The 142,890-nt window shown below is 49.4% G+C and overlaps 1 protein-coding gene across 2 annotated transcripts; it reads left to right on the forward strand.

The window, feature by feature from the left end:
• Nucleotides 1–18,570: 18,570 nt before the first annotated feature.
• Nucleotides 18,571–115,749, forward strand: ITPKB (inositol-trisphosphate 3-kinase B). 2 transcript variants are annotated; one of them, XM_059941477.1, is made up of 8 exons: nt 18,571–18,857; nt 20,207–22,340; nt 100,931–101,030; nt 102,348–102,561; nt 106,940–107,144; nt 109,281–109,382; nt 111,014–111,085; nt 112,478–115,749. In XM_059941477.1, exons 2-8 carry the CDS (start codon nt 20,421–20,423, stop codon nt 112,691–112,693), a joined length of 2,829 nt encoding a protein of 942 aa, XP_059797460.1. In that variant the 5' UTR covers nt 18,571–18,857; nt 20,207–20,420; the 3' UTR covers nt 112,694–115,749. The 2 variants fall into 2 exon arrangements, with proteins under 2 accessions (XP_059797460.1, XP_059797469.1); XM_059941486.1 differs by lacking the exon at nt 18,571–18,857 and adding an exon at nt 19,518–19,609.
• Nucleotides 115,750–142,890: the final 27,141 nt, after the last annotated feature.

The following is a 142,890-nucleotide window of genomic DNA, read 5'->3' on the forward strand; positions in this document are numbered from 1 at the left end:
AAGGGAAGCTCAGTGGGCAGAGTGTTGGTGGTTGGAATGTCTGGGCTCTGCTCTTTCTGCTGCGATTTTGGAGATGTGTCAGGATTTAATCCTCAGGTTTGGATAGTATACATCGTTCCCTGATGGGTAGAACCTCAAGCTTTCATTGTTGCCCAAATTCGGTTTGTTGCCCTGAAGACTTTACTTTGGTCAGAATCAACCCCAATGTTCACTCGCCCAATTTTACCCATTTCTCCCCAATAGCTATTTCTACTACTTTTCAGTCAGTGGAGGAAATGGATGTGGACACCTACATGCTTGGCTTCTCTTGGCTTTGGGGGTATTAGTGAGAATTCCCAGGACTTTGCAGATTCTCCATTGCAGCCTCTAGGTCAGCAGGGACCAGGTTAGGAGCCAAGCCTTGCTGGCCTTCTCTACTTTACCCCCAAATTTTGTTTCCTTTCTTGGTTAACAGTTTTTGAAATTTATTGTACAGGGTATGCCTCTTTCCTTATTTGATTGCTGTTGGTGAATTTCTTCTGCTTATTTTTACTTCTTTATTGTTTTGGCTATTTGTTGAGGTATTGGCAGAATAAAACTCTATGAGAAAGTTGCAATCTGATATCTTAGTCCAGAAGTCTTTCATTTGTTGTATGTTATCTGGTAACCCCACTGGAATGTAAATTCCACGGGGACAGGGATCTTGTTTGGTTTATCCCTGTGTTCCCAGGTCCGGAAAAGTGTTTGGCTTATAGTAGGTGCTCAATAAAATGTGTAGAATGGACAGACTGACGGACAGATAGAGGGATGGAGAAACAAAGAAATCAACTAGAAGGCTATCACCTTAGTGTCATGCAGGGATGACGTGCACCTGAGAAGTAGAAGCAGAAATGGAGAGGTAGGGGTGGATTTGAGTCACAAGCTGGAGTAGAATTGAGTTTCAGTTGGGGTGAGGGGCAGAGAGAAAGAAGCCAAGTCAATCCCTTAAGGTTAACTGAAGGCTCTAGGGTTTCTAGCTCAGATGACCGGGTGGTGTCATTAGGTCCTCAACTGAGAGAGGGACCACCAAAGGAACAGAAGATACTGGTTCGATGTGGACTCACGTTTGATTTCATCGGGCTGCCTTAGATATGAGGCTGATGTTTGGGAGAGAACAGGGCTGGGCAGTCTGCGGTGTTATCGGCAAAGGTGGAGTTCCAGGCGGCGGAGTTAGAGAAGAGAATGGGGCACAGGAGTGAACAATTTATCGGCATTTAAGGTGGGGGAGGAATGAGGGGCAAAGAAATCCAATTCATGAAGCTCCAGGTCCTAGAAAATGTTTCTAGAAGTAAAAGAAAAAAAACAAAACGGTTATGCAGATGTATATCACATTTGTGCCCAACTTGACTTCCTCCAGGGTCCACCTTCTCCCCGAGTCTTCCCTACCATCCTTCAGCCTCCATCAAGTGTTTCCAAGGTACAAAAAGAAAATGCAGATTTGCATAACCTCAAGAAGAGTGAAACCACTGCATTTGGAACAGGAATGGTTCCTTTCTTTTCGCGTTCACTAAAGTGCACAGTATGAGTCATTTGAGGTTCTGAAAATTCAGCAGGACCTGGGCTTTTTAATACTCTAATCAGTGGGGGGAAGGGCAGTGGGGGTAGACAAGCACCAGGCAGGAAATGCTGAGTGTCACACAAGGGAAGATCCCAAGAAGGTTTCCCTTCAGTGACGACTCTGGGTCTGGAAACAATGACGTCAGTACAAGCTGCAACGCTGCGATCGAGCCAGCTCTCCTCTTACTTGGGTCTGAGACCCAGGGCTGGGGACACGTCCCATCATCTCCCAGCCTACCTCGTCTTCCATGCCCGCACCCCCTCTATCCTACAGCGTATTTAGGGCTGGGGTGATGAGTCCAATTTCTGTGAGCTACACCCAAGGCCATGCTGACCAGCGCCATCCCGAGGCATCCTCACAGGAATTGGACGCTGGGGAATGCAGGGTTGAAGTGGAGTCACCTTGGACTCCAAAGGGCTTTAGTTACTGAATTGCCACGTGCAGATCTGAGCCAGGTGTTGTCAGGAAGGAAGGAGTTCCTGTTTTGCAAATTTTCGTCCTTCTTCAGTCAACTAGCTGAGGCTTCAGAGTAAGGGCTACTGCCAATGGTCACAAAAATAAAATTATAATCATTAATAACATAATTGGCTGATTATTGCTAAATTAATACTAATTTTACTGTGGCTAATAATTATTCTCATTTATTATGCACTCACAATGCTAGACCAATTAACTTATACACATGAGCTCATTTAGGCTTCCTAACGACCCCTGAAGTACACATTACCATTTGTGTTTTATTACTGAGAAAACACATTCACTCATTTATTCATTCAGTCGATGGTTAGGGATGTAATGTGAATGAAACGGATGCTGTTTCACTGTTGATGGCTCACCCAGATCCCTTCACTGGGCAGGTGGGCCCATCTCCAGTGGCTCTGACCATTGGCTGCTAATGCCTCACAGAATTGCCCTTGACCAAAAGGGAGCTGCTTCAACTGGGAGGGTCCTCCGCCTCCTCCCCTGTAGCCCATAGCCAATGATTCACCTGCACATAGAGGAACAAAAAGTTGGCTCCCTTCTCGCCTCAAGATGGGCAAACTCTGTGGTGTAATTCATGCTCTAGAGTTCCCCATGGGACTAGGCTGAAGAAATTACCTAGTTTCCAGCTAAGACTATATCCTTCCTTTCACATCCTTCCCCGTCCTCACCCCCTTTCTCTTGTGAGCACTTCATATATAAGTGATGGGCACTGGTGTCTCAGGCTCTATTTCTGGTGGGCCCACCTACCACACTGGGGCAGTAGAATGAGCATAGGCTTTTGTTTCAGACAGACCTGAGTTCAAATATATCTGTGTGGCTGTGTAATTTTAGGCAAGTCAATTAACCTCTCTGAGTCCTAATGTCTTTATCAGTTTTTAAAAGTTGAAATAATACTACTAATTTAATCTTCACTCCTTCCTCCTGTCAATAAACTTTAACATTGGACTCTACGCTGGGAAAATAGAGACTAAAAGGCATGTTGTGAGAGAACGCAGGTTCTGCGGCTCTTCTATCCCTTCCTCCTGCTCCCAGCCCCACCCTGCTCTGGGATTCTTCCACCCGGCTTCCTCTACCGCGGGGAGCTTGCCTGAAGGGGCCTTGGACTGCACACTGACGATGTACAGTGGCAGCAGGTTGGGGGCCCTGCAGGAGTGTGTGGGGACCACAGCACACCCAAGGATGCTGGGCCTTGGGGTTCAAAGAATTCAAAGGATCAAAGTGCTGACCAGGAGAGGTTGACTACCAAGGGACACCATTTACAGAGAGTTTACTCCAAGCCAAGCACAGGCTACATGGGCTTTACATATGTAGCATCAAATCCTTACAATAACATGGAAAGTTAGATATTATTATCTCCATTGTCCAGATGAGGAATTTGAGGCTCAGAGAAGTTTACTGCTTTGCCCAAAGTTACACAGTAATTGCTGAGCCAGTATATGAAACCAAGCATACCTGACTCCAAAATGCATACTCTTACACTGTCCATCCTTGAGTATGTTGCTGTCTTGTAACATCTTAACTTGCAGTGAACAGTTCAGCATATAATAGGAACTCAATAAATACTTTTTGTATGAATGAACAGGTGGACAGCTGGATGGGATGGTTTAGGGTGCCACAAGCAGCTGTCCCTTGAACTCCAGCCCTTTGTTGACTTTTCACCTGTGTTGGAGAATATTTGGCTCTGTATATGTGAAAGGTACAATTTTTCTGAATGAAGACACACTATTCATCAAACTAATTATTATCATGACAACTTTTAAGCAAAAACAAATACTTCATGAAATCAGGTTACTCTTTAAATGATCATTGTAGGCATTGAGAAAACGTGAATTGATTTTTTAATGTTTATAATGCGAGGGAGGCAAACAGGACAATATTTTCTTTGTTAGCAATGAAGGATTCACGGACAGTCACAGCTAAAGGACTTTAGCAATTATCCCTTCCAATATCCTCATTTTGTAGATGGGTAATCGGGCCCCAGTGAGGAATGTATATGTTTACATGGTTATTTAATAATTATTCCATCTTTCACTACAGACAAAACTTCATTTCTCGGGCTTCCCTGGTGGCGTAGTGGTTAAGAATCCGCCTGCCAATGCAGGGGACACGGGTTCGAGCCCTGGTCTGCGAAGATCCCACATGCCGGGGAGCAACTAAGCCCGTGTGCCACAACTACTGAAGCCTGCGTGCCTAGAGCCCGCGCTCCGCAGCAAGAGAAGCCACCGCAAGGAGAAGCCCGTGCACCACAACGAAGAGTAGTCCCTGCTTGACGCAACCAGAGAAAGCCTGCACACAGCAACGAAGACCCAACGCAGCCAAAAATTTTTTAATTAATTAATTAATTAATTAATTTTAAAAAAACCCCAAAACTGCATTTCTCTGTAAGTGGTCCTTATCTAACTTATTTAACCTTTCTGTTACTCAGTGTCATTGCCTTTAAAGTGGGAATAATAATATTACCTACCTTACGGCTGTGATAATGAAATGAGTACTACATGGAAATGACATGTGTAAGGTGCTTAGTAACAGTGACTGGAACCCAGTAAGCACTCAAACAATTCAAATATCATTATGATTATTATCACCCACTGGCAAGAAACTGGGAGCTTGTGCTAATCAATTCTCAGCTTAAAAACTGAACTGATCCCTCTTTCCTTTCTTATCTTTATTTTACTATGTTAACTTTTGAACAGAACTCTGATTAGAATTAGAGTTTTCTTGTTTTGCCTAAACACACACACACGTGTATATGCATATACATGTATATGTGTATATGTGAAAAAGAAAGTATGAAACATCCAATCCATCGGGAGATGACTCTCCCTTCAAAATGCATCCAGAATCTGTCTCCTTCTCGCCACCACCACCCTCCCACCGGGTCCCACTTCCGCCCTCCCGCCTGCATTCGTGCAGTAGCCACTTAATCTCGCCCTGCCTGCGCTCTTTCTCCTCAACAGTCTGCTCCCCACCAGAGTAAGAGGGCTCCTTCCAAAATGTGAGTCAGATAATTTCACTTCTCTGTTCAAAACCTTCCAACAGCACCCCTCCTTGTGCTGGATAAAACCTCTCCCATCTCCCTGCTCTTATTTCCTCTGACTTTCCCCTCCCTCTCTCTCTGCCCCAGCCACAGTTGTCCCTTGAACACCCAGGCGTGCTCCTGCCTCGGGTCCTTTGCTCGAGCTGCCTCCTCTGTCGGTGATGCTCTCTCCCAGGGAGCCCCCCAACTCTCCTCCTCCCTCCCTCCAGCTCTCTCTCTGCTCAGATGTCACCTTAGCAGGTCAGTCTTCCCTGATCAGCTCAAGAAAGTAACCCCTCTTACCCTGATTATTCTCCACAGCACTTAGCAATACCACCCCCCCACACACTTGTTTGTTATTCCTGTCTCCCACAAAAGTGTCATCTTTCCAAGGTCAGGGATTGCGTCTGTTTGGCTCTATCCTCATTGTGTAGAATCTGCCTGCTCAATCACATGATAAGGAATAAATTTGTCTTCTTCCTTTTTTACATGGAACTGCTTTTTAATTACTGAAAGAGAGAAGGTTTTGTGAGACCTGGAAATAAACCCTGGGGCTCCAGTGGACACCGATCATTTTTAGCAGCCCAGCCTCTGAGCCCCACGTGTTCGTCCCAGCCTCCCTGCCGTGGGCACAGACTCATGACCAGGCTCAGCCTGTCAGGCACACGCACCAGACTTGGACACAGAGGAGCAGGGGCCTGGCAAGGCCACCTTGGTGGTGATGGGGGCAGCAGTGGTGGCCACATCCTGGAGTAACCCACTGCAGTACCAGCTGTGTTGACATTGCCATGCCTGGTGCTGGACTAGCTCTGGGGCTCAGAGCCTCCCTCCTTCTTGCTGCACTTCCTAAGCCTGATTTTCCAGCATTCTTGATGATTTTATGAGCTCCCCAATATCTCTTACTATAAAATTATCTTCTGCTTATAGAGGCTAAACTCAAGTTTCTGTTGCTTGCCATTAAGAACCCTGACTACTACAGGCTCTGCTCTGTGATACTCCATAGCAATAAGCACCAGCACCAACAGAGGGTGGGGACATTCAGTGACCACTGAGATCAGAGGGACGACTGGGAAAGCAGTAGCCTCATAAAAGCCTTCCTAACTTCTCACAATCTAGCTTCCCAAATGTGAGCAATTTAGTATTCTTTGCATCTCACAATTTGAAGTCATTTGTCTTTGTGCTTTTTCAGAGTGTCTGTGGTCTTTGGAAAAGATGTCTTGTTTGAAGTTATTATGCATCTGGGCATTCTGGAGTCTTCTTCAGATGGATTTCCTGCACATGATGTGAGCTCTCCAAGCTGGTGGCAATTTCACCACATGGAGGCAGAATTTGAATGGGAAGCTTTCAACCCGAGCATTCATGACCCAGGACTCCTCTGGGAGATATTCTTCTAGAGCTCCATTTCCAGGAAATTTGCATGTCTTATTTTAGAATCACAACCACTGCAGCTGTGCTCAGGAGACCTGACTGAGGAAGAGGCTCCCCGCCTATCCCTAGCTCCATCTTCTGAGCTCTGCCTTAGTTGGGAGCTACCCCACCCCACGCCAGCCCCGTTTACCCCAGCCTTCTATCCTTAATCGTGCGTCTTAGTTTAGTACAGAGGTAGGCACATAATAAATAACTTTAAAAAGCAATCCAGGGCTTCCCTGGTGGCGCAGTGGTTAAGAATCCGCCTGCCAATGCAGGGGACACGGATTCGAGCCCTGGTCTGGGAAGATCCCGCATGCCGCCGAGCAACTAAGCCCGTGAGCCACAACTACTGAAGCCCGCGTGCCTAGAGCCCGTGCTCCGCAACGAGAGAAGCCACCGCAATGAGAAGCCTGTGCACCATAACCAAGAGTAGCCCCTGCTCGCCACAACTAGAGAAAGCCCGCGTGCAGCAAAGAAGACCCAACGCAGACAAAAATAAATAAATAAAATAAATTAAAAAAAAAAAAGGCAATCCAAGGCTTTCTCTTCTGCTGGTCTGTGGACTGCAGATAAGAGTAAATGGAGACAGGGACTTCCTTGGTGGTCCAGTGGTAAAGAATCCACCTTCCAATGCAGGGAATGTGGGTTCGATCCCTGGTGGGGGAACTAAGATCCTACATGCTGCGGGGCAACTAAGCCCGCACGCCACAACTATTGAGCCCGTGCGCCTCAACGAGAGAGCCCGTGTGCCGCAAACTATAAAGCCCACGCACCCTGGAGCTCTCGTGCCACAACTAGAGAGAGAAAAATCCCGCACACCACAACCAGAGAGAAGCCCGCACACCACAGCTAGAGAGAAACCCCAACAGACCGTGCACCGTAACGAAAAGGTCCTGCATGCCTCAGCAAAGATCCTGTGTGCCACAACTAAGACCCAACACAGCCAAAAAAAAATAAAATAAAATAAGGAAAATAAATTTTAAAAAAATAAATATTTTTTTTAAAAAAAAGAGTAAATGGGGACAGTTTTAAGTAGGTAATTGATAAGTAAAACTGAGGGATGCATGGAAGTCAAGTCCAGTGCAGGAGGCTGTGGACTCTAGAACCTGGGATGGGGCAGTAGGAGCTCATCTGTCATTTTGCTTACTACTGTTCAGGGAGAGAAAGAGGTAATGACCTTGAGGGATTTCTGCTGTCTCTAAGTCCACTGTGTTGCCCTTGGCTTCACATCCCCTCTGTGCCTGGCAGTGCCATGCCATCGAATGAATGCTGGACCTTAAGGGTGGAGGGGACCTGCCCATTTCAGGGCCCTGGCAGAACATCTGGAGAGGAGGATGTGGCCCTGGAGCCCACGTCCTAGAGGGCAGTCAACAAGTATTTATCAGGTAGTTAGCAAATGGGTGGAGTGTCCACGCCATGAGATGCAAGGTCCTCCTACTTTTACCACTGAGGTGACCTTGATGTTGGGTGTGTCTGTGACAGTCTTGATGACAGTCCTCTCAGGAGAAGCCTGGAACCCAGGCTCTCTCATAGCTGGGACTTGCTTTGTGTTGGACCTTGAACAAGGCCTAATGTCCATCTGGGTCTGTACTATTGGCCTTAGTTACTGGCTAAGCCTGGATGTGGCAAGCCCTGTGCCAGGTTCTTCTATATATGCCATCTCATTTAATCCCTCAAGATTCCTGTGGGGTAAGCAGCAGTATCCCTGTTTTGCAAATTAGGAAGCTGATGCTCAGAGAGCCTACCTAACTTCCAAATTCACACAGCTCTAAATGGCAGAGCAGGAGTCCCAACCTTTGTCCATCACAGACTTAAAACAAAGGACCCTATGGGTAATAAGAAAAAAATAACAGGAAAAGTTCAGATATTCGACATCTCATAGGCCGACAGCAATGGCTTCCTAATCGACCTTCTCAAGGAAGCATCCCCACAGTTGCCAGATTGGTCCAGATAACCTGTCTTTGGATTCACAGCCCCCAAGAGTATTCCTATCTTGTCTTCCCCTGATTATTCCGAAATAGTTTAAGATCTGTCTCCCTCCCTAGAGACAGACTCTAAAATGACCCTGAAGTATTCCTGCTTACAGGTGTTCATAGCCCTGTGTAATCCTCTTCTCTTGAGCGTGGGTGGCATGTGGAACTTACGTCTAAGCAATAGAATATGGAGAAGATGATGAGCTATCACTTCTGTGATTGTTATATAAGAGCACCACTTCTGTCTTGTTAGCAGTCTCTCTCCATTGCCTTCTCAGCTCACATGTTTTGATGAAGCCAGTGGCCATGCTGAGGAGGTCCACATGGCAAAGAACGGAGGGCTGCCTCTGGCCAAAGCCAGCAAGCAGCTGAATCCCACCATCAACAACATAACCTTGGAAGAGGATCCTTCCCCAGTTGAGCCTCAGATGAAACCTCAGCCCTGACCAACACCTTAACTGTGGCCAGAAGCAGAGGACTCAGCTAAGCCACACTGCATCTCACACAAACTGTGGGATAATAAATATGTGTTGTTTTAAGGCACTATGTTTCTGGTAATATTTATGGCAATAGGCAATTGGTATACTCCCTCAGTTGCAACCTCCTAAAAGGCAGGGATGGCGTTCTATTCATCTTTGAAGTCCTAGTACCCAGCACAGGTGCTCTAAGAATGTGGCCCCACTGAACTGGCCTCTGTCTCCCCTCTAACATATCCTCCACATTGCCTCAAGGAGATTGTTCTAAAATGCTAACGTAATTGTGTCACTCTCTGCTTCAGACTCCTCAGAGCCCCTTATTATTTTTAATAAAAGTCCTATTAGCATAGCAATCAAGGAACCTCACTACATGTCCCTAAACTGCTGTTCCAGGCTCTTCTCCCCCAGTACTGAGCCTCTCCCACCCTCTGCTCCAGCCACACCCACCTACCACTCTTCCACCTGCTCCTCCATAGCTCAGAGCCCTAGCACATGCTGGGTCCCTCCCTGCCTAGAAGACAGGTGAGTCTTCTTCTTCGCCCGGTGAGTTCCTACTTAGCCTTTATGGCCCAGCTCAAATAGTGCCCTTTCCTGGAGGCTTCCCACCTCTTCCTCCAGCCCAAGGGCAGCCCGCCACTGTGCTCTCCTGGTACTTTGAATGCTGTTATAACATGTATTACACTGAGTTATCCTTGTTTTCAAACTCGACTTCCCTGATGGTCTATGAGTTCTCTGAAGAACTTCCTAGACTTCTAGTCTTCTTCATATACCTCCTCCTGTCCTTCTCGCCCACTCTCCCTGCCTGGAAAACTCCAGAATGGATTGATGCGTGAACGAATGGCATTAATAATAATACCCAAGGCTGAAACAAGGTGCTCATGGGTCAAACAAGAGCTAAATAGGCTGCATGCATGGGTACACAGGGAAAGCTCTAGACACCTACAGTGTTGATGGACGGTGGTTTGCAAGCACGAGAGATATGATCTCATGTTGCTGATACTGTTCCTTCATGGTGAGGAACAGGAGAAATGGGAGGCCTAAGAAACTTCCTCTTTCTGCTGGAGATAGCTGTCTATTTTGTATTAGAACATTACACAGTGACCTTTTCTGAGACTTTGTCCTTAAAGACTCCGTATGTAAACTTTACACTTCCTTCCTCTTCCTAAAATATTAGATGATGGGATAGGTTTGACTCAAAGGCTCTCTCTGGCCCTCTTGGACTTGCTTATTGAGACCACTAAAGCCCAAGGCAGACTATATCATAACTTCAAAGGAACTATCTTATAAATTTCATGTAACTTACATGTCCTCCATGCTCTTTCTCATCACTTCCTTTTGTCACAGGGGGTCCACAGATATCACACAAATCCAGTTATCTAGAGAAGGCATTACGGAAGGGGTGTAGATGCGAGGCTGCTCCTTAAGCAGCTCCTGAAGCTATTTGCTTCAGTTTTTAAGCCTTACAATAAGAGCAGCTTTTTCAGTCACAAACAGGCTCAGTGAGTGGGAGGGAATCCCTGGAGAAGGGGTGTATATGGTACAAAACCATAGACCCAGTATCTTTTTTTTTTTTTACTTATTTATTTGGTTGCCCTGGCTCTTAGTTGCGGCATGTGGGCTCCTTAGTTGTGACATGCGAACTCTTAGTTGTGGCATGCATGTGGGATCTAGTTCCCTGAACAGTAATCAAACTGGGGCCCCCTGCATTGGGAGCGTGGGATCTTAACCACTGCGCCACCAGGGAAGTCCCTACCAGTATCTTAAACTGATAACAAACGACTTGGTTTAAATTTGAACGATGTCTTGACACCACATTTCAACAGGAGTGTTGAAGTCGGCTAAGTTTACAATTAGATATGAAAAGCAGGAGCACATCTTTTCAATCCATCTCTTATCAGTTCATGGTTGCTTGCAGACAATGAAAAAAATATATTTATATATATAAACCACTAGCTTAGATAATGGCTGATCCACGGCATTTGCATGTCCATGCTTGAATCAGATCTGTAACACATCCAATCCAACTGTGCAGAAATCTGTTATTCAAGTGGTTGAAAAGTCTATTTGAAACTAGATAATTGTTCCACATGTAAGTAGGGTCTACCTATTTATGCTTTGTGGCAGGAATATTTCCAGCCAGTTTGATTTTCCAGCACCACCTCAAAGTAGAAAGTAGAAAAAATCCTTCTGCTTTTTGCCCCTACCTGAGGTGGAGACAGTGATCATTCAACAAACATTTATCAAGTACCTTCTCTACATCAGGCCCTGCAGCTGCAGATGGGAATGAGGCATTATTATTCCCTGCCTCAAAGAGAAGGAAACAAAGGGAGCAGATTACAACAGATGTGTAGTGAGTGGTGTTGAGTAAATGTTTGATGAATGAATGGAAGAAATAAAGAATAAGCTATCATAACACAGGGAAGCCCCGATGATAAGGGCTGTACACAGGAAAATAAGAAGACTGGGGGGTGGGCAGGGGTCAAGATGGGCTTTTTCTGCTTCCTGTCAACCTAGAATCACAACCTGTGCTATTTGCATTTTGCTCCTCCAGATTCTGTGGCCTATTAGTAGTAGCAGAGGGCAGCAAGACTCTGTGTGTGTGTCTTTTTTTTAATTTTTTTTTTTAAGATTAAGGAATTAATCGTGAATAAATATTTCTGTGTAAGGTAAGGTATTAGGTGGCTGGGAGAGGGTGGGGTTGTTCATAGAAATGCCACAGCTGTTCACATACCTAAGGGCAGACACAGAACCTGCCAGCCTCATGGGCATGGCATCTGGGATGCCACCAGTTGGTGAGGCAACTCCTTTCTCTCTCCCTGCCTTTCACCCGGAGCTGTAGTTTCTCTGGTCTCCACACCTGTCCTGCACTCCCCACTTCCCTAGAAATCTTTTGCTCATTCCTGGTTTCTCTTATACGTGCTTCACTAGCCCCAAGTTTACTACGTGATCCTTCTGTTCATTCCTGTAATCAGGCTTCCAAAGTCCCGTGTGAAGAATCCAACTGACTGCCTCATATTTTCATGCCAGGTCATTAGCCAGCCTGTGGATTAGCTGTCTTTGGGAGCCTTGTCCATCTTGGTCTAATTAGCTGTGGGCCCAGCATGGCCCTTTGATAACCCAGCATTTCTAATCAGGAACAGGCAGGCAGATTCACTTAGAAGGGGATGTGGCCTGGGAACAGGCATCTCTCATGTAGTTTTTTACATGCCTGAACGTGGGCATAGCCAACCTAGGTGTCATTAGACCTCAGAGTTTCTCAAGATAGAACAAAGAGAAACTGCTCAAACCCCTCCACCCTTGGTGCTCCCACCAGGAGATCAGAGTAGCATCAGCATAGGAAGGAAGGGTATCTGGGTACTAAAGAATCTATTCTAGAAGCAACTATTTATTGAGTACCTGCTTTGTGTAAGGCAGATTCTTAGATCCACTAAATCTTGGATCTTTTTGGTGTGAGAGGCTAAGGGGTTGAGAGCTACTTTTTTAAGAAAGCATATCTTTTGGAGTGCTTAACTGTGCTTTATCTAATAGATCTCCATAAGAACATTGTGGAGAAGGGTATTAGAATGCTTGCTATTTTACAGAGCTCAAAACTGAGGCTCAGAGAGTTTCAGTTACTTGCCTAAGGACACACAGCTATGGGAAATGGAGGAGCCTATAAGATCCTCAGCTCTAACTGAGCTGTGTCTCCCTCCCTCCCTCCTTGGCAGCAGCTGAAGGAAGGGTACAGCCTATTCTTTTTTTTTTTTTAAACCAAATACCAGATTTATTTATTTTTAATTAATTAATTAATTTATTTATTTTTGGCTGTGTTGGGTCTTCGTTTCTGTGCAAGGGCTTTCTCTAGTTGCAGCAAGCGGGGGCCACTCTTCATCGCGGTGCGCGGGCCTCTCACTATCGCGGCCTCTCTTGTTGGGAGCACAGGCTCCAGACGCACAGGCTCAGTAGTTGTGGCTCACAGACCTAGTTGCTCTGCGGCATGTGGGATCTTCCCGGACCAGGGCTCGAACCCGTGTGCCCTGCATTGGCAGGCAGATTCTCAACCACTGCGCCACCAGGGAAGCCCGGTAGAGCCTATTCTTGATGCACTTGCTGGTCTTCCCCTAGAGTGGGGGGCAGGGATAGTCTTCATCATCTTGTGTTTAGTAGCTGCTGCAGGCCTGATGCACAGCTCCCACTCACTAGTCCAATACCTAAGGAATGAGTAAGTCATCTACTGCCTTACCCAGATCAGGGGGAAGGCGAGGGAAACAAGTGAAGAAGGGGTCAGAGGGTCCAGGGCAGACAGCTTTCCTAATGGTACTGATTCCTTGGTCCTTTTGCATAATGATTTGATTGCTTGATTCATCTGTCTATTTTTTTTTTAATTTAAAAACATGTAAGATTGCCACTACATTGTAAATCAACTATACTTCAATAAAAATATATTAAAAAATAAATAAAAACATGTATAGATCCATTCTGTGTGGGGCTAACCCTAAGGCTAGAAAAATAAATAAATCAGGGTCCTTCCCTTCAAGAGTTCACTATCTAGGAAAGAACAGGAAAGATCGTAAGACTGAAGATTTTTACAGTGCAGCAAATAACAGAGTTATATATGATGGGGAGAGGGGACACAGAATTATTCCATGAAGTTCTTGAGTGGTGAATGATTTCATATTTTACCCAGAGAGTATATCATATGTCAGGCACTGTGCTTGGCACTAGGATGGGGGCCCATAACATCCTTATCAAAGGCTGTATCTGTCCATAGCTATTTTTAAAAAGTATTTATTAAGTTATAATTGATATACAGTCCAATAACGCACATATCTAACATTTCATAATTTGATAAATTTTCCCTGGTGTATACATTTCCTTACAATTAAGATAGTGAACGTATCTATCACCTCCAAAAGTTTCCTCATGCCCCTTTGTCTTCCCTGTCTCCCATTCCTCCCCACAGCCCCCCATTTTTAGACAGCCACCAATCTGCTTTCTGTTATTATAGATTAATTTGTGTTTTCTAGAATTTTCTATAAAAGGAATTATGCAGTAGATACTCTTTTCAGTCTAGCTTCTTTCACTCAGCATAATTATGTTGAGACTCATCCATGTTGTATGTATATTGATAGTTCATTTCTTTTTGTTGATGAATAGTATTCCATTGTATAGACATATCACAATTTGTCTATTCATTCACATGTTGATGAACATTTGGGTTGTTTCCTGTTTATGACTAATTCAAATAAAGCAGCTATGAACATTGGTGTACATATCTTTGTATAGACATATGCTTTCATTTCTCTACAGTAAATACCTAAGACTGGAATGCTTGGGTCATACGATAGGTATATGTTTAACTTTTTAAGAAACTGTCAAACTGTTTTCCAAAGTGGTTATATCGTTTTATATTCCTACTAGCAGTGTGTGAGAGCTCCGTTCCCCCATATTTTTACCAAGTAAGTTTTTACGTTTTTAACCATTCTAATAGGTGTGTAATGTTGTTTAATTGTGGTTTAACTTGCACTTCCCTACTGACTAATGATGTTGAGCATCTTTTCATATGCATGTTTGCCACTCTTATACCTTCTTTGATGAAGTGTCTGCTCAAATCTTCTGCCCGTTTTTTTTAATTGAGTGTTCTCTTATTATTGAGTTTTAAGAGTTCTCTTTCTAGATATAAGTCCTTTATCAAATATACACTTTGCATACATTTTCTTCTAGTCTGTAACTTGTCTTTTCATTCTTTTCAGAAGAGCAGAAGTTTTAAATTTTAATATAGTCCAACCTGCCAAAATTTTTTTTGTGGATCATGCTTTCAGTATTGTATCTAAGAAATAGTTGCTTAACTGAAGATCCCAAAGATATTCTCTTATGTTTTCTTATAAAAGTTTTATGGTTTTAGCTTTTACAATTAGATCTATGAGCCATTTTGATTTAATTTTTTGTATGTGGTTCAAGATATGGATTGAAGTTCTTTTTTTTTTTTTTTTGCATATGCATATCCAATTGTTACAGCACTACTTGTCAAAAAGAATCCTTTCTCCACTTTTCTGCACCTGTATCAAATATCAATTGTCCAATGACCACCTAGAGGGGTGGGATAGGGAGGGTGGGAGGGAGATGCAAGAGGGAGGAGATATGGGGATATATGTATATGTATAGTTGATTTACTTTGTTATAAAGCAGAAACTAACACACCATTGTAAAGCAATTATACTCCAATAAAGATCTTTTTAAAAAAAATCAATTGTCCATATGTATATATGTTGGCCTATTTCTAGACTCATATTCTGTCACATTGATCTATTTGTCTAACTTTATGTTAATACCACATGTTCCTGATTATTGTAACTTTATGATAAGTCTTGAAATCAAATAGTCCTTCTACTTTGTTCTTTTTCAAAGCTGTTTTGGCTCTTCTAGATCCTTTTCAGTTTCCAATGAAATTTAGAATAAGCTTGTCAACTTCTACAAAAATAAAAACTTGCTGGGATACTGATTTTGATTGCACTGGCTCTATAGATCAATTTGGGAAGAATTGACATCTTAACAATATTGAGTCCTCCAATTCATGAACATGGTATATCTCTCTGTTTATTTAGGTCTTCTTTAATTTTTTTCAGTAGTGTCTTGTAGTTTTTACTCTATGGTTTTATACATCTTTTTTTCATGTATATCCCTATATATTTTATAGTTTTTTTAAAAATTAATTAATTAATTAATTAATTAATTTTTTTTTTTGGCTGTGTTGGGTCTTCGTTTCTGTGTGAGGGCTTTCTCTAGTTGTGGCGAGCGGAGGCCACTCTTCATCGCGGTGCACGGGCCTCTCACTGTCGCGGCCTCTCTTGTTGCGGAGCACAGGCTCCAGGCGTGCAGGCTCAGTAGTTGTGGCGCACGGGCTTAGTTGCTCCACGGCATGTAGGATCTTCCCAGACCAGGGCTCGAACCCGTGTCCCCTGCATTGGCAGGCAGATTCTCAACCACTGCGCCACCAGGGAAGCCCCTTTTATAGTTTTTGATGATATTATAAATATTATTTTGTAAGTTTTGATTTCTGATTGTTCATTGCTAATATGTAGAAACCAATCGATTATGGTATATTGGTCTTGAATCCAGCAACCTTGTTGCTATGGGCTGAATAGTGTACCCCAAAATTTACATGTTGAAGTTCTAATTCCCAGTACCTTAGAATGTGACTGTATTTTGAGATAGGGTCCTTAAAGAGGTAATTTAGTTAAAATTAGGTGGGCCCTAATCCAATATGACTGATGTTCTTACAAGAGGAGGAAATTAGAACACAGACACACAGAGAGAAGACCATGTGAAGACATAGGGGGACGATGGCCATCTAAAAGCCAAGAAGAGAGGCCTTATAAGAAACCAAACCGACCAACACCTTGATCTCAGACTTCTTGCCTCCAGAACTGTGAGAAAATAAATTTCTATTGTCTAAGCCACTCAGTCTATGATACTTTGTTACAGCAGCCCTTGCAACTAATACACTTGTTAAACTCACTTATTAGTTCTAGTAGCTTCTTTGTAGACTCCATAGGATAATCTACATAGGCAATCATATTGTCAATAAATACAGTTTTACTTCTTCCTTTCCAATCTGGATGCCTTTTATTTCTTTTTCTTGTCTAGTTGCTCTGACTAGAACTTCCAGTACAATATTGAATAGATGTGGCAAATTGCTTACCACTTTGTGCTTTAATTTCTTCATCTATAAAATGGGGATAATAATAGTATGTATCTCATACAGTTGTTATAAGGATTGAAATGTGTAAATATTTATAATGTGCTTAGAACGGTGCCTGGATAATAAGTGCTATATAACTTTTTTTCTTTGTTCATTTAAAATCATGGAAGGCTACCAGATTCTGCTTCAAGATGCAAGCCAACCATGCTGGCTTCCAGATATGGCTTTTGCTCCATCTTTTCCTTAATCCCTGCCGTCCTTGGTAGCACAGTTAGAATTTTACACTGGTAGAACTATCATTTAGTTCTACCGCCAGCCCAAGGCAGGAATCCCTTCAGCATGCCATACCTGACCAGTTGCTGGCTGTGTTCTGAGCAAGAACTCTTCAGGCTGATTGAACATTCAGGAAGCCTGAATTTCTCTGTTCTTCGGAATGCCAATGATGTCTGGCTGTGAGGTGACAGTGAGAGTTCCCAGAGGCTGGAAAGCTAAGATTCGGTGTTCACTGTATGCACTGCTAGGTCCTCCAGTTGTTTCCACCATGACACCTGGCATGGGTGTTTGCATTTCCTATGATAGAAATAAGCTCCATGGAGTGGGTCTCCTGGGAACTGGCAGCTCCTGTGTCTTGCCACCGGGGAAGCGAATTAGGGGCAAGGGTAGGGCTGGCTTCTCTGCCTTAGCAACTGCCCAGATCCTGAGTCAACACCTGAATAAACTCTGGGCTCTTTTTATTTAGCCCCACTGGGGATGGGAGAGGAACCAGGCTCAGTCTTTTCAACATGGCACGTTAAAAAAACAAGTAGGACTCAAAAGTGTCTCATTCCTGGGAATTCTTAGCTAGAAGATCTCAGTTTCAGATTTAACATGAGTCTTTTTCTGATGCAGCAGCAGGCTGCTTTTCTCACTTAAAGAGTATTGTTACATAAACAAGCAAGAGATGGGTTTGCCACAAGCAAAGTCAAATTTCCATCTAAATTTTAGCTAATAAGACTATTAGGACTGATTCAGGCTTTAGAGTTTTACATTTCCTGAGCCTGGCAGCTGTATTTTCCCTCTTTCCACTAAATTCTGTAGTGTAGAATTTAGGGAATTATGGAAAACACACTTGCAGCACCAGAGCTTAAATGCGGTAAGATCCCTGCCCAGTAGTAATTGCTGATGGTGGGGGAAAAAGTCTCTTGAAAATTATCCAGCTGCAGGAGACTGAGCAAGGGGTCTCAGGCCTTCTTAGTTCCAGGACTATCCTTTTTCTTAAAATAACTTTGAGAATTGAGTGCAAAAATATGCCAATGTCACATTTGCTGTGTGCATTTAGCAATAGAAAAATGTGCAGTGCAAAGGCGTGTTTATACAACTAGCAATTGCACTGCAAAACCATCAGCAGCTCACAGCCCAACCAGTCTTCCAAAATACAAGTGTGAAGCATTTAAAATCTGCAACTCTGCAACGAGGTGCCCACAAAGTACCTTCTTCGAATTTGCATATTTGTGTACAAGAACACAAACCGTTTATATAAGGCTTTAGCCCGTTTTAAAAGTTAAAATAAGTCCCCATGATTTGCTTTGCTTAAAATGCACGCTCAAACTTTATTAAAAACATTTTTCAAAAAAAGTTTCATAAAGCTAGCCGTCAGCGAGTCTCGCTGGAGGGTGTGGAAAATGGATCGTATATCTTTAACCCGCAGAAGTTAAAAGGTTTTTTTTTTTTGGTTGTTAGCTAACAATGGAAACTTTTTTTTTTTTTTTTAAGTGTTTCCCTCCCTCGGTCTTGCCAAGCAATAGAAAAAAAAGAAGAAAAGAAAAACTTGTTCCGCTGAGTTCAACCCCAGACAGGCTCACAACTTCCTTCCTGCTTTCCTCCCCCAAGCCCCCGCCTTTCTCCCTCCTCCCTCCTCCACCCTAAGCACCCCCCCCCACCCAACTTTTTTTTTTTTTTTTTTTTTTTTTTATCGCACATTGAACAAACACTGAAGTAGCCGGGAGCAGACACTGACAGGGGTAGTATCTCCACAGCCCACAAGGGCGTGCAGGGCCGGCCGGCGTCGCCACCGCCCCGGATCTCCCGCCCCGGCCGAGGAGCTTTCCCTCTTTTTTCCCATTCCCCTTTTTTTTTGTCTTCCAAAAGAAGTGAGGAAACCATTTCCGAGCTTTTTTACTTTTAAAGCCATCTTTCTCCTTCGAGGTCTGCGTCCCCGGGCCATGTAGTCTGCACAGGACGCGGGAATCTTGAGCAATTGCAGGTAAGTTTGGCGGCTTTTTAATGGCTCTCGCCTCCAAACCCTCTTTCCCCTCTCTCTCTGCTCTGGAGCGAATCTGAGGGTTCCGGGTTCTGAAAAGGCGCAGAGAGGTGGGCCGGGGAGACGGGCAAGGGGGTTTGACTGGGGAGGGTGGCGTGGAGAGGAGGGAGAGGCGAGTTTTCGGCGTTTCCCGTGCTCGCCTTCCGGGCCGCTGACTCCCCGCCGCCTACCTCGGCGCGCTGCAGGCGTCCACGGGCTCCGGCCGCCGGGCAGCCGGCTTGGCGCCGGGCGAGGCTGCCCAGGATGCGGAGAAGCCCTGCACTCGGCCGCGCCGCCTCCGGGCTTAGAGCGGGGCCCCGGGAGGTTTGCAGAGCCCGGGCTTCCGCCCGGCTGCAGCCATGCACACCCTGGAGTCCTTCCGAGTGGGCAGGGGTCCCGGAGCCCGCAGAGGCAGCCGCGTCCTGCGGCACAGGGTGTGCGGAGTGCGGACTCGCTGTCCGCGCGCGTACACACACACACACACCCCTACGCGGGGGGCGACAGCGTGGGGGGGGGGGCGGCGTGTATTGGTTCCGGTACAGGGGACGAGCAGCGCCTCGGCCCCGGGCGCGCGCAGACGCACCCACACTCACAATACACACTTGTTTGGGGACTGGCGACAAAGCCAGTGCTGAAAAATGCCTAGGCTGCGGCCCCGCCGCGCGCCCAGGCCGTCGTAGGCCGAGGGACACAGCACCAAGGCCAGGGTCAGGAAGGTAAAAGGCAGGCACGCAGGGGTCTCCCTAGATCCGGGCTCAGGCAGCGGCCGGGGAAGGCAGGTCCAGCTCAGGTTCCCTCCGAGTGGGTCCCTGATGGCCAGAGAGAGTGGAGCGAGGAGATCCTGAAGCCCAAGGCGGGGGTGGGGAGCTGCCCCGTTATACCCGATGTAACCAGTGTTTGCAAAGCCGAGGGGACCCAGAGACGGTGGAGGGGGTGTCCTCACTCTCGGAGAGCTCGGAATCTGCCGCGCCCCGCACATAGCCCGCTTAGGAATCAAGTGGTTGTACAGTCCCCCGCCCGTCCGCGCGGCTCTGGAGGCAACTCTTAGAATTTGGAATTTGAAGGGACCTTCAAGCGCATCACAATCTGGGGCGAAGGGTGGGAGCGCAATCGGAAAACACACCCACAACCTAGCTGGCGACCGAGGGCCCCCGGGGTTTGTGTCCTCGCCGTGCCGCACAGTCCCTGTAGATAAGATGTCCAGTGGCACCGATCCCCGACCGATTGGGGGATCCCAATCCCAGTCCTAGCCCCCTAGCCGTCCCCCGCCCCCGCCCTCTGGGGTCCTGACTTTTCTCCTTGTGTCTCCACAGCGGCGCTGTTGTTTACGGAACTCTGGGCGGGGGCTGAGCCCGCGGTCTTGCCCCCCGCCCAACGCCCAGGCCATGCCACCCCATCCGCGCGCGGAGCCGCGGCCGCCGGGCCTCTGGGGCTGAGCCGGGAGCCGAGAGCCGCGGGAGGAGGAGGCGCCGGCGGCGGAGCCGGAACAGGAGCGGCGGCGGCCGGCAGCGCAGCGGACCCAGTACTATGGCTATGTACTGCTATGCACTCAACAGCCTGGTGATCATGAATAGCGCCAACCAGGTGAAGAGCGGCGGCGGCCCTCGGCCCAGCAGCAGCGAGACGCCCCCGCCGCCGAGGAGGGCCGTGTTGAGCCCCGGCAGCGTTTTCAGCCCCGGGAGTGGCTCCTCTTTCCTCTTCCCCGCAGCCGAGTCGTTGTCGCCGGAGGAGCCCGGGAGCCCCCCGGGCTGGCGGAGTGGCCGGCGCAGGCTGAATAGTAGCAGCGGCAGCGGCAGCGGCAGCAGCGTGGGCAGCCCGAGTTGGGCGGCTCGCCTAAGAGGCAACCGGCAGCAGGTGGTGACCACCGGTACCCTCTCCCCTCCGGGGCCGGAGGAGGCCAAAAGGAAGCTTCGAATCCTACAGCGCGAGCTACAGAACGTGCAGGTGAACCAGAAAGTGGGCATGTTCGAGGCGCACATCCAGGCGCAGAGCTCCGCCACTCAAGCGCCCCGCAGCCCGCGTTTGGGCAGGGCTCGATCGCCCTCCCCGTGCCCCTTCCGCAGCATCAGTCAGCCCCCAGGAAGGGTCCTGGCTCAGACTGAGGAGCGGAGGACAAAGTCCTGGGGGGAACAATGTCCGGAGACTTCGGAGGCCGAGTCCGGGAGAAGAGGAGGGACGCCCAGCCAACGCCTCTCGAAGGACAAGGAGGGAGTAGCACCTTTCCCCGGCCCTGCTGCCCCGGCAGGATCAGCGGCTCAGGGTCCAGGCGCTTCGGTGAAAATGAGGAAGCCGGTCCCGGCCGGACCCCGCTGTGGCTCACCCATTGCTATGGAAGTTGACAAGAGGGTTTCTCCTCTTTTGGGAACTCAGAATTACCAAGCTCCCTCGTTGGGGCTGGTCGGAGTGACTTTAACGATGGCCACAGAAGTGGCAGCGAGAGCCACATCCACTGGGCCACACCATCCACAGGACCCTGCCCTCACTGAGCTGTCTGAGACGGCCCGCGAGCTTGGGGGTGTGTACCCCCGGGAGGCTCTGGCCAAGAGTCAGGGGCAGTCTTTGGGCAGTGAGACAAGTCCGGCCCCAGAGAGGGGCGGGCCCCGCAGTGGAGAGCCCCCTGGGAAGGTGGGGAGAGAAAATCTGCCCGGTGGCGTGCCCGGCCCCGGGGCGCCTGAAGCGGACAAAAAGCCAGAGGAGAGGACTGTGAACGCGCAAAGTCCGGCGGAGTCCTCTGAGGCCCCGAGCTGGTTCAGGCAGCCCGGAGACCGGGGCTCTGTAGGCTCCGAGGGGACCCTGAGTGGGGCCCTAGTGGCCAGGGAGGCACGGCCGCGCTCCAACAGAGTGGATGAAGGGTCTCCGACGCTGGGCTTGCTTGGGGGCTGCAGCTCAGCACAGCCAGGCCCCGGGGAGGTGGAGGCGGGGATTCCCTCTGGCGGAATGCTGGAGCCTTTGCCCTGTTGGGAAGCAAAAGATCTGAAAGAACCTCAGTGCCTTCCTGGGGACCGGGTGGGTGTGCAGCCTGGGAGCTCCAGGGTTTGGCTGGGCACCATGGAAGAAGCGGGTCTGGCCTGGACGTGTGGCACAGGGGTGCAACCCGAGGGGACTCGGGGAAGCCAGCCGCAGGGCAGAGATGCCCACCCCAGCCCAGAGCAGCTCTCCCCAGATCAGAAGGACAAGCCTTCCCGGGGAGAGGCCTGCAGCCGAAGCAATATCCCTGCCGTCATCATTACAGACATGGGTGCCCAGGAGGATGGTGCCTTGGAGGAGGCGCAGGGAAGCCCTCGGGGCGGCCTGCCGCTGAGGAAACTGTCCTCTTCCTCTGCGTCTTCCACTGGCTTCTCCTCCTCCTATGAGGACTCGGAGGAGGACATCTCCAGTGACCCCGAGCGCTGCCTGGACCCCAACTCCGCCTTCCTGCATACCCTGGACCAGCAGAAGCCCAGAGTGGTAGGTCTTGCCCTGAGATTTTTCTAGAACTTGTGCTGCTTTCATACCCATGTGTCCCTTTTGCTTACCTTCTACTGAGTCAGAAAGACTCTGACCAGGGCCCTGGGGCAGTCACAACTTATAATTCTCTCCAAGTGTGTTTGCTGGGGAGGTACCTAGGCACTGGCCATGCACTTTGTAGCTTGGATAGCGAACCGGAGTCATTTCTGTTGTTATTTCCGTGTACATCTTAAAAGACATTTTTTAAGGTACCTCTGGTAGGTCACCACTCATTTTTGGGGAAGATAATATTCATGAATGTTACCAAAAGCTTCCCGGTGAATCTCCAAAGATAGTGAACAGAGCTGCTGAGTGTAGCTTTTGTCTGATCAGGTGAAACACTTAATTCTGTGATTCATTTAGGCGGAGGAGAACTGACAAGGATGTCATCGAATTAACTCAGGCTCTACTAATAGGCCAGGAAAATGAGTGACGTGATTCTGGAACAGGGCCCTGACACCTGCAGATGTGGCAGTGGCCGGTCTTCTGGGTGAACAACCACCTAGCCTTAGTAAATTGTCGGGACATTGCAATATTTGTGGGGCCAGCAGAAGATACAGTTTGATGTATGAATTAAAATGAAAACTAGGCTTTGAGCTAAGCAGATAGTTTCTTTAATAACAGAATATTATATTACATTAGGTTGAATTGCATCTGGGTGATATCCCTAGGGTAGATACCTCGTCATGGATATGCTCGTTGGCTGGTACAGGTACATTTCAAGTATGTTTTCAAGTGCATCTGTTGTGATTCAGCACACTGACATCTTGTTCTGGCTATGGCAGTAGACAGGGGTTTATTTCTGTACACAGTTCATCTCAGTCCTAGGCTGTTTTCACTCTTAGGAGGATCAGAGCGTCGTATGAAAGATGTAAGAGTTGAAGCTAGCGCTTCTGAAAAGGTCTGGACTTTCTCTTAGCTTTTCCAGAGTCTGGGGAATTTCCTAGTTCGGTGTGTAAGGGGTTCTTGTGCTACCTTGGGCGAAAGTCTGCATTTTATTGTAGTAGGTAGTCTTCCGATTTAATCTTGAATATCAAGTACTATTTGCTGTACCTCAATAACTTAAACCACAGCAACTGAGAACTTTGTATTTCTACTCTACATGCTGCTCTATAAGTTATTTTGGACTCCAAAGTATGTGTCTGTCAGACTCCCACTTCAGAAATCACAGTCTGAATCTTTGTAGACCAGGCATTTCTTTTCATGAGACTCTGCTTTCTGCTGATGATGGGGAGGCAAATGTGTGTGCAGAATCTGGCCCCAATCAGCCTGGCATTTTGTGGCCAGCACAGGGCATCTGGCACGGGCACACCACCTTTAGAGGAGGGATGGTCCACCTGGAAGGGGCTGGATGGTGGTGAAGGGCAGGTGGAGAATGCTTCTCACTGAGGATATGGCTCAGGTTTCTCTGCCTTCTTGCCCACAATTAAAGATCTATGAGATGGTCCTCTGTTCCACTCCTCCCTTTGGCTTTTTATACCCTGGAGCGTGGCCAGCATAGCCAAGTTGTTTTAACTTGTTCTCCAGCTTTCCATTTGCCCTTTCTAGTGGTGGATTAGCAGCTCCTATTGGCTGGCTCTCAAAGTATTTTGTGTGTCCCGATGTTTGAAAAGGGCTCTTGTCTGGAAGTGAGTTAAAGGGGAGATAAATAATGATAGATGACAATATTTTTTTTTTCATTTGCCAGAGGGATGCCAGCTAAGAAACCAGAGGGTTGAGTGGTGTCAAGGTAGCGAACGGGTCCAGAGGTAGAAACGAGGCCTGCCCGTGGTCCAGCCTACCTCCCTTCTTTAAACAAGGTTTCAGACACCCACAGAGAAGGGCCAGGGAAAAAGCCCCTGCCAGCCTCGCTCTCCTGTCATGTGCGGCTGATAGGGAGTGTCTGTGGGGGGAAGGGTGGGTAACCAACTGGAAATTATGGGATCCTAGGGACTTTTGAGCTTTTGGTTGAGTGCTTGCACGATAAGCTCAGTTTTCTTTTTCATGTACAGATTGTTGCGGTGGAGCCTTATCTGTGACACCAAAACATCTGCTCCTTGAGTCAAAAATCACTTGATTAGCTGAGATTGATATTTTGTCTACAGAAGGCCAGATAACTTGATTGACTGGGCCTTTTGGCTTGGCTGTTCAGTGTTTTATAGATAAAACCCCAGCCGGCGCTGTTTGAGGCTCTACAGTATCAATACTCGGTCCTCCCCTCAGACTGTGCTGCTTCTGTCTACACCGCTACACTGCACCCAGGGGCACCCATCCTCACCCGTGCGCACCCTCACACACACACTCCCAGCAGCCCACTCACACACACAGGTTGGAAAGTGCACGTTCAGCCTTCTGGTCACACAACCAACCCCTGACCTTCAGACCCACACTGAGAACACTTTTTTTTGTGCTGCTGTGTCTTTGAGCAGAGTTAGACCTTTCATGCCTCGTGTGGCAGTTCTTTGCTTCTGCAGAGGGATGACTGTGTGTGACGTGGTACGCAGGCAGAGGTGACAGCCCCGCAAAGCCAGGAGCCTGGCTGCTGGGTTAGCTCTCCTGCTGTGTGGCCTCCCTGCCTGCTTATCACTGTGAGAAGTCCCAGCGCCAGTGTAGGGGAATTGGAAGATGTCCCTGTAGTTAAAAACAAAGTGACAAGCAGGTTGTTTGGAAATGCACTCTGAAACTTATTTAGCCATTTAGATTATGCAAATTAGCAGAGACCTTTTTACTGAAAGGGAATGTGGTGAGAAGCGCCTCTGCTCATTTGCTTCCATGGGTAGGAGCTGTATGCAAAGTGCTTCAGGCCTTTCCTACAGCTCAGGCTTCAGATATGCCTGTCTCTGAAATAGAGTGTTCTGAGTTTTTGCTCCTCTGTGTCTGTTTCTAAAGGAGCAGGCGCTTGAAATTTGCTCAGAAGTAGTTGTATCACGCGCTTTGCGTTCAGTGGCTTAAATTCAGGCGTGTTCACATTTACGGCTTTCTGAGATCTGAACAGAAGCGAATTGCACTGAGGAAGAAGGGTGTTCTCTCTTGTTCTTTAAGACAACTAGAAATTAATCAACAGTTCTTGACCTCCCTGTGTTATTCCATTTAAAAGTAACTGGGCCATTGAAACACCAGGTTTAAAGTGCTAAATTAAAATAAGCATGCATCTTCCAAAAATAGATTTTGTTGATTTATTCCAAAATTGTACTATCAATCATGTGTACAAAAACCAAAACAAAATGCTGGTCTAGTTACCTGGGGGACATTTAAGGAATTATAATTCAAAATCCTTGCCTTCTTGGTGCTTACTATTTTTTCAGGGCCATTGGAATTTTGTTTCCTTTACTTTTTTTGTGTGTTGACTAGTTTTGTTGCCTTTTTTAAAGTAAAAAACTAACTAATATATATGGTAAAAAAATTCGAGCAGTTTAAAATGGTTTTATGTGGTTTTTAAAAGTGTGAAATTTTTATTTGGGGGTAAACGCAATTAAAATTTAAAAGCCTTAGAGGGATACTTACTTAAAAAAAAAAAAAAGAATCTAGTGGTAAGTACTTTTAAGTGGGAAATTCTTATCTGGAAGAGAATATGGAAGGCCCAGATTTATGGGGTTATGAGTTCGGGTTGCATATGCTGTTTTCTTAAGATGGGGCACCCTTCCCCCTCAGGTGTGCAGCCAGGATCTTTCTGGAAAGGCTTCAGGACCTTTCAGATCTGGGAGGACCCCTAGTCATTTATGTGAGGTTCTGGGTGTTACCCTGATCTGTTTAAGAAGGAGGAAACCAAGACTCAGGGGCAAAGGGACCCAAGGGCTGCAGCTCTGGCTCAGATTCCTCCTTTTAAAATTTGCATTCTGTGTGAGGATGAGCTCATGGGGGCCTGTAGAGTTCTAACTCTCTGTGACTATGTAATTCCAGACATTTGATTCAAAACCTGCTGTATGTGAAGTACATATCAGGGTGTCTGGAAATGTGACAAGATTTCTTTGGTGTGGACCTCAGGCAGTTGAGGCCGAAACTGGGCACATTTAATTGTGTGCTTTTCCTTAAGATCCATTAACTATCTGCCTCTCATCTCTCTTAACTGGAAGAATGGTTCTTTGTAATTTCACATTGAAAAAGTATCATCAAAATAAATCAGTACAATACCCAAGATTCTCGTTAATGGTTAGACTGATATTAGAGGCCGTGCTGGTAGGATGCCAGCACATTAACCTGACAAGTGAAAAATGCATTGTTCTCTTGAGGGCTTCGGCCTCCTCAGTTAAGTTTGGAAACTGAGGCTTTGCCTCTGCAGAGCCAAAACGTCACTTCAAAGACCTCGTTTTATCAAAGATAAAAGTAATTCATCCAGCTTGAATCATTTCAAATAAAGGTGGGGCGTAGAGAAAAAGGGAGATTGGTGTTTAGGCATCACAAAAACACAGCTCAAGATTTACCAGGCTTTTAGGTTTAACAAGAAAAAACGTATTAAACTGGACGACTTCTGCTTTTAGAGAAATGTATTTCAGGTGTTACAGAAAGCATTTTCAGAACTTTGGTTTTTAGCGCCAAATTGCTACCAAGCCACTTTTCTGATTTTGTTGGCACATGCCAGTTAAATGTAGTTACAGATTAGATTAGTTCTCTGTAGTTTATTTATATTCCTGGGAGCACTGATAACATTGTTTATAGGCTTATTATATTTTGTCAGGTTTCAACTTAGTTGTCTAAAGGCAGAATTTTAAAATATTTAATGGAAAGAATTTTATATCTTGGTTGAAAAAACTTTGTAGACTTCAGGTAATCAGTGATTCGGGATTAACTCACGAACTCTTCTAAATTGTGTTGTGGACACACCGTCAGCATGGGAGGGTCTATATATATACATATTTTAAATTTATTTAGGCTGCGCCGGGTCTTAGTTGCAGCACTCGGGATCTTCAGTTGCGGCATGCGAACTCTTAGTTGCAGCATGCGTGCTGGATCTAGTTCCACGACCAGGGATCGAACCTGCGGCCCCTGCATTGGGAGCACAGAGTCTTATTCACTGGACCACCAGGGAAGTCCTGGTCTATGTGTTTTGATAAGAGACGAGATCTTGGCATTGTAGGTTATACACATTATTCCCTCCAGCCCATGACAAATGTGCCTTGCAGTGATTTTTTCCTGACTGGCTGTAATTGACATTGTGAATGATGTATTTTTCATGAATTGGGGAGCTCATTGTTTACAAAATCACACCAAACCCAACCGTGAACTCTCTGGTAACATGAAAAGCCAGTTAGAGTGCCAACCTCCATTGTCTCATTGGGATATTTGGGATTTTGTATGTCCGGTTCTCCTGAGACTGTGTGCCCTCCTGTGGTTGCATACTATTATCTTAGTTAACTAAGGACTGTGGTACTACAGGTGGCCTCAACAACATGGAAACACTCAGCATTGTAGCATTCCCTCAGACCGATGGGTCCAGTCTGCTAGACTGTGGAGGCCACCCTGGGAGTCTGGAAGAATCTGGTCCAACCTGGTCCCATGATCCTGTAGTCAGACTCGACTTGCTGTAATTCTGCCATCAACTATCTCGTTGTGGTTCCCCCAGACACCTGGTCGTTCATTTTTCCAGGGGTATATTATTGTTTTAAAGACAATTCAGGTCTCCTGGGCTAAAAGACACTATAGATATAAATATGATCTCATTAGGAAGTTAGGCCTCTGTTCTTAGAATTTAAAAAATAACGGTTTTTTTTCTATAACCTACATAAGTATCATAATATAAATCTGTGTCTGGGAGAGGCTTTAGAGCTCATTTTCTCCAATATCCACATTTTACAGGTAAGGAAAGCGAGGCCAGAGCGTATTCAATACAGTTATGTTTACATTTTTCTTTTCCCTTAAAAAACTTCATTAGTCCTTAAAAAACTTCATTAGTGGATAAACTCCTTACTCACCTGGGGAGATCCACCTTGGCTTTAAACATAGGACGTGTTTTTAAAATGTTTGTTAAAGGAATGGATGAATGAATGAATGATAGACAGTAGCTCTGCTGCATTATCTACCCATAAAAGAACTGTCGAGTCATCCGGGAGAGGAGGAACAAAAAAAGGGAAAAAAGGAACAATTAAGGCAGGCTCATTGCTTATTCCTGTGACCTTCCTGCCATAGGAGTAGGGGTACCAGACTGGGGTTTAGGAGACCTAGGTGAAATCCCAGTCTGCACATGGCTTGCAAGCCCTCTGAAAAATGGAGAGAGTAGACCATGACCTCACGGGGTGGGGGATGAGAGTTCAGGGATGCAGTGTTCTAAAAGTGCCTCGGATGGCTCCTGGCACATGGTACAGGCTCAATTAATGTTAGTGGAGGTGGAATTAGGAGACATCTTAAGTACTGGTGAGGCAGTGTCTGTCTGGAAATTTCGTTGGGTCCCTTGGAAGAAATCCTTGGTAGCAACTCTAGGATTTTGTTGAGGTGCCACTTTGACCCAGTACCATCCTGGAAGATGATTCTGCCTCACCCAATAAGGCTGCCATGAAATTGATTTCTCAAAGACGGGTATTCACAGGCTACCCGTGAATTCACACGCTATTGTGGGACCACAACAGCTTCCTGAAGTGTATTTCATGGAACACTGAGAAGAAGGCTGGTCTTACCCTCTGTCTCTGTTTCCTAGTGTAGTTTCCTTTGGTTCAGTTATGGGGCTGGGGATCAAAGACCAATACAGGCCTCAGGGAACAAGATCAGTGAGGACACCTTCTCGCAGAGTGTGTGCAGCGAAGACCACTCTGATGTTTCTTACGGGAAGGCAGGGCCCTCCAGGCTTTCTCTGATGAGGAATGATTTATGATCATCCTTTCACTGGTAAGCCAAGACGCAGGCTTTTGACTAACTTGTCCGGTGTGTTTCTCAGCAGTTCCGTTAGGAATTCACTCCTAGAGATCTGATCTTTCCCCTCCATTGAGCTTTACTTGGGCATTTTATTTACTTGATATCACTTAATGGAAACCCATTCAACAAAAGGTATCTCTTCAGGCCGCTAGTCAGTACTACATTTTTTATTTCCTGAAATGTTTATTTCTGTTTTGCTCCAAACCAGCTGATAAGTTTTATAAGTAACCAAAAGTAGGAGCTGCAGACAGTAAGCAAGCAGAATGAACCTCTGCAGTTCATATTTATGTATGATTTAATGGGGTAAGGGGGAGCGTGGAGGGGGAGTATACTTGTTGTATACTCTAAGTATACTTGTTGTTTTTTATGTTTTTATTTTCCCATCTCAGAATAAGTAGGAAAAAACTTCTCATTCGACCTGGTGGTAACCAGTATTCAACTGAAGAGACTCCACCCTCTTGAAGGTCACTGTTATCCTGTTAATCTAGCATTTTACCTTTGTGGTAAGATTCTGGGTGGAAAGGGAAAACAAAATGATACAGCATCTCAAACAAAGGCATTGAGATCATTTCCATTGACCTGGTGACTAAGATTAGGGTTCGCCTAACCCAGAGATGATATATGTATTGTGAGGCCCGGTAAGGCTCTGTCCTTGCAGAGCTTGCCGAAAGGGTGGTCTGGTCCATTTGCTCACGTTTATAAAATTGGTCTTAATGCATCCGGAGGGCAGGAATGAGGTACTTTGGCCTTGGGCTTTTGGGGCTGTGACAGCTGTTTTCTTTCTTTACCCTTCTTAATGGGTCCTCTGCATCCGGCCCCCCCCCCATTCCATTTAATCAGGGTAAATAAACTGATTGTTTATTGTTCTTCCAAGAAGAAGCTGTAATACATTTTATATTAGCAGCGCTTAATATTTTCATTCACTATGGGGAGTCTTCAGCGTGCCTCGGGACGGAGGGATTTGGTTCCCTGGTGACTGGCCATCCACCAGCTCACCTGGCAATTTCTCTTGGTATGCTGAGAGTTGGTGGGACCCCGGCAGTTACCGGGGAGGTCCCTGCACCCCCAGGCGGTTCCCAGCGAGTGTTTTTTCCAATTTCACTGACATTCTTTCCAGGCTCAGCTCAATTTGTTTTCTTCTTCTCTATGGCAATTGATGACTGAGTCGTAAAATGTATAATTCAGCAGGATCTTGTGTTAAGTGCTTCTTCCACAGTCGTTCGGAAGCTGGTGTTTGGCTAATCCTCTGCTATGCATGGGTGTGTAAGATTTTCTTTTTGTAAGTTAGCTCTCTGGAGAGTAGGTTTAATACACCTCGTAACTATGGGGAAAGGAGACTGGCTGGGGGATGGAGAGGAACTCAGGGAGTATCACTTCTGTAATCCTTATCTAACCTGAATCTATTAGCAGGAAACTGAAAAGGCCTGTGTATGACAATGAGATAAACAGTTTAATCTCTTAACAATGTCAAGTGGAAAATCCAACCGCAGCCAGTAACTTAAGAAATGGCTAGGAGGTTTTGTTGGGACAGCAGATCCTGAGACCCAGGCTGCTGAGCCAAGGGTAGGAAAATTGGTTGCTGTATGTTCAAGCTGGGAGGTTGGGAAGACACTGGTTCGAGAAACTACTGAAAAATCCTTACGGATACAAAAATATGCTAACGTAGGGGACATTTTGAATGCGTTATGATTGGTATTTTAGTCTGTATGAGGCCATTGAAACCTTTTCCTCCTCTTCACCATTGTCATCATCATTGTCACAGCATTTAAGTACTCATTAGTATTCAGCATCTTGCTAATTCCAAGTAATTTAGGACATGTAAGACCTTCTCTGAGAACTTTCCTGGGCATACTCTAGGAGTGCAGTGTGCTGGAAAGACTAGGACTCTCAGATTCGGCGCTTGGCCTCTTTGGGCTTTGGTGTCCTCATCTGTAAAATGGGTGCACTGATAATCTTCCTACATCATGCGGTCTTTGTGAGTCTTAAATGAGATCGTGTTTGTAGAGTCATTTTGAGAGTGTATTCTTTCCCGCCTAAATTTTTTTTTTCACGAGTACTATGATGTTGCCTTTTTTCCCCAGATTTTCTCTTGATTTCTACAGTACTCATTTGTTTATTTCTGTCATGCACACTCTAAGTATACTTGTTTTTTAATAAACAATGATCTATTTTTTTTAAATTGATGTGTAATATTACCTTATAATATTATATTAGTTTCAGGTGTACAACTGTGACGTTGTTTTTAAAGCTTTCCCAAGAGGATGGACCAGGGCAAGCACTGCATCAGTGCAAGATATTCCCACATCTGTGTTGGTGAAAGAGAAATTGCTAAGGACTCTGTCAGATACAAGCTCTATGTCCACAGCAGAGCCAGTTCTGACGTGGACGTGGCAGTGGGCCCGGGGAGCAGGGATGAGTAGACATTCGGAATTACATCCTAGTTCCACTCCGGCTGCTCAGTAGCGCCACCTCCTGCCCAAGTGACCATCGAAGCCAGTGCTGACTGTGGACAAAGCTTCATGCCCCTGTGGTTTGCTAACTGGTCCATGGAGATGCGAATGTGATGGACCTGAGGAAAGGCTGGAGGGAGCGAGGAGGGGCCACAGAGCAGGGGTCTGATGTTCCTGGAGCAGGTCTGTCAGCTCCTGAATAATTGAGAGCAGACTCCGCTCCATCCAGAGTCCGAGGATGCTTAATGGGAGCATTGATTTTTCCAATACCGAGTTGTGGTTTTCCCTTCTGTGTCCTGCAAAGTGAAAGGGAGGAATTCAGCAAAGTCTTGAGTTTTTTTAAAGCAGACATTACATTCAGCAGATATTTCCTGGGCACTTCCTAAGTATGGCCGGGCCCTGGGCTTGATCCCGAAACCCTTCTTCATAGAGCTGGACCTCCCTTCTGGTGGCTGCCCACGTTGAGAGGCGGATGTGGCACCCCCGTGGCTGCCCAAACAGCAGGCATTTATCTACCGCCTCTGTCTGCAGATACCTGTGCTTGGGAGAATGGCTTAATTGCTGCTATCCCTGTCCTTGGGGATGTGCCCCCTAAGGCAGAGTGGATGCCAACAGACAGACTTGAGATTTGTGAAACTCAAGAACAAGTTGTCTAGCTATTAAACGAGCACATTCATTAAATATGAGTTAATAAATAATGAACCAGTGTTGGCATGGGAAATGCAGGAAGCTTCAGTGCGTGTCGTGGAACAGGGAGTAGAGGAATTGAATTTGGGCGACAGCCACTGAAGACAGTCAAGGCCTTGAGGGGTTTGCTGTCTCTGTTAGAAGTGGTCAAGCAAAGGGACTACTCTGGATCCAAAGACTCTGCAAGGTTGGAAGGGAAGAGGGCACCCCCACCCCCCTGCAAGCCTTAACGCCCTGCGTTGAGCACCACACAAATTGATGCTCAGCAGATAAAGAATGTAGTGCTTGGACGGCTAAAATGGGGCCTCGGGAGAACCCCCATCCCCACCCCAGTCGACCAGAGGGACACGGTCAGGAAAACTTGGGAGGGACTTCTGCTCAGTGAGTGTCTGCTCAGTCTGAAGCTTTGGAAGAGCCCTGGGGGTGGCTGGGCTGGGGGTTGTGTAGACCCTTCCAGGGAGAGAGCCCTGGCGTGGTGTCAGGACAGTCCTGGGTTTGAGTCTAAGCTCTGCCACTTCCTGACTGCGTGACCCTAGAGAAATGTCTTACCTTTCTGTCCCTCAGTTTCACCATCCGTGCAGTGGGGCTGCTAATACCAGCCTTAAGGTTGTGAGCCTTAAACGAGGTCGCGTGTGAAGTGCCTGGCACAGTGACTGGACATACTATAAATGCCCAACAAACGGCAACTGCGAGGACTTAAGAGGCAGCCGTGATCTCCTTCCTGAGCGTATTATGCTGAACCTGCAATGTCCACCCTTCTCATTGTTTAGGTGAAAGTGACGAGGGTACCCAAGGGAGTATTGCTTGCTGGGGCCCTTCTTCCCCTAGCAGAAAAAATGGGGCCTGGGGGCTCTTTGATGCTGAGGTTAGTAGGAGGTCTGTGCTAGAGTGGGGAGGAAGTGAGAGGGTCTGCTGGAGAGGGGGCTCCGGCCAGCCACACCCTCACTCCGTCCCAGACCTTGGCAGGGACTTCACTTCTTTGAGCCTTGGTTTCTTCATTTCCCACGTGAGGATAACAACCCTCTGTCACGTGCTGTTGTGAAGATGAACGGAGATCCTGCGGCCCGAGGACCTGGCACAGAACAGGCAGGGATAGAGGCAGCCCCTCTTCTGGTCCCCCCTCCCCAGTTGTGACACTAACTTGCCTTCAAGTGGCCTCAGCCACCTCATCCCAAAGTGCAGTTACTCGTAAAGGATGATGACAAAATAGGCAGCAGGACTTTTTTTTCCAAGAAGGTTTCTCAGTTGCAGGAGAGGCCTCACTTTGTCACCAGGGTTCAGAGCTTAAAGTTTAAAAAACAATCCATTATATTCAGTAGCTTGGCAAGAGGTGTCAGGTTACTCACCGGGGACCAGCCTCTTTTTATTCTGTTTTGGAGGTGGAAACTGGCTGAGGTCACCCAGGCACGGGAGGCCCAGCCTTTGCGGGTGAAGAAAGCTCCATCTCTTCTCTCCCCTCCCCTCACTCCTCTGCTTTCTTGGTGTGTCTTTTAGAGTCACCATTGCTCATAAGAGAGAGAATGAAATATATATACATGTGTATAAGAAACATCACCGCTGTGTATAGCTGTGGCTCTTCCTGCCAGGGAGGTCTTTGAACTTGTATGTGATTTAACTGGCCTTCATTGTTTTCCTGTGCCGTGTCTAGTGGCGGGCTGGGCACATGCTTATTAAGATGTTTTTTTTTTTTTTTAAGAAAGTTTTATTATTTATTTATTTATTTATTTATGGCTGTGTTGGGTCTTCGTTTCTTTGCGAGGGCTTTCTCTAGTTGCGGCAAGCGGGGGCCACTCTTCATCGCGGTGCGCGGGCCTCTCACTATCGCGGCCTCTCTTGTTGCGGAGCACAGGCTCCAGACGCGCAGGCTCAGTAGTTGTGGCTCACGGACCTAGTCGCTCCGTGGCATGTGGGATCTTCCCAGACCAGGGCTCGAACCCGTGTCCCCTGCATTGGCAGGCAGATTCTCAACCACTGCGCCACCAGGGAAGCCCTAAGATGTTTCTTATTCTCTCTCTTAGAATAAAGAGATGCTTTCTTCCACTGCAGGCCCAACTGAGGTCTTGAGGCCCAGGCTGGTGGTCTCTGCAGCAAGCTTTGCACACCCCAAAGGAGAGTGAGCAAAGGAGAGCCTGCCCAACACCTCCTAGCCACACGGCTGCTTTTTGCCGTTGTCCTGGCTGAGCAGACCCGGCCTGCTGGCCTGTTCTCAGGGCTGGGAGGGTGGAGGGTGGTATGGAGGGAGAATGCAGTCAGGCAGCCGGGCTCAGCTGGACTGACCTGGGCATACCAGCATACTTCGGAGTTCCAGGAGGGCCTGTGGGAGTCTGTGCAGACCCTGGCAGGAGCTGGGGCTCTGTGGCCGCAAGTCCCCGCTGAGCAGCACAGACTGCTCCGGGGCCAGACATCACCATAGTCTTGGGCACCCTGCCTGCCAAACACGGGCTTCTACTTTGCTGCACACTCGATGTGTGATGTGGAAATCCCTCTTTCCTTCTTGGCTGTAACATGGGGTGGCAGCCTGTGGTGTGCACCCTTGGGGTTCGCATCCTTTCTGTCTGCCGCTGGTCCACGCTCACCTTCCCACCCCAAGACGGCCACTAGGCATCCGAGCAGAGCTTCCAGGCCCTAAACTGTTGGGTCCTTCACGTGGCGTTACTGGGCCACGCACCTTTCTGGAGAGATGGGTCTCAGGGCTGGCCTGTGCTAACATGCCCCCTCCCCCGAGCCCCAGTCTCCTCCTGTCCTTTGCAGGGATGGAGGGGCTGATGTCTGGAAGGAATGAAACCACGAAAGGAACTTGTTAGTGTGTGGCAGCCTTGACCTCAGAGGCGGTCTGGATAGTGAGTGCACAGGACAGTACCTCCCTATTGCCCCGACCTGGAAATACACACAGGACGGTAATTAGTTTCCATCCCAGGCTAAAGCCATATGGAGCAGCGTCTGGGTTGCTGTTTACATTGTGGTATCACACTGCACATTAAAAATCAGCCCACTCCCTCCGGAGAGCCGCCTCCCCCCCTCACTGTGGGCTGGCTGCTGGTTCACGCTGAGAAGCTGAACAAAGTCTTGCAGGTCAGAGGTTCTTCCTGGCATCCTTTCTTTGGCATTCTGGACTGGCCTAGATTTTCTGATCTGTCACCATTGGCCTCAAATACCACATCCCCAGGGGGAAGGCAGGAGAGTCTCACCAGGAGATGCAGAGGAAGGGAGCGGGCCCTAAGGGTCAATGGGGGTGAGCCTGGCGGGAAGTGCCCTGAACGTCCCAGGTGGCACACTGCTGGGGATCATTCGCTTGACTTCTGACCGTGGTTTGCAGACATGTTACACTGACTTTGGAAATAAGATTTCAAGAATTTCAAAAAATAGTTCAGTATGACTCCATGACCAGGTATTGTAAAAGAGGATGTAAGTCCTGAGTAGAGGTTTTACACAGTCAGCTGCACGAAGGATGGGATGGAGGGGACCCGGCTCAGCAATATTTCTTATGAAATTCGCTGGGAGTTATAACGTTAACAAAAATTCAGCGTGCATTAGCTGGTGGTGCAGCTGTTACAAATGCCCAGCAGTCTTAGGCTGCACAGCAATAATCAAATAACAGTGGCTAGGATTTCAGAAGTATCTGTTCTGTGCCAGGTGCGTTCCATAAGTGACTTCATTCAATTTCTGTAAGGCGTATATTATTTTCCTCCTTTTACAGCAAGCAGACTAGGGATCAGGCAGATGAGGTTGCCAGTCCCAGGGGCACAGCTGGGCATTGGCAGGGCTGGGATTTGAACTCATGGGTATCTCCCAGCTCCCTGCTCCTTCCATTGTCTGTCACCTGGAGGAGAGAGGAAGGGGATGGAGCTCTGTGCAGAGGGATGCTGAGTTTAGTTCTGGGCTCCGTGCTTTAGGAATATGGGGACTAATTGTACGAGTGCAGAGGAAGATGCTGGGCTGACGAGGGGTCTGAAGCACAGGCCTTGGAGATGGTTGAGGGAACTAGAGTTGCTTGTTGCCGCGGACATATTACATCCGGGGGGGCGGGCAGGAGAGTTGCCTTCACATGGTTGCCTTGGAGTAGCATTTTAGTCTGGTTCAAGATCAGTTTTCTGTTCACAGGGGTGGAACTGAGAGAGGATTCTTTTCCTTCTAAATGAATGGGCCTTTGTACAGAAACACAGATCGGTAGATGGAACTGCAGCAGAAGTGAGCTTCTGGAGCTCCCTCTCGGTCCCCAGCCTGGTGGAGTGGAAAAGTGAAGAACTCCTAACCCAAAAGGGCAATAAAAAGTCAAAGCTCCTCACTGCTCGGACAGAGCTGGGCTGTGAGCCCCTCACCGTGGCGGGAGGGGAGGGCATCAGGCATTCGTTCTGCAGCCCCCAGGGGCCCTGGGGACTCGCCTGCCCCCTCCCATAGGAGAGAGAGGGCAGTGCTGCCCGAGGACAGGGGTCCCCGCAGGTACAGAGCAATGATTTGTACGTGTCCCGTTTGCTCAGGCCACCCAGAGGGGCGTCACGGGCCTCTTCGTTTCATGGGTTCCTGGATTCGGTTATACGGCACAGCCCCAGGTATTCTGGCCCCTTTCAAATGACACAGGTGAAAGCCTGTCCTGGGTTTATATTTCAAACACAGTATTAGCACCTCACTTGGAAGTGGGTGCATCAGGTTGCATCACCTACCTACAGACTTCAGGTAAATTAGGAGACACTGGATGAGCTAAGGGAGGAAATTTATTCCAAAGGGGCAGGTGGCAGGGAGGCCAAGGCTTCCCATAGATGATTGCCCCGGGGCTCCTGACCTACAAGAAGAGACTTTTCTGTGCATAGCCTCAGTGGGCAGAGCTGAGACCTGAGGGTGTGGGCTCCGGGGATGCCGTGTGTCTCCTTAGGAGCACAGCACTGTCACCACCGGAAGGTGACCTCCGGTGAGCACCATGTAGGGGCCACGTGGGGCAGTGAGCAGTGCCACAGGGCAAAGGCGGGCAGGGGTGGAGGGACCGCCGCCCTCTCATGGGGCCCCTCAGCTTGTCAGTTGGAATTCTCAGCCTCGGCTTGGCCTTCTGAGACTCTGAAGAAAGTCTCACTTTTAGGAGGGGACATCTAGGTGGTTTCCAGTTTTTGGTTCTTTAGGTAGAGCTGCTGCGAACCTTCACGTACAGGTTTTTGTGAGACCATAAGCTCTCATTTCTCTGAGCTGAATGTCCAGGGGTGCAGTCGCTGGGTCATAGGCTGTTGCATATTTATTAACGTTTTTTAAGAAACTGCCAAGCTGTTTCCAGAGTGCCCACACCCTCGTACGTTCCCACCAGCAGTGATGCCGTTTGCCTGCGTCCTCGCCAGCACGGGGTGGTGGTACTATTTTTTATTCTAGCCGCTCTGATAGCCATGCAGGGCTGTCTCTTTGTGGCTCTAATTGGTTTTTCCCTGATGGTGTTGAACATCTTCCCCTGTGCTTATTTGCCATCTGTGTATCCTCTTCGGTGAAATCACCTGGCTTAGAGAAAAAAAAAAAAATTCCACAGAGTTGCTGTGAAACCATGGGCAGGGGTCAAAAGCCTTGGGCATTGGTCCCCTGCCCCCGCATGAGCTCCCCCTCTCAGGGCTTCAGGGGAGGGTGCTTGGTCGTCTCTGAGGTCCCTTCATGCCCCAAGCTTCTCTGGCTCCAAAATAGCGTGGTGCCCCAGAGCAGCGCCTCCTTGGCGGGACCGCGGTGTGCAGGAGGGAGGTCCCGGGCCTCCTCACCCACACACCGTCAGCTCTTGTCTCCTCAGGATCCCGCCGAGGCTGACTCACAGGTGCTATATTTAAGGCAAGGTGTCTTTGGGCCTGGAAATAAAAGCAAAAACAAAGGAAGAACTGTCGAGTGTCTCCGTGCCCCCCCTGGGCCTCCTGGAAGGCTGTGGCCCAGCAGGCCCCCCGTCCCCGAGATGCTCCTTCCCTCTGCGTCTCCTCAGCGGGGCCTGTGCTGTGCGGTTTAGTTTTGCAACAGGGTCATGCTGAAGGTCCCAGCAGTGCTTCCCTTTTTATGTTAATTAAACAAAAAAATGTGTCGTGTAATTTAAAACCGCTAAGGACAGTGGTGACTGAAGTCATTGTTCAGGGTGCACTGAATCGCACCCTCTCACCCTCGGCTTCTTGGCAATGTTGTTGATTTTTCGCCTCTTGCCTCCTGTGTCAGGAGTAGGGGCGGCCGGAAGTGGTCTTGAGTGTTAATGGAATTGCTACCAGTTTGAGGGCCTGCTGGAGGGTTTGGTCTCCACTGGGAAGCAGGGTAGATGACATCTGCTTAAGAATGTATTTATTTTTGTTCTTCTGTCTAATGATGTATATGGGACTTTACAGCGTGTGAAATAAGCATCCTTGATCTTCGTGTCAGTGAGTCATAAGAAATGAAAAGACAGGGTTGTTTCTCCCTCGGTATAATGAAGTATAATATTTGCAAAATCTCCTTTGATGAAATTGTACAAACAATCTATCATAAAGAAGGAATTGTTTTCTGTGTGGGCTTAGAGGAGTTTCGGAGAAAGGGCAGAGGAGTGGCCCTTGAGCCCGGCCCGGGCAGTGGAGATAGTCTCCTGGACGTAGATGGTCACGGGCTTTTCCCCGTGGCCCATTAGAATATTCCAGCACATTGTAGCGGTCATTTGATTGGGTCCAAGACCAAAGATGGAGCTGAATCACATGATGGTTTGGTTCAGAATGCTTTTCTGGTTTGGTACTTTTTGAAAATCTAGGTTTATTTCTGGTTTGAACTTGTTCAATAGAGTTAAGAAAGAAAAAAAAAAAACCCTCTTGTTACGTTCCTGGTTCAAATTATATTTGCACTTGGTTTGAGGTTGAATAAATAAAACGTATTGTGCCTGTTGGTGAGAAGTTCATTTTGATTCAAGTCACTTCTCCAGATAGCATCACTGTTATAAAACTCATTTCCCATGAACTTGCATTCTTCCAGGATGGTGTGTGTGTTGACCTCATTTCTTAAATATTCTGGATAATGAGAGTTACTATACTTGCATTAGTACTTTGCAATGAACTAGAAGTAATAAAATACTTAACGTTAAAACCAGCAGAGGTTTTGCTAGGTTCACAGACTTTGTCTTCTTGGGACCAGGCGGAGGGTTTTATCTACTATTTGCAACTAGCTAACTTTCAGGGAAGGGTGAACTAACTATTCCTACAGCCCACAAACATTTATTATGTGCTGACTGCATCCAAGTTGTGCTGGCAGGTAGGGATCTGCATATTAGGGAAGCTTAGTTCCTACCCTCTAGGAATTTTCAGTTCAATCGAGGAGGCAAACGACAATACCCAACATCTATTATGCGTTTACTTACTTCATTTTTTGGTTTTGTTTTGTCTTTTGGTTTTTATGGCTGTGCCACGCAGCATGTGGGATCTTAGTTCCCTGACCAGGGATCGAACCCATGTCCCCTGCAGTGGAAGCTTGGAGTCTTAACCACTGGACCGCCAGGGAAGTCCCTATTACACATTTATTATGTGGTCGGCATTGAATGAGGAGTTAAGTGACCTGCCTAAAATCACAGTAGTAGAAGAGTCAGAGTATGAATCCAGACATTCTTATTCTAGAATAAGTTTTCTCAACTTTGGCACTATTGACATTTTGGACCAGATATATATACATACATACATATATATATACATACATAGTTTGGGGGACTGTTCTGCACACGGTAGGGTGTTTAACAGTATCCCTGACCAATAGCACTCCCTCAGGTTGTGACAACCAAAAATATTTTCAGCCATTGCCAAATGTCCCCCGAGGGGCAGATCACCTCTGGTTGAGCCACTGCTCTAGAGCTTGTCCTAGTAACCACGGCTCTATACTGCCTACCCAGGTAATAAGTGCTTAGCACAGTATCCGTGTGTTTAGAATGATAAGTCCATGCAGAGTCCTGTCGGAAGCAGAGGACAGATGCCACTCTATCTGGGGTCATTGGGAAGAGAAGTCTCCAAGATAGTGCTGTTTGAGTTCAATTTTGGAGGAATTCACTTAGGTAGAGAAAGGGGAAGGATATTTGGAATAGAAGGACCCACAGGCACAAAAGCGTGAAAGCGTGAGAAGACAAGGCAGGTTTAAGTGATGACAGTTCCCTCTGGACCCTTCACTTCCTTCTCTTGATGTTTTCTTGTTTCCTTAGCAGCAGGCTGGGTTCACAGCAGCCGTATAATTCTTACTTTCAATCAAAGGTGTTGTATCAGTCAGGATGAGCTAGGTTTTGTTGCATAACAACCCCGCAATCAGCGGCTTAAAACATCAAACGTTTGTTTCTTGCTCATGCCTGCTGCCTGATCTGGGTCAGCTGTGGGCTCTGCTGCTTGTCGTCTTCACTCTGTGACCCAGGCTGGTGGTGCAGCCACTTCTGGAACACTGCTGGGCACCAGGGCAGAGGGAATGAGAATGTGGTGTATCCCATCCTGGCTCGTAAAGCTTCAGCCCAGAAGTAGCATCTATCACTTCTGCTCATACTTAATTGGCCAAGCAAGTCTCATGTCCTCAACTTTAAGGTGGCAGGGGATTCGAGTCCTACCACGTGCCCGGGGAAAGAACCGGAAATGTGCTGGAGACAGCACTCACGTCTACCACAGATGTCAAAGGTCCTCACCTGGGATGTGCGACCACGGACACGTCATCCTCTCTTTGAGGGCCTCCTAGCTTGGCTTTCAATGATGGCCTATTGCCAAAGCCAGTGTGAAATCGCTGAGCAAAAAGAGAAAATTAAACTATTAAGATTCCAAAAAATTTTAACACTCTGAATAAGCCAGAGAGGTCCTTGTGGGTTAGGACCAAGTCACAGGCCCTCATTTTAGAGTTAGGATGTTGGGGGTGGGAGTGGGAGAAAGGAGTCAAGAAAATAAGACCTGGATGCAGTAGGTTGTTTTATGGAAGTGGGTGTAGTTGTTCAGGACTCTGGTAGTTATCTCAACACCCAGGATGCTTTCCCTGGCTGATCCTGTAGTAAGTAGAACAGCTTTCAAGCCTGAGCCAAGTAGCAAGATGGTGTCCTTCGTAGACTGTAAATTTATGGGGCTGTTCTGAGACAGAAGGAAGCCCTGGATGAGAGCAGGAGCCACCGAGAGCATTTGGGATGATTTTAGAAAGTCTCAACCAATGCCTTATAAATAACCCAGGAGCATTTTCCTTGCTGGAAACTCGCTCAGACCGCGCCTCTGTCCCAGGCCCTGGGGTGAGGAGATAGAGACAGAGGCTGGCTGCAGTGGATCTAAAATGGGAAAAAACCGGAAACCTGTGGGGAGGATGCAGTCCTTGTCACCCCTAGGCAGAGGGGGCACAGAGGTCTTAGAAAAATAGAAATAAAAGATAGCAATCGTTGGCCACTTCCCTCCCCAATGAAATGCTCTCTCCAAACCTGGTTTCCACTCTGTTTCCAAACTGTTTCTCCCTGTGGTGTGTAGGGAGACAGGGCAAGTGAGGTGGACAGAAATGGGGCGGGCGGGGGGGACACACAGGCATCGACCCACAGGGAGACAGGATGAGTCACAATCTGGGAACTTGGAGGTAGGGGCTCTAGGGACCAGAAGAGCCGAGAACAGCCGGCTAGGTCCAGAGTCTCCTTACCTCTGGGGTCTTGCTGGAGCGTGTGTGAGTGTGAGTGTGCACGCGCGTGTGTGCAGCTGTAGGGGCGCCTGGGGTGCCTGTACCCAGGGGAGGGCTGCGATGCCAGGTGTGCAGTGGGGTAGCGTTCCTGACCGTCCTGCGGTTTGCTGACAGCTGCCTAACCTGGGTTGCACGGGCTTCCTCCCTCTGCTGTCGGATACCCCAGGGTGCTCCGTGATGCACCATGGCTCCCTTCCATTTTTCACACCCCCAGCCTGTCCTGTTCTTTCTCCGTCTGAGAGAGCATCAAAGCTGATGGTGCCCTTCAGCAGGTTATGCAGGACCAGACGGGAACAGACAGGTGGACCTGCGGGGTGCAGGGCCAGGGCCAGGCCAGCTCCCCCTCCGCCCAGGCCAGGGCTCCCCAGCCAGGACCACCGTCCCTTCAACACCTTTTTCTCGGCTGTAAAGCGGGCATGCTGCAGGTAGCTGAGCAGGAACTGTTTGCAAGTGCACGGGCTCTGGGGACCTGTTTGGGCAGAGGAGGCCTGTAGCCCAGCTGCGTTTGCCGTCTTTCTCAGTTGCCCACTTAGTGTGGGGAGGCTGTGAACTCTTGCTAACCCTTCACTCATCCTCAGATTGGCACTGTGCCCACAGTGATCAAGAGGGCAGGGGACCCAGACTGCTGTGGCCCCCACAAGGGCCCGACCCTTCCCAGCAGGGCTCCGAGAAGGGCTGCTTCCTGGTGAGCCCTCCCCACCCCTGGGGAGGTGGAAGGTGGTTAAACCTGTCCTTCCCCGCTCTGAGGTCTCCGGAAGACACAGGTGCTATATATAAAACTCGGCGATTATCTCACTCTTGCTAAGTTTCCACCCTGGCTTGGCTCACTGTAGCCACCGCAGGGAGATTTCCTGAAGCCCTCCTCCCAGTCCCGGGGGCTGGGGGACTCTCCCCCCACCCAGGGCACTGCAGGGTTTGCTTGGGAGGAGGGTGGGAGGGAATGAAGGGCGTCTAGAAGAATGATCAACCTCACGCTCAAGCTCCTGATAACTGACTTGGGGCCCCAAATGGCCCCAGCCTGCCATGAAACCCCTCTTTCTTCTCTTTCTTGCCCTTCACGTGGGGCCTCGGGGCCAGGGACCGGCGTGGTGGGTGAGGGGTGCTAAGTACTGGCAGACACCCCAGCAGTTCAGCTCAAACCTGGAAGAGACAACGGGCAGAACTCCTGAGCTATTTCTGGTGTCGCCTCCATGACAGAGGAGAGGAGGTCCGGAAGGGCAGGTTTCCACTGAAGCTTTGGTGACTCGAAATTCCCCTGCGTGGTTTTTCTAGCTGGGGCGTTGCTGGCATATGCTGGGTAGGACCCGTCTCATAGTTTGGGACTGCCCAGCACACTGCTGGCCATCTAGTATTTTCCACCACTGGGCACTGTTTGCCAGTAGTAACCCCCCTGTCCGCTGTGCACCCCCCTTCCAGACGCCCCCTGGGGCCAGGCCACATACTGTGTCTGGTTAGGAACCACTGCAAGGAATGAGTTACTTGGGCAGCTTCTCAGGAGGACCCCAGTCAGAGCCAAAGGATTTTGGAGAGGTGGAGAGAAGACAGGGGTGGGATATTAGGCAAACACCTTGTTAGCTTGAGCCGGGTATGGGCCTGATGTATTTTTTTGTTTGTTTTTGGTCATTTATTTATTTTTTAACATCTTTATTGGAGTATAATTGCTTTACAATGTTGTGTTAGTTTCTGTTGTATAACTAAGTGAATCAGCTATACGTATACGTATATCCCCATATCTCCTCCCTCTTGAGCCTCCCTCCCACCCTCCCTATCCCACCCCTCTAGGTGGTCACAAAGCACCGAGCTGATCTCCCTGTGCTATGCGGCTGCTTCCCACTAGCTGTCTGTTTTACATTTTCATTCCATCTTCTCTGAATCAGCACTGTTAACCTCAGGGCCAGCTTCATGGGTGCGTGAGCAGTGCAGTCACACAGGGCCCCGTGCTCCCTGCAAAGTCCCCACCCTTGGGCTTAATGCTCTGCAGTCGCCATCTTGACATTCTTAATAATTCTGTCTCTGAGTTGTGTTTTGTAAATGAAGTCCTGTGAGACAATGGAGCCTGGGTCCCCTGGGTTGGGGCGCCACCTGCCTCCTTTCCCCACCCCCCAGCAATTGCTGACGTCCCAGCAGGGGCCTGGGGGAGGGGTCTGGGAGGGCCAGGGTCTGTGCCACTGGTGTCGCAAGGTGGGGCGTGGTGGCCATCCCCACCCCAGGCTGGCAACGCCGCAAAGCGACAACTCAGTGGGGTCGAGCCTCACGCTCCCTCCCCATCCAGGTACCAAGAGTGTCCCACACGGAGGTTGTGATCCTTTGGGTGCTCCCATCCTGGGGCAGGCGAGCCTGTGGGGAGAGGAGACCTCTCCGCCCCTGACCTGGCGGCTGGTGGGAGGGGACCCGGCAGCCCCCTTGAGTGGCCAGAGTCATGGGGTGAGACCCCTGGGTCCCGTGAGGGTCTGCACTAGCCCAGAGATGTTAAACAGCAGAGAATCAACACTACATCAGGTAGAGAAAGAGAGACTGTGGAAGAAAGAAAAAAGTTTTATATTTTATTACCTTTCCTGGCCCTTTTCCCTGCATTTTGAACAATAGGTGCTGCTGTTTTCACTTTGCCCTGGGCCCTGCAAATTATATAGCATTCTTACCTGCCATTTCTGTTTAGTCCTCCTTCCCGTTTCTGGAAGGAAAAAAGACAAGTAGTTGAAAGGGATCACTGTGAATGTAGGAGATTCCATGTGTTTTCTCCCTCTGTCCTTCTGAAGGTCATGGTCACCAGCCTCAAACTTTTCCAACAATACCTGTTGGCACAGCAGCTTCTACAGGAAGCGGCAAACTGGGAAGAGGAGAGAGAGGGGAGGGGAAGGGAGATGTGTCTGTCGCTGGAACGTGGCTGGAGTTTTTGGCCAGTCAGTCAAATCTTCCTTAGTCAGTGAGCTGTTTCTTCACAGGCACTTACTGTGTGCCAGTTCTGGGCCAGTACTGGCCTGGGCAGGACACTGGAGGGATACCAGACAGGAACCATGAAGCCAGGTTCCAGGAAATGAGGCTCCCCTCTCATCGGCAAGCTGTATTAAAGGATTGTGAGCAGGTGTAGATAGTGTCGCACCAAGCAAATTACACACACCTCGTGCTCGGCCTGGGGGATTGTGCCGTAAGACATGGCCTGCTGGAGAGAGAACATGCGGCCGACGTGACCACAGATGAGGTGAGTCTATAGACAGTGGACCGGCGCTGGCCAGAGGCAGGGGAGTCATATTCAGACAGGGCAGGCTCAGGGAAGTTTCTGCTTCATCAGTGAAGCTCTTATGGGGGAAGTTGGAGGTCAGGAGCCTCTGTGCTCCTCCAGGTCCTCTACCGCCTGCTGCACAGCTGCCAAACCTCCCAGGACCATAGCAACGCCTGCCCCACCCCTGCATTTGAAGCATCAGCCACTTCTTGTCTGTTACTATATCATGCTCATCAGACCTTCCTAGACTCATGGGAGACCTCGTGAGGCCAGACGCAGGCCATCCTCCTACCTCTGGGCCAGACACACTCAGGGCAGCCCAGATGATGACCGGGGGGCAGGGGGGCCATCTCCATGTCCAGTGTGCAGGCAAAGGCCTTTGTCCCTAGTCTGGTGCCTGGCAGAGAGGGGAGAGCTGGAGCAGAGGCATGGAATCCTCACATATGGGATATACTTATACTAAAAAGTTACCGTTCTTTATCTGACTCAAACTTAGCTGGGTGTCCTGTACTTTTCCTGGCAGCCCTACTCCAGAGGGCAGTTTTGTCCCAGGCTTTGTGAAATGTGTGAATCCAGAAATGAGCGTTGGAGGCCAGGAGGCCTCTGGAGGTCCCCTCTTAAGGGGCCAGGCGTCTGGGGCTCTGCTGCCCAGTGCTGTCACCTGCTTGCTGTGCCACCTGGAGTTGTCCTTAGGCCTCTTTTGTAAGATGGGGATAGAAAAGCCAGTGTCTTGTCTTCTTCCACCTGCCCTGACCTCTCTCCCAGGATGGGCTACAGTGAGGCCTCCTGGCAGAATCCACAGGGCCCGGGGCTTCGAGGGCGCTGCTCAGGCTCCCTGCCTCATTAGTTAAGATGCTCTCGCTGCAAGTGTCAGAAAACTGCAATTCTGCGGGCTTGAACAGTAAGGAAAATATAATGTTTCACCTTAAGTAATTAGCTCCAGCATAGGCAGCTGCAGCGCTGGGTAATTCATTAGAGCAGCAGAGTCACTCATGTCCTTTGCATCGATCTGCTCCGTCCCCGCAGCACGGTGATGCCCCTCTTCTCAGGGTGGTGCAGGTCCAAGTGTCCTGTGTGGAGGGTAAAAGGGGATGATTCTTCCTTGTGTCTGAGGCATCTTTCTCAGAAGATGGCTGGCAGATAGCCCCGTCTCACTGACCAGAATGCGTCACAAGCTTGTGCCCAAGTCCGCCTCTGGCGTCGAAGTGACTTAAAACCATTAGTACGTGTTTACTCCTGGAAGGCTCCACCCAGCACACGTTTTTGCTGGGTTCCTTCAGGGCAGATATAGACACCCAAACAATATCAGATCCCTCGCTCTGTTCCCTGCCTCATCCTACAAAGGGTTTGAGGCAGTGTTGATTATTTTCTTTGTTCTTTTTGATTTTTAACATAAACATTAGGGAGAAGGACTAACGATAACCATGATCAAACGAATGATTTCACTCATTCTGAGTGTACTTTGATAAGCTGCATAGTTTTGTTTTACATACGTGTAATCTGATTGTAGTATTGATAGTTTTATCTTTTGATTGTATCATTTTAATGTCATCTCACATTTTCATTTTCATGAATTGACATGGGGTCATCTGCTTGTCATTTTAAGTGAATATAATAGTAATAGCACCTAACTTGTATCAAGTACTTATTGTATAGCAGGCACTGTTCTAAGTGTTTTCTATGGATTATTTTACTTAATCCTCATAGCAGCCCATTTTCAGATGAGGAAACTGAGGCACAGAGTATCTAGAAAGGTACTGCAGCCTGATTCCTGAGTCTCAGCTTTGAACCGCTACGTAATTTACATGGTCATGCCTTTACTGTAGCTGTTGCTATATGCAGCAATGAGCATTTTCGTAAAATTACCCTTTCTCTACTCCCTTTGGTTACTAATTTGGAAAATGTTCCTCTTAGTGGTATTGTCGGTCAGAGCCCAAGAAGAACATATGGCTGTGTCATCTTTCCACCTTACCCTCTGGAAAAACTGAACCAATTCAGGGTCATCTGCAAGGTCTAAATGCTCTGGCTTCCCTACCACCATTGGGTTTTCTTTCTAGTTTGGTATTGTCTAATTGTCCCTTAACTTTTTTTTTCCCTAAAGTTTTAATTTGTAATTCTTTAGTTAAAGTGAGACCCTACGTGTTTCCTTGTGATGATGCCTTTAATTATGCAAACTGGCTGCTTATCCCCATTGAGCAACCATGTAATTGAATTGTAGTATTAATGGCCCGTGTTGATAGCATTTTTCTATAGTAAGTGATCAGTTATATTATTTACAAATGTCTTTCTATTCTGTGGTTTTCTCTGAAAATCATACTTCATTTTGCAACAGTGTTTCATTCCGATTTATTCTAATCTATCTCTTTTTTTTCCCCCCTGTGAAACTGTTCTTAATTGTCCTGGCCTGGAAATAGGGACCATGTGGTACTTGAGGGCAATGATTTTTACTGATTTTTCTTATGCAACCAACCTTTGTGATGGGTCCTTGGAGGACTGAACTGTGCCTCACCCTGTGAAGACTGGGTTTTTTGAAAACCCCCTTTTGAACTCCCAGGAGGCAATTTGGTGGAGAGCTGGTGCCTGGGTGCTGGCTAGCTGGCGGCTGGCCATATCCAGCCAGCCCCCGCCCCCGGGCCATCTGTACACCTTGGCAACCGAGTGGCGACCGACACACCCAGGCCCAGAAAGCCAGACAGAGTGGCGGCTGGAGACTTAACGGAATCCTTGTAATTAGAAAGGGAAAGAGCCTGTTAGCGCATGTGGTGTCCTCCCCTCCCACAGGCCCAACCAGCTTTAGAAGGTGCCTTGTAATTTGCTCTGTCACCTGGAGCACTCAATTAAGTTTCTGGGTCTTTGAAGTCCAGGAGTTGGACTAAATCGGTGGTTTTTAACCCCTTTTTGGGTCTTGTGCTTTTGGAAAGTGGTTGAAAGCAGTGCACCCTTTCCCTGGAAGAATGCACATTTCGAAAACCATCTTGCATGCTCTTTCAGGACACTTACAGCTAGAAGCCCATCTCAACTTCATTCCACAGTCTGCAGGTTTAGAACCCAAAGACTCGTTGATCTCTGAGGTCCCTTTTTAGCTCAGAAAGTCCAAGTTCCAGAAAGTTTCCGGTCAAGGAACCTGGGATTAGAAGTGGGCAAAGGGGAGCCTCTTGTACGTACTTGGAGGAAGCAACTGTCCAGCCCGAAGGGTTTTACTATCTGGTTTGTTTGTTTGTTTTGTGTTGTTTGTTATTTTCCAGGGTTGAGTTCAACTTTGTGATACCATGTTCTTTTCTTATATCTTATTCTTTCAAAATTTTGTACTGCCTCTGAAACTACTGAAATCTTTTAGAGTTTTGGGGGTGGAGATGGGTTCCGAATGCTTTTTGACATTCCTATCGCAGGAAGGGGGAGGGGAACATCTGCCCAGATGTTCCTGGCAACTCCCAGCAGCTATTAGCCTTCGCCTGCTGACCCTTCGCCTTTAGCAGCTTGGGACATGAGAGAATGGGCTGGTTGCATTGATGTTTTTGTGAGCAGATGGGTCCTTGGGAGTTGGAAGAGGGGGAGGAAAATTTCTTCTGGTTGATCAGAGTGCTTTCCCAGCACCTCTGGGCCTGCTTGGTTAAGAGGCTTTGCTTCAGTTCCCAGGGACTTTTCTAATTCCTCAAATGACCTGCCTGAGAGGGAGCTGAAAGGAATGACTCGGGTCTCAGAGATCTGTTCTCAGGGGTCAGGAGAAAAGTCCCAGTGTAATTTGGCATTAGCTGGAGGGGAGATGCCCACAGTCACCAGCTGAGCCTCCAGCTGTCCAGGCCAGCCCAGCCTCCTGCAATGGGACGGAGACAGTCACAGATACAAGTCTTTCTGGTCGGAGGTTGAAGGTATGTGTGCATATGTGTGCACACAGCTGCTTCTCAATATTTGGATTCGACCCAGGAAGCTGACAGGACTTGGGGCAGGAGGGAGAGAATCAGAACCTTCAACCCCGATTTTAGGTTTCTGGGATCTCTTCCCTCCCTCTGGCCGTCAGAATGTTTACATAAAATGTGGGGCAAGTGATAAAGGAATTAGCCCCTAAATATTTTACAAAATTTTAGGATGATTTTGCTGTGTGGGAGAGTGGCCTAAGTGTGGGGAACCTATGGACCTGGTTCTACCATAGTTACTGGTACTTTTTTTGTTTCCTGCGTATTCTGGAACTCATCTCTGAACATTTAGCACTTTTAACCAAGCAGGAGCAATGCTGTGATTCTTCTAAAAAGCACACACACGATTTTGCCAGTAGTTCTCCCTTCCAGTTCTAAGTTTTGAGGAGTTTTTTCACAGTGTAAGAGAGCCTACAACTTTAAGAAAGTTCATTCCAGCACAAGATTTCAGATGAAGCTGAAATTGTGTGGAGTCACAGTTTTTCCCGTTATCAGCTGAGGAGGCGAAAGCCTCTTACTCCTAGACTGGGCACTGCATTGTTGAACGTCCATCACTTACTGTTTAAGTAGCCAGTGATCCCTGAAAAAAGCCTGCCTGTAAAGTTGCCAAACTGATGCACTGCTTTGTTTCAAGCCACTGTAAACTCTCTTTCCGCATGTCATTTTTATCTCCAGTGCTTTGGTCAAGGTCTTTCTGTTTGTTCTCCAGAGTGAGAAAATGCTGCATTCCCCAAGAAAATCTCCCAGAAAGACAGTCTTCATTGTTGCTTGCTCAGTTCAGTTCTTCATAATGACCCAGGAAAGAAACTAGCTGGGTTTTTCTTCAGTCTCATACATTTTCATCAGCACACACAAGTTTTATACAGGAAATTGTCACAACTTTGACCAGTCATGTTGGCTGTTGGGGGGTGGGTGTGTGGCTAGCCTAGATTATATAACAATTTTTAAAAAGAGAAGTCATTTTTATTACTTTCTTAGTCATGTACAATTACATCGGGGACCTAATTTTATAACAGTTAATAATTTGTAACTGATATTTTATGGCATGCTAAATAGATTTTTCTTAAGTGCTTGTACTGTTAATGTTTATTCTGCTCTAAACTCTTAGTTTAGCAGCCCCCTTTTTTCATACTCCGAAATATATTGAATTCAGACTAAGACTGAATTATCCCAGGTTCTCTGAGCTGTGAATAAATAGTATTAGAGCCTGACCCTCTCAGTGTTTGAGGTCTAGGGCAATACAAGCTTAAGTCTGCCGGTTTCGTTTGCGGGACTGGTCAGTACCCTTCGCAAGCTGTCCGTGGCGTTGGGCACAGTGTTTTCTGAAGAAATGAAGGGTTTTGTTTCTTTGTGGGTTTTGGGGTATCAAGCCTTTACACAAAGTTAACTAACAGTGAGACCAGAAGTTGTTGCTCCTGGGGTGTGAGAGGGATGGGGAAGACATAAGAGCCGGTAAGTTCGGTAATTCAATATGGGCTGAATTCAACATACTTGGCGGTATGAAAAACGGGGGCTGCTCAACGAATGAGTCGTATAAATAGTAACAGTACAAATACTTTAGAAAAACCTGTTTAGCGTGCCATAAAATACCAATTACAAGTTATTGCTAACTCAGTAAATTAGGTCAGCAGACCTAGATTGTCCCTTTCGGTTCTCACAAAATCCCTACAAAAGAGCTATTCTACCCATTTTACAAATGCGGAAACCGAGACTTCGATAAATCCTCCCAAGACCACGGAGCTGGCAAATAGCGGCGCTGAGATTCCTTCCCAAAGGGTGCAGTGGCGGACCCCAGCCTTTCCCACCGCCAGGGGACCAAGCAAACGCGCAGGAGAGCCTCTTATGTCCGCTTAACCCGGCCGCGGGCAGAAGCGCGGGCCCGCCCCTGCCGTCACGTGACCGCCGCGGGCGCGCGCGCCCCGCCGCCGAGCATGCCGGGAGACAGTGCCCCGCTTCAGGCCGCGGGCTTCCGCGAGCGGGCGGCGAGCGGGCAGCGGATAGTGGGCTGCGGGTGGGGCTCCCCGGGGCTCCCCGGAGGAGCACGCGCTGGGTGGTTGGGGCCGGGCGCGAGGAGGAGCCGCTGGGCGGCCAAGCCCCTCCGAGAGCAGGCTCTCTTCCGACCTCCCTGGCAGGGCGAACCGGAGAGGAGGGCGGAAGGCCCGCCGCTCCGTCGCTTAATTGTAAACAGCTCGAGTGGGAAATGAAGTCAGGCTTGGCCCCCTGGGTCCCCGGTGCAGACTTCGCTGGTTTCAAGGGAGGCTCAGACCTTCACACCCAGGGGTGCTGGCCCTCGCTTTTTCTCATACTTAGGCGGTAGGACTTTGTGTGCAATCTCATTTTTCCAGCAATATCTGCACCTCTTTCCCTTTCACCTACTCAGACATTCCCGTGTTTCTTCATAATCACTTTCTTCTACTTAAACATACACACTTAGCCGTTGGCAAGCCAAGTGGAATCTTGGGTCCTTGTCAGACCTCAGTGTTTAAGCTGCTGAAACGCAGGGCATATTTGGTTTAGATATTTTACTGTTGTGAAAATAAACCACCTCCTGCAGTTTCACCAGCTCAGATTTTTCCTCGTTAGGGTCAATGTAGATTATCTACTGGAGGAAAAAATGTTTAATTAGAAAGGAATGAAATTATTCTAACTCCTGGTTCCTTGAGCCTGGGGGGAGCTGAGGCAAGGAGCAGTTACATAGATGAGTACAAAACATACCAGGGCCTAAAGAAACCCCTGTCGAAATGCAATGTCTGTGGGCTCCTGGTGACGGACTTTCCTTAAATTTGCTTTCTTGCTCATAGCACGTGGCCCCAGGTTCCCTGGCTCTGGGTTTCTCTGTTCTTACTCCGCTCGAGTCTTAGAGAGTTCTAGACCGATGAAGTGGGAAGGCGCCCTGTTAATGGGTCTGCATTACCGCCTGCCCAGTAAAGAGACTGTGAGCAGTTGTTTCATGGGTTTCTTAGAGCCAAATGATGGGAATTAAGTCTATGCTCTTACTGTGTAAATGTAGTTGCTGCCTCAGCTCCTCTCTCTCTAGGCATAGTGCCTGTTGTTTCCTGCCTTTTTAATGGAGATACAGTGAGGCCCTAGGAAGATGACAGGCAGCCCGGCAGAAGGTAACTCTTGGTACCTCACTGTGATGAGATAGAGGGGGAGTCTCAAGCTGATCTTTCTGTTAGGGAAATAGTTGCCCTGCTCAACAAATACCTGGTGCAGTTTTCTTGTCTCTTTCTGTTCTCTGGTATTTTCTCAGGTCTTAGGCAAGCATTTCCTGCTTTTTCTGATCCTCTCAGTGTGTGTGCAGGGGTGTTAGAGGAGGAAGGAGGAGGAAGATTGCTGATAAGGGAGCAACTGGTGAGCAGGAAATGGCTATTTGGTACTGGTTGTTCTGCAGAAGTAGGGAGTGTTTATGGTGCTGATGCTGTGAGGTCAGTGAGAAGCATTCAGTTCGTGACCAGGAGGCTTCTCATCACAAGCGGGTAGGTTAGTGAGGGTCCCTGAAGTGTGCTCATTTCAGGCCCAGTCAGCAATGGGCGGAATCCCCACCTCTTCTACTCTCTGCCATGCTGACAGTTCACTGAGCAGGTCTCCCATGTCTCTGTGGCGCTTAAAAGATGAGGTCCTTAGAGAAGATGGGGAAAGTCAAGTTTTCCAAGTGGGGCTCTTGTTAGAAGATGTTAAGAGTCCTCAGAGCCTTACAGGAATTCTCCTGTTGGGATTGTACTTTCTGTTCTGTAGAAATGGTACTTCCAAAAGCAGGAAGTTCCCGGCTAACATAGCAGGGAGCCTCACCTGTAGCTCACACTGACCCTGCATGGCTGGCTTCTGATCTGAGTGCCAAGAGTATTTGAAGTCCTTGGAAGTGTGTTCACACGAAGAATGGAAGGTACTGTATACTGCCGTGCAATGCCCTGTGCAATCTGAAATCCAGAGTCAAAGGGAAAGCTCAAATGATGACAAACCTAGGTCCAGAGAAAGACACAGACCTTTCCAAGACAGTGAATTTCTTCTGAGGTCCACAGCGTCTCTTTTTGTATTCTCTTCTTCTCTTGCTTGACTTCTGTTTGGGCTTCTGCTTCCGTCTTGCTCCGTGCTGAGCAGGTGGTGGTTAGCAGTCAGGCAGTGTAGCCTGTGGGAAGAAGAAGCAGACTCTGTAGTCAGAGGCTGAGTTTCAATCCCAGCCTGGACAGTTACTAGTATCATCTTAGGCAAGATATTTATCTTCTGTGAAAATACTTCCTGCATTGGGTTTATGCGGGGAGTGAGTGATGTAAGTCTCCACGGTGCATACGTGGTAAATGGTACTAATTGTTTTTGTTTTTGTTTTACATTGATGAGGCCGTGCTACGCTGGGCACTACGGAGAATATCTGAGTGAGGACTGCTCTCAGAAAGCTGACAGTAAAGATGATAATAGTTAACTACTGTGGGCCTCCTATGACCAGGCATTGTTCTCGGCGCTTTCAATCTCTTGGCTTATTTAATCCTCATAATGGCCCTGTGAGGTGAGGCTGTTAATATATCTGTTTTGCAGATGATGAAACTGAGACACAGGTTAAGTAACTTCTCAAGTCTCAGAGAAAGTTCTAGTATGTGAAAATAGGCGGCCTGGCTCTGGGGTCTGGGCTCTGAATTACTCTGCTCTCCCCTGCCTCTCAGTATAGGCTATTAGACTAGGGAATCAGTGTTGTCAGCAGCCAGTGGGTGCCTGGTGGTGCTGAGACCCTCAGAGGTCATCCTCCAGGCACCCTGCCCTTGAACCTTTCCTTACTGTGTCCCAGTGCCACTGTGACTCGGAGGCCGCTTACTCAGCTTTCCTACTAAACAAACGGCCCACTGAATACTTCCCTTTTGGCTGAGACCTTTCCCTCTCTCTTGGCCTGATAGATCCTTATTATCAGTGTGTTAGAAAGTCAAGGCTGTTCTTTATGGAAGATGGCTGGGGGGAGAGGAGGCCACGGGGGGAGAGGAGGCCACAGGGCCATGGAGAGTTCAAGAAACCCGAGGGAAACTTAAGGCATTGTTCCTTGGCCATCAGCTCCTCCCTGGGTCCTCCCCAGCAGTTTGTTGGAGCTTCCAGATGACCCTGGTTTGATATGAGTTTTCCAGCTCTTTCTTGAGCTGCCAGGCTCAATCTTCTTATTTTTAGCAAGTAAGTGCAGCAGGTTGGAGAGGCCAGAGCTGTGACCAGCATAGCAGAGCTAGTGCTGCCCAGGGCTCTTCCTGGAGCTCATCAGCAGATCTGTGAGTGCTGAGTCAGCAGGAGGGGAGGAGAAGCCAGGTGCAGGGCTGAGCTCGAGCTCAGTGGCCTGGCGGGGAGAGGGTTGCCCCATCCGGGATGCAGCCTTCCAGAACCTCCTGCAGAGGATGCCTCTCCTCTCCCTGATGCTCTGACCTCAGTCAGCAGCTCCCTAGCTTTGGGATCAGCCACGTGCAGGAGGCGTCTGTCTTTTCTGTTTGTCTCCAGCTGCTGGAGTTATGGAGTTATGACCCATTCAAATGTGAGTGAACAAAAACTGTCCCCCGGCCTCTGTCCTTCCAGGTGTGGTTTGGCTGGGCCCTGCTCTGAGCTTGGGGAGAGGCAGAATGAAGTGAAAAGACACGCGCTTTCCAGCCTTATGATTCTGAAAGGCGCTCCTCCTCTAATTAGCTCAGAGCATCCACGTTCTCAGTTAAGAGAGGTTTCTCATCACGCATGCATTCAGCATCCCTAGCCCTGCCCCTCTGTCCCGAGGCCAGCCCTGTGCAGTCCAGAAATGAGCTGTAACTCCTGCTTTAGAGGCCTTAACAAGTCAGTGACCTTTCTCATCTTTCACATCAACAGAGATTTCCTGAACATCCACCCTATGCCAGGCACCATGCTAGGCGCTGCAGAAACAGAAATTCAACAGATCTTCTGCCCTTAGGAAACTGTCCAGTATGAGTGATTCCTCTTGGCCCCTTGACAGTCACATCCGTGACATTTAGGGAACAGAAAACAAGATTTGAACTGGTTGGGCAGACAAACCCAAAGCTGCCTTTCAGCCTGTGGTGCTGTCCTGACAGTGCCACACCATCTGTCTGGAGGGGGCAGTGTGACACATGTGCCTCTGGGTCTGGTAGCTTTGACCAGCACTGTCCCAAGAGGGTGTTTGCTCCTCTCTGGGGCCCTTTACATCCAGATGGAAAGGCACCTCTGTTGCTGGCTGTTCTCGCCCACTCTGACAGGACCCTTCCCTGGAATGATCGCTGAGGAGATGCTTCAGCCTTCATGCACGTGGAAAGGCACTTTTGGGGGATAATGTGTAACAGAGGACCGGCCACATCACCAAATTCTGCCCTCCTTTTAGGGTTCGGTTTTGGCAGTTACTTTTCCCTTTGAGGGCTTGGCTTGGGAAAGGAAGGCTCGAGAGCCCGTCGCCCCTCAGTCCTAACCCTTCAGGCCCTCACCCACCTCTGTGAGGTCTCCCAGGAGACACCAACAATCCTAGCTAAGGGCCCTGGCCTGGGGCGTGGCTGGGGCCCAGTGTGCCAGGCGAGGCCGGAGAACCGTGGCCTTGCTGGGGCAGCCCTCGCTGGGAGAGCTCAGGGTTCTGGGCAAAGATGCTGAGAGTTCTGCCTCTCTCATTCATGCCACCCGGAGCGGGGTGCCGGTGTCTTCCCCTGAAATCACCCACCCTCCAGCCCCGGCAGTTGTGCTGAGAAGTGACTGAGCCCTGATCAGAGTGCTGGGAACCACGTGCAGCCCGTCTTCATGTGAGATGTGCTCCATTTCAGCTTCCCCCTCAGTGTGGAAGTGGCTAGATGTCAACTGCAGAGTTGGAGAACCGGAGCAAAGGGATCCCGCACCCGATGTCCCAGCAGGGAGGGTGCCAAGAAGAGGAACCAGTGCCTTCACTGGCTCGTGCCAGGGCTCTGTCTGCTGTGCTCTCTCATCTCCAAGGCGGGGATTCTGTTTCTCGTGTTCGCTGTGCTGTGTGTTCGTGATCTTTTCAGATTTGCTTATTGTTGGAGAAAAGGGAAAGAAACTTCACATCTGTTGAATATTCGCCAAACACTGCACCGTGCCCTTAAATGCGTCATGCCTTCATCACACCCCACAGTGATTATTTCCGCCATCTCTCAGCCAAAGAAACAGATGCAGAAAGGTTAACCACCTTGCAACAGGCACGTAGCCTGAATCAGTGGATTTCCTCCTGGACCTACCAACTTGTAGTTGATGCTTGCCCGTGTTTTCTGGTTCAGTGAACTATATGGTTGTTATTCTCAGATGATTACAACTCCAAATTCAAGTGAACCAGTTTGTTTAGTGGTTCCTGGTATGATTTGTTCCCAAGAAGGCTGGATGAATGAACATCAGGGTGCGTCCTCTTTTTAATTAGGGACACTCTCTATCTGTCCTTATGTAGGAAGCTGGCATCCCTGAGTGTGGTCCATGCAGGGGATTCCTGGGAGTGGGGACGGGTTGTGCCGGGCTCCCTGCGATCCCTACGTGGGGACTCAAGCCTAAGGGGGAGGCTGGGACCATGTCACCTCTGCTGTGTCTCAGCTCTGAGATTCCGTGACCTTACTAAGTGTGATGAAGCACTTAGAAAATATGCAGAGCCCTCACTGGATGTCAAGGCGTTGCGTGTTGTTTTTCTCATTGCTAATGCCAGCAGTGACTTCTCCGGAGAAAATCGGTCATCTTAGTGGTCACTTTGTCTCTGAAGGGACCCTGAGAAACAGGAGCAGCTAATGCTCCAACTGGAAGACGATGTCCTCAGGAAACGGAGGAGAAGGTGCAGGGCCTGGCCCGCCACCGTTTCCTCTCTTAGCTGTGGCCTCGTCAGAGGTGGGAGCTGGCATTCGGGGTAGTAGAATAAGGTTACTATCTACCTGCCAGGGTTGTCCGTTACATCTAATTCTAGGTACCAGGAGCACTTTCTGTGGGCCAACCTAATTCTCATTTAATCCCATAGCAAAACTATGAGCAAAACTATTATCCCCATTTCACAGATAAGGCAACTAAGGCTTAGAGAGATGAAATAATTGGACCAAATCATACAGTTAGTAATTGGTAAAGCCAGGATTTTAACCAATTGTATTGAATTCCAAAGACTCTCAGGTAGGGCATTAGTGAGTGGGTAGTGGGCGAAGCTGGGTGTCCTAGGTGAGGGGCAGGCAGGAGCTGGAGGGACGAGGGAAAATGAAAGTGGGAATGACAGTTGGAGGGCTGAGGAGGAGGCCTGGGGGCCATGAGTCTTTTCCCCTACTCTGCCTTTTTCTCTTTTCTTCTTGGTCCTGGGCCTAGGGCCCTTCTGCCCTCTCCCTGCCCGCATCCTCCTGCAATGCCCCCGCACTGGGGGTTCCATTGGTGGTGTGGGTCTTGCCATAGTTTCTCCATTCCCCTCCTCCTCTTCTCCTAGCCATTTCCCCCACCTCCCTTCCTTTCATCTCTCTTCCTTCTTGCCGTCTGTCTGCCAGTTTTACGGCACGCCGGACTCCTCGGAAGGGCAGGGTGAGGATGGGGCGGAGGCAAGTTCTCCAGGGGCAGCGGGGGCTCTGCAGTGTCTCAGGGTCCGCTGCCATGGGTGGGGAGGGGGGAGAGGACCACGGGGCGGTGCTGGAGCAGTGGAGCTGGATTGAAGGGCAGGAGACACGTGCACGCTGCTCACGAGCTCGGCCCCCGCCCCTGGTCTGCCATATATAACTGCTGTTAAACTGGCATCAGCCTTACTGCACAATGGGTATCTTTAACACCAAAATACGGACTCCATTCTCTTTTATTGTTGATTTTGGCCTAACATTTCACTCAAGATAATTCTGACTCCTGTGAATTTCTGTGATTTATCCTATTCACCGTCCCGCCCAGCTTTTTGCAAGGGTAGGAAGAATAAGGAGACTTGAATGCAAATACAGCCCTGGCAACTTTTTAACTCTGGACCTAGAGACACTTTTTGTCTGTCACAACTACAAGGGAGGGGGTGCTACTGGTATTTTATGGGTAGAGGTCATGGACGCTGCTCAACATCCTACATGCACAGCAGAACAAAGAATTACTCCATCCAAACTGTCAGTATGGTAGAGGTTGAGAAACCCTGATGGCTGAGTCTGAGTTTCTTCAGCTGCAAAATGAGTGTCCTGATCCCAGGCTCCCTCACTTGGGAGGCTCAAATGAGATAAGATATGTGAAAGTACTTGATAAAACCGTGATGTGCAATATGGGCCTCCAGTTCATCCGGTCAGTTAGGATGGAAGGCACTCCAGACCAGTTAGTCCTGCTGTGTTCACCAGTTATAAGAAGTCACTGATATCAGTGAAAAGGTTGTCTAGGGTTAGACTCAGGAAGGAACCCTGTGGGGTCCTAACAGAAGCATCCCTCAAGGTTCCTAAAGGTCTGTTGTCATTAGTCCCCAGGATGTAGTTCAAACAGCTTCAAAACTATTCAACCATGCTCTCGTGCAGATTTTATTTCTCTGCCTCTTCATGCAACTTGGTGAGATATAAACACATTCTCTGTGGCATTCTTCCTGGTTTTGTAGCCTGCATCCAAAGAAGAAATGAGAGTGGTTTGTTGAGATTTTTTTCTTACTGAATGCATTAGACTGTTAGCAATTTCTACTTTTCTCTGTTTGTTCACAAATCACTTGTTCTATAATCCAGCCCTTTGTTTGCCAGTTGGCAGCTTCCAGAATCCAGGTTGGCAGAATATTAGGCAAATACATATTGACCTGTCTGTAGTCCTCTGAGCCTTTTCCTACTCTCTGTGCTGTCTTAAGTGTTACTAGTAGCGGTTCTGTGAACACACAGTTGAGTTCTTTCGGGCTGTCCCTGAAGACAAGTATAGTAAGCAAAGTGCGCTGGGAGATCCCCTGTGGCTGGGGCCCTTGGATAACTTGAGTTCTCTTAAAAGAACCACATGAGGCTTTGTGGGGAAATTGGGGTTATCCAGGAAAGGGGAATAAGATACACATCAGCCCCCGACGTAGCCCTTCTGTCTGACCCATGGTGTCAGCACATGATGTGAACTCAGAATGGAAGGACTGCCTGCTATGGACATAGAAAGTGGTTCTAAAGTCTAGAAATTAAGTTCTGAAAACCATGACTCTTAGACAGGCGTTTCCCTAATCTCTGTGTGTAAAGAGGTTCTCAGCATTGCTTGATGGTATTCAGTTTAGACCAGCCAGGAAAAGGCAGGAGAGGTGGAAGGGGGTGATGGAGGGCCCTGACTCCTTCCAGAAGCCCGAGGCAAACTTAGCTCAGTGTCTTCTGTGCTCTGCTTTTGGGCTCCTGGGCCTCCCATTCCATGCAGTAACTTTCGTCCAGCTTCTGGAAAAGCTCTGTGCTGTCTGCTCCCAGAAGTTGACCAGAAGGTCTGTTGTAACAGTGTTGCCTTGAAGGGCTCTTTGGTCCTCGGACAAAAAGCAGCAAACTGGACCGAAATGCCTGCTTTGTTCCCTGACAAGCGAGCTCTGTTCCAGTCGGGTCTGAAGTAGCTCCAGGGCCAGGAGACTAAAGCCGTGGACTTAGGGCCAGATGTTGAGATTTTATTGTCTGCTGGTTGTTGGTACGTGTTAGGAAAAGAAAAGGAGAAATGAGAGACAGCGTTCCCATTGGCAAAAATACTTCCACAAGGTACTGTCGCATGGTGAGTTGGCCTCTTTCTTTCTTTCCATTTCTTAAGAAGTTGGCGTGTTCCTCAAACTTGAGTGTTTATATTCTGGACATTAGTAGTTCTGCAGGTGAAGCTAAGTCTCTGGAACACCATGTGCCCTCCAGCTCTTTCTTTGGGGTTCAGCCGGGGGGTGGTGTGATGTGACTTTTCCTTACAGTGGTGGCTCAGGAATAGCCAGCATGGCCCAGACCCCCAGCCTCTCTAGAGGCCAAGTTCAGCCTCAGCTCCTTTGGGGCAGGGTAGGGTGGAGATCGGCCTTGGTTTCTGTTGAGGATTCCAGGGCTGCAGAATGGGGGTGCTTTCTTTAGAAGCTTACCCCTTTAAAAATAATTTCCAGTTTCCTATTTATTTGAAGAGGATTTCGGACTTACGTTTTTGAAACCTCTTCCCGCCATTTCATGTGACTTGGGACACAGCAGCTGGAATGATGTTCTTTTTACTCAAATGGAAAGTTGGACTGGGCTGGGGCCTCCAGAAAACTTGGGAAAGCTTAGAAGCCAGTCAAGTGAGATTTAAAAAAAGTATAAAAGTCATTGTGAGAGGCAGCTGAGCGTAATGGAAAGAGTGTAAACTGTGGAGTCAGATGACTTGGAGTTGAATTCTAGCTCTTCTTTTTGGGCAGATTGCTGAATTTCTTCTCCTTCATTAAACTGGACAAGTATACGGTTGTGAAGCCTCATGAAAAATTAAGGTCTAGCATCGTGCACATAGTAGGCCCTTGATAAATACTGACACCCCCCCCCCCCACCTCCCCACCCCAGGCCTTTTATCCTTGTTTTCCCAGAGCTGTTCTCTTTCATTGCTGGCCCTTCATAAGTCACCATTTGGGCTACAGCCGGTACCTGGGAGCCCAGGACAAAGAGTAACCGCTATGGACTCTGGGTGGGTCGTGGTTGGGCCTCCCGGGACCCACTGCAACCTGCCTTGGGGATTAGGGCTGATACAATCTAGAGCTGCTCCCAGAGCTCTTCTGTGTTTATTTTTAGTTTGGGGTCATTTAAAATTGAACTTATCACGTACAAAGACTCCATGGGGAGAGATGGAAGCAACACAGAAGAAATATTTGGAAGCAGAGTACACAGCTGTTTAGGTGACAGGACAGACTCCTGGGCATTACAGCATTATTATTTATCAGGGAAAGTTGAAATTGGTCAGAGAACAAAGTTTTCCTTAACACATCAGTCTTAGTACCAGAAGTCTCTTTTTATTGTTCCTGCATTAAAATTATTTGCTGTGCTCTCTATTGGGCCAAATACACGAGCCAAAATACTGTTTTGCAAATTGGGAGGGGGCGTGTGTCTGCTAATTCTAGATCCTCCCTTTCCTCCTGTTGATTGAGGCTTGAGCTAAGGCATTTATATACATTTGGGGGCTTTTTCTGGGGCTCATTTTAGAATGTCTGCTTACTGTGTGTGCAGCTGCATTCGGCCACCGCCTGCTGCTGACACTGGAAGCCTTATGGTCTGAGGTTGGGAAGAGAATAGAAGAAACTGATCTTATGAATGTGTCTATGGTTAATTTGAGGAAAAGAATATGCATCTTACCCCCAAGGAGAATAAACAAGTTTTTTTTTAAAGTGTGGAAAATTTACTTTTTAAAAAAAAAAAATTGAAGTATAGTTGATTTACAATGTTGTGTTAGATTCTGGTATACAGCACAGTGATTCAGATATATATATCATTTTTCATTATAGGTTATTACAAGATACTGAATATAGTTTCCTGTGCTATACTGTAGGACCTTGTTGTTTATCTATTTGATATAGAGTAATTTGTACCTGCTAATCCCAAATCCTAATTTATCCCTCCCCCACCCCCTTTCCCCTTTAGTAACCATAAGTTTGTTTTCTATGTCTGTGAGTCTGTTTCTGTTTTGTAAATAAGTCCATTTGTGTCATATTTTAGATTCCACATATGAGTGATATATTTGTCTTTCTCTGTCTGACTTACTTCACTTAGTGTGATAATTTCTAGGTCCATCCATGTTGCTGCAAATGGCATTGTTTCGTTCTTTTTTATGGCTGAGTAGTATTCCATTATATATATATACACCACATCTTCTTTATCCATTCATACATCGATGGACATTTAGGTTGCTTCCATGTCTTGGCTATTGTAAATAGTGCTGCTATGAACATTGGTGTGCATGTATCTTTTCAAATTAGAGTTTTCTCTGGATATATGCCCAGGAGTGGGATTGCTGGATCATATGGTAACTCTATTTTTAGTTTTTTGAGGAACCTCCATACTGTTTTCCATAGTGACTGCATCAGTTTACATTACCTACCACCAAAAGTGTAGGAGGGTTCCCTTTTTTCCACATCCTCTCCAGCATAAAATTTACCATTTTAACCATTTTTAAGTGTGCATTTCTGTGGCACTAAGTACATTCACATTGTTGTGTAACCAACACCAGAGCCATCCATCTCCAGAACCTTTTCACCTTCCCAAACTGAAACTCCATACCATTAAACACTAACTCCCCATCCCTCCCTCCCAGCCCCCGGCAGCCACCATTCCGCTTTCTGTCTCTATGAATTGGACCACTCTAGGTCCCTCATATCAATGGAGTCATATAGTATTTGTCTTTTTGTGACTGGCTTATTTCACTTAGCATAATATCTTCAAGGTTCATCCATGAGTCAGAATTTCCTTCCTGTTCAGGGCTGAATAATATTCCATTGTAAGTGTAGAGCACATTTCGTTCATGCATTCATCCATTGATGGATACTTGGGTGGTTTCCACCTTTTGGCTATTGTAAGAAACTAGTTTTGACATGTTGGGATGGAGGCCTGCTTTCCCTGCCTCCTTGTGAGATTGACAAGTTGCGTGGATGGTACTCTGTGTGAGTGAGTGAGGCACGTCTGGATGTGTCTGAGTGTCCATCTGTCTGTCTACGTTTACATAAATAGTTAGGGTATAAGAGTCCTGTTTAATATCTGGGGAAACTCTCCCTGCCCACCTGGCTTGTCACAGAGTCCTGATGAAAGGATAAACAGTAGGCGCGTGCAAGGTCAGCTCTCGACACAAGAGGAGACACGCGTGGCAAGCTCCTCCCCTGGGCCCAGATGGAGTTTCCCTGCTCTGAGCAGCCTCTCCTGACCAGCCCCACCTCACCTCCTGTACTAGGATGGCCTGTTTACTGCCGTGTGCTGCATTGGTGGGAGATCCAGCTGGGAGCCTGGCAGCCTGGGGCCAGCACCAGTCCTGTAATTCCCGGGTTGTGTGACTTTGGCTAAATCACTGAACCTCACTCAGTCTCAGTCTTTGCATTTAAGAGGACCTTTTTTTTGGTGTGCGTGTATTAAAGGCAATGTAGCAAAAGCTGTTAGCCCAGTACCTGGCTTATGGTATGCATTCCCCCCGAAATCTTTGTTCCCTTTCTCCTCCCTCCTCCACCAGATAGTGAGCACCTTGCTGGGACAGGCCTTGTTTTATTTACCTGTATTGCCTCGGGGCCTAAACAGTGCCTGGCTCACAGTAGCAGCGGCTAGTTCAGTGCTTATAACATTATGCTGGACTATATGCAAAACAGAGGCTCTGCTAGGACAGGACTTTCCAAAAGTGTTCTGAACAAACAAAGCACCAGTGCAATGAGGGCAGGGCCCCCTAAGGAGACCCCTTTGAAGAAAATATTGTTTATTTGGTTGGGTAGATTCTGGCTTGATTGAAAAACAAAAACCTAATACTGGTCTCATTACTTTTTTGGTCATCGCCTCCTTGTCTGTGTGTAGAGTGCCTCTCAAAGATTATTGGTTGGGACTTTAAAAATAGGCCAGTTGTCAGATATCTTGGCAAGAAAACATATCCCAGTAGCTTTAGGTATTTTCATAAAGCTAAACGTCTCTCCTTGGAGAGAGCTCTTTGGATGAAGAGTCACTAAATACCCTGAGGAAGTCAGAGAACAAACTCCGTCTGTCCCAAGCTAGTGGCGTGGAATCTGGATGTCAGTAAAGTGGGGAGGGCTTGTGTGTTGGCGTTGGGGGCCGAAGGATTGGTGACGGGAGCATAAAGGGTTCAAATCCGACCACCACCCTCCCCTCCACCCCACCAAGGGTGCCTGTCTTTGGTTTGACCAGTGAATCATACCAGCCTCCGTGGGTATTTGGTGGCTTGGGCAGAGAGGAGGATGCAGGGATTGTTGGTGGGGTTCCAGACGCCAGGTGGAAGGCAGAGGAGAAAGTTCTAGCATACAAGCTCTGTCCTGGGCTGGACAGGCCCCTCCCACACATGGGAATGTTGCACTGGCTCTGAGATCCGGTGGCTCTGAGCAGCCCCCTAATTGCGACGGGCCTCGTTAGCGTCGCGCCATGGGCCCAGCAGTGTCTCTGCCGTCAGGGTTGCTTTGGTGATGAGACCTCCCTTCCTCCTTTCTCCTCGTGGCTTTCGTTATTACCTAATGCCAAATATAGCAGGATGGGGGTGGCTCTTCTCTTTGTCTTACAGGAGACGCTAAACGGATGGGGGCTGTCCTGGCAGAGCCGGGGGTTTACATTCTGGGTCTCCAGGAACAGCTCTGCCCAACATGGCAGCTGTCACATAGAGGACTGTGGTGATAAAGGGAGCACTCTTCTTTTCTGGGCCCCTCAGGGCTGCAGGGAACTTCTTTACAGTAATATCACTAGTCTAGTTTGTCATTTCAGAGGGACTTGGAATCGGTGCTTAGCTCTATCAGACGGGTTAGGCCCAGGGTTTTTTTTTTCCTTGCCTTGGATTTGGGCCAGACTTGGTATATAAGCTTCCACTTTTCCTTATCCTAAGGAAAATTTAGGAAGATTGGGTGCTTTCTCCTGTTTCTTGTTTTAAAAAAAAACAGGGGGGAAAAGGTTGTTGCAGACACCCTTGGCTGGTCCTGGTTCTCAGGAGCAGCTCTTTCCCCTCCCCAGATGCCTGCAGGAGCTGGTGAGCTCCTTGAGGAGGTGTGGGGATGGTGTCTTTTGATCTCAGCCTCTGTTGCCTTGCAGAGGGCCACGTGTAAGGGGCCCTTGAAGGTGAGGAACGATCACGGAGCTGCCCTGGTCCCCACTGGCATCTGCTTGGCTGTCTCTGCTCCAGGCAGGGCCGAGGGAGGGCAGGAGGCACTGCGTCTCCAGGTGAGTGGGGCTGCTAGGACCAGGATTTCAGGGAACTCCTCGGTTTCACTGGCTTCAAGTCTGAAAGCTCAGAAGCAGACTTTGTGTCAGAGCTCGCTCACGTTCCTTTACGGTGGAGGAAGCAGTTTCCGGGGACAAAAAGCAGAATCTCTTTTCCAGGCTGACCCCTGGGCTGGAGAACAGAAACCAAGGAGCTTTGGGGGACATGGAACACAGCAGATGGCAGCTGAGACCCTTCGGTGGCCCCTTTTTTAGGCCCACTTTTGGCAGCTCTGGGTGGGGTTTTTGTTTCCATCCAAGGATGAGAGCTGTGGACTCATGACTCTGAAAGAGCTCTCTTCACAAGTAATTTATGGTTCCATACCTCATGGGCTAAATATTCGGCAGCATTCCTATTTCCTATCCCTATGCTCTGTTTCTGCTTTCTCCTCTTAACCAGAGTTTACTTTGCTCCACCCTGAACTTACTTCAGCCCACGTGTAAATGATGGTCTAGAAAGATTCCTTTTTTAGGTATTCCTTTTTGCTCACCAACTACAGAACTGGAAACTCAAGGCAGCAGATGACTTGTACCACGTCAGTGAGGCAGGGGTTGGTCCAGGGCCGCAGCACTCCCTGGAGGTTCAGGCCGTGCACCCAGCCAGGCGAGCCCTCCGGGGGCTTTTGTTGTCACACAGTCAGATCCTCCCGAGCAGTGCCTTTCCTCTCCCCACGTGTCCTCCTGCACCTCATGCTCTGCTCCAGCCCCTCCCATCGCCATAAACCAGCCACAGGTAGCCCCCAGGCGCATACACCCAAACCCTTTGGGTGCCCTTTTCCAACACTGTGCGTAGCTAATACTACAGAAGGGAATCCTAGGTGGGCAGGAGGTACTTTTAGCGCTGGGTTGGTCTGTGCTGGGTGAAGGGCGCTCACAGCTCAGGCTGGAGGAGGCGGGGCCTCTCAGAGGCTGGGGAGGGGCGGTGCAGGAGCTTCTTGTTTTCCCACTGGGCGTGTTTTCCCAAGGAGCCTTGCTTGAATGGTCTGAGCCTTCTGAATTTATCCCATTTTCCTAAAGCCCAAGGTGGATCCCCAGCTCTGGACTGCAAAATGCTGGAGGGGACCCGAGTCCAGTAATGGTATCTGTGTGAACCCGAGGGAATTTGTCCATGTCCTTTGGTAACTAACCATGCCCTCCTTTTCAGTCAATACCAGGCATGCCCAGAGTGGAATTAGGCTCACTGGGTGGCTAAGGAATTGGAGACGTTCTCCAGCCAGCCGGAGCCTCGCTGCTGATCTAAGAGCAGATGCTTCTGTGACCTGCCCCCAGCTTACCCACCTCCACTGCTTCCTTACAGCAGACAAAACCAGTTGGGAAGCCTGCTAGCCCACATGGCTTTCCCTTGGGTTCTCCTGAAGTTCCCTGGGAGTGCTGTGGGCATGGGCCTTATCTACCATGCTGGACGAGCTATTCGCTTTCCTGTGGCAACTTGTCCTGTTAATCGGGGGTGGGTATCATCATCCTCCCCCGACTCTTCACTCAGCTGCTTACACCCACCATCAGCTCCTGTGTTGCTCCACATTTATCTGCTCAGGGAAAGCCTTTTCCCGAAGACTGCCCATCAGTCCCCTGCCCTCCTGGCACTCAGAAGCAAGCCACTTCACTCCCCCAGATCAAGAGCTTTGTAATCAAGAAAGGGGATTTTTTTTTTTTCCTTCTACAGTGTGTTTGGACTTTTCATTAGTTCATTTTATAAACACTGAACTAAACCACTGAACTAAACACTTGTTACATGCTAAGCATTCCAGCTGAGCGAGACCCAGTGCCTGCCCTGGAGGAGCTGGAGGTGACACGCTGGTCACAGGGGTGCAATCAGATCGGGAGCCTGGGAGTGGCAGGGCAGGGCTGTGGGGCACACTGGGAAGGCTCCAGCCCAGAGCCATCCGTGAAGGCTTCCCGGACGCGGGGTCAGTGGAGCCACGTCTTCACTGGTGAGCTGGACATCGGTGGCTGGACAGGGAGGGAAGTAAGATTCCATGTCAAAAGAGGCAACAACCAAGAGACTTGAGAGAATGTGGTGGGACCGGGAAATGGTGAGTGAGCCAGCGTCCCAGGACTGTGGGGCAGGGGTGGGGAAGAGCCGGAGTGTCTGTACCGAGGGTACTGAATATTGAGCTCAACGGGAGCTGAATTTTGATGGGCATTACTCTCAGGAGATTCAGATATCCTGCGAGTGACAAGAGGACATGTCGAGGTTTGAAAACGGCAACAACACATCTAGGTGTAGAGAGGCAACTCTGACGACAGGGACTTCGGGATGCCTCTCTGACCATGTTGCTCCCGTTGATGGACTGTTTCCCTCCTGGTGCATGGAAGGTTACCTCCTTCATTCCCCACCTTGGTTTTGATGGACCTGTGGATCAGTCTGATCCTGAGTTCTATATTCTGCCGCCCCGGGAATGCTGACCCATGGGCACGAGTGGCGGAGGGCAGGAGGCAGGGTGCCAGGATGGAGAGGACAGCACAGTGGCCTCTGAACCCCCCTGTGTCCCTCTGGGCGAGTCATTTAGGCCCCTGTGCCTGGGTTTTCTTATCTGTAGATGTGAATGACTGCACATCTTCTGGATTCTCCCTGAATGGCAAATGATACCCCTGCATGCATGCATTTGTAGTCCTGTACCTGGCCCTACCAAGGGCTTTCACTGGCTTCCTCCATTGTGGAAACGACTTTCTGCCTGAGAAGGGCTCTTAGAGACCCCAGTTCTGGGTCATGTGTGATTTTGGGTTTGTATGGACTGTACCTGTGCATGTCCCTTTTTGGTTTAAAAAAAAAAAGAGCTACCTTTTGTCCACCCCTCCCCGCTCACTGACAGAAGGGCTGCTCTGTGAATCCAAACGTAGGCATTCTGCACAGGCTTTTGAAGGAGGTTGGTGGGGTCTAAGGGCTGGTGCTCATCTCCTTCTGGAAGCCTTGTGCCAGGCGGGCCGGTTGGAGAGGGCCTGGTAACAGATGAGCAGGAGTTTCTCCTGCCTTGAGTTCTTTGGGGATGAGTCTCTACTTCTACCACATTCCCTTCTGGTAATGCTTGTGCGGGTTCCATCTCATTCCCCTCGGTTTTGTTCCTAATAGCGCCACATCACTACTTCATGCTAAGGGCAGGAGAGAATTCTGTTGGTGAGAACTGGGTGCTGTACAGGGGCTATTTTTCTACTATTTCAAGTTCATTTACTGTCTGTATTGGACATTTCCCTGAGACCCAGCAAGCCAGATGGTTTGTCAATATGGTGCACGCCTTGGGGAATTAGCAGGATATCTGTGCCTTCTTTGGCTGGAACTTAACATTTCCCACTTTGGATCAGCAACTAATAAACTCTCTTTGCAAAATACCTTGCACTATCCTCATTTCCTTAAAATGAAGTTTGGTAAGATTAAAGCTCTGGTCTGGGGCATAGATCTTGTAAGGGGCTTGGTGGTTGGTTTTTTCGTCCTCCTATAACCTGGCCTTGGGTAGGTGGCTTGGCCATTTCTCAGTTGAAGATAGGAGACAGGCATAGAAAAGAGGGAATGATGTGTTGCCCGCATTTACAGTTTTGGAATTGAAAATCAAGCCTGCCACCTCTCCTCATCACCCGCCCCCCGCCATATTTCACAATTGACTTACACTACACAGCTAGTGGGAGGGATTTTGAAATGGGTAGGGGCAAGGGGACATAGCGTGGTGGAGAGAAACGGGTTCTCAGTACACAGACATGGATTCAAGTCCTGGTTACGCCCCCCGATGAGTTCTGTGACCTTGAGCAAATCATGGGATCTGCTGAGCTTCTGTTTTCTTATTGGTGAACGAGGGTAATTTAGTCCCTGCATCGCCTGCCTCACAGGTCTGTTTTGAGCATCATATGACATAATATATGCAGAAGAGCTCCATCAACTCTGCGGATGTGGAGGAAGAGAGGAGAGGAAAAGGAGACATCATCATGTTGGCAGCAGGGTCTTTTATGCTGGGCTGCTCAGAGCATGAATGGGGAACTGTTGTTCCAGAGTGGGATTCCCCCCTTCCTCTCTGCCTTTGGACACCTGTCACAGATTCCCAAGCTCTGTCTCTTCCACCCAGGTCTGCACACGTTTGTACAGGACAGGTGGCAGTTTGCTGTGGTATGGCTGCCCCCCTGGGGCCTGGCTCCCCTCGGAGCGTCATGATGTCATGGCATCAAGTAGGAGGGAGGGAGGAGGCGTGGGTCCCTGGGCGGACAGACTTGTCCTGGGCAGAGCTGCCTCGGGTGACATAACCCAGGGTGACACAATCCAGTCTGATGGCCACCCACTTTGGGAGGTAGAGCTGTAGCCAAATGCATTTGGCTTCTCCCCCGAGTACACCCCTCCTCCTGAGGCTGAACGTGGAAGTGAAAAGGGGACTGGAGGTGGGGAACCAAAGTGGGAGGTGTCCTGGAGGCTTGGAGGGCTGCCCTGCCTGTCTCCCACGCCACTTCCGAGCTTCATGGAGCTCCTCCCCAAAGAGGTATGACTCTCACTCACTCAAGGGGGCCCCGCTGAAGAGTGCCGTCAGCCCACGGCATCCCTTCTCTTCACACCAAGTGCGAGTTAATCCTAGGTGGTTTGTTAACAGTCAGGGCATCACCTACCGAGGACCTAATACGTGCCAGGCAGTGTCCTAGTACAGCTAGTCCTTAAAACAGCCCTGTGAGGGAAGTATTATTATTAACACCCCCACTTTACAGACCAGGAAACTAAGGCTCAGAACCATTAAGCGGCTTGGCCTGGGCCACACAGTGGGCAGCATGCTGGAGCTAGGGTTCTGATTTCTGCTTGCCTGGCTCTGAAACCTATGCTCTACCTTGCCAACTCACCTTCACTGCTGGTCCAACAGAAGTCCTCAGGAACCCCGAATGGCTTGCTGAATGTTACTTCTGTTTTCCCAGCCCTTTGGGGCCACTATGACCAAACACTAGCCCAGTGGTTCTTCCGTAGGCTGCACACTGGAAACGTGGGAGCGTTAACCAATCCCGATGCCAGACTGCAGTCCAAACCAAACAAGTCAGACTTTCTGGGAGTGGGACCCAGGCAACAACGGTTGTCATGCTCCCAGGTGACGCTGTGCAGCCAGGAGTGAGGACCACTGCACTCACCCACCAGGCCTCTAGCCGGCGGTGCTCCTTTGAGTAACGGAAGTTAGATGGTGGCAGCTGCCTGGGATCCTTCAGGAGGCCAAGAAATTCTTCAGCCCGCCCTTTAGGTGGCCCACCTCCATGGCTGCTACACTCTTTCCAGGTAGCTCTGCCACTGACTTTTTATTTAATGGTGTCAGACAGCCTATAAGCTTTTATTTTTTTAATTTATTTATTTTTGGCTGCGTTGGGTCTTTGTTGCGCTGCACGCGGGCAGCGTGGTGAGGAGCACAGGCTCTAGGCGTGCAGGCTTCAGTAGTTGTGGCTCGCGGGCTCTAGCGCGCAGGCTCAGTAGTTGTGGTGCACGGGCTTAGTTGCTCCGCGGCATGTGGGATCTTCCCAGACCAGGGCTCAACCCGTGTCCCCTGCACTGGCAGGCTGATTCTTAACCACTGAGCTGCCAGGGAAGTCCCAGCCTATAAGCTTTATAAGCAGCATGAGAAACTCCCAGTCTGGGTTTCTCAAGACAGATGTGGGAATGAAGGTATTTGTTTTGAAGAGGGAGGTGAGGTACTGTCAGGAGAACTGTGTCCTGCAGGGATGCCAAAAAGATGGCCAGCTAGTAGACCTGCATTCACTCCCTTTTTCAGCACTGGGGTTGAGGCATGTAAATGTTGCAGGTGGGAAAGGATAAGTACAGATCCAAATCTGTACAATGCAAAAATATGCAAATTGGGTTTTAAAATAAAATACTATATTTAATTTTTAAATCAAATCTTCTACCTTGATGAAGGTGCCCCAGGCAATTGCAGGAAGGCAGCCTGACATCTAGCAGACCTGGGTTAGATCTGGGCTCTGGATTTATCAAAATTTCTACACTTACTCACTCTGTGCCCTTGCCAGGGTGGCAGATAAGCCTGAGAGAATGGACACAGTCTCTCTCACACAATGCCAGGCACAGAACGCACACCCGACACACATGAATTCTTTCCCCTTCCTTCTCTGCCCCATTTTAAAGACGGGGATGTCTGCTGCTCTGCAGTAGTAAACCTGCTAGTCAACCTAATGTTAAGTGAAGTAAAACCCCTCAAGAGCAGAAGGCCTGGTCTAGGCAGGATCCACAGGCTGGGAAGAAAGGAGCTATTTGGCTTCTCCGTGGGAACTGGCAACAGCCCACCACACAAGTGTTAGATCTTCTCTCAAGACCACCCGGTCTGACATGGTAAAAGAAAGCGGATGGTTAATTTTCTGACCAAGGTGCTCAGCTGAAAGGTCACCGGAGGTGGCACTAATAATTCTGCCATCCCTGGTGAATTTTGGTTTCAGAGGACAGTACCTCTCAAAGGCACTGTCAAGCACAATGACTTCACCTCACAGGCTGACCATTTCCTGTTTGGGGACATTTTCTCAGCATATGAAGAAACACACCCACCTAGCCATCACAAGGCGCGCGCGCGCGCGCGTGTGTGTGTTGGAGTGTGGTGTGGTCTTGCATTCACCCAGCATGAGGTGGAACATTCTTCCCTGTTTATCGCAGGGACAGGCTAGCTCTCTTATGTCCAGTGGGCTTCAAGGCAAGAGGGTAGCATAAATCCCTGTGATGAGAGAAGGCATTTAAAATGTCTCCTGGACAACAGTTCCTGGCTTAAGTTCCCTTGATCTGACTTTTCTTTGGCTTGAGTTGCCTCCCAGCTAAGCTGAAAAGCCTGGGTCCCCTTTTTGCTTCCTCCCCAGATTGTGAGACTTTGCTTTCCTTTTTAATACAAATCGTGGATAACTTAATACAATTAATCACGGTAAAGTCACCTGTCCAGTAACTCGTCCACCCGCTGTTCTTAGACGAGGACCCTGAAACGTTCAGCCTTATCTCTTTAGGGGAAGAGTTTCTGTTCCTCCTGTCGGTACTCAGCTGCCCTCGGGCTTTCCTGCCTTCCACCTCGCGGCCAAAAGGGATTTAGAACCTCAAATCTCAAAGGAATGCGAATTAAATTTCCAGAAGAGTGGCGCTCTTTCCGGGTCGCGCTGATTTGGGCGGCTCGTGATCCCAGTGCGCCGGTCCCTGCGCTCCGGCCCCGCCCTCCCGCGCTCCGGCCCCGCCCCCACACGCTCCGGCCCCGCCCTCCAGCGCCGCGACTCTTCAAGGCAGGGGCGGGGCTGCGGTCACGTGGTCGGCGTGAGGCTGGGAGGCTCGGCCTTCTGACTTTCGGGTTAAATTTCAGCCTCCTGCTGGGGCCAGGGCTGCCGGGAGTTGACTTCCCGCTCAGAGATGTGTCTTAGGCTTGGAGGTGGTCTCCGTAAACACGTTAGAGGCGTAGACGCGGGGCCAAGGTGCCCATATCAGTAGGAAAACAACAGGTTGTCAGGGGCTTTTCGCATTTCTCTTTCTCCCACGCCTGGCATCGCGTTAACTCTTGTCAGGTTTCTGCCTGGTTGGGAGTGAGGGCAGTTCACAGTGGTGAAGAGGGATATTTCTGAAGTCAGATTCTTAACCCTGTCTCCAGCAAAATATAATATGGAACAGTAACGTTTAAGTTTCTTGAAAACGTTATACGTCCGTTGTAGACAATTGGATAAATCCAGAAAACTATAAAGAAATGAAAATCACCTATACTTATCGTGTTAGACATTTTAAAGCATTTAAAAAAATATTGCTTTCATACTGTCAAAATGCAATTTTAAGTATACTCTTTTGGGTTACTCTGATAAGGTACAAATTTTCCATTCTCTTATCTGCTTTCTCTCTTAAAAATCACTTCAAAAGGGAAGCAGAATATTAATGCAGGTCAGTAACCACAATTTGGCCTTTTTTGAGATTATCCCAAGACCACGGAATTTCAGAGCCAGCTATTGTTTTTGAGTTTATGTGGTTAATCCTTCCGGTTTGTGGACTGAGACTCAGAAGTGACATGACAAGCTTGGGGTTGCCGAATTAGCTGCAGATCTCCCCGAACTCCAAGAGCACGGAATAGGACAACTCATTTTCAGGTTGGAAATCTAAAATAAGAAAGGCAGAGAAGGGTACAGGGGAAGTAGGCAGTCAAGTTAGAGAGGGACAATTTTCTTTGGAATTTTGATACATTCTAATTTCTTTTTACAAATGGAAATAAAATGACATTTTCTAAAATTCTAAATAGATGCTGTCCCCATTGGAAGAAAACACCAGCAAGAAGATGGATACATAGAGAGGCAGAGGTCTCTGTCTTAGAGAGGCACCCATTTCTTTGGGATACATGGCCGTATCTATGAAGAAGTCAGTCCCCAAATCCTCTAGCCAAAGTCCTGACAGCTGTGTGCTTTCTCCTGCTGGTCTGTCCTCTGGGCTGCCACCATTCTCCATTTGCCCATTACTAGCACCTTCTCTGGGGCCTGCCCCTTGGGGATGCTCCACTTCCTGGCATCCGCTCTGTGCCTGCCCTGTTTCTCTTGCTGGGAGAATTAATTGACACTCCTCGTCACTTCCTGGGAGGCCTCGCTCTTCACACAGGAAACCTCTTTCCTGAGAGCAGCCTAGAGTAAGCCTCATGTGAACAGGGTTGTCAAGACCATGTAAAAACCCAACCAAAGCCTTAGCCCAGCTTGGCTCTTTTTGGAATAGATAATTCACTCTTTTTCTCTCTGACTGGGACGGTAATGATAATAAAAATGGACACCTATGAGACTGGAAGGAAGGGGGCAGGGCACAATCATTGAAAGAATGACACAACCGTTAAGAAGAACAGGATACCACAAAAACTGGTCAGAACCTACTAGGCCCAAAATGGTAGAAGATTTGACTTCCAGTAGACCTTGAGCCTCATTATCCACTCATTGTAATACATCAGCATATGCTAAATGACACACCCACAGGTGCCGGGACAGTTCCAAGGCAGACCATAAAAGGCCAAAATGTGGGTGGTGCCCAATTCCTAGAAATTCCCACCCCTTCTCCAGTATAGTTAGAATATTCCTCCCACTCGTTAGCCTATGAAATTACCCAGCCCATAAAAACTAACCACCCCACACCTCGGGGCCTTTTGAGATAGACCGGAATGCATTCTGTCTGTGAAAGGTGTTTCTCCCAGTTCCCTTTCCAAGACCCCAACCCCATGCCCTGGGACGGCCTACACTCTGTCTATGGAGTAGGTATCTCTCTAAATAAACCTGTTTTCACTTAACTATGGCTTGCTCTTGAATTCTTTCCTGCACGAAGCCAAGGACCCTCACTTGGCGGCCCATCCTGGAGACTCACACGAGACCTGAGCCATGACTATCCTCTCGCACCCCATTTATTCCTACAACACCTAGAGAGCATTTAATGCTATCTCAATGTGTCCCATGCTCATTTCACAGATGAGGAAACGGATGGGGCACAGACAGGCTTACCTGGAGTCATAGGGCTAGTAAATGGCAGAGCCAGAATTCACACTTGGCCTGGCTCCAGAGATCATGTTTCTAACCACTAGACTAGACTAATTGGTTTCCTACAGGGGTTCAGCCCTTTCCCTGTGTGACAGCATACTATAAGAGGTCTGCAGCCATCTGCGCAGAGATTTTATTTTCTTCTCTCCTGAGCCAGAGTCTGAGGTCTTGAACACTAGGTAGAAGCCTTGGTTCCTATGCTCTGTCCTAAGTTTGCATGGCAGCCAGTTTTCATTTTGTGTCATTTTCTTTTCTTTCCAACAGGCCATTTTTGTCATGTTTAATAACTAATTGTCATATAGTAACTGGTTCTTTTGTAAAATTTTTCATAGCAATAATGTTAGAAAAATAATCTTTGTCAGCTTCTATGTCCTGGTTTGGGTTTGGACAAGTGTAGATGTGTGACCAGAGAGCATATTCTGGAATTGGACAAATCTGTTTAAATCTAGATCACCACTGACTGGCAACATATCTTTTTAAAAAATTCCTTCATTTGATGTTCAAGTAATGCCTATACAAGCTTGTTATAGCAAGTGAAATAATATAAGTGACATACCCGTACAGGCGGGATAATACATCACAAGATATATAAAAGTGAAGTTAGTCATCTCCCCCTTCAACGCTGTCCCTCTTCATCAGTGTTAGGCACTTTCTTCTCCTGGGCAATTTACTTAGCCTCTCCAAGCTTGTTTTCTTGTCTGTAATGCGAGCATGATGCCCCACTTTGTGAAGGACTGAGCGTGATTTATGTAGAAGGTTCTCTTTATTTATTTAAGATTTTTTTGATGTGGACCATTTTTCAAGTCTGTGTTGAATTTGTTACGATATTGCTTCTGTTTTATGTTTTGATTTTTTGGCTGCGAGGCATGTGGGATCTTAGCTCTCCGACCAGGGATCGAACCCACACCCCCTGCATTGGAAGGTGAAGTCTTAACCACTGGACTGCCAGGGAAGTCCCTAGAAGGTTCTCTTCAAATGGTAGTTGTTTGTGGAACCAAAAAAAAAGATACAAAGGAATTTATTTACAAAACAGGAATAGATTCACAGACACAGAAAACAAACTTATGGTTACCACAGGGGAAAGCGGGGGTGGGAAGGGGGATAAATTAGGAGTATGGGATTAACAGATACACACTACTATATATAAAATAGATAAACAACAAGGTCCTACTGTATAGCACAGGGAACTATATTCACTATCTTGTAATAACCTATAATGGAAAAGAGTCTGAAAAAGAATAGATATATATGTATAACTGAATCACTTTTCTATACACCTGAAACATTGTAAATCAACTATACTTCAATAAAAATAAATAAATAAAATGGTAGTTGTTATGTAGTGGGAACATATGTCCATTAGGGCTGCAGTAAGTTGCGTTTTTGCTGTGGAAAGAGGGGTTCGCCAGCTTTCCCACTCGCTCTTGTTTTTCCAGGCTCCTCCGTCTTGCAGCCTCTGGCACAGCCCGGAGCTCAGGCGAGTGGGCAGCGGCGGCTGGTGACTCCCAGCGAGGCCAGAAGGCGGGTGGGAGCTCACCTCTCCCACCTCGAGCCCCAGCCAGAACTCTGGGTCTGAGTTCCAGGCCTTCTGATCCTGGGGCTGGGCTTGTCTGAGATCCAGATGAGGTTAGAGAACTAAGGAGGAAGGAGAGACAGCCTTAACGCCCCCTCCCTCCCCCTCAAACCTCAAGCAGCAGCTCATGCTTCTCTCCTGCACACACACCTCTTCCTGCCTTCTCCACCTTGACGCCCAGGTCTCTCCCCAGCCTGGTGGCATCTTGCCTGGTGCTAATAATAGAGAGGGGTAAATCTGCCAGGCAGTGTATTCAGCAGGCTGTCCCAGCTCTGCTCTTTCACCGTGATCCTGGCAAACTTGCTGGGCTGACTTGGTAAATAGCCTTTGTGAGCAGAATAAGCCTTTGTGTGTCCTGGAAACTCCTGCTGTCCCTCCCTGAGGGCACCGCCCTCCTGGAAGTGTGACGGGGATGCCTTTGGCCTGGAGATCTTAGGGAAACCTAGTTTCAAATAGCCCTAGACTTCCAACCCAGCTGGGGTCTGGGAAGGGAGGGCTTGCAGGTTTGGCCAAGTTGCTGCCCCAGGTGCTGGGGGAAGAAGTGGGAAGGCGGGGTGTGTGTGTGTGTGTGTGTGTGTGTGTGTGTGTGTGTAAATGTGAGGAGGCTACGCCGCATAGTTCTACCTGAAAGGCAACACAATATTCTTATGGTAGTCCTTTTCAAGTCTCTAAAGCAGAAATCAGAGTGAAAGAAGAAAAGTAAAAGATCTACAGTTTTCCTATTTAAAAAAATCCCCAAAGCCTACTATCCAGTTCATGTGGTGGTTTTTGTAACTTGCTTGTATGAACTTCTTTAGAAATTGTTGAAGCATCCCTCCGGGCAGCTACCTTAAATTCTTGTTAAATGAATGTAGGATATATGTCCATTAATGGATTCAATAAAACACTTCCAGATTTGGGGGTTATTCTCCAGGCACTTTTGCTAGGTAATACCTCGCACTTGGATGATGTTTTGTGGTTTGCAAAGCACTTTCACATCTGTTTTCTCACTTTGTTGTCACAATAACCTTGGGAGACAGGCAGGGCATGTCTTGTTATTATCCCTGTTTCACAGATAAGGAAGCCAAGGTTTTGGAGGGTTCAGTGGCCTGCTCAAGGTCACACGGGGGGCGGAGAGGGCCCTGGAGCTCAGGCTTTCCTTAACTGGCCTGCCTCCCACTGAGATGAAACAGCAGGATGGTTCCTGGGACCCAAGATCTGGGGGTGGGGTGGGGGTGTTCTTGGATTAAATTAATTCACAGTTCTTTTAAAAATAAATTTATTTTTGGCTGCATTTGGTCTTTGTTGCTGTGCGCGGGCTTTCTTTGGTTGCGGCGAACGGGGGCTACTCTTCGTTGTGGTGTGCAGGCTTCTCATTGCGGTGGCTTCTCCTGTTGCGGAGCATGGGCTCTAGGCACGCGGGCTTCAGTAGTTGCGGCGCGCGGGCTCAGTAGTTATGGCTTGCGGGCTCTAGAGCGCAGGCTCAGTAGTCGTGGCGCACGGGCTTAGTTGCTCCGTGGCAGGTGGGATCTTCCCGGACCAGGGCTCGAACCCGTGTCCCCTGCATTGGCAGGCGGATTCTTAACCACTGCGCCACCAGGGAAGTCCCCACAGTTCTTTATGAACTTTATGTGTGGACCTGCTGGTTGTGGCTTTTCTTCATTAGAATTTGCACGTAAACAAAGATGGCTGACTTTTACTGTGCCAGACCCAGCCTGCTTTTGCACCGTGCACAGTGGCGTGGATTAGCCTGGGGGTGTCCATGATTCTTTTTTCTGCATTGCTTCACACATCAGAATTGCCCTGCAGGTAATCGTGAGTTAAAAGACCATACACAAAGGCATCAGGCAGCAGCCAGATGTTCATTTTAATAAATGGAAAATATGACTCCGAACTGGGGCCACTCTGACCCACCAAGCAGGCAAATTAGCCATTGAGGATGAAGTCTTTGTCTTTGGATTGATTGTAGAAGATGTGGGAGCAGGGGCCCAGGGTCAGGTAGTTTTGTTTATTTTTCCCCACTTTTTCTGTTTGGTCTTGCTTAGATCCTCTGACCAGACTCTATAGGATATTCTACCAAAATTCTGCAGAACTGTGGGCAGAATAATAAACAAGGCTCAGAAGGATGAGTTGGGCAGGTACTCAAGTGGAAATGTAGCTGAGGGGATGAGTTGGAGGAGCTAGAGATCAGCACTCAGGAAAGCTTTGTAAAGATTTGAATCTTGTTGATGGTAACAGCCTGCATTGGCATAGCACGTTGGAGTGTCCTTTATGCCTTCACCTTTATGCCTTATTCCATATCAATCTCACAACAGCCAAGGATGTGAGCAGAGCAGTCAATAATATCCCCGTTTTATAGAGGAAGTAGAAACCGAGAAGCAGGGAGGTTGAGTAATTTGCCCAAGGTTCCACAACTAGTAAATGGCAGAGCTGGGACTAAACCCGGGTCTTCTGACCCTTGCTTAGTTGAGTGTTCTTTCCAGGCTTCTTCCCCTTCTCCTCCCCTCAGCTGCCCAGGGGGTCCTGGCCGTCTGTCTGCTTAGAGGTAAGGGAAGTGATAGTGAGAATTTTTCCAGTGCTGAGATGTTTCTGGAAAAAAGTGGACCTGTGTCTGTGTCCTAATCTGTGCTTTTTAAGGTTTAGGGTAATAGGACTGAGTCTTAGACACTCAGCTCTGGAGAGTGCTGTGCAAGCGTTTCCAAGTGTGGCCGGTTTCTTGCACGCTGCTAGTGGAAAGTAGTAAGAGTTCCATTTTCCTGTTTCAAGCGAGCATTTCCCCCTTGGGGTTATAGTAACCACTTCCTCTTCAGCACCCAGTGGAACATGGTAAACACCAGTTACAGAAGAGTATTCCCTTCTGAGAGCCTCATCGGGTTCCTTTTTTTCCTCTTGTCTTCAAATACACACACAGGGCTGTGAAGGATAGGTCCCTTTCCCCTCTGATGCAGGGTTTTCGGAACACAGAAAACCCACACGCAAGTCAGATGCAGGTCTGCCGAGGTGCTTTGTCATCCTGCTTCATTTTGGAGGGAACTGGGTTGGAGGCAACTTAGTAGGAATACGGAGCCGTTAATTATCGGGGGTGGAGGGGGACACACTGCATCACATCGCAGACTCGATGGTCAGGGTGTTAGGAAGGATAAGGAACAGACCCTGCAGTGGTTCTTTTGAAAGTGGCAAAGGGAGCAGAGCAGGACTTGGTGGTTAGGTAATGATGAAAAGGAAGCAAATAGGGATTCTAGAGAAATTAAAAGGGTGTGGGGAATATAAGGAAAGGGTCAGTAAAGGATGAGTAAAATGTCTGAAGAGAGACTGTTGATTTTAGATATTTTTAAAGTACTTTAATACTGAAAAAAAAATTGTAATTGCTGGTTTGGGGTTACAAGAACTTCTGAACCCACCCCAGTCTTTCTTAGAGCTTTGAAGACCGTGAAATCCCATCACCAGAAAATGCTTATGATGTAGATCACCCTGATCACCCCTGACTTTGGAGGGTGGCAACTGAGATTGACCGGGAAGTGGAGGAGTTTGAGGCATGTGTGGGCTGTAAAACCTCCTGACTCTGTCCTCCAATTATGCAGTAACTGAGCCAAAGGAGGGGGAAAAAAAAGTAAAGCCACTCTTTGTGTGTTTGTGCTTAATCTTTATGCGTTATTAAATAGAACAATAAAAGAGCAGATCTCCGAGCCTATCTGGGAGAGATGTCTCTGCAGAACAAGAAGGAGCTTCCTGCAACTCCGGCAGGGTTGCAGGACAGTCCAGATATAGAAACTTCAATTGCACACAGGCTTGTAACGTTTCTCACTTTGTGCAGATAGATAATAAAGCTGAAAGGCCAAGAAACAAAACTATATGACGTGTATCTAATGTATATGATGTGTATTATGTATCCATCTATAGCTATGCTATACTCTGTACTGTACAGGCTCCAGAAGACCTATCAAATATTTCCATATGTCTAGAGAATTTAGGAGGATCCCCTGATAGGTAGGAGTTGAGACTCTGGCTACGGGTTGGGTGTTGGCCGACCTGGTTACTAGTACCGCCCCCGGTTGCTGTGCTTGTGTTTAGACTGACCGAGGCCTCTGTGTTGGCCTTCCTCACATCATCTCCACTCCTGAGCAAGACTGAACCTGTTTCCACAATTTCTCCAATGCATCCCTTTTTTAAAAAATGGGAATATCTAGAAGAAGATTCTTGTCGTTACACTTGGTACAGTTTAAAGCATGTTCTCCACTTGTCAGAAGCAGGATTCTGGTTAGGAAGGGCCAGTGTTCTGAACGTGGTGGGGATTTCTCATCACTGGAATTGGGGGACAGAAACCGAGTGCAGACTCTGTACCGGGGACCTACTTCCTGTTTGTCCGCCCAAGTTCACACCTCTCTTAGGAGCTGCAGTCTGGAGTGAGATTATTGCACCCCTAATCAAACGTGGAATTCCTTCCAGGCTTCACCTCCCACCGAGGCCCACCCAGGGCAGCACCCCTCACCTGCCCACAGACAGGCTCTTATCTCTGGCACAGGATTCCTTCCCACTTCCCTGTTGTCTGTTTCCCAAGGTCTTTGGAAGCCCCTACTTTGAACAGGGATCTCGCCTCCAGGCTAGAGAGGGCATGTGAAGGAGCTGTGCTCTCACACCCAGAGACCAACAGTCATGGTCCAAAGCAGAGAGCTGTTGGTTTTTTCAAAAGTCTATCTTCCTCTCTTACCTGGACGATTACAGCAGCCGCAAAACTGATCTCTCTTCTCTGCCCTGCTTTCTCTTCCCCAGGTCTGCTCTTCACAGGCTGAGTGAGCCTGCTTTAGACACTCCTCTCCCAAAACCCTCCAGTGCCTTCCTGTCTCACTCACATAAAATCCAAGATCCTCAGTGCAGCCTGAAGAGCTCTGCCTGAGTGGACCTGGTTTCATTCCACGCCCCTCTTTGCTCACTCCATTCGGCCACTCTGTTGCTCTTGCTGGCCTTTGAACCTGCCCAGCACGCCCTATCTCAGGCCTCTGTACTTGGCTGTTCCCTTGGCCAGGACCAGGAGGTGTGCAGGGCTCAGGCCCTCACCTCCTGCAGGAAGGGCTTCCCTCTCAGCGCCCAGCCCAGACGGCACAGCCTCCCCCTGCCCTCGGCCATACCCTTTCCTCCACCTCCCGTTCTCTTTCTTCAAAACACTTGCTGCCATCCAAGGTACTGTGCATGTATTTATATGATGTACTATTTATATATTTATGCCTTTTTCTACTTGGAAGGGAGAGGCTTTGCTGTGTCCACTGCTGCGTCCCCCGTGCCTAGGACCCTGCATGTGGTAGGTACTCTATAAATATTTGTCCAAAGGCCAGCAAAGAAATGCATCCACAAGCTGTAGCATTTGTGGAGCTCTTGCTTGGGTGTCGTGTTTGTAGCAAGGGGCACAAAGATGAATCTCATAGCCCTGCTCGTTGCACAACCTTGATCTCTTCTCTGTGGGGGGGTTTCACACATAATTCTGTTCCCCACTCCTGTTCTTGCCTGTGCTTTTTGAATATTGGGAAGGCCACTCACCATGTGCTTCTAGTTTGTTATCCTCTGCTAATGTTTCTGGGCTTCCAGAGTTCCACGGGGTCCCATTCAGGGAACAGGGTTCAGTCTCGACCTTGAGGAGCCTACCCAGAGGGGAAGGAAGGCTGCTTCTCCCTCAGATGAAGAGGCGTTTTGGAGGGGGCTGTGTTCTCAGATCAGATGCAGGGAGAAGCACTGAAGGTGCTGGAGGAGATACGGCAGCAGCGGATTCATGTCGCCTGTTTTGTGTGTGTGTGTGTGAGATCCGTACATTTTTTTAAATTGTAAAAGCAGACTAACCACACGCAGACATTTAAAAAATAAAGCAAAAGGGCCTATAACCATACTATCAGCATAACCCTAAAATCTTAACTAAATCTATTGATTCTGTTGATTATTAATTGGTTACTTTATATTCCATCTTAATTCAAAAAGGTTTGAGGATGCTTACAAACATATGTAGTGCAATAGAATATAATAAATAGCTAAGAAATCAGAGCAAAGGGTTAAATAAGTTTATGGAAGTCAGTATAAATTTAATATGCAGAAATGCGTACTAATGCACCTATTCATATAAATTGGTATATTTCTTCCTGGCCTTTTTTTGTTTGTTTGTTTTTGTTTTTTTTATTTTTGGCCGCACCGCGCGGCTTGTGGGATCTTAGTTCCCCAACCAGAGATCGAACCCATGCCCTCAGCAGTGACAGCGCAGAGTCCTAACCACTGGACTGCCAGGGAATTTCCCCCTCCTGGCCTTTTAAATGTGCACATTCTTCACAGTCTCTTCTGCTTTCGCCCCCACTTAACATTTTACCAAATTTTCCATGTTTCCTTCTAAGTCTTATTGTTCAGGACCAAATGATAAATCCCAAGGACAGACCCCTAATTTATTTAATCATTCCTCTATTGTTGGATCTTGGGTTATTTTCAATGCTATTGTTAAATAAACAATGGCCTAATTAACATCTCTGTGCTTGTAATTTTTTCCATATTTTAGAGTATTTCCTTAAGGAGATTTCCAGAGGGAAAATAATTAATGAAAAGTTCAGACATTTCTATCGCCTTTGAAACATATTCGAGGGCTGGTTTCCCCGAGGGTCCTGTGCACTTGGGGTGTCTCCAGCAGACTTCCATGGCGTCCTGCGCCTCACAATCACTTGTATTGATTATTTTTCTGTTTTTTGCTAATTTAATAGGGAAATTGTATATTGTTATTTTCATTATGTGTTTGTTGAATTTTGTGTATGTTGCCAAGTTATCTGTTGGCATCTAAGAGGTTTTTTTCACCCATTTCTTTGAGCTCTTTATGTACAGATGTGTTAACCCTTCCACCATAATGTATATTGTAAAATTTTTTTTCCAGTTTATTTGACTTTTATTTTGATTTGGGGGTTTCTTTGCCTTTGATACTTGGAAGTCTTACAGTTTGGATAGTCAAAGCTTTTGTTAATTTCCTCCGTCATCTCTACCTATTTCCCTAGAGACTGTAGTCCAAGTTCATTAGCCTGGCAGTCCAGGCCTTGGTGATCTTGGCTTGGTTCTCCTTTGCCAAAGCCTCACCTTTTGCTCTCCTCTTGAAACCTTCTTGTCAGGAAGCTGAATCAGTGGCATATCTAGCATATTTGGCACCAGGCATGGATGATTTTTTTAACACTCCTCTCTTCTGTATGACAGAGTTATTTTCAGTGATAATTAAGAGATAAAACAAATAATGAAAATGGCCAGAAAAGACTTGCAGACAGTGAAACTTTTCTCTTACTGAATTTTGTGTATATGATCATGGCAGTAAATAAAAACTGTGTGTTTGGTGGGGGGGCGGGGGATTAGTAGTGGAGAGAGCACAGCTGGACTGTTTGCTCTCAGTAAGGATAGACCCTTCTGGAGAGGAGGGCTGACAAAGAGAGGTGACAGACATACGTGTGGAACCAGCTTTGGCCTGGGTACGGAGAGACCTGGATTTTTCTCTGCTGAGCTTGTGATCTGGGCAGGTCCCTTCCCTCTGGGTATTCTCTGCGGTGATGGGACCTGCACAGTGTGGCCTGAGCTCTGGCTGCTTCTTGCTCCGATGGTCAGAGCATCACACAAGGTGCCTTTGGGGGATCTGCCTTCCTTGTGTGTCCTAGTCCCCAGGTGGCCCTGCCCTAGGTCTGCGGGAGGAAGCCGACCCACAGTGTGCCGTGCGCAGGCCAGGAGCAGCCTCTGACAGCGGGGAGGCCTGGGGGCCCACCCAGGGACAGCGGCCTGGCTCCGGGCTCTGGGGCTCTTCCTGAGGGGCTGGCCCTGGTGGCGGGACCTCATGCAGGCCTCAGAGGCTGCTGCCTCTGGTTCTTGACCTCTGCGTGAGTGTGAGGTTCCCCTTCCTGGTTTAGGAACCCCCAGCCTTCAGCCAGACTCCTGAGTGAGGGCTGGGGGTTCCGGGCAAGTCTCCCTCCTGCCTTCCCAACCAGGCTCTGAGTCTAGGGGGCTCCCAGCAGTTTAGTGTAACAGGCGCTTAATGCTTCCTGACCCTGGGAAAGTAGTGTGCTAGGGCCTAGGGGTCCAGCTGTTCGCTGCCCTCAAGGATGGCTCTCTGTAGTGGGGGTGACAGCCGGGGTACAATCAGGGGATTTGAATACACTCTAAGAGGAGCAGCAAATGCATGTACAGGGTATGAAGGAGCAGTTCTGCAGAGGAGGAGGCAAGGAGCTTTTTCATGCGCTGGACAAGGGGAAGTGGGCTCTGGGGAAGGGCAAGGAGGAGGTGATAAGTGAGCATGGTTTGAGAGAATGGAGGAGAACTCTCTGGGCAGGTTAGGGGAGGGCTCTCCAGCCAGAGGGAACAGCACCAAAGGCTCAGAAGCATGAAGCAGCAGGATGTATCTTGGCGGATAGGTCAGTTTTTCTTCAGCATAGGGGGTAAAGGGGCATGGCTGGGCAGGAGTTCTTGAGAGCCCATCTGAAGGAGTTTGGTCTTTGTCCTGAAGGCTTTGGGGAAGCTATTGAATGAAGGTTTAAAGCAGGGAGGGGTCTGCTGGAATTGCTGTGATGAGCTTTACATTTTAGAAAGATCTCCAAGGCAGAGGTGTGGAGAGGGGCCTGCAGGAGGGCACACCTGGAGAACGGGAAGGCTGTCTAATCCAGGAGAGATGGGAGGAGCAAGGGGTGACGCGGATAGGGACGGGAGAGGTGTCAGGGAGGTAGAATCAGGGGCCTTTGGTGATCTCCTGGATGTCCTGGAAACACAGTACCAGAGTCTCCTTACCTTGCCTGAGAGGAGATTCCAGAGTCCCCCACATAAGTTGTGATCTTCATAGTTCCATCAGGCCTGCTGGGTGGGAGCTACAAGGCCGGGCATTGGAGCAGGACTGTGCCCAGAGCCCCTAGAGCCCCCAGCCACCAGGAAACCAGTTGGGGGTTAGGACAAGCAGTGGGGCTCCTACCCTCTGGATGCTCTGGGAAGGAGCTGGTAATGCCAGGAGCAGTGAGCACTTGGGCTCCGCCCTCTGAGCGCCTCTGGCTTTTTGGGAGGCGCCCTTATTGGATGGCCCATCGCTGAGTCCCCAGCCCCTAGCCACAGGCACACAGGCCATGGGATCCCATCCCGTGCTCCCTGCTCTTCTCGTTTCACAGTCACTCTCTCCCCAGCTTTCCCTCGTGCGTTGCCTTCGGGAGGACTAAAGGATGGAGGTGGGACCAACGCATTTACCACTGACACCTCTCCTCGTCTGGGAGAAGCCCCTGGGTAGCTAGCCCTCTACCATCGAGTCTGTCATTTCGTTCTTATTTTCGGCAGGTTTGGGGGGAGAGAGAGGATGGGGCAGGGGCTTTGGCTCTGGCGTGGCGACTGTCCTGTGAAATACTCAGAGGCCGTGGGACCCTCTGGGTTTCCCCTAGCATTTGAGCGTTAAGTTTCATAGCCAGGACGTGAGGCTTCCTCCTGACCCGCTGCAGATGCCATGGCGAGTGTCACCTCTCCAAGGCTGGACCACAGCTGGCAATCCAAAGGACCAGGCACCCCCCAGTTCTAAATTCTGCTCTAACTGACTCGAGGCCCATCAGAGCCTGTTCTGTTCGGCCGTGAACGAGTGATGTCCCACCTCTCTGGTGAGCAGGCGGGGCCTGGTTGGGGGGATTCAGAAGTCCCCGGTTCTATTTCAGCTCCTGTAAGCAACTACTGAGCCACCTCTTGTCTCCCCCTCCCCGGCTACTAATCCAATCATAGAGGCCAACTTTCTCTGAGTGTTTTATTTTATCCTTTAGACCTAAACGGCCATCTCACCTGGCCTGTGGGGTGGGCGGGTGCTCAAAGCACTTCTCTTGTTTCCCCACGCCATCCTCCCTACAGTCTGAGAGGCGGGGGAGGTTCTGAGCACTGTCTGCAGATGGAGAGACAGAAGCTCAGGGAAGGAGGTGACTTGTCCATGTTACATGGCAGTGATTGGCCTGCTTACGACCAGTTGGGGTCCTAAGGCCGTCCTTGGCACTCCGTCCCCTTCATCTGTCCTCGAATGCCGTCGGGGGCCGGACAGGTGATGCATATGAACAGGGCCTGGTGACAGGGGGCGGAAGGCCCGTCTCAAGGTGTGCAGTTCAGCTGCAGCCCACAGACGGTCGCTACCGGGAATGTGGGCCCAGTATTTCAAAGAACGCTGGAGATCTGGATGTTTGTGTGAAATGTCCCGATTTTTAAGTGTTGGCAACTAATTTAGAACAACAAAAAAAATTGTTGCCAAAGAAAATAAGTCTGCTGGCCACTGGCCGGAAACTCAGCCCTGCATCACTGGTCACTAAGTGGCTTTCCTCTTGGTCTGATTCAGGGTTGAGGGGGAGCTCCACTGACTGACTTCCCCGGCGAAGGGCAGGGGAGAACTGAGCTTGGGAAGTAAGGGAAGAGGAAACGGCCCCAGGAGCTGCCAGCCCATCCGCGTCATGCTGGCCAAGCACCGTGTACACAGCTCAGCCGCCTGCATTCCCAGGGCAAATACTTTCCATTTTCCTCTTGGGTCACCCTGAATTCTGGGGTTCTTTGGAGGTTTATCGCCTCACTTCCTTTTCTAGAGATTGAAATGACGATGGCTTGAAAATATTTTCTTCATTTGGGTTTTTCCTTGGTGACCTCATTCAGAGACAGATGTGCCCTAATAATAGCATCGAAAGTTGAGGGGAATAAATCAGCCAGCTGGTTCTGTTCCCTAGAAGTGATCTTACAGTTCCTAAATGTGGACCGTCCCCAGAGACCCGGGGTGGGGGCGGAGCCTGCGACAGGGCCACGGTCATTGTGAGACTCCGGAGTGTCCCTCTCTCTGGGACAGAGTCCCTGCGGCTCTGTTCACCCAGGAGGGCAGCTCTCACGTCTCGTCCGGGCTCCCAGCTTAGCTGCCGGTCTCCCAGCACACGGCAGCTGGACATCGCAAAGGTTTGCACTTGTCACGGATTGGCAGACAGAGCGCTCACTCTGCTCCTGCCTTTTCCCTGTGCACAGAGGCCCGGAGCTTGGTGACACCTAAACCCAGTCTGTCTCAAGTAGCCCAGTCCTCCAAAGGGTCTCTCCAGTTCCTTTGGTTCAGGGCCACTGGCCGGAAGGACCCTCAGTCTTTAAGCCCCTTCCTCAGCCCCTCCCATTCCAGAATACATTTTCCAGACAACCCGCTCGCATCTCTCAATAACGTTTCACTTCCTCTAACTCAGTAGGAAGGGGATGAAACACATCTGAGAGAACCAGAAGCCTTCCGTAAGCTGCACAGGCAAGAGGGGGACTTCTGTGGGTCAAGCTTTGACGTGGAGGGTGGTGTGTACCTGAGATAGAAAAGGTACCATCCATATGCAGGTGCTGATGCTGGGTTGTGGGTTAGCTTCTCTTTAAATCCGAGGGAGAGGACGGGAGAGACTGCAGCGGAAGCCGGCTTTGCCCATCTCTTAACACAGGAGATCCCCACCACAGTGCTGTGAAGGTCCGTCCCCGTGTAATTACCCCAAGAGCTGCTGTAAAATACCTCAATATAAAATGAATGTTAATGCATTGTAGCCTAAAGCCAAAAAGTGATGGAAACAGTGATGGGGTGTCCTTGCTTCCAGGGTGTGGGAGACCCCCTTGCAGTTGGGCATGCAGGCTGCCAGGGATAGGGGTTGGGGCAGGAGCCCCAGGTCTGTCCCCTGATTGGGACCCAAGCCTGGCTGAGCCCCTTGGCCCCTGCTGCTCAGGGAATGAGAGGTGAGTCCGCTGCCTGTTTCTCAGGGCCCCGGGTGGCTCCTGCTACACAGGAAAGTGCTAAGTAAGCACTCGGGGCCCCAGCTGACAGAGATGCACGGGGACGGGCGATGAGTCAATCTGTTTATGAAAATCACACATACTGACACGGACGTCAGGATGACCCCCCCCCCCCCGGGGTCATCTCACAGCTGCGCTCTGAGAGCTGACGAGTCTTGCTCATACTTGGGGGTTCACTGGTGTGTCTTTTTGGCCTCCAGCAGTCTACACATGAACAGATGCATGACCGCCTCACTGAGACAGGCCTGTGCCCTGAACAGCCCTGGTCGGGAGAGGGAGGCCGGGTGACTCAGAGCTGGTGTCAGAGCTGTACCTCAGCCTCTGGTGGGCAGGGCTGCAGCAGCTGGGTTTCTGAGCCTCTGCGAGTCTGCCTTCCCATTTGCTGAGCACCGTTTAGCCACAGGCAAATCAGTGTAATCTGTCAGAAATATGAATTGCACCAGTATGTCTTGCTGGGAAATATTTTCTAAATATAGCTAAATATTTGATACTGCACATGATTTGTTCTCATGTGGTATTCATGCTCTTCCTGAAAAGTTTCCTTGTTAGAAATTCCTTTGGTGGGAGTTCCCCCCAAGTCTGACTTTGGAGTTAGTCCAGAATAAGCCCCTTACCAAATCCCTTACAAGTGCTTTCTGGGTTCTCCGAAACTACTTAAAAGGTAGTATTTTGTCTGTGAATGTTCTTAGCCTAGAGAAGTAAACTTTCAGCAAGCTGGAGATTGAGGAAATCTTGTCCCTTCTACTATGTACACAGTAGGATCCTTAGGTTCTCAAATTTACAACCAGAAGATTTTCAATCTCAGGGAATCTCGGAGAAAATACAGGAGCTCCTAACACAGGAGAAGCTTGTTTCCATAAGCAGGGCTGTGCTTGTAAGAGTGGGGGGCAGAGAAGAAAACTTTTCTGATTCTTCCTCATTTTGCAGAAAACTTCCTTTCAGATTGCTGGCTTAATTTAAATGTCATCTTCCAGCATGGGATGAAGCAGTCTGTTTCCACATGGGCCACCTGTCAGAGCCCATGGGTCCTGTTGCTGGGTTGAGCCTCCCTGGGAACAGGCAGAGTTACTTCCTTCAGACTTTGGGTCCATGGGGTGGACTGGGGCAGTGGGAGGGGAGGGTCTGCAGGAAACAGAAGGACCGCTGGTGGCTTCCGTGCGAGGCCACCTCCTTACGTGCTGCCTCTCACACCCATCCTAGAAGGGCTCCTGGGCATTCTGGACTTCCAGAAAGTCTCTGTTTAAGGCCAGCCCCCAGCTCCTCCAGGGTTCATTTCATGGCAAGGAATCGGCTTGTTACTGGGGACCCACTGCCTGCCATCTGTGGCCTTCACCCTCTGCCCTTTCCTCTTGGAAAAGTGGCCCCTGAAGGCCAGGGCTGGGATAGAGGAGGAGGTGATCAGACCCTGCTGCTAATTCTGCTGAGCCAACGCAGAGTCCCCTCCTGTGTGTTTCATCCCACAGACAGTCTCATGCCCTCAGGGGGCTTACAGACCAGACTGGACACATGAGAGGTTTGTAGGGTAGGTGGTATTCCCATTTTACAGATAAGGAGGAAACTGAAACTCAGAGAGGTTTGGTAACTTGCCTAATACCACCAGCCAAGAATAACAGGATCTAAACCTAGGTTTATCCGGCTATAAGTTTACATGTTACAAATGACCAGTGAGGTAGCCTAGCAGAGTGATGGAGAGCTTGGACCCTGGAGCCAGACTGCCTGGGTTCAAATCTTGGCTTTGCCACTTACCATGTGTAGAACCTTGGGCAAGTTGCTTAATCTCTCTGTGCCTCAGTGTCCCCATCTGTAAAATGGGCTAATGAGATGACCTGTGTGACAGGTTGAGATATTTGTATCATGCATACATAATACTTATCAAGCACTTGGCATTGTGTCTGGCTCTAGAAGACAGTCGAGACATATCACCTATTTATTACTAGAACAGCCCACATGCTATTGGCTCCACCCCACTGCCCGCCTGGCCTTACGTCTTGGGAGCCGAGAAGGAGGGATTGAGCTGGAGGAGCTGTGTTGGGGCTTGGGGGTGTCATGACTGGCCCCTGTGAGGAAGTCGCCCAGGAGGGGCACTGGGGGTGCTCAGCCGTCCCAGGCCTTCAGTGCCAATTGTCTGTTGACCAGTAAAGACCTTCAGTAAATTTCCACCCTCTGTAACTCGGCCTTGTTTTTTGCATTTTAACCAGAGTAAAAATAAAATCTCTGGGGAGGGGTGGACGAAGTGAAGGGAGGGAAGGGACCTGGTGTGTGTCGCAGGGGCCGCCTCCACCAGCTGGGCAGGGCTCTGGATGCCCTTTCCCAGAGGAAAGGCTGAGCCTTTCTGTCCTCTGAGCTTTGTCCGTTAGGAAGTCGGCTGCTAGAGGCTGCCATTCCCCATCCCCCAGGGCTCTTCCTCAGCCCCCTGGCCACTCCCTGTTTCCTGCAATTGTTGGCTCCCCCCAACCTCTGCTCCAGCGGCCCCAGCAGGCTCCTGGTGTGAGAGGTAGGCTAGGCCCCTGCGCACCAAAGCATTTCCTTTGCTTTCAACTGCTTCCCCTCTCTCGCCTCTTTCTTCCAGCGCTCCATTATTTTTAGTTCTTAAGAGGATGAAGTCCAGGAGGGAGGAGGAAGGAGGAGCCAAGTCTGTGACCTTCTAGATCAGAGATGGAGCATTTGCCGGGCCTTCCTGGTAGGGAGTGTTTGGAGTATTTCCATTTTGGGTGAAGGATACCTCCATTCCTTGGTAACCAAAAAAAACGCTGGTTTGGCAAGACTGTGAGCCCCTTTGTTGCCAGCTCCTGTAAAGTTAGGAAGAGGGAAGGAGGGTGGATCTGGAACAGTCATTGGGAGAAGTGCTTTCTTTGCTGGGTTGACTAACCAGAGTGAAAGAGTGACCCTCATGTGTGCATGTGAAAAGGCCCCTGGGGTCGGGGCCCGCTGTCCTGGAGCCTGGTGGTGTGTAGTGAACCCCAGGCAGATTGGACAGGCAATCCCCCCAAGTATTCCCCCTGGAGATGTCTCTGGAAAGATCCAAGCTTGGGCATGTGAGCATGAAGAGGTATGAGCTGGTTGAGGTGTATTTCAACTTCTAGGAGATGGCACGTAGCAGGGCCTGAGCCCCTGCCGTGTGATGGACCTGTAAAATTTTCTCATCGGTCACGCAGCTGGTAGTATCGTACTCCCACTGTGTGTCCAGCCTGGGGGGGCGTCCAGAAGTGTTAGGACAAATTCCGGTTCTCCAGAAGCTTACCCTCTGATGGGAGACACAGCACAGGACACAAGAATCATGAAGCTCTCAAAGCCTGTCCTGCTAGGGAGGAGGATTCTTGGAATGGCCTGTGGCTGGTCTGAGAGGCTTTATGGAGAAGGTCGGGCCAGCTCACGGACTCCAGCACCATCAGCTGTGAGGACAGTGGGATGTGGGTAAAGGAAAGGAGGGGGGAGAACACTGCAGGCAGAGCACCTGCGTGAGCGGGGACCTAGAGGTGGGGTAGGCATGGGACAAGAAGGTGACCAGCCCTGCAGGATCAGAGAGGGTGTCCAAGAACGTGTGCATAGGAGAGGAGGGTGGGCAGGTGTCTGGGGCGGCCCTCTGTCCCTGGTGGGGCCTTGATCCCGTCTGTAGGTGGTCAGGGAACTCTTGGTGGCCAGTCGGGCCAGCTGGGCCTGGGCGGACTCCTCAGGCAGGGATTCTGGATGATGGTAGGGGAGGGAGAATGGCAATGAGGGATGGACCCCTGTGTGCCGATCTGGGTGCTACCCTTGTCCCAGAAACGGGGCCTCTGGTTGCGACAGGAAGAAGGCAGCCGCTCAGCGTTTTCCTGGTTTTGGCCAGAATGTGCTGCTGGGAGTTCACCGACCAAGGTGGTAACCCTCAGGGAGGGCCAGCCCGAGCTGAACACTTGCATCAGGAGCTCCCGTTTTTCAACAGGAGCTCTGGGCCCTTACCGGGTCCTACGCTCCAAACCCGGAGCAGAGCAGCCCTCTGACCCGACCAGGAGTGGAGAGGACGGAGCACCCACCCTGAGAACACAGAGCTGGTTCCTGCCTCTCACGCCCTCAGTAGCCAAGGGGTCCAGGCCTGCAGGGGCTGGTGAGGGCCCGCCGTCCTCATTCTCCTGCCCTAGAGCAGCCACTGATGCTGTGGGAGGTACGTCGCCCACCTCACTGCCCTCAGCGTGATTCCGACCACCTGTGGGTGGGTTCCCTGCAGGACAGGTGAGGAAACGCTGTGCCAGCCGTAGACTCTGAACCACTCATCTTGTGGGAACACCATGTGGGGTGGGGAGAGAGGTAGGGATGAAATTCAACATTACTCAGGTCTTTCTCAAAGAGTGTTTCTGCATTCAGTTTTTAGGGGAGTTTCCTTGTTTGTTAAAGGGGAAAGACGGTTAGTCTTAAAATCCAGATTCTTATTTTTAGCCAGAGCTACCTGCCCTGCCAAGTCCTTGGGCTTTGTTTCTCCTACCCTTGGTGTTTTGGTTTTGAAAGGCCTTCCCTCCTCCGCTCCAGGCTCCCAGCTCACTTTGGCAGGGGTGGGTCTGGCCCCAGCCAGGTTTCTAACCAGGCCTCCAGGACGGAGCTATTGAGCCAGGGGCCCCTACCTGCCTGGGCTTGCACCCAGCTGCCGTCACAGGAGGGCCCTGCCAGGGCGAATACAATGAACAAAGTTGGCTTGCCTTGGCTCTGCCTCCTGGGAGAAGCACAGTCTTTTCCCCAGCGAAGGAAAGAACGATCACTAGGGAAACCCAAACTGCTTTTTTAGAAAGACCAAAAGAAGAAAAGAAGGAAGAAAAAAGCATTTTTTTTCCAAACATGGATAACTCAATGCCTTTTGCTCAGACTTCTGCAAGGCCAGAACAAAGGCACTGACACAGAATGAACTTTCCCGGGCAGGGGCGTCTTCACCCACTTTCAGCACTTTGTTAATGTGTCTTCCCAAAGTGGGTGTCAGTGAGGCTGTTCTGGGAACCACTTGGAAAGGAGGGCAAGGCGGGTCATTATTCAGGCCTGCCCCATCTGAAAGGTCACTCTTTTGACAAAGCGCTTGCTGTTTATCTGAGGCTATTTTTTAACTGGAGGAGAGACGATGGGGGCCCAGTTACCCTGTTGGCTGAAACAAAACAAAATCCTCGGAGCAAACCAGGAAGCTGTGTGACCTTGAGCAAGTTACTTAACCTCTCTGAACATGTTTCATCATTTGCAGAATGTAGATAAGTATTAGTGCTGTGAGTGAGGATTACATGAAATATTAGAATAGTACCTAGCAACATGTTAGGCATTTAATATGTGATTTCTCTGCCTCTTTCCCCGGACAAGCCAGCTTATCACCACTAACCAGCACATACACACAGGCATCATATACACATGCACACGTGTGCAGCAAGGCAAAGGATTCTGGCGGTATTGCTTTGGAGAGTTATACGGTCCAGAGATAATTTCCCTTTTCTGATATTTTAGAGATTTCCCTTCATCTCTTTCACTCAAAAAAAAGGATACTCTTTATAATTATCTAAAAATAAAAGTTTGGCAAGTGATCTAACTATTTAAATAAAAAGGGAAGTACTGGAGGAAAAAGTAGAATATTGGGGGAACAGCTCAGATGGGAAAGGGGTTAAGAAGAGTGTGTAAACCCTCTGTGTAAAATGAAATCCGTTCTGCAGTCTTACTATTTATTATGTTCTTCGCTGGTGCCTAGCAGAGTTCCACATGTGTGAAATGGCGTTCTTTGGGGAACTCTTCTTTCTCCTTTTAGCAACTTTACTGACCTTCTGAACCAGAAACTGGTGTCGAGGCACCTGGACGCCGGTCGGCTCTGCTCTCCCTGAGTCACAGAGCTCGAGGCCCCAGGAGCCGCCCTGTGTGTTCCTAGTTGCCATGAACATCCAAAGGGAAGCTTTGTAAGCAATTAACCAAACAATTAGCTCATCTTCTTGCCACCGGCAATGATTGACCCTCTGGAAGTGCCCAGCGGATTTTTGCCAGTCTCCTATGCCTTGGAGGAGAAAGCTGTTTCAATTAAAACAAACAAACAAACAAAAAACAGACACAGAAGTACAAACAAAGTGAACATCTAAGGTTCACCTGTCCAATGACGGTATACAGAGCACCTGTGTACATGTGTACCACCTTATCAGTTCTCTCGGAGCTGATAGAGTGTGCATCAGGGCAAGTGTGTTGTTATCGTGCCCAGTTTACAGGTGAGAACGCTGAGGTCGGAGAGGTTCAAAGGCTTGCTCACAGCTGCAGCCAGGAGGTGGCAGAGCAAGGGATCGTTCTAGCTCCAAAGCCTGGGTCGTGTGCTGTCTTCTGGAAACAAAATCCAACGCTGTGGCCTGCCTCAGAGGCAGAGGATTTTAAACACGCTCGAGACGGAGGGGAAGGGTGCGTTGCTTCAGCCTGAGTTTGCAGGGCGCAAAGAGTGGCAAGCTTGGCAAAGCCAGCGGGAAGGGAAGCTGCAGGAAGGGCCGGCTGCCTTGGGTAAAGTGGGATTGTGGGGAACTGTCTTCAGGAGGCCTGCTTCTCCAGACAGGAGGCAGCGCAGGCACTGCTGGGGCCGACAAGAGGGGAGCAGAGCCCGCAGCACCCTGGAAACTTCAGCTTACTCCGGGAGGCTCTGACCAGGTTCCCGACGGGCGGTGTTGGATTTGGTCTCCCTCCTCCTGAGCCGGGCGGGGCTTGGCTCAGCCTGCAGGCCTAGCTGACTGGCCGTGGTGGCCTCTCCAGGACCCGCGGCAGGGGGTTGCCAAGGATCTGGTGGAGCCAGGTGCTGGGGGTCCTGGCTGTCGGGAGGGTACACTCGCCCGGAGGAGAGCTGGGGCGCAGGTGTGCCCCGGGCACTGTGGGAGCACCCAGGAGGGACGGCTCCAGCAGAGGAAGGGCCTCCGGGGCCTCTGAGCTGCCTAGGGGGTTAGCGGAGTCCTTTGCCTCCGCGCCCGTGCTTGCGAAAGAAAAATGCCTGGTGGCGGAAGGTGTCACCCTTGCGGTGCCTGAGGGTGGGTGAGGAGGGGTACATGCAGCGAGCCAGGAGTCACCTGCAGAATCTCACGGGCCTGAGAGAACATGTGTTTACTGAACTGCAAATACCTCCGTGTGTGGATGGGGGAGGAGACCTAGGGCTGCAGACATCCTAGGGCATGTGAGGCAGTCCTCCAGCAAAGGAACAGCTGGCCCCCATGTCACTGCCCCTTCTGGGCTGTGCATGTCATGCAGCTGATCCTGATGACAGCTAAAGCGTCCTGTGAGTGGGGTGGCTAGAGGCCCCCAGCCTCGCCTCGGCTCTGGGTCCCTGCTTCCCCGCCTTCCTCCTCCTCCTCCTCCTCCTCATCTCCACCAGTCCTTTTTGCCTGTGTGATGGAAGACAAAGGCCTGCCTTTGAGGTCATCCACTTAGCCCTTTTATTTAAGGCAGTGTTCCCTGCAGCACGAGGCAGATGACTGGCTGGGGGAAGCAACCAGAGGGTGGCGTTTACGCAGGAGCCATTAGCATCCCTGGGAGGCTTGGAGTCTGGTTTAGATAAACACAGAATCAGAGACGCTGCCCAGGCTTCCTCCCTTGGGCCCCACTGGCCAGTGGACCGTTTCCGCGCTGGGCTCTCAAGGGCTCTGGGTGAGTCCAGGCCAGAGGGATGAGGAGCTGCCTTCCTCGCCAGGGCTGCCCCGAGCGCTCTGAGGCTCTGCGTGCTGAGTGGAGAGGTCGCCACACATTGGTATCGGCCGTTAGGGAGTAGATGCACATCTGCTGTGAGGCCAGAAGTCTTTGGGCAAAGAGGAGGAGGGAAAAGTGAGAGCCCCGAGCCTTCCAAAGGCACCAGTGGCTGGAGAGGGCTCAGCTGGGGTTGGCCAGGTTCTGAAACTCCCTTTCCAGGTGACTTCTGTCACCTCAAGCTTGAAGAGGGTTGGGGTTTTGTTGTTACTAGGCTTTTTCTCCTGCTACAAATCCCTCTCCACATTCTCTGAATATTTTAGCTCCTGTCAAGTCAGGTATGAAGGGAGGGAACTGCCCAGAGCAGTTTCAGAGCACCAGACGTCTCCAGCCACCCTGAGTCTTAAAGGACCAACCTCCGCTCCTCAGGTCTGGCTATTTTCTGATCCTTCTGAACTTCTCTGAGTGAATTAGGGCCCTACCTTTTCCTGTGCAGCCAAAGTAGAGAACATGACCCCACCTCTTACAGAGCGAGGTCAGGGCTGTAACAAACATCAGCAGAAGGCCCTGCCCTGCACTCAAGTAGAAAACAGAGCGAAACCAAAATCAGTGCTGATTTAACCCAGGAGTGCAGTCCTCTAGGGATTTGTGGAGCTGGGTCATCCAAGCCCATAAACCTGAGGTGTTACCTGAAAAACCTCACTTCTGGTCTGCAGTTGGCTTACACCCAGCACAGAATCAAGGTGAGAGCTGTGTGTCGTCAGCCCACCCTGTGGCTCCTTCCCTGCTCAAGAGGCAGTCAGCTTTGTGGGGCTTGCCTTTCCCTTGAAGTGCCGCCCAAGAACATCCCAAGTGTAAAATTCCAGCCACAGTATAGGAGCGATTAGCTGGTCTGATCTGACTCATGGGAGAGCCTTGTGTCACCTGGTAGCTAAGCTGGAAGTGGCACCTGCCCAGCCCCGGAATGAGACCTGTCTGGGGTTTTGATGGCCAGCTGTGGAGCCTCTCCCAAAGGCTCTGGGCGCCTCTGCTGAAGAAGCAGCCAGAAGGCCCCCGACCCCGGAGCACTGTCCTGCCAGCCCAGCTCCCGGGCTGCTCAGGGGAACCTCCCTGAAGAAATCTCCTTGTCCTTCCTGCCCAATCTTCTGTCTCCATCACCTTGCCCAGCGTGCTCTGGGCTGGAAGGGCCCCTGCTTGTTGATAGGCACAGCACTTGGTGAATCGGTTTGAGGTTCCCAGGGTGATCAGGCACCTACTGGCAGGAAGGAGAATGGAATGACTTTGGGGAAGCAACTCAGCTTGTAAGATTCTTCATCTTACAGAGAAAATAATCCTGTCTACCACCAGGTTGTTTGAAGATGAGAAATGAGGCCCTAAGGAGCCCGGTCCCGCTCCTGTCACATAGTGAGAGCCCGTAAGTGGTGAGTCATGAACGCTCACTCCAGGCCCAGTGCTGAGGGAGGCTGGCCGTCCGTCCTGTTGCACATCTAGGGAAAAGAGCCCTGCCGGTGAGATGACAACTGATGCCAGCTTGCAGGGAGTTTCTAAGAGCCATTCCCTTTGCTCTGTCATGCCCAGCAGACTTAGGAAGAACACCCCAGCTTATCCATTAGGTAGGCCATTTTATCCATCAGATCTGCGTGTAAGTAGCGTGCCAGAGTAGAGCTTGGCGGAGTCAGCTAGCTGACTCCTCAGATTTACACAGGAGGACCCCGCCACCCAGAGAGGCCAGGGGACCTGTCAGGCATGTGGAGCTCTAGGGGGCGTTCCAGGAAGGGTCAGCAGAGGGTGTCCAGATGACCCTGGTGATTGGGAGGTGATGGAGGGACGGGGCCAGTGAAATCAGCTGGCAGCCCGCGCTGCCAAGGGGGAGCGACCAGGTGCCCTTTGCCACACCGTGTTCAAGGCATTTGAGAGCTGCCTGTGTGTCTGACAAAGCTCAGCTTGTTAAATTCGAGACCTGGGACTGTAGTCCGATTGCAGAGAAGTGACTGAGGCTATTGAGACTCTCCCAGGAGAGAAAAGGTGATCAATTCCTCTGGATGGAATTCTTCCAGGTTGTTGGGCTGCCCTCCTTTCTTGCCTCGTCGGCTGTCTTGGGTGGGGAAGAGGCCTGGCATCCCTTTCTGAGGACTGTGTCTTCCTCCAGCGAGGGGCTTGCCGGGAGACTGTTAGCCCAGCTGACCCTCCGGGACCCACCACCTGGAAGCGGCTTCTGCCTAGAGTTGGTGGTGCCTAGAGCACCTAAATGGGTGCTGTGGTCTCCCGGGCATCGTAAGGGAATCGATTCTCTGTAATCTCCTGCCCTAATCGTTCTCTCCACTCCCATGGGCCGGGGGTAGGGGCGGTGGTCACTCTGCCGCCTTCTTTCCTGGGCCTTTCCTGGACCTGCTTTTCTGTTTAATGTTTGGCAGCGACTCTAGGCACTGCCTGGGTGCTGCTATTTAAAAACCACAGGAAAATCCCCTGCTTGCTGCTGCCAGCACAGTCGAGAAATCCCGTGGTGTGCAAACCCGCCCCAGTGGAATATTCCACCTTGGAAGCCGGGGGACGCTCTGGCCTTGGCCATATGGGGCCCAATTTTCATGTTGAAGAAATGCTCCCTTGTGGAGGAGGTGTGGGAAAGAGGAAGCTACGTGGAAAAATGCCCCATTTACTCAGAGCTCAGCCGTGTTTGGGAGGCTCTTGGGTCCCACGAGCCATCAGAGGACCCCTCCCTGGAGCACCCCTCTCCTTTCTGGACCCCTGAAGAGGGGTCCGGGAACTAGAGGTTTCACAGCTCAGATGCCCCTGCTGGACTCGAACCTGGCTATTCTCACCCAGCTCTTTTCCCTCCTGCCTCCCGGGTCCCAGGCCCACTGCCCAGTGTGTCCCCCCCGTGGATCCCCAGAGAGCTGCATCCTGACAGGGTGGGTTTGGTCCAGCCCCAGGCTCCGTGACCTTTATTCCTGAGTAACTATGGCAACACCTCCACTTGGCTCCGGCCTGACTGTTCCTGGGATGACTTCAGGGACACCCCTCCTTGAACTCAGACCAGTAAGACTCTTCCACAAACACCCCTGTGCCCGTGAACTTCTAATGGCTTTACCTCCGGGGCTCAAAGGAATGTATGTGTTATTCCCATTTTACAGGGAAGATAATAGGGCCTCAAGGGGAGGGTCAGGAACTTGCCCCAGGTCACTCAGTGAGGAGCAGGCGGAGCCAGGACTCAGGCCCAGGGCAGCCTGCCTCCCCAACACCACACTCCCCGGAGTCCAAGCGTCTCGGCCCGGCGTGCAGAGCCGGACTCGCCCTCTCACCCTTATCAGCCACTGCTTCTGGCTCCCATTCCCAGCACGTCCGGCCCAACTGCTCCAAAGCCCAGTCCCGGACCTCTGTTCCCACAGGCCCCGCTGCCTGCAGTAGTCTTCTCCTGCTCCCTGAGTGTGCCCCCAGCCTGCGTCTGCGGGGTCAGCCTCTGTGATGACCTTCCTCCCCGGCAGGCATCAATCTTTGCAGGCCCCTGACGCCGGCAGCGGGACACATTCTCCCTGGGTCCTCTGCTGGCACCGCATCTGCAAATGCAGTAGGAGGTGACACGCTGCAGCTGGGTGATCGTGGCCTCTCTAGTCTTCCTCTGAGGGGCCCTTGTTGTTGGCATGCGAGAAGTCATTTTTCAGAGTCCTAGAGTGTCCACTGATCCAAAGAGCGTGGGGGGGGGCCAGTTGTCCATCCCTCACTAGACAGATGAGGAAGCTGAGGCCCTGAGAAGGGGGCATGAAGAAGGGCAGTGTGGGTTTAGTGGTCCCCTGATGGGGGAGTGGCATGGGATGGGGTCCGCCCTGGATGGAGAACAGTCTGCCCTCCCCCTCCTCCCACCCCACTCTGAACCCGTTGGACCCTCGTCCCTTCTGAGCTCTGTTGCAGGGGTGTGACCAGCAGGTAGTGAGAACTGTGCACTTTTCTTCTGGACCCACCTAGACGTCTTCCCCGTGGGTGGAACAAACCATCACTTGGTTGGTCGTCTCATGTAATTAGGTTTTCCCATTGCTGCCCTCATGCATTGTCTGTCCTGAGTGTTTGTGCAGCCTTCTGGGTGCTTAGATAAGAAACGCTGGCTTTCCTTAGCCTTCTTCGGAGATCTCCATCAGAAGGATCTAGGAAAAACACCCTTGTCGGTGAGGCCGGCCCTTTGTCACATGGCCTGGCAGAGCGCTGCCCTCGCTTTAGACTAGGTCTTGGCGGTAGAGTGAGGGTTTCTGGGGTGGGATAAACATTGCCAGGTTCGGTAGGGAAGAATTCTTCTCCTTAAACAGATTTTAACTTGAAACCTTGATGACAGAAGCAGCTGAGTCTCACCAGAGAGAAAAAAACAAAGGAGACGGATTTAACCTTGGGCTCCAGCAGCTGGAGTCAGTCCAGCAACCTCAGTGTGGCTGCTAGCGGACGCTGCAGAACAGAGAATGAGGAACCGCCTCTCCAGGGGTCCACTGTCCAGGCAGGACCACTCCTCACCTCCCTCTTCTGTAGAATTCCCAGCTCCTCCTTCCCAGCGCAGAGCCTTGGGGGTTTACTGTCTGTGGTTTTGCTAGTCAGGGATCCGCTTCTCAGGAGCTTGAAATGCTTCACCTCTCATCACTCCCTTCAGGGGCACTTGATCTTCATGTCTACAGCCCGGTCTTATTAAAGTAACTTAGGGATATTTTTATAGAGAGCAATGTGTATAGCTGGGGATAAAAAGGATTTTCTTTAAAGTAGTCATATAGGTGAAGGTTTAAATGTGGCTTTATCACTTACTTGTCTGAGGCTTGGGTTCTGCAAATGGAAATAACAATGATTACCTTGCATGCTTGCTGTGAAAATAAAATAAGAAGGTGCTCAATAAATGTTAGTTCTCCTTTCTGCCCAAGGAACCCCTCCTACACACACACACACACACACACACACACACACGAGTTTTTACTTAAGAAATGTCTTGAGAAGGAGAAGTGCAGTGGAGAGAGAGTCCTGCGGGCTGGCTCACCCCTGAGTGCACCAAAGCCTCGGAGGCACTGCTGTCCCCGGGGAGTTCCCTTTAAAGTCTCCTCAAACCTCTCACAGGCAAGAGGTGCCTCTGCTGGCACCGCATCTGCAAATGCAGTAGGAGGTGACAGCTGGGTGATCGTGGCCTCTCTAGTCTTCCTCTGAGGGGCCCTTGCTGTTGGGATGCAAGAGGTCATTTTCCAGAGTCCTAGAGTGTCCACTGATCCAAAGAGCATGGGGGACCAGCTGTCTATCCCTCACTAGACAGATGAGGAAACTGAGAGGGGGCACAAAGAAAGGCAGTGTGGGTTTAGTTGTCCCCTGATGGGGGAGTGGCGTGGGATGGGGTCAGCCCTGGATGGAGAACACTCTGTCCCTCCTCCCTTCCTCTGTTCCCAGAGCCTGTCAGATCCTTGTCGCCTTGATTCTGGGTGTTTTACTCAGCCTGTTTGTAGAATGGGGCAAAGCCCATAGATGCATGCCACGTAGTTGATGGAGGTGAAGTCCTCAGAGCTGCCTGCGCCGTGGGCCTGGCACTCACCTCTTGTCCTGTGCCACAGGCAGCGGGTTCCCTGGTTTTGAATTCATCCTAACCGGAAAGCAGTAGTTCTGTTTCTAATGTAGAGCTTTTCGTTTGCTTGTTTCTAGAGCAAATCATGGAGGAAAATAAAAAACATGGTGCACTGGTCTCCCTTTGTCATGTCCTTCAAGAAGAAGTACCCCTGGATCCAGCTGGCAGGACACGCAGGTAGCCACAGCTCTCCCGGACTTTCTGACAGGATGTCCAGCTCTCTGGGGAGGCGTCCAGCGCGTGTGGGGGACGGGCCTGGCCCTGGATGCTCCCGGGGATGAAGCATCTGAACAGGTGCTCCCCGAGAGACTTCGTGGTCTGCAGTCGCAGGCGTACTTGAGAGACGGGCCTTAACACCGCCTCGAAAATGCACATGGACACCCGCCCTCTCCACAGTCTGTGCCACCTCTTCACAAATCGCACACATTCCCCCCTCAGTCTCTCTGTCTCTTTCAATCTCTCTACCATTTTAACTCAATAAAACAGATGAAGTCATCAGTCTTTATAGCTTGCCTGCCATTTGTCACCTGGGACAAAGAGACAAAGCTAAGTGCTTCCCTGAGTGCCTGTTGTATGCCCTCATCAAGGTGCTCCTCTGGGTGACAATACGTATGCAGATACAGTGTCTGCCCCGAAGGAGCTCGTAGCTGGTGGGAGAGGCAGGCAGGTCGCCCCAAGAGTGTTAAGACGTAGTGGAGTACCGGCTGCAGTGGCCACGCCCTGGGCTAGCCGTGAGGTCTCCAGGTGGCCCCTCAGTGACAGGGCAGGGCGTCTAGAGCTGTCTAGCCCACTCATGGTGGTCCTTTGGTGGGCATCGTCCTCAGGGGACAATTCAGTGGCCGCCCGTGGACTTCAGGCCAGCATAGGGTCTGACATTTTTTTTTTACACCCTTAACCACGTTGGCCCAGACCCCAAGGCAGGTGGATGGACACCCTTCCTCAATACTTACCTGAGGGTGTGGCTCAGAAGGAGCGCCGCCCAGCCGGGCAGAGCCTTGGCCGCTGCTTCTCAGCCGGTCTCCCTCTCCTGGCGCTACATCCTGTTGTATCAGGGCTTCTCCTCCACTGAGACCGGAGACACTTTCGTGGCTGGGAAGCAGGGTTGACGGTGGGGTTGGGGGGTGGTAGTCACACAGAGAGGGGTGAATAGGTCCTGGCGCAGACCTCTCACTTCGCCTTCCTCACCCTCCAGCGGTGAGCACTGGCGTACTTCCATCTTCAGAGGAGGAGCCTGGGGTCTGGGAAGTCGGGGAACCAGCCCAGAGTTGCCGTCAGGGCATGGCAGCGGGGGGGGGGGACTTGCACCCACTCTGCTTAAAGGGCTCGGTCCCCCAGTGGGGACCTGGGCACACCTCCAGCCCCGTGCTGGCAAGCTCCACAGCATGCCCGAGAGGCCCGGGCCCTGTGATGGAGGCCGTGTCTGGCAGGGGCGGGGGTCACAGCGAGGAGGGCTCAGGCTGGGGACCCAGGGCCTCCTCCCACCTTGCTCTGCAGGGAGCTTCAAGGCGGCTGCCAATGGCAGGATTCTGAAGAAGCACTGTGAGTCGGAGCAGCGCTGCCTGGACCGGCTGATGGCCGACGTGCTGAAACCCTACGTGCCTGCCTACCACGGGGACGTGGTGAAGGACGGGGAGCGCTACAACCAGATGGACGACCTGCTGGCCGACTTTGACTCGCCGTGCGTGATGGACTGCAAGATGGGCGTCAGGTGAGCCAGGCTCCTCAGATGGGGCACACCCGCCCCTCAGCCCCCAGCTGGCCGGGCGGCAGATACCGGGCACGGCATTGCAGGCTTCCAGGAGGCCGGGCTTTCTGGGCTGTCCCTGAGGCCTCATGTGGGCGAGGCCGGGCCAGGGGTCTGGTTGGACCCCGCTCTGGTCATCTCACATATGTGCTGGCTTTGCCCAGGACGGCCCCTTCCCTTCTCTGGCGAGCCAGGGGCCGGCGGGGGAGGGGACGGGAGCCGGTAGCCAGTGGGACCAGAAAGGGGACCTGGTGGATGCGGAGCCTCCCCAGGGAGAGGGCAGAGAGAACTGCCCATCTGGTCAGGTGGGATTGCTGGGGGGAGCAGGGGGCGGCTTCCCGTTAATGTGGGCTGCGAGGGGGAGACTGGAGTAGAGGCTGTTCTCATCCCACCCTCCCCGCCCTGCACCCCAACCCCGAGCCAAAGAGGGAGCCGGTTAGCAGATTGTGGTGATTTGCCAAAAGAGACTTGCGCCTGTCATAAGGGTGCAATGGAGGAGGGAGGAGCGTGAGAGGCCCTGACAACAGTCACCAGCTTGCTGCGTTCTGGACTGGGGCTGGCGGTGACCCCAGCCCAGTGGCTGCGTGGTCCAGGGCACAGGGCCAGATGGGTATGTGGGCATGTGTGTGGAAATGCGTGTCCCCCCCCCACCAGGCTCCGCCCAGAGAAGAACCGGGAGGGAAGGAGGCAGGGGGAGCGGGCTGGAGAAGACAGGGTGGAGGGCAGAGCCAGGAGGACCCGAGCCCCGGGCGCCTGAGCTCTGGGCCCTGCTTTGGCAGCAGGGTTTTCTCATCTCCTCTCAAACTCTGACCATTCCGTGTCAGGAGTCATGGAGTAGCTCCTCCCCAGCAGGTCAGCGGGTGGTGAAGTCCTCTGAAGCCTCAGAGAGCCGCCGACTGCAGGTGCCCAGACGGGAGGGCCAGACGCGGGCCTCCTCCATCCGGCCCGCCGCTCTCCGGGGAGACCAGGCTCCGAGACGCAGAGCTCACAGCTGGAGCCTGCGTTTGCTTTGGATGGTTTAAGCAGTTTTATTTCTTATAAGAGGAGTTTGAGAAAAGGGTGTGTGTGTGTGTGCCCGCAGGAAAGAAGCAGGCCAAGCCAGTCAGTTTTCCTTCCTTCCTCATTCCTCCTGGGAATTGTGTTATAAAATCAGACCCTGACCCTGCAGCCTGACCCGCTGTGTTCCCTTGGCTTTGCCTCGAGGGCAGGGACGAAGGGGTGGGGAAATATAGACCCCACTCTTTGCACTGTCCCCAGCCTTTCCCTCCCTCCATCCAGGGGTCTCACCATCTCCAGCCCACAGAGAGAAGACAGAATGTCCCTCCAGCCACCACTCGGCCACTGCTCTCCCCAGGGTCTTATTTCTCTCCCTGGAAGGACTTCCCGTGATGCACCAGGATGTGCCCTCTCAAGGGGAGACACATAAATATTCCGATCGGTATTCACTCAGACCGGGGCCAAAGAAAAGTACACCCTGTGGGAAGAACGTGTGGCCAGTCCGTCCTAAAAGGCTGCCGGGGTGCCTGTCTGTTCCCTGGAGGCTGCTGGGGACAGGAGCCCCCTCTCCTACCAAGGCTGCCCCATCCCCCTGCTGCCTGGAGCTTCTGTCCCACTGCACCCAGGGCTCTCAGGAGAGACCCAGCGTGACCAGCAAGGCTGGGACGTGTTTAACCCAGTCCTGGGCGGGGCCGCCTGGAGGCTGAGGGAGGAGGTGTGTGAGGATCCCGTATGGAGGGGAGGAGGTTGGTCTCCCCAGAACGGGTCCCACCCCAGCACCCCCTTCCCTGTCTCACGGGTCCTGAGGACGGGGTGGAGGCCCTTCTGTACTCTGAGCGCTGGGTGCTCCTTACAGCTGCCCAGGCAGATGGGCCACCATCCAGTCTGAGCAGGAGGACCTTTGACCCCAGAGGCTAAGGGACTCCCCAGGGCCACGCAGGCAGGCAGCCATACAGACCTCCTCTGCACCAGGCCTCTGACTGCCAGTCGAGCCTGGGCTGCAGCCTGGCACTCCCCAAGGGTTCTGTGCTTGCCAGAGGGAGGAGGCCGCAGCCCAGGGCCACCACAAACCCTGAGTCCGGGGCATGAGAGGTTGAGACTTGTCACAGACTTGCAACAGTGGTGGAAGGGCTAGCTGGTCAGCAGACCCAGCCGTGGTGAGGCCTGAGGAAAAGATGATGCAGCCACCTGCGGTGTCCTAACGAGGGGCGTCTTGGGACCCCAGTTCCACACGGACATAAGCTCACATTGCTCTAGGGCGTCTTCTTAGATTTGACCCCGTATCTCTTGTGTGTCATGTAGCCTGCCGTGGAGAATCAGGAGTGTCTTCCTGACCTCTGGACCAGGGCTGGCAGGTGGAGACCAGAGCTGTCTGTAGCACCTGTGCCCTGGTGGGAAGCAGGTTGGAGAGAGCGTGGGGGGAAGTGGGTGGCTTTGGTGTATCACCTGTTGGCTCCCCACGGGCTGGCTGCCTTCCTGAGGGGAACACTGCCTTTACTTAGTCTTGTGGCTTCACCCAGCAGGCTTCATGGACGTGTGACCTTCCTGCTGGGGTGGGCGAGGTGGGCCGGGCCAGTGTCGGGACACCAGGGTTGGGGAGGCTTTGCAGCTCACCTCCCGGTGGACCCCTGACCCCACCACCAGGCTCGTGACCCCTGTGGGCATCTCTGCCCGGCCCCTTTCCTCTCCCAGAGGGTGAGCAACTCTGCCCAGACTGAGCTGCACAGGCCCTTTCTGGAGCAAGCCCCATGTGGAAAGGGATTTGACAGTGAAGCCTGCTTCCTGCTTAAGGAGCTACTGAGAAGTCTTTGCAGAAGTGCACCACCCACCCACCCGCAGGCCCCTGCAGCGCACTCAGGAACATTGGGGATGGCAAACCCTTTGCCCGCCACACAGCACGCACACAAATACACACATGGGCCAGCATGACACAAGTCCATGCAAAAGCAGCCTGCCTCGCAGCTCTGCCCTGTAGCGCTCATCAGCACTGACCTGGCTCTGCACGCAGTAGTGTTTGTACATGCATGTGTGCGTGCATGGGCGTGCATACAGTAGTGTGTGCGTGTGTGTGTGTGTGTGTGTGTGTGCAAGGGCACAACCAAGGACAGAACCTCCTTATGGTCTGCATCATCCGCTGGAAGGTCCTGAATGACCAGACCCAAGTTCACCACCAAGGATTTGCTTTTTTCTTGAAAGAGTTGGTACGGTGGTTCTGGAAACTTATCTTTTAAAGGATTTGACCAGTCTGTTCTGGGTCCCAAACCGGCTGGTTGGAGGTATGGTGGGAAGCGGTAGAGCAAGGCCCCGGGGACAGATGGAGAGTGGAGGCTGGGCCTGCTGTCACAGACCGCCGTGTGGGCAACGCCCACGCACACGGGCCCAGGGAGAAGACTTCTCTCTACTCAACTGACATTGCGGATTCCTGTTTCAGGAAGGGTCACAGGCAGCAGCTGAGCCCACTGTGGGGGAGAAGGGGAGTTTAAAATAGGAGCAGGGAGGAGGGTGGGCGTCTGTGATGTGCAGCAGGGGTGACTCACCCCGTTGGCGAAGGGGGCCAGGGAGGCAGCCTGGGGCCAGGAAGCCGGTCTTGGGCTGCCCAGATCCTGTACTGTCCCCACTCCTGTTACCTCTGCCAGTTTCTAGGGGACCCCTGCCAGTTCGGCCTGCAGTCTCCTCGCAGCCCGTGCGGAGGGCAGGGCGGTGAACAGTTTACTTGGCCACATTGTCTTGAGGCCTGGGGTCCGAGGGGCAGGAAGAGCCCAGCCCATCTCTGCAGTAGAAAAAGAGCCCCGAGGCTTTCCCTCCCATCATGGGCTTCTCCCTCCAGCACTGGGGCCACTTCAGAGGCCTTCTGGCCTGAAGGTGTTCCCTCTTCGGAGAGAGCCCTTAGGCTGCTGGAGCAGCAGGGAGATGGGTGGGGTGGACAAAACGCGCTCCCCGACTCACACAGGTGCTGGCTTACGAAGCCCTCGCTTCGTGGAAGGCAGCCAAGAGGGGGGACAGCTGGACCCTGAGCGGACCTGCCCTCCACCCCCTTCCCCACCGTCACCCCAGCAGAACGAGTCGCCAAGCGGACCCTCCTCCTCCCTCCTCTGCTGGTCCCGTGAGGTGCCCTAGAAGGAAGAGCTCCTTGGGCTTTGTCCGGCCTTCCCAGTGCTCTTGGAACGAAGCTGCTCCCACTAGGCAAGGCTGGCCCGTGCTCAGTCAACAGCCAGGCCCAGCCCAACCAAATGTGCGCCTGTCCGGGATGAGGCTGACTTGGCCAAGCTGACTGCAGCCCTCGGGCAGGGCACCAGTGGGCCGCGCTCCAGCCAGCGGCCCTCATGTGGCTTCCCCTCCCTCCCAGGACCTACCTGGAGGAGGAGCTCACCAAGGCCCGGAAGAAGCCCAGCCTCCGGAAGGACATGTACCAGAAGATGATTGAGGTGGACCCAGAGGCCCCTACCGAGGAGGAGAAAGCCCAGCGGGCTGTGACCAAGCCGCGGTACATGCAGTGGAGGGAGACCATCAGCTCCACGGCCACGCTCGGGTTCAGGATCGAGGGCATCAAGGTGAGGACAGCCAGCGGTGGCCTGAGGCTGCCTGAGCCGCCCCGCTCCTGGGTGGGGAAGGGGCTGGGTCCTTGGGCTCCAACAGCATTCACCCAGCGGTCCTGGCTGCTCTCAAGACCCTACGGAGGCTGTAAGATTCCTCCCCATACGGGCCCAGGGCCTGGGCAGCCAGCCCCAGGGACAGACATTTGGGGAAATTGGCTTACTCCTTGGTCTGGGTCTGGGTGCGATGGCCATGTAGGGGACTGGGGGCTGGGGCCTTGGAGCAGGGGTGGCTTCTAGCCCCGCCCAGCGTTGAGCCCTCTGCCGGGGACCCTACGTTTAGCCCAGACCATGCCCAGCACTGAGAACCCACCCAGGAGGCAGCTCGCTCGCTGGATGCCAGTGCCGGGAGACAGCTCATTCTGCCCAGGGCCCCAAAATCAGGACTGGCAGTGAGATGCAGCCAAGGGAGGGAGCGTGCGGCTGCCTTTGACATCCGAGCCATCTGCCTGGGGGGCAGGACCAGGCGCTGCTCCTACACGCGTCACCGAGCCCCCTGGGGAGGCTGCACCGAGGCCACCCCCAACGTCTGGGCCACCTCATTCTCTTTTCTTTCCTCTTCACTCTCCCAAGAAGGGCCTGAGAATGCGCTCCCTAGACCCAGGCTCCTACACGCCTCCTTTGCTGTTCTGTTTGAGAGCCGGCTCAGACACACGCTTCACCCCAAGGAGCGGGGCTGTGAGGCGGGGCTGTGAGGCGTGGCCCCTCGGTCTCGGGCAGCCATCCCTCTCAAGCAGAGGGCAGTCCGAGTGTACTCGGGTTTCTGTTCTCTGCCCATTCTTGGCCCACGTTGGCCAGCCCTCGAGTCAGAGTATCAGAGTAGGGCAGCGGGGAGCCCTGACTCACGAGCGAGAGAAGCCAGGACAGCCTCCTTGCCCATGGCATTGGCTGGAAGTTTCTGCGGGGCAGTGCCTCGCTGCCGATGGTTTGGTTTCGAGTGGGGCAAAGTTTTCACCTTCCCCTGTGACAGCTGCTTTACGATCTCCAGGCTGAGAAAGCCATTTGCCCCACCCCTGTCTTCTGAAATCGGCTTTTGCTGTTTTTTTGGATCCAGTGTGAGAGTAAATTATACGCTCGTCCTCTTCCTCTCAATGCTCCGTTCCTTTCTGTATCTCTCTGAAACAGTCTGCTTTTCCCTTGACCTCTCTCTCCGTCTCATGCTGGATCTCCTGGTCTCTGTCCACTGTCCAGCTGCAGGAACGGCCAACAGCCCATCTTCTTGGGCTGAGGGCCACCAGCTCCGAAAGAAGCCAGCTGCCTTCACCAGCAACCCCCGCCTCCCCCGTCCCTGGTCCAGGAAAGGCCCTGCAGAGACCCCTGTGGGGAAGGCCTGGCTCTCGGCTCTCTCCCTCTGCCCAGGGTCCTGCCTGTTCTTGCAGAGGCAGTGACAGTGCTCGGCTCCACCCTGCTGGTGCACAGACGCACATCTGGGGGCCTAGTGGAGCCAGCCTTTCTCACCCTTTGATCTTAAAGAATAGCTTTCCTCGTAGAGATGCTAAGCCCCAGGTGCTGCCTGAACAGCCTGGAACAGACATAGTACTGGGCTCAGGAAAGGGAGCCATTCTGTGCGCTGGGTGGGGCAGGGAGCAGGATGGGCTGTGTTACGTCTTCGCCTTCAGGGGACCTAAGTAAGAGACCTTCCATTACAAAGGGAATCGAGCTGAACTTGGGGCGAGGAGCGCCTCTTTCCTGTGGTGAGGGAGGGTGTCCCTGGGCAGCAGGGACTTTCAGGCACCCCGGTTCCAGGGACCCGGCCCCTCGTGGAAGCAGAGGCCCGTACACCTTCCTCAGCCCCCTGCTGCTCACACTCAGGACCTTAAGGATGGACGGGCGGGCCCCGCAGCCTCGCTCTTCCAGTCTTGGTCCAAGCGCCCCTCGTGCCTCCGGGCCTTCCTAATGCCGTTTACTCTGCCTGGGACGCTGGTGCCACCGCCTTTGTTCTCCTCAGCCAGAGCGCAGGACAGGCTCCCCCGTGCCGTGTGGTCGCATTGACCACGCGGCGCCTGCCTCCTTGTGCCCCGTGTGGGCACCTGGCTGCCTGGGGGTCAGCCTGGGGCTCATGGCTCTGAGGCACTGTGTCATTCTCCTTATCAGAAAGAAGACGGCTCCGTGAACCGGGACTTCAAGAAAACCAAAACGAGGGAGCAGGTGATCGAGGCCTTCAGAGAATTCACTAAAGGAAACCGGAACATCCTGGTGAGTCGGGTGCCCCTTGTGAAGGGGTCGGGCCGTGTGGTCTCCGGGCAGGGGTAGCTGCGCCCCCTCTGGAAGTTCTTGCCCAGCCCGAGACGGAGCCAAGGTTCCCATACAGAAAACCCTGGCCCCAAACTTCTGCTTGGAAGGTGAAGAGGGAGGTGGTGTGGTTGTCAGCCCGTCCAGCGGGTGAACACGCACTCACTCTTTCCCTTAGCCAGCAGCTCAGCTCCCGAAAAAAGTCTCCATCCCCTTCAGAGCAACCCTTTCCTCTAGCACCCGCTGCAGGCCAAGTATTGTGCCAAGTGCTCACCAAACCCTCATAGCAGCCCTCTGCAGCGGGTTGGCATCCGTGTCCCCATTTTACAGATGAGGAGACTGAGAGGTCAAGGGCACACAGCTAGGAAAGGGGGAGCTGGAGCTCACACCCAGGTGGGCCGGCAGCCTGCTGGTCCCTGCGCTTCTAGGCCTGGCTGGGCCTCCACCAGGCTGAGACTGAGTGAGGGAGGTGTGCGGGCATTGCGGGGCGAGGTGCCGTGTCACCCTCCCCAGCCAGAACTGATGGGCTCTCTGAGCCTGGAGGTGTGGGTGGCAGAAGTTCACGACAAAGTGACTTCATTCGCCGCAGGCAGGCTGCTGGACGGACACTCTGAGCGCTGGGATCAGCTGAGGTAGGGTGTGTTGAGTCGCCACACCCCAAGGACAGTCAGAGACCTGGGTACACCAGGGCCCTGAGCCCTGGAGCGCCTGTGAGAGGCACCTTCCCCTGCACAGGCTCCCGGGATGCTGAGTGGGGAGGGCTGGACCCAGACAGCCTTTCTCCAAGGAGACTCCGCACCGGCTGGAACTGGGGAGTTTCCCTACCCCCCTTTTCCAGCTGGGAGACTTCGCTTGGCCCGTGGTAAGAGCCGAGGCTTCAGTCACGGGGCAGGCACCCCAACTCTTCCATAGCTGGAGACTCTGGACTCCGGGTCAGCGGCCGGGGAGGATTCCAGCTCCTCAGCGGAGTTTGCCACAGAACGCGCGCTGCCTGCACCCGGACGAGAGGGATTATTCCTGGTCCGGAGCCCCAGGCTGGCACTGCTTCAAATGGGTGTCAAGGGACCCTATGTGCCTGTGTGCGACATGCTTCCCTCGTGGCCCCTGGGGAGGGTGGGCACCCCCAGGGCCAGCACAGCTCTGTGGAGAGGCCACTGGCAGAGTAATTTGTGGCTCTGGCTCTCTTATTCTGTTCTTTTCAAGAGTTCAGGGCACTGAAGTTTGTATCAGGAAGACAAGCACCATGGCAACCGGGCTCTGGGTGCTGCCTCCACACTGCTGGCGTTCCAGAATAGACTTAACCCTCGTGCGAGGGGCTCCTGGAGGCCTCCCGGCTGTTCGGGAACTGTCCCCCGCTCCCCCGTCCCCAACCGCGCCTCCTGTCACAAAGCAGTGGAGGGAGCGTGGGACCAGGGCCCCAGCTGCTCTGCCTTCTTTGGGCCTCAGTTTCTTCATTTCTAGATGAGGAGGTGGGAATAATCAGGGTGTAAGGCCCTCTCATGCTGACGCTCAGAGACTCTAATGGGCCAAATAGCACCTAAAATCCACCTCCCACACCCACGTGTCTAAAAATCTGGTCATCTTTCTGTTCCCAGATCGCCTACCGGGACCGGCTGAAGGACATTCGGGCCACCCTGGAAGTCTCTCCCTTCTTCAAGTGCCATGAGGTAGGTGTTGGGCTTTGTCCTCGGGGACAGAGAGCCGTGTTCCGTGTGGTTGGCCACGACCCCTGGGCGCGCCCGCCTGAGCTGTGGGCCTGACCCCCGTACTAGCAGACCTGCTTGTTCCTAGATGGGCCGCCCATAAGGAAGGAATGGGGCGTACGGAGGGCCGGCTCGGCCTGGCTCTGCCCTGTGTAGCTGCACTGGGTCCGGCCATTCTGGAAATGCCCTCTTCTCCCTTTGTCCTCGCTGAAGCCCAGTGTCCCTGGGTGCTTGGCTTCTCCTGGGGTCTCTGCCTTCTCAGCTTTGCGCAGCCTGCAGAACTTCCTCCAGCTGGCCTGCTTTCTCTGGGGGACAGCCTGGGGCCAAGGCTGAAAGGACCTGAGGCCGAAGAGCCGCGCATGACCTCCTGCGTGGACGGAAGGACCCGTGGCTGCCCACTTGGCAGCCCCAGGCTTCGTCTCACAGCTTTGCCCTCCCTTCTTCAGCACTTTGCTCTTATTTCCTGAAAAACTGTTTTGCTATACTCTTTCTGGAGTTTCACTTGGAAACTTCAGGTCTAGACCGAGGCCAAATTAGCTGGGGCTTCTGCTTTTTTCCATCTGGGAAGAGAATGCCCCCTTCTCTGGGCTCAGCATGTCCAGGGGGTCTTCCCTGCCCTGGCCGGGGCCCTGGGAGCTAGAATGACACTTCAGCGCCTCCCCACACCCCCATGTCTCCTTCGGGCCTCACACAGGTGACCCAGGGGGTTGGAGGGTGTGTTCATATTTGGGAAAGCGCCTTACCCCACGCAGGTGCCCTGACCTGGCCCACAGCAGGGAGGGGTCTTGGTGCCCACTGTCCCTGGCAGAGACCGTGAGCAAAGACCAGCCTCAGAAGCCCTGTCTGCCCAGGACTTGCAGCAGGTGTGCTTCCAGGCTGGGGGGTGACCTGTGCCTGACGGCCCACCCTCCCTGGGGGCTGTGAGTGCCTTGGGACAGGGTCCTTTCCGATCTTCCCGCAGACAGGCGTGTGGTATCTCCTTGGCACCTCCCCCTCGGGGAGTTGGGGAGGACTCAGTGGTGCCGAGGGATGGGTTAGCTGTGGTCTAGAAATAGAGGAAAGTGTGCAGGTTGGGACTGGGGGATGGGGACGAGGTCTGCCCTCCTGGACAGTCCTCCCTGGCGGTGTGGGCGGCCATTGTTCTGGGTCCCATGTCCTCCGTCCATTGCGTGGCCACTCGGGCAGGCTCTGCTGCTCAGGTGAGAATGGGGGACAGAACCCATCGGCTGAGCAAAGCTCGCTCCACTTCACCGAGGTCTCAGGCTTTTCCAAGCCCCCCTAAGGTGCCGGCTTGCTGTCTGGAGGGCAGGGCGGGGCCTCAGCCCTTCCCCGCCTCACCTCCCTGCTCCCCTCCAGGTCATCGGCAGCTCCCTCCTCTTCATCCACGACAAGAAGGAACAGGCCAAGGTGTGGATGATCGACTTTGGGAAAACCACGCCCCTGCCCGAGGGCCAGACCCTGCAGCACGACATCCCGTGGCAGGAAGGGAACCGGGAGGACGGCTACCTGTCGGGTCTGAACAACCTCATAGACATCCTGACGGAAATGTGCCCGGGCGCCCCCCTCTCCTGAGGCCACCCTCTGCCCCACCTCGTCGCCACCCTGGCCTCTCCTCCCCCTTGCTTCCCTTCTCCTTCTGAATTTTTCCTTCACTTCCACCTGGGTGCAAGCCCTAGAACTGACCCTCCCGAACGGCACTACAAGACACTTTGTAGACGAGATGAGATGAGATTTTCTAGTTACTGCCTGATTGAAGGGTTTGGAGCAGGGGCTTCCATTTTGCTTTCTCAATAGGATCTCCTACTAGCAGAGAAATGCCCAAACCCAGGCTTGGCCGCCTGCAGGGAGGTCAGTAGGGTTTAGATCTGAGGGAGGTTCAGGTAGCCATGGGGTTCCTGGCTCCAGAGGGGACCCTAACAGAAGAACCCCCCACCCCAAGCCTCTGGGCAGGTTACCTGTGAGGGCCTGCTGCCCCCTGGTGGCCAGTGCCATTGGCACCACTGTTCGGCACAGCCTGTTCCTGCCCCATCCTCTCAGCCTGGGGATGGGCTGGTGCTGTAAAAATAGGTGCCTGGTGCCAGGCTTTCTGGTATTTGGGGCACAAAACCACTGGGAACAGAATGTTGGCCATGAATAAAGTACCCTCTGCTTAGCAGCCTAGGGACTCCGAGAGATGCCGTGGTGGCCTTTGTAGGGCTGCTAAAGCAGAGACCCCACCCATCCGGTATTGAAACCCTCCGGCACTGGGACAGACCCAGGAGCCAGAAGTCCAGATCCAACTTGACTGTGCTCTCTGACATTGGCCTTCCGAGGAGTGGGCAGGTAGGAGCTGTGTTCTCCCTCTCTGATTTTCGCCCGTGAATTCAGAGGGACATTCTGCAAACCTGAGCTTCCAGGGATGCCACCCAACCCCCAGAGCCACTCGTACCCCCCACTCCCCACCTTGCTGTGACAGGGTCCTCAGGGCTGGATGGCAGTGGGCCAGGGCCCAGGCAGCCCCAGGGGAAAAGAGACAGAACCTGCCAAGGACATTCCTCTCCTGTCCCCTCGCCTCCCAACTTCCTGGTGCCAGGTGGTCCCCCTGCTGCACACCCAGGATGCTCATGAGGCCCAAGGTCCCCAGCAGTTACGGGGCAGAGCTGCAGGCCAGTGCTACGCAGGGAGGAGGCAGGAGGCTGGCTTACCGCCATCATTCCCCCACCCCGGCCCCGAAATAAGTCTTAACAGCCTGAAGGGCTTAGACCCGCTTCCCAGATACGGCGTGAGCAGCTTCCAGAGTATGTGGAGGGTGCCAGGCATCTCTTCCTGGGGTCTCTAGGTTGCTTGAAGATTCACAAGGAACCAACTGTAAGCCTTATTTTAATTGTAAAGCAAGTAGGTCTATATTATTGAGAAGAATGTAAATTTGCGTGAGTTGTAAAGAACAATAAGTCCAGCTCTTTGGCCATTTGGAGCTGGGCCCCAGGTGTTCACCTTTGCTGTCAGAGGTTGGACCCGTTGCTCTGCAGGGAGCTGCTCCAGGGACACTTGGAGATGATGTGTCCCCAGGGGTGTGTGCCTGGAGGACCAATCCAGAGGGAAGCCTTCCTGGGCTGCCCCCTGTCACCGCAGGGTCTCTGGGGGAACTGTCAACTTGCCCACGTGACACGTTCGTTTCCCCTTTCATGCTGGGTGAGTGACGGTTGGTGGGGGCAGAGGGTGGGACACATGAGGATGCATAAGCACAGAGTTTAAAAATGGAAATCACTTTTGAACTTCCTGGCTCTTGTTCAAAACAGCAGTGAGCTCCTGTGTGGGCTGCCTTGCTAAAGGTCACACCCCCTCCCGGCTGAGCACGAGAGACCTTGTGACACCACATGACCCTAGAAGGCAGAAGCACCAAAGTCAGCCCGGGGTCTTGGGAGCTGTAGTCAGCTGGGTCAGAAGGGACCCCGGGGGTCTGGGCTGCTCCTGTCTGTGGGGAAGGGACATCATTAATTCAGATGTAAAAGTTCTACAACTATGGGCTGGCCAAGTTATCCTCATTCTATCTATGAAAAAAGTTTGCTAAAGCAAATTAATGCTATGAACAAAAATTACAGGGGACCAGCTTAACCAATTTAAGAGAACAAACTTTCCAAGCACTTTAAGCAGGCACCAGTTGTTTGCAAACAATGTGCTAATATGCAAGTGACTTGTTCATTAAAGGAGGCCCATCGGGCCTCTTACTGGTGATCCTTTGCTTTGAGTTACAGTATATATGTGAATGGTAGAAAGTGGCATCTTTCTAGGGTTATGCTATTAGGGGTTTGGGGGTTTTGTATTTCCCATGCTAGTTCTCCTGCACACCTACTCTCTCTCTCAACCCATTCTCCCCTCTGTCCCCCACTCCCTTAACCGAGCGGGATAGATGGATCCTGGAATGTGATTTCCCAGAACCCCTGCCTAGGCGGTCTGAAAACCTTCCCCAGCCAGCCTGGTCCAGGCAGGGACTCCTTGGGTCTCGGCCGTGCAGGTGCCAGGAGGGTGGGACGAGGTGTGCACACCTGCGCACAGGTGAGTGGGCGCCCTTTCTGCCCTGTCCCCATGGGGCCCTGGGGCTCTTGGGGTTCAGCACTGCTCAGCAGTGGAGGGAGGTATCTCAACTGCTTGTCCCAGATGTGCCTTTAGTGTCATGTAAGAAGTTTTTAAGTTATATTTATTTTGTTGGGTTTTTTTAATTGCACAAAACACTAAGTCTGAGAGGCTGGATTCTGTTTCTCCTTTAAAGCTTTGCCTTCCTTCTGAATTTCCTTTCCCACCCAATGGAAAGAGCCGGATGCAGCCCTGGCCATCCTCCCACCCTACCCCGCCACCCTCCGCCATGGACTCTTTCCACGCTTCGCTGTATTTAGCTTTGAGTTTCTCTGCGTCTGGTCAACTCCCGTGTGTATATAACCCAGGCCGTTGCTTGGGAAGAAGCAGGGTGCTCACCCCCTGCCAGTGCCTTTTTCTGGAGGAGAGAACTCCCCTGAACGTCCTCCTTCCTTCTGCACCCCTCTCCCCGCCACACCTTTGGAGAAAACTGAGCTGTTACAAACCCCCGCACAGTGCCTGTCAAACAGACTGCAGATGCTCTGTACCTTCCTGAATAAAGGCCCTGGAGATCACGGTGCTGGGTGCTGTCTGCGTGTGGTCCTTCTCACCCCAAGCCCTCCAGGATTGTCTGGGGGTGAGGGGGTCTTTGGAAGCTGGAGGATCCAGTGGGGCTATGACAGCCCCCAGGGGTGGGGGTCAGATTGGGTAATATTTTAATCTGCAAAGGATTTTAAACACTCTTCAAAACTGCTCTTTTCTGCTCTCTCCATGAAAACTTTTACATAGCAGCTCAGGGATGAAGCAACAAAGCGCTCCCCACTCCACCCCCCCCACCCCGGGCTGGCGGAGCTGCCAGCAGCTTTTGCTTATGGAGCCCCGCTCTGTACGAGGCACTGGGTGCTTGCAGGTCAGTAGTTCCCTGCCCCTTCACCACACCCCTCACTGACGGATGCAGCCTGACTGGCTTCCCCGAAAGTGGTCCTATGAGATCAAGCAACACTTTGATCCCTGTATTAACTCCATGAATAACGCTGTATAGTCTACAGATGGGGAAACTGAGGCTCAGAACAAACACCTTGACCTGGGTAATAAGTGGGAAGCAGGGCTTCAGATCCAGAATTTGTCTGGTTTCAAAACCAATTCTGTCTTCCTCCCTCCCTAGGGAGCATCTAGAGGGCAGAGAGCTTGTCTTATCTTTACCCTGCATCCCAGGCGCTAAGCACCGGGCCTGGCACATAGTAGCTGCCCAGCGAGGGTTTGATGGACTAATGAATGGCCATGTGGCTGGGATGGCCAAGGAAGACAGCTGAGAGCAGGGGCCCCTGCAGCACATCAAGGGTTCACCATGCACTTCCCTTCAGGCCTCTCCAGCTCTGGATAGCTACTGGCTTCATTTGCAGAACTCAGAATTCTGTATCTGGAGGCTGGTGCATCCTTCCTTTATCATTTTGAAACATTATAGGACAAAAGTACAAAAAGGCCACAGTGCCTTTGCACCTTCTGTCCCTTCTGCCTGGACTGCTCTCCCCAGGTTATCATGTGGTAACTATGCTCACTCCAGATTCTCACACCTGTATCTCATTCCTGCCCCACAGCTGGCTCAGTGGGCTCCAACCATTGTCTACACAGGTTCACGCAAACTGCTTCCTGCCCTTCCTTCCCTGTCAGCCCAGAGCCCTGGGATGTACCCAGGCCCGTGCCCGTGTAACCCTGAAGTCTGGGGGATTTAACCCCCCTATGGTACAAACTTTTCCCCGATGGGAGATGAGAACAGGTCAATAGGTCCCTGCCCCTTCACCACACCCCTCACTGACGGATGCAGCCTGACTGGCTTCCCCGGAAGTGGTCCTATGAGATCAAGCAACCAGCTGCACTTAGTGGGGGTTGCACTCTGACAAAGCAGCAGGAAATAAGCCTCCTCCTCAGGCTTTTCTCCCTGGGGAACCTGAACAGAGATACACCATCGTTTAGATCTTGGCTCAAATGTTGCCTCCTTGGAGAGGTCTCTGAACCCCCAGCTAAAGCAAGCGTACCCCAGCCGCGCTCTCAGTGCCCTGTCTCATCTCCCACACTCTTGCTCAGTGTTCAAAACCATCTACAGGACTTGGGGTCTGTCTCTTCCATTGCGACACTGCCCCTGAGGGTGGGGACTTGACCTTTTAACTGTTGTTTTCAGTGTCTCACAGTGCCAGGCACAGGTGCTTAGGGAATGTTGATGGGGTCCCTGAGCACCCTGCGTGACCATGGCAGTTGGGCACACAGACACCCCTTCTCAGGCAGGAGGACAACTCCCAGGTGGTGTGGATTCTCTGGCCTCGGTCCTCTCCTGCGATCCTACCTGTGCCCCTTTCAGCCAGCCGTTCTCAGTGTCTTTCTCCAGATCTTGCTGTTGCCAGTAATTGACCAGTAAAGGCACTCAACCAGTACTTTCTGGAATGGGTGAGTGGCACTCCCTCTTCTCATCCTTTCTGCTGTGGTTACCCCCCCGCCCAGGGCTTTGTGATCACGCCCAACCCATGTGGAGCCCCTGTGGCCGTGAAACCCCGGCCTCTTGTGTCCGCCTGGGTTTCCCTGCTCAGCCTCCTGTGTCCAGTGCACAGGCTGATGGAGATGCTGCTACAACCCTTCGGAGGTGGTGCCGCTGTCCCCCACTCCCGCCCGCCCTGGGCCACCCGTTGGAGGGAGCTCCTCTCAAGCGCTGCACCTGTGAGGGCACCTGCAGCATCCAGACCTTCTCAGCTTCTGCACCCCTCATCCTGCTAACCTGGAGTGGACGCCACACATCCCCTAGGCGCTCTGGCCACAGAGAAAGGACCAGACCCCAGGCCATGGGGAGACCCTTAGAGGAGCCTGGGCACCACCAGGGCGCGGGCCCCTGGATGGGGAAGAGTTGTTCTCTGGCTCAGTTAATGGGATCCTGGGTCTTTCTGCCTGCTTCAGACGAACTTCAATGGCCAAGGCGGCCTGTCGAACTCTGCCTGCCCTGGGAAGGGAGAGTCAGCCTGGGAACCGGTGGAGCTCAGGGAGGCTGCTGCCTACGGGCCCCATTCATCCTGGGTGGAGGCGGGATTGGCGGGGAGTGGGGTTCTGAGTCATTGCAGCGCGGCCCAGCCGCCTCAGAAGCGTTTGACCTTGGTCCCAGCAGCAGGGAGGAGTGCCACCTCTTTCCCTCAATGGTTCTCACCTGGCTGGGCGTCTGCGCAAAACAGCCTGAAGCAGCTGCTCACGTTCAGCTGCTTCATTGGGAGAATCTACCCCAGTCAAGGAGCTGAAGTGAGGTTCCATCCGCTGCAGATTAAACCCATTCCAGTTATACGCCTGGGAACCGGGCTGGCTCTGTGGACTCAGGGCGAGATGGCTTGGGGCGCAAACTCCTTCATCCCATGGACTCTATAAGCCCCTCTCTAAGCAGAGGCCCAGGGTGGCCTTTCAGGTGTCAGGCAGCCCTGTCGGCACAAACCCCCGAAGACTGACGGCTGGTGCAGCGGGAAAGTGCTGACCCTCCCAGAACGACGTCAGCTCACAGACCCCGGCCCCTGACTGGGGCCTGCCCCTGCTCGCCTGCCACCTGCCCGTCGCCCCACTGGACCACAGGGGAGAGCCACGGCTGCCTCACTGCCTCCAGACCGGGGGGCGCGCCGACTTCTCAACCCCACCCTGAGGTTCCGCTTTCTAGGGAGACAGACTGTCCGGGACAGTCCTGCGTCATGGGGAACCTGAAGGTCAGTCACCCTGCTGCTTCCCAGGACCACTTCTGGCGCCAGCTGCCTCGGCTGGGTTCCCTGAAACACGGAACCCGGGGTAAAAGCTTATGAGCTAACACTTCATTGGGCAGAGTGGTCCCAAGGGGCGGGGTGGGGGAGGGGGTCGGGGTGGGCTGGCAGGGACGAAGGCAACGTAAACACGAGGGGACACGTCAGAGGGGCCTACGCACTAGTGTCGGGGGTCGGTCCTGGGGGGCAGGGAGGAGCAGACCTTCCCACTGGTTCTCTGCACAGATCTCCGGAGTGGCACTGCCAGCCTCTCCGGCAGCCTGGGTACAGGTGCCTGTCCCTAGCAGGTGGCTGTGGCGGTGGCAGGGGAGGCGATGTGACTCCGGAACCGTGGGGAGCACAGGGCTTTGCTGAGCTGCTGCACCCTGGGGTGCTGCTGTGGGAAATAAGTTTGATCAGGAGCTCTTTCCGTAAATACCCGCAGGGCAGTGCCCATCTGACCCCCATGCCCAGGCCGGTCCTCACTTCTGCCTCTTGCATTTCCCTGACTGAGAGGCTCACCTCCTTACCCAATTGGGCAGGAAGCTGGTCACATCAAACTTCCCCCCAGTTCTGCCAGGGCTGGGGAGGGGAGAGAGGTTGAAAATAACAGAGCTCTCCGGGGGATCTACAGAGGGTTGGCTGGAGAGTTCTCGGCTGTCTTGGTAACGAGGAGGCTGTCTTGGGACCAGGGATCAACAGGAAAACCTCCTTGAGCCAGTTTGAGAACCAGAGGTTAGAGGAAGGCCTCTGGGGAAGGGACCAGGAGACCCCTGCCTGCTTCTAAGCAGCTGTGTCCCACTCAGCCAAGGGACCTCTCCTCCCACATCTGTCATGGCCCCAAGGTCTCCCAGGGCACTTCACTGAAGTCTGGGGAGTCACGTGGCTTAACACAATGGTCTTTCACCTTTTGAGGATCACAGATGTCTGAGATAATCTACAGGGAGCTATGAGCCCTCTTCCCAGAAAAATGTCCATAAGCATATACATAAACAAACGTATGTACAAATTTAAGGACTCCTAGACACCTCCCCAAAGCCCCTTGAAAAATTCCCAGATGGTCTATGGACCCTGGTTTAAGAACCCTTGGATTGTAATAGCCTTTCCTAATAATACATTAGGGACACGTGCCCGCCTCCCCTCGCTGCAAGGACATCTCTGTGCATCAGAGACCTGCCTGGCCTCTGCAACCCCCCTCTCCCCCGCCTTAACCATGCAGCCTTCTGTACAGGCACCACCTTTGAACTACAGCCCACCTGTTTTTAAGCAAAGCTTTATGGGAAACAACCATGTCCATTCCTTTATGTACTGCTTATGGCTGCTTTCATACTAAACAGCAGAATTGAGTAGTTGCCAGAGACTGAACAGCTGCAAAGCCTGAAATATTTACTCTCTGGCCCTTTATCGAAAAGTCCTCCAACCCCTGCCTTAGAATAACGGTGACCACTGATGAAGCATTGCTACCTGTCAGGCACCATACCAGGTAATTTAAGGCTACATAGTTTAATCCTTATAAAAACTTCATGAAATGAGCTTTGTTAACCCCATTTTGTACACAAGCAAGAAGAGGCACAGAGAGGGTGAGTAACTTATCTAAGATCACACAGCTGCTAAACAACAGACCAGGCTTTGAACCAAAGCTCAAGATCTTTCCATGACCCTGCATGACTGAGTTTCCCAAGCAGCAGGGTTTGTCCCTACACCTGGCTGCATCACAGGATTGCTGGAATGGCCTGTTGTCAAGCCAGGAGTCCATGTTTTGGCGACTATAAACCTGACCAGGCCCTGGGAATGTTAATCCCAAGCATGGCCTTCTCCTGGGGCTGGGGGATGAGCTGCAGAGCCCCCAAGACCAACAGGCTGGACCTGGTCTCCAGCCAGCCTGAGGGAGTCGGGGGTGGAGGGAGACCCTGGATCAGGTGCTCTCTGATGAGGCACTGTTTGTTCTAGACTCTGTGGGACCCTGCAGGGAAGTGCAGCCTGCACAGCACCGTGACACCAACACTCAGACTCACACTGCTCCCCCCACCCCACCCACAGCAGACTGTGCAGAGCCAAGTTCACTTGCCAGTTCACGGGCTGGCTCACACGTCTTTCCACAGAAAAACAGAAAACGCGTCCTAGCTTTCGAAAACACCAGGAAACAGCACGTGTGTCGTTTTTCTCTCTTTACTGTGACAGCTGTGGCCTGCTCCTGGCTTTTGGTGTGCTGTGTGCAGGCCTGAGGTGACAAATTCAACAGAGAAGTCAGAAAGGGAGTGGAAAGTGCTGAGTGAGAAGAGGGCTTTCACACTTTAGCAAGAGGTGAGGGCTTGCGGTTATTTCTTTTTTTTTTAAGAAGAAAATAACTAGTTTGATATAATACTGACAACAATAATAATATAAGAAAGGGAAGTGCTTCCCTGACTAGGTACCTGTCTCAAAACATAACCAAAAGTCACAGACTGGGTGGCTTAAACAGCAAAAATTAATTTTCTCCCAGTTCCGGAGGCTGGAAGTCCCCGATGAAGGTCTGGCAGGGCTTGGTTTCTGGTGAGGGTTTCTCTCTTCCTGGCTTGCAGATGCTGCCTTCTCACTGTGTCCTCACACGGCACAGTGGCCGGGAGTGGGAGAGTAACTCCTGTGTCTCTTCCTCTTCTTCTAAGGGCACCAGCTCTATCTGATTAGGGCCCCACCATTATGACCTCACTTAACCTTTATCAGGGCCTCACAGACCCCATCTCCAAATACAATCACTTCTGGGGGTTAGGCCTTCAACGTATGAATGGGGCAGGGAGAGACAGTCCATAACAGAGCTCCTGTGCTACCTAACTTCAGGGACTGTTTCCAACTCCACCTTCCAGTCCTGTACCTTCCAAACTGGTGAATTAGTAAAGCAGTTTGGGGGTGGGTTTGGGGAGTGCAACGCTAGTTTCTGTGATTTGCAATGTGGTTTGCAACCTGTATTTGGGTTATTTTAAAAATAGTTTCTGCAAATCATAGACAAACAGCATCTTACTGAGACAATTTGCTGTCGACAGCAGCCCTGTTTTATTTCAATGGGAAAAAATGCCCAATTTTAGTCATGCTTTCGAGAACACATGCTGGAGTGAAATCAAGACTGCAGCCTACACAGGCTGCTGAAATAATGCGGCCACTTCAGGGGAGGGTGCCCCCTTCTGGACAGTCATGTACATTACAAGGTACATGAAGAAAAGGAAGATGGGTGGAGAGTTCGTTGAACTTCCAGGCTCAGCGAGCCTCCTTCCTCTGCTGTCCCCCAGGAATGCCCTGGGGAAGAGAAAGTTCCCTTCCTTTCATGGCTTCTCCAAGCCTAGCTACATCTTTAACTAACAGGGATGCAGTGGCCGTGGCAAAGATGAAGGAATCACCAACTACCATTACAGAGGGTTCAGTGTTGGGTGGGGAGGCATGGTGGTGAGCACGGTACGTACATTACCTCATTTAATCCTTACAACACCCAGCTGAGGTAGGTACTGTTAGTATTACTACCTGTGTTGTCTAAATCAGGGAACTGAGGCTTAGAGAGGTTAAGTAATTTGACCAAGCTTGCACTGCAAGTAAATAAATACCAGCTGTGGACCCAGGTGTACAGGCATGGCGCGGAGGTGGGCAGTAAGCAGGCACGTGCAATGCAGTGTGAAGAGGGCCATGTTGGGGTAAACATGGGGCTCCACGGGGCACAGAGGAGGGTGCCTGATCCAGGAGAGGCACAAGAAGGCCACTGGAGAGAGTCTTTGCAGAGGAGGTGCCACCCAAGGTCGGTTGACAGGCTTAGTAGGAATTATCTGGAAGGGGAGGGCAGGTAGAGGGAACAGAACCTGCAAAGCCACAGAGGCACATGGGAGGACACGGGTCAGCTGTCACTCAGGTGGCAGGACCATAGCGTCTGTGTGGGGCTGAGGTGGCGGATGGGACTGGGGGACGGGCAGGGCCCTATCACAGGGCTGGTGAGCCCGGTGCGGTGCATGGACTTTTCCCCCCTGGTAAGGGGCCGTCCTATAGGCTCTTACACCAGGACGTGACGAGATCGCCATTTGTATATGGCGGATGGCTCTGGCTGCCTGTGCCTTTGGAGTGGGGTGGGGGGACGGACGAGGTGAGGGGATTCATTAGGAGGAGGTTAGGATAAGCCAGAAGAGAAATACTGGGGTCCTGAAATGAGGCGAAGGCTGTGGGCTGCAGAGGTGTGAGAGACGCAGTGTGGGTGCCCTTCCATGAGTGGCCGCAGGAGGGCTGGGCCTGGGGGCCCAAGAGTGCCCAGCTGGTAGATTGGGGCAGGGTGGCACCACTCTCCCAGGGGAAAGGCGGGGAGGAGAAGCAGGACTGGGGTCGGGCTAGGGGGAGCAGATAATGAGTTTAGTTTGGATGTCCTGAGTTAGAGGTGCCTGGGGCACATCCACGTGGAGCCGTCCTCGGACAACTGGGCACACGGGCCTGGAGTTCAAGAGCCAGGTCCGGGGGGGAAACGATGCTTCTGGAGTCGTCGGGATAGACTGTGGGCTTCCCCAGGGAGGCCGGAGCAGGGAGAATGCTCACAATATCACCATAAGTAAGAAAAGCAGAATTCAGAATTGTATGTGCTATTTAGCCCGGGTTTTTGAAGTTAAAAGGAAAACAGATTATTAACGGTGTTTTTTTTGAGTGATGGGATCATGAGTGCTTTTAATTTCCTTCCTTACAGTTTTCTATTTAATCAAAAATTTCCCAGCAAGCGTAATTTGCTTTCATAATCAGAAATTTTGTTTTAGTCACTACATCTGTAACCAGATCATCCGGAACCCGCCCAGCAGTGGTGGGTACCCCTTTCCGAGTCCCCCAGCCCTTCTGGTGCTTATCACACACTGTTGTAAGTATTTGTTTAACTGCGGGAGGGTCCAAGTCCTTGTCATCCCAATGTCCTCAGCTCCAGCCCAGGACCTGGCACACAGAGGTGGCATGATAAATGTTGCATGAATGGAAAAATAAAACCTAAAAGGCCTACCACAAAGCATGTACCCCCGAGCCTTGACAGTGCCCTTGTCAGGGTTCACAGGCTTGGGCAGGGGACAGGAACTTGCTCTTTACGGAGCTCTCAATCCTTGGCAAAATCTGTTTATAAAGAAAAATATATTTGTAAATGCTAATGAAATGCTAATATGAAATAAGGATCAGTAATGAATAATATATCAACTCAGAAATGAGCTCATAAAGTGCAACGCTACTCATGGACATGTATACACTACCAAATGTAAAATGGATGGCTAGTGGGAAGCTGCCGCATAGCACAGGGAGGTCAGCTCCGTGCTTTGTGACCACCTAGAGGGGTGGGATAGGGAGGGTGGGAGGGAGACGCAAGAGGGAGGAGATATGGGGATATATGTATACATATAGCTGATTCACTTTGTTGTACAGCAGAAAGCAACACAACATTGTAAAGCAATTACACTCCAGTAAAGATATATTTAAAAAAAAGATGCCATATAAACCCAAGTTCTAACCACCTCCTCCAAGGTACTCATCACTGGGTGCTCCCATATGTACGCACAATGCACACACTAATAAACTTCTGTCTGTTTTTCTCTTGTTAAAAAAAGCAACGCTACTTTCATAGGGGAAAATTTGGTGGTAAATAGTCCCAAGTTTTTAAAGCACATACATACCCGCTGACTGAGCAAAACTATCCAGGTGTTTACTTATAGATACCATAGCCCATATGTCCGATGACACTGACACAAGAATATTTATTCCAGGACAGCAAAAGATTGCAAGCGCCCTCCGTGTCATCGTGGGGACTGTCTAAATGCATCCTTCTAACGCAGCTGTTACAAAGAACGATACGTCTCTATCAGTACTGAGAGGCAACCCGCTCCAGAGCATGTAGTGAATTGGAAAAAAGCTAGGTTGATAACAGTGTATGTTTGTTATTGTGTAGACTCTTTGGCAACAATACTTGCTTCCGGGGTGGGGGGAGAGCTGTGGGTGGTATCCCGTGGGAAGGGGCCTCTTCTCACCGCAGTGTGTCTTTTTGTTACTTTGAGTTTTGTACCATGTTTAGGTACCCCCATATGAAAAAATTAATAAAATAAGATAAATAAATATTTAGTGAGGCACAATTAATACCAAGCTATAGCAAATACATATTTTATTTTATCTATTTATTTTTTTGGCTGTGTCACACAGCCTGTGGGGATCTTAGTTCCCAACCAGGGATCGAACCCCAGCCCCCGCAGTGGAAGCATGGAGTCCTAACCACTGGACCACCAGGGAATTCCCAGCAAATACATATTTTAAACCACAGGGTGTTGTATTTTGTTTTCCCCTTTTCAGACAAAGTTGTGCTCAGAAACACTAACCTCTCTCGTTTTCAGGCAGCGCAACTCTCCTATGTATCTTAACAGATTCTCTTGAAAGAAGTTTAGATGAAGGACCGGTTTGGTTGTTTCTTTAGAAAATGTGATTGAGGGGCTTCCCTGGTGGTGCAGTGGTTAAGAATCCGCCTGACAATGCAGGGGACACGGGTTTGAGCCCTGGTCTGGAAAGATCCCACATGCCACGGAGCAACTAAGCCCGTGCGCCACAACTACTGAGCCTGCGCTCTAGACCTCACGAGCCACAACTACTGAGCCCGCGTGCCACAACTACTGAAGCCCGCATGCCTAGAGCCCATGCTCCACAACAAGAGAAGCCACTGCAATGAGAAGCCCACGCACCACAACAGAGAGTAGCCCCCTCTCACCACAACTAGAGAAAGCCTGCGTGCAGCAACAAAGACCCAACGCAGCCATAAATAAATAAATAAATAGTTTAAAAATGAGACTGAATGTGCCATATCTGACTTTTCTGCCCTTTTCTTGCTGCCAGTCCCATGAAGGGGTCATTCAAGGAGGTACCAGCTGCTATGTGGAGCAGATTAGGTTTCAGGTGGCCTGTGAGTATGGTGGTGGGCTACTGGGAAGGTGCAGGTGGGATGGAGGAGCCATACGTGGAAAAGCCCCTGACCCTCATCTGCCTGAGGTTGTTGGCCCTCTCATTTGCTAACTGGTGTGAGAAGAACCTTGCAGGGTCCAGAGGTGGGAACTGCTGCTCGGAGCTGTGTGGGCTTGAGCTTCAGTTTCCTTCCCTATGACATAGGCATAACCTCAGGCTCAAAGGATCACAAAGGAGGGAAACCCCTGCACCTTCCAAGCAGGATAGAAACTCTGGATCCAGCCCCAGAGCATCATTCCCTTGGATTTCCTGTGAATGGTGCTGCCTGGAACCCACAACCTGGGCCTTTGGGCTTTATTCCAACTGCAGAACCCCAGGAACCACCCCTGAGGGTCTGCAGTGGACATTGGCCAGGTGGTAGCCTGGGGTGTGATCAGAGGGAACGAGTGTGTCCTAGGTCCCCAGGGGAGTGGGAGGTCAGTATCCAGGAAACTGACCAAAGAGTGAGTAGGACTTTAAACAGTGTGGGGTCAAGAAGCAAAGGAGCACAAGAGCTTGAGAGGAGGGGTCCAGGGCAAGGTGCTGAGGGCCTGGTTTTGCTGGGTGCTGGGTGAGGGCTGGACAGGCTGCCCCTTAAAAGTGAAGGGCCAGGTTCACAGGTGGGAATTTTGTTCGACCCCACAAAACAGAAGGAGAGATGGTCCTCAACATTCTTCCCCTAGACGCTGCCTAGAGTCTCCCTCCAGGCTGTCCTCCCACCCTGCTGAGGCCCAGGAGGTCTGGCTCCCCTGGCTACTGGATGTGGGCATTGTGATTCACACAGGCCTTGTGCTAGCAAACACCCAGGATCTTTAGAGAAAAGTGTTAGAGATTTGTGATTTGGGGGCCTGTTCAGGCTTTACTTTCCAAGCCCTGTACTTCTATAGGGCACCAGGGGCTCAGGGCTGGGTCAGACTGGGAAATTTGGGACATTACTAAATGCACCAACATACATATATATAGACTACCAGAAGGAGAGGAGAGAGAGAAAGAAGCAGGAAAAAAAAATCATTAGAAGATATGTATGAAAGACAGACTTTTAACATTTGATGAAAATCACTAATCTACACATCCAAGAAGCTCAACAGACTCTTAGTATAAACACAAACACTTCATAGAATAAATCCTGGAAGACACAGGTAAAGAGAAAATATTGAAAGCAGCAAGAGAAAAGTGACTTGTCACATATAAGGGAACCCCAATAAGATTATAGCTAACTTCTCATTAGAAACAATGAAGGCCAGAAGGCACTGGCATGACATTTCAAAGTGATGAAAGGAAAAAAAAACAAAAACAAAAACAGTTTTATATCCAGCAAAACTATCTTTGAAAAATGAAGGTGAAATAAAGACATCCTCAGTTATAAAGAAAATAAAACATGTTGCTAGCAGACCCATCTCACAAAAAAATATAGGGAGAAGGGAGAAGCAGAACTATTTCTTTTCACAAGCAGCATGATCTTGCATATGGAAGATCCTAAGTATCTACTAAACAAACTATTTGAACTAATATACAAGTTCAGCAAGGTTGAAGAATACAGGATCAATATAGAAAACTCAACTGTATTTCTATATACTTGCAATGAATAATCTGAAAATAAATTTAAGATCTATTTAAAATAGCATCAAAAAGAATTAAATAGGAATAAATATAACAAAAGAAGTGAAAAACTTAACCTCTGAAAACTACACAACATTACTGACAGAAATTTAAGAAAACATAAATAAATGGAAAAGCATCCCATGTTCATAGATTGGAAGACTTAATATTGTTAAGATGTCATACATCCTAAGTTGATCTACAAATCCAATACAATCCCTATCAAAATCCAAGCTGGTTGGATTTTGCAGAAATTGACATATTGATCTTAAGATTTATGTGGAAATAAAGGGATCCAGAATGGACAAGACAATCTTAAAAAAAAAAAAAAAAAAAAAAAAAAAAGAACAAAGATGGAGGACTCATACTTTCTGATTTCAAAATTTTCTAAAAAATTAGAACAACCAACAGAGGTGTGACCAAGATGGCAGAGTAAGAAGACCCTGAGCTCATCTCCTGGCACATCAAAATTCAACTATTTACAGAGCAACTATCTATGAGAATGACCTGAAAACTAGTAGAAGAGATTTTCCACAACTAAACTAAAGGTATAAAGAAGGAACCATAATGAAATGAGTAGAAGGAGTGGAGATATGGTACAGTCAAGACCCATATCCCTGGGTAGGTGACCCACAAATGGGAAGATAATCACAACTGCAGAGGTTCTCCCCAAGGAGTGAGGGGTTTGAGCCCCACATCAGGCTCCCCAGCCTGGGGGTCCTTCACCAGGAAGATGAGTCCCCAGAATGTATGGCTTTGAAGGACAGCAGGGCTTGCATATAGGAGAGCTGGAGGGCTGTAGGAAATGGAGACTACAGTCTTAAAAGGCTCATGTAAAATCTCACATGCTCTGAGACCCAGTGCAGAGGTAGTAATTCAAAAGGAACCTGGATCAGACCCACTTGCTGATCTTGGAGAGCCTCCCAGAGAGGCAGGAGGCAACTGGGACTCCCTCCGGGGGTATAAATGCTGGCAGCAGCCATTTGGGGGAGCTCATTCTATCACAAGGACACTGGTGCTGGAAAGCACTATTTTGGAGTCCTCCCTCTAGCCTATTAGTGCCAGAGACTTACCTGCCACCAGTAGGCCAGCACCAGCCTCAGGTGTCCCCAGGTCCCACAGCCAGCCACCCTGGAACCCAGCCCTGCCCACCAGCAGGCTGGCAGCCCGTTCACAAGGCAGGGCCTAGCAGCCAACCAGACCATGACCCAGCCCTGCTGACCAGTGCACTCACAGTAGTCAGCCCTGCCACAATAGAAGGACTCATGTAGCCCAGAACATATAGCTCTGGTGACAAGAGGGGAGTGGGCTGCTGGACCCCATTGAACTTCTCCTATATAAGGCCACTTCTCCAAGATCAAGAAAGGTAACCAACCTATCTAATACATAGAAATAAACACAGAGAATTAGACAAAATGAGGAGACAAAGGAATATGTTCCAAATGAAGGAGAGATAAAAGAAGAACTAAGTGAAGTGGAGATGAGCAAACTACCTGATAAAGAGTTCAAGGTAATGATCATAAAGATGCTCAACAAACTCAGGAGAAGAAAGAATGAACCCAGTGAGAAACTTAACAAAGAGTTAGAAAATGTAAAGAAGAACCAAGTGGAGATGATGAATATAATAACTGAAATTAAAAATACACTAGAAGGAATCAACCAAAGATTAGTAGATTAGAAAAGGAATGGATCAGTGAACTGGAAGACAGAGTAGTGAAAATCACCCAAGCTGAACAGAAAAAAGAAAAAAGAATTTTTAAAAAATGAGGATAGTTTAAGAGACCTCTGGGACAACATCAACCATACTAACATTTGCATTATATGGCTCCCAGAAGGAGAAGAGGAGTGAAAGGGGCAGAGGACTTATTTGAGGAAATAATAGCTGAAAACTTCCCTAACCTGGGAAAGGAAACAAGCATCCAAGTCCAGAAATCACAGAGAGTCCCAAATAAGATGAACCCATAAAGGTTTATACCAAGATGCATTATAATTAAAATGGCAGAAATTAAAGTTAGAGAGAGAATCTTAAAAGCAGGAAGAGAAAAGCAACTAGTTACTTACAAGGGAACTTGCATAAAGTTATCAATTAACTTTCAGCAGAAACATTGCAGGCCAGAAAGAAGTGGCATGATATATTCAAAATGATGAAAGGAATAAACCTACTACCAAGAACACTCTACCTAGTAAGTCCATCAGTCAGATTTGAAGGAGAGATGAAGAGTTTTACAGACAAGCAAAAGCTAAAAGAGGTCAGCATGACTAAACTGGCTTTAAAAGAAATGTTAAAGGAATTTCTTTAAGCAAAAAAGAAAGGACCATAAATAGAAATATGATAATTATGAAAGGAAAAAATTTCATTGGTAAAGGCAAACATACAGTAAATGTAGTAGATCAACCACTTATAAAGCTAGTAGGAACATTAAAAAACAAAAGTAGTAAAATCATCTATATCAACAATAAGTAGTTAAGGGATACACAAACAAAAAAGATGTAAAATATTATATCTAAAACATTAAACATGAAGGAAGGAGTAAAAGTTAGGGGTTGTTAAAATGCCTTCAAACTTAAGAGATAATCAACTTAAACATGTATGTATATGAAATAATCATAGTGTTATATATGAACCTCATGGTAACCACAAACCAAAAATCTATGATAGATACATACACAAAAAAGAGAAAGTAGTCCGAATATAACACTAAAGATAGTCATCAAATCATAAGGGAAGAGAGTAAAAGAAGAAGAAAGGTACAAAAAAGAACTATCAAAACAACCAGAAAACAATTAACAAAATGGCAATTAGTACATACATATGAATAATTAGTTTAAATGTAATGGACTAAATGTTCCAGTCAAAAAACATGGAGTGGCTGAATATATTTTAAAAAAATTTTAAAAAAGACCCAGCAAGCCTTCACCTTCTATGCTGCCTACACGAGACTCACTTCAGATGTAAGGGCACACACAGACTGAAAGTGAAGGGATGGAAAAAGGTATTCCATGCAAACAGAAACAAAAAGAAAGTTGGGTAGCAATACTTATATCAGATGAAATAGACTGTAAAACAAAACCTATAAAAAGAGACAAGGACATTTCATAACGATAAAGGGATGAATCCAGTAAGAATATGTATAACAATTGTAAATACATAAGGGCCCAATATATGAGCACCTAAATACATAAAGCAAATATTAACAGACGTAAAGGGAAAAATTGACAGTAACACAATAATAGCAGGGAATTTTAACACCCCACTTACAACAATGGACACATCACCCAGACAGAAAGTCAATAAGGAAACACTGGCCTTAAATGATACATTAGGCCAGATGGAATTAATAGATATGAAGAGAAAATTTAATCCAACACCAGCAGAATACACATTCTTTTCAATTACACATGGAGCATTCTTCAAGATAGATCACATACTAGGCCACAAAACAAGTCTCAATAACTTGAAGAAGATTGAAAGCATATCAAGCATCTTTTCCTGCCACAATGATATGAGACTAGAAATCAACTACAAGAAAAAAAAAATTAAAAAATCACAAACATGTGGAGGCTAAACAATACACTACTAAACAACCAATGGGTCACTGAAGAAATCAAAGAGGAAATCAAAAAATATCTGGAGAGAAATGAAAATAGAAACAAAATGATCCAAAATCCGTGGGATACAGGAAAAGCAGACTTAAGAGGGAATTTTGTAGCAATACAAGCCTAACCTAGGAAACAAGACAAATCTCAAATAAATAATCTATCCTTATCCTTATACCTAAAGAAACTAGAAAAAGTTTGAGAATATAACCCAAATAGTGGAAGGAAAGAAAAAATAAAGATCAGAGCATAGGGCTTCCCTGGTGGCACAGTGGTTAAGAATCTGCCTGCCAATGCAGGGGACATGGGTTTGAGCCCTGGTTGGGAAATATCCGACATGCTGTAGAGCAACTAAGCCTGCATGCCACAACTACTGAGCCTGCATGCCACAACTACTGGAGCCTGCATGCCTAGAACCCATGCTCCACAATAAGAGAAACCACTGCAATGAGAAGCCCATGCACTGCAACGAAGAGTAGCCCCTGCTCGCTGCAACTAGAGAAAGCCTGTGCATGGCAGCGAAGACCCAACACAGCCAAAAATAAATAAATAAAATAAATAAATTTATTTTAAAAAATGATCAGAGCATAAATAAATAAAATGGAGACTGAAAAAACAATAGAAAAGATCAATGAGGCTAAGATCTGGTTCTTTGAAAAGATAAACAAAATTGATAAATCTTTAACCAGATGCCTCAAAAAAAATAAAATAAAATAAAAAGAGGGCCCAAATGAATACAATCAGAAAGGAAAATAGAGAAGTTGCAACCAGCATCACAGACATACAAAGGATCATAAAAAGACTACTGTGAACAATTATATGCCAATACAATGGACGACCTAGAAGAAATGGATAAATTCCTAGAATCTTACAATCTCCAAGACTGAATCAGGAAGAAATAGAAAATATGAATAGACTGACTACCAGTAATTAATTTGAATCAATAATAATAATAATATTTTTAAAACTCCTAACAAATAAAAGTCCAGGACCAGATAGCTTCACAGGTGAATTCTACCAAACATTTAAAGAAGAGTTAACACCTATCCTTCTCAAACTATTTAAAAAAATTGAAGAAGGAATGCTTCCAAACCCATTGTACAGGCCAGCATCAACTTTATATGGAAACCAGACAAAGATATCACAAAAAAATAAAATTACAAGCCAATATCAATGATGAATATAGATGAAAAAAATCCTCAACAAATATTAGCAAACCAATTCAATCATACATTAAAGATATACACCTTGATCAAGTGGGATTTATCCCAGGGATGCAAGGATGGTTTGATATCTGGAAGTCAGTCAATGCAATACTACACATTAACAAACTGAAGAATAAAAATCATGTGATTATCTAAATAAATGCCGAGAAAGCTTTTGACAAAATCCAACATCCATTTATGATAAAAACACTCAACAAAGTGGGTAGGGAATATACCTCAACATAGTAAAGGCCATACAAGACAAACCCACAGCCAACATCATACTCTGCAATGAAAACATTTCCACAAAGATCAGGAACCAGGCAAGGATGCCCACCCTCACCACTTTTATTCAGCATATTATTGGAAGGCCTATCCACAGCAATCAGACAAGAAAAAGATATAAAAAGAATCTAAATTGAAAAGGAAGAAATAAAACTGTCACTGTTTTCAGATGACAAGATACTATATATAGAAAATCCTAAGGACACCACCAAAAAATATTACAACTAAGAAATGAATTCTGTAATGTTACAGGATACAAAATTAACATATGGAAATCTGCTGTATTTCTATACACTAAAAATGAACTATAAGAAGAGAGATTAAGAAAATAATTCTATTTATAATGACATCAAAAAGAATAAAATACCTAGGAATAAATCTAACCAAGGAGGTAATAGACCTGTACTCAAAAAACTATAAGACACTGATGAAAAAAATTGAAGATGACAAAAACAAATGAAAAGATACCGTCTTCATGGATTGGAAGTATTAATATTGTTAAACTGACCATACTCTCCAAGGCATTGTACAGATTTAATGCAATCCCTATCAAAATACTAAAGGCATTTTTCACAGGACTAGGACAAATAATTCTAAAATCTGTATGGAAACACAAAATACCCCCAAATAGCCAAAACAATTTTGAGAAAGAAGAACAAAGTTGGAGGTATCGCACATCCTGATTTCAAACAACACTACAAAGCTACAGTAATCATAACAGTAAGTATAGACACATAGATCAATGGAACAGAATAGAAAGCCCGGAAATAAACCCACACTTATAGGTCAATTAATCTATGACAAGGGAGTCAAGAATATATAAAGGGTAATATGTAGACTCTTCAATAAATGGTGTTGGGAAAACTGGACAGATACTTGCAAAATAATCAAACTGAACTACTCTCTCACACCATACAAAAAAATAAATAGTTGGTGGGAATGAAAAATGGGCACTTTGAAAAACATTCTCACAGTTCCTCAACAGGGTAAATATGGAATTACCATATGATCTAGAAATTTCACTATAGGTTTATACCCAAGAGAAATAAAAACATATGTCCACACAAAAACTTGTACACAAATGTTCACAACACCATTATTTATAATTGTCATAAGTGGAAACAATACAAATGTCCATCAACTAGTGAATGGATAAATAAAATTGGTATATCCACACAATAGAATATTATTTGAAAATAAAAATGAATGAAGTACTGATACATGCTACAACATGGACAAACCCTGAACACATTATGCTAAGTGAAAGAAGCCAGACAACATATCAAATGGTTCCATTTGTATAAGACATCCAGAATAGGCAAATTTGTAGAGACAGGAAGTAAATAAGTGGTTGTCTAGAGCTAGGGGGATTGGGATGAAAGGGAGAGTGACTGCTAACTGTTATTGAGTTTCCTTTTGGAGTGATGAATATGTTCTAAAATTGATGATGGTAACTATCCTTATAAGGGATAATAGTGCATCATTTAAAAGGATAAGAAATAATTATTATAAATAACTTTTTTTAAAATAAATAACTTTAAATTAACAACTCAGATAGAATGGACAAGCTACCAATGCTCACTCAAGAAGAAATAAATAAATTGAATAGTCCTATATCTCTTAAAGAAAATTAATTTGTAGCTAAAAATCTTTCCACATCAATTGGTTCAAGATGGCAGAGTAGAAGGACGTGCACTCACTCCCTCTTGTGAGAGCACCGGAATCACAACTAACTGCTGAACAATCATCAACAGGAAGACACTGGAACTCACCAAAAAGATACCCCACATCCAAGGACAAAGGAAAAGCTGCAGTGAGACAGTAGGAGGGGCGCAATCACAATAAAATCAAATCCCATAACTGCTGGGTGGGTGACTCACAAACTGGAGAACGATTATACCACAGAAGTCCACCCAGTGGAGTGAAGGTTCTGAGCCACATGTCAGGCTTCTGAACCTGGGGGTCCAGCAACGGGAGGAGGAATTCTCAGAGAATCAGACTTTGAAGACAAGCAGGATTTGATTGCAGGACTTCAACAGGACTGGGGGAAGCAGAGAATCCACTCTGGGGGGAAACACACAAAGTAGTGTGCACATCAGGACCCAGGGGAAGGAGCAGTGACCCCATAGGAGGCTGAACCAGACCTACCTGCTAGTGTTGGAGGGTCTCCTGCAGAGGCAGCAGCTGTGGCTCACTGCGGGGACAAGGACACTGGCAGCAGAAGTTCTGGGAAGTACTCCTTGGCGTAAGCCCTCCTGGAGTCTGCCATTTGCCCCACCAAAGAGCCTGTAGGCTCCAGTGCTGGATCACCTCAGGCCAAACAACCAACAGGGAGGGAACTCAGCCCCACCCATCAGCAGACAAGTGGATTAAAGTTTTACTGAGCTCTACCCATCAGAGCAACACGCAGCTCTACCCACCTCCAGTCCCTCTCATCAGGAAGCTTGCACAAGCCTCTTAGATAGCCTCAGCCACCAGAGGGCCAACAGCAGAAGCAAGAAAACTACAATCCTGCAGCCTGTGGAATGAAAACCACATTCACAGAAAGATAGACAAAATGAAAAGGTAGAGGACTATGTACCAGGTGAAGGAACAAGATAAAACCCCAGAAAAACAACTAAATGAAATGGAGATAGGCAACCTTCCAGAAAAAGAATTCAGAATAATGATAGTGAAGATGATCCAGGACCTCGGAAAAAGAATGGAGGCAAAGATTGAGAAGATGCAAGAAATGTTTAACAAAGACCTAGAAGAATTAAAGAACAAACACCTAGAAGAATTAAGGAACAAACAGAGATGAACAATACAATAACTGAAATGAAAAATACACTAGGAGGAATCAATAACAGAATAACTGAGGCAGAAGAACAGATAAGTGACCTGGAAAACAGAATGGTGGAATTTACTGCTACAGAACAGAATAAAGAAACAGGAATGAAAAGAAATGAAGACAGCATAAGAGACCTCTGGGACAACATTAAACGCACCAACATATAGGGGTCTCAGAAGGAGAAGAGAGAGAGAAAGGACCCGAGAAAATATTTGAAGAGATTATCGTTGAAAACTTCCCTAACATGGGAAAGGAAATAGCCACCCAAGTCTAGGAAGCACAGAGAGTCCCAGGCAGGATAAACCCAAGGAGAAACACACCGAGATGCATAGTAATCAAAGTGACAAAAATTAAAGACAAAGAAATATGATTAAAAGCAACAAGGGTAAAATGACAAATGACATACAGGGGAACTCCCATAAGGTTAACAGCTGATTTCTCAGCAGAAACTCTATAAGCCAGAAGGGAGTGGTACGTTATATTTAAAGTGATGAAAGGGAAGAACCTACAACCAAGATTACTCTGCCCAGCAAGGATCTCATTCAGATTTGATGCAGAAATCAAAAGCTTTACAGACAAGCAGAAGCTAACAGAATTCAGCACCACCAAACACCAAGCACTTAGGAACTTCTCTAAGTGGGAAACACAAGAGAAGAAAAGGACCTACAAAACAAACCCCAAACAGTTAAGAAAATGGTAACAGGAACATACATATCGATAATTACCTTAAATGCGAATGGATTAAATGCTCCAAACAAAAGACACAGGCTCACTGAATGGATATAAAAACAAGACCCATGGAGAGACCTTCAAGATGGCAGAAGAGTAAGACGTAGAGATCACCCTCCTCCCCAGAAATACATCAGAAATACATCTACATGTGGAACAACTCCTACAGAACACCTACTGAACGCTGGTAGAAGACATCAGACTTCCCAGAAGGCAAGAAACTCTCCACGTGCCCGGGTAGGGCAAAAGAAAAAAGAAAAACACAGAGACAAAAGAAAAGGGATGGGACCTGCACCACTGGGAGGGAGCTGTGAATGAGGAAAAGTTTCCACACACTAGGAAGCCCCTTTGCTGGTGGAGAAGGGGAGTGGGGGGTGGGGGGGAGGCTTCAGAGTGACAGAGGAGAGAGCAGCAACAGGGGTGCAGAGGGCAAAGCGGAGAGATTCCCGCACAGAGGATCGGTGCCGACCAGCACTCACCAGCCTGAGAGACTTGTCTGCTCACCCGCCGGGGTGGGCGGGGGCTGGGAGCTGAGGCTCGGGCTTCGGAGGTCAGAACCCAGGGAGAGGACTGGGGTTGGCTGCGTGAACACAGCCTGAAGGGGGCTAGTGCACCACAGCTAGCAGGGAGGGACTCCAGGGAAAAGTCTGGACCTGCCTAAGAGGCAAGAGACCATTGTTTTGGGGTGCGCGAGGAGAGGGGATTCAGACCACTGCCTAAACAAGCTCCAGAGATGGGTGCGAGCCACGGCTACCAGTGCAGACACCAGAGACGGGCATGGGACGCTACGGCTGCTGCTGCCACCACCAAGAAGCCTGTGTGCGAGCACAGGTCACTATCCACACCGCCCCTCCTGGGAGCCTGTGCAGCCCGCCACTGCCAGGGTCCCGTGATCCAGGGACAACTTCCCCAGGAGAACACACGGTGCGCCTCAGGCTGTTGCAACATCATGCTGGCCTCTGCCACCGCAGGCTCGCCCCGCATTCTGTACCCCTCCCTCCCCCCGGCCTGAGTGAGCCAGAGCCCCCTAATCAGCTGCTACTTTAACCCCGTCCTGTCTGGGTGGGGAACAGATGCGCTCAGGTGACCTACACGCAGAGGTGGGTCCAAATCCAAAGCTGAACCCCAGGAGCTGTGCAAACAAGAGAAAGGGAAATCTCTCCCAGCAGTGTCAGGAGCAGTGGATTAAATCTCCAAAATCACCTTGATGTACCCTGCATCTGTGGAAGACCTGAATAGACAATGAATCATCCCAAATTGAGGTGGTGGACTTTGGGAGCAACGATATATATATATATTTCCTTTTTCTCTTTTTGTTGAGTGTGTATGTGTATGCTCCTGTGTGTGATTTTGTCTGTATAGCTTTGCTTTTACCATTAGTCCTAGGGTTCTGTCTGTCCGTTTATTTTTTAGTATAGTTTGTAGTGCTTGTTATCATTGGTGGATTTGTTTTTTGGCTTGGTTGCTCTCTTCTTTCTTTCTTTTATTACTTTTTTTTTTTACTTTTAATAATTATTTTTTATTTTAATAACTTTTCTTTTTTCTTTCCTTCTTTCTTTCCTTCTTTCTTTCTTTCTTTCTTTGTTTCATTGTTTCTTTCTTTCTTTCTTTCCTTCCTTCCTTCTTTCTTTCTCTGTTTTCTTCTGAGCCATGTGGCTGACAAGGTCTTGGTGCTCTGCCCAGCTGTCAGGCCTGTGCCTCTGAGGTGGGAGAGCCAAGTTCAGGACAATGGTCCACCAGAGACCTCCCAGATCCATATAATATCAAATGGTGAAAGCTCTCCCAGAGATCTGCATCTCAACACTAAGACCCAGCTCCACTCAATGACCAGCAAGCTACAGTGCTGGACACCCTATGCCAAACAACTAGCAAGATAGGGACACAACCCCACCAATTAGCAGAGAGGCTGCCTAAAATCATAATAAGTTCACAGACACTCGAAAACACACCACCGGACGCAGTCCTGCCCACCAGAAAGACAAGATCCAGCCTCATCCACCAGAACACAGGCACTAGTCCCCTCCACCAGGAAGTCTACACAACCTACTGAAACAACCTTAGCCACCGGGGGCAGACACCAAAAAAACGGGAACTACGAACCTGCAGCTTGCAAAAAGGAGACCCCAAACACAGTAAGTTAAGCAAAATGAGAAGACAGAGAAACACACAGCAGATGAAGGAGCAAGGTAAAAACCCACCAGACCAAACAAATGAAGAGGCAATAAGCAGTCTACCTGAAAAAGAATTCAGAGTAATGACAGTAAAGATGATCCAAAATCTTGGAAGTCAAATGGAGAAAATACAAGAAAAGTTTAACAAGGACCTAGAAGAACTAAAGAGCAAACAAACTGATGAACAAGACAATAAATGAAATTAAAAATTATCTAGAAGGAATCAATAGCAGAAACTGAGGCAGAAGAACGGATAAGTGAGCTGGAAGATAAAATGGTAGAAATAACTGCCAGTGAGCAGAATAAAGAAAAAGAATGAAAAGAATTGAGGACAGTCTCAGAGACCTCTGGGACAACATTAAATGCACCAACATTCGAATTATAGGGGTCACAGAAGAAGAAGAGAAAAAGAAAGGGACTGAGAAAATATTTGAAGAGATTATAGTTGAAAACTTCCCTAATATGGGAAAGGAAATAGTTAATCAAGTCCAGGAAGCACAGAGAGTCCCATACAGGATAAATCCAAGGAGAAACACACCAAGACACATATTGATCAAACTATCAAAAATTAAATATAAAGAAAAAATATTAAAAGCAGCAAGGGAAAAACAACAAATAACATACAAGGGAATCCCCATAAGGTTAACAGCTGATCTTTCAGCAGAAACTCTGTAAGCAAGAAGAGAGTGGCAGGACATCTTTAAAGTGATGAAAGGGAAAAACCTACAAGCAAGATTAATCTACCCAGCAAGGATCTCATTCAGATTTGATGGAGAAATTAAAACCTTTACAGAGAAGCAAAAGCTAAGAGAATTCAGCACCACCAAACCAGCTATACAACAAATGCTAAAGGAACTTCTCTACTCAGGAAACACAAGAGAAGGAGAAGATTTACAATAACAAACCCAAAACAATTAAGAAAATGGTAATAGGAACATACATATCGATAATTACCTTAAAGGTAAATGGATTAATGCTCCAACCAAAAGACATAGACTGGCTGAATGGATACAGAAACAAGACCCGTATAAATGCTGTCTACAAGAGACCCACTTCAGACCTGGGGACACATACAGTCTGAAAGTGAGGGAATGGAAAAAGATATTCCATGCAAATGGAAATCAGAAGAAAGCTGGAGTAGCAATTCTCGTATCAGAAAAAATAGACTTTAAAATAGAGACTATTACAAGAGACAAAGAAGGACACTACACAATGATCAAGGGATCAATCCAAGAAGAAGATATAACAATTGTAAATATTTATGCACCCAACACAGGAGCACTTCAATACATAAGGCAAATGCCAACAGCCATAAGAGGGGAAATCAACAGTAACACAATAATACTAGGGGACTTTAGCACCTCACTTTCACCAATGGACAGATCATCCAAAATGAAAATAAATAAGGAAACACAAGCTTTAAATGATACATTAAACATGATGGACCTAATTGATATTTATAGGACATTCCATCCAAAAACAACAGAATACACTTTCTTCTCAAGTGCTCATAGAACATTCTCCAGGATAGACCATATCTTGGGTCACAAATCAAGACTTGGGAAATTTAAGAAAATTGAAATCGTATCAAGTATCTTTTCTAGCCACAACGCTATGAGACTAGATATCAATTACATGGAAAAAATCTGTAAAACTACAAACACATGAAAGCTAAATAATACACTACTTAATAACCAAGAGATCACTGAAGAAATCAAAGAGGAAATTAAAAAATTCCTAGAAACAAATGACAATGAAAACACGACGACACAAAACCTATGGGATGCAGCAAAAGCAGTTCTAAGAGGGAAGTTTATAGCAATACAAGCCTACCTCAAGAAACAAGAAACATCTCAAATAAACAACCTAATCTTACACCTAAAGCAATTAGAGAAAGAAGAACAAAATAGCCCCCCAAAGTTAGCAGAAGGAAAGAAATCATAAAGATCAGATCAGAAATAAATGAAAAAGAAATGAAGGGAACAATAGCAAAGATCAATAAAACTAAAAGATGGTTCTTAGAGAAAATAAACAAAATTGAAACACCATTAGCTAGACTCATCAAGAAAAAAGGGAGAAGACTCAACTGAATAGAATTAGAAATGAAAAAGGAGAAGTAACAACTGACACTGCAGAAATACAAAGGATCATGGGAGATTATTAGAAGAAACTATATGCCAATAAAATGGACAACCTGGAAGATATGGACACATTCTTAGGAAAGCACAACCTTCTGAGATTGAACCAGGAAGAAATAGAAAATATAAACAGACCAATCACAAGCACTGAAATTGAAACTGTGATTAAAAATCTTCCAACAAACAAAAGCCCAGGACCAGATGGCTTCACAAGCAAATTCTATCAAACATTTAGAGAAGAGCTAACACTTATCCTTCTCAAACTCTTCCAAAATATACAGAAGGAGGAACACTTCCTAACTCATTCTACGAGGCCACCATCACCCTGATATCAAAACCAGACAAAGATGTCACAAAGAAAGAAAACTACAGGCCAATATCACTGATGAACATAGTTGCAAAAATCCTCAACAAAATACTAGCAAACAGAATCCAGTAGCACATTAAAAGGATCATACACCATGATCAAGTGGGGTTTATCCCAGGAATGCAAGGAGTCTTCAATATATGCAAATCAATCAATGTGATACACTATATTAACAAATTGAAGGAGAAAAACCATATGATCATCTCAATAGATGCAGAAAAAGCTTTTGAAAAAATTCAACACCCATTTATGATAAAAACTCTCCAGAAAATGGGCATAGAGGGAACTTACCTCAACATAATAAAGCCCATATATGACAAAGCCAGAGCCAACATCGTTCTCAATGGTGAAAAACTGAAAGCATTTCCTCTAAGATCAGGAACAAGACAAGGATGTCCACTCTCACCACTATTATTCAACATAGTTTTGGAAGTCCTAGTCATGGCAGTCAGAGAAGAAAAAGATATATAAGGAATACACTTTGAAAAAGAAGAAGTAAAACTGTCACTGTTTTACGGTGACATGATACTATACATAGAGAATCCTAAGGACGCTACCAGAAAACTACTAGAGCTAATCAATGAATCTGGTAAAGTAGCAGGATACAAAATTAATGCACAGAAATCTCTTGCATTCTTATACACTAATGATGAAAAATCTGAAAGAGATATTAAGGAAACACTCCCATTTACAACTGCAACAGAAAGAATAAAATACCTAGGAATAAACCTACCTAAGGAGACAAAAGACCTGTATACAGAAAACTATAAGACACTGATGAAAGAAATTAAAGATGATACAAACAGATGGAGAGATATACTATGTTCTTGGATTGGAAGAATCAACATTGTGAAAATGACTCTACTACCCAAAGCAATCTACAGATTGAATGCAATCCCTATCAAACTACCAATGGCATTTTTCACAAAACTAGAACAAAAAATTTCACAATTTGTATGGAAACACAAAAGACCCCGAATAGCCAAAGCAATCTTGAGAAAGAAAAATGGAGCTGGAGGAATCAGGTGCCCTGATTTCAGACTATACTACAAAGCTACAGTAATCAGGACAGTATGGTACTGGCACAAAAACAGAAATATAGATCAATGGAACAGGATAGAAAGCCCAGAGATGAACCCATGCACATATGGTCACCTTATTTTTGATAAAGGAGGCAAGAAGATACAATGGAGAAAAGACAACCTCTTCAATAAGTGGTGCTGGGAAAAATGGACAGCTACATGTAAAAGAATGAAATTAGAACACTCCCTAACACCATACACAAAAATAAACTCAAAATGGATTAGAGACCTAAATGTAAGGCCACACACTATCAAACTCTTAGAGGAAAACATAGGCAGAACACTCTATGACATAAATCACAGCAAGATCCTTTTTGACCCACCTCCTAGAGAAATGGAAATAAAAACAAAAATAAACAAGTGGGACCTAATGAAACTTAAAAGCTTTTGCACAGCAAAGGTAACCATAAACAAGATGAAAAGAGAGCCCTCAGAATGGGAGGAAATATTTGCAAATGAAACAGCTGACAAAGGATTAATCTCGAAAATTTACAAGCAGCTCATGCAGCTCAACACCAAAAAAATAAACAACCCAATCCAAAAATGGGCAGAAGACCTAAATAGACATTTCTCCAAAGAAGATATACAGATTGCCAACAAACACATGAGAGAACGCTCAACATCACTAATCATTAGAGAAATGCAAATCAAAAGTAAAATGAGGTATCACCACACACCAGTCAGAATGGGCATCATCAGAAAATCTACAAGCAACAAATGCTGGAGAGGGTGTGGAGAAAAGGGAACCCTCTTGCACTGTTGGTGGGAATGTAAATTGATATAGCTACTATGGAGAACAGTATGGACATTCCTTAAAAAACTAAAAATAGAATTACCATATGACCCAGCAATCCCACTACTGGGTGTATACCCAGAGAAAACCATCATTCAAAAAGACATAGGCACTCCAATGTTCTTTGCAGCACTATTTACAATAGCCAGGTCATGGAAGCAACCTAAATGCCCATTGACAGATGAATGGATAAAGAAGATGTGGTACGTATATACAA

Source organism: Balaenoptera ricei, chromosome 1 (genome assembly GCF_028023285.1).
Source record: "Balaenoptera ricei isolate mBalRic1 chromosome 1, mBalRic1.hap2, whole genome shotgun sequence".
Taxonomy (NCBI): Eukaryota; Metazoa; Chordata; class Mammalia; order Artiodactyla; family Balaenopteridae; genus Balaenoptera; species Balaenoptera ricei.

Bases quoted from the DNA above. Each gene is read 5' to 3' on its own strand.
- ITPKB (XM_059941477.1), top strand. From the start codon at position 20,421: ATGGCTATGTACTGCTATGCACTCAACAGCCTGGTGATCATGAATAGC. The intron at 107,145-109,280 runs GTGAGGACAGCC...TCTCCTTATCAG, and splicing joins TCAGGATCGAGGGCATCAAG to AAAGAAGACGGCTCCGTGAA. The intron at 109,383-111,013 runs GTGAGTCGGGTG...TTCTGTTCCCAG, and splicing joins AAGGAAACCGGAACATCCTG to ATCGCCTACCGGGACCGGCT.